Source organism: Amphibalanus amphitrite, unplaced genomic scaffold (genome assembly GCF_019059575.1).
Source record: "Amphibalanus amphitrite isolate SeventyFive unplaced genomic scaffold, NRLGWU_Aamphi_draft 000649F_arrow, whole genome shotgun sequence".
Classification (NCBI taxonomy): Eukaryota; Metazoa; Arthropoda; class Thecostraca; order Balanomorpha; family Balanidae; genus Amphibalanus; species Amphibalanus amphitrite.
The window spans coordinates 41258-185436 of NW_024882143.1; the positions used below are offsets into that span (position 1 = coordinate 41258).

The 144179-nt window shown below is 50.6% G+C and overlaps 3 protein-coding genes and 4 long non-coding RNA genes across 7 annotated transcripts; 2 read left to right on the plus strand and 5 right to left on the minus strand.

The window, feature by feature from the left end:
* The first annotated feature begins 3629 nt into the window (after positions 1-3629).
* Positions 3630-97607, plus strand: LOC122363959 (segmentation protein cap'n'collar-like). Its single transcript, XM_043333839.1, has 15 exons — positions 3630-3746; positions 3900-4033; positions 74833-74967; positions 76167-76266; positions 79105-79301; positions 79629-79748; positions 89313-89502; positions 89787-90023; positions 91704-91782; positions 92706-92860; positions 93120-93331; positions 94135-94240; positions 94556-94746; positions 95049-95222; positions 96332-97607. The coding sequence occupies exons 2-15, from the start codon at positions 3905-3907 to the stop codon at positions 96503-96505; spliced, it is 2199 nt and encodes a 732-aa protein (XP_043189774.1). The 5' UTR covers positions 3630-3746; positions 3900-3904; the 3' UTR covers positions 96506-97607.
* On the plus strand, positions 62420-65640 carry LOC122363960. Its single transcript, XR_006253462.1, has 3 exons — positions 62420-62792; positions 63071-63144; positions 64415-65640. It is a non-coding gene; the product is annotated as an uncharacterized LOC122363960 (long non-coding RNA).
* Positions 65451-68770, minus strand: LOC122363961. The gene is made up of 3 exons (XR_006253463.1): positions 68258-68770; positions 67327-67467; positions 65451-66799 (listed from the first exon to the last, which is right to left on the minus strand). It is a non-coding gene; the product is annotated as an uncharacterized LOC122363961 (long non-coding RNA).
* Positions 97608-112093: 14486 nt separating the features above from the next.
* Positions 112094-114251, minus strand: LOC122363955 (circumsporozoite protein-like). Its single transcript, XM_043333836.1, has 3 exons — positions 113828-114251; positions 112583-113497; positions 112094-112528 (listed from the first exon to the last, which is right to left on the minus strand). Exons 1-3 carry the CDS (start codon positions 113837-113839, stop codon positions 112391-112393), a joined length of 1065 nt encoding a protein of 354 aa, XP_043189771.1. The 5' UTR covers positions 113840-114251; the 3' UTR covers positions 112094-112390.
* A 10851-nt stretch (positions 114252-125102) lies between these two features.
* LOC122363962 (ribonuclease Oy-like) lies at positions 125103-125723 on the minus strand. The gene is made up of 2 exons (XM_043333840.1): positions 125421-125723; positions 125103-125303 (listed from the first exon to the last, which is right to left on the minus strand). The coding sequence occupies exons 1-2, from the start codon at positions 125721-125723 to the stop codon at positions 125103-125105; spliced, it is 504 nt and encodes a 167-aa protein (XP_043189775.1).
* Positions 125724-132360: 6637 nt separating this feature from the next.
* On the minus strand, positions 132361-132928 carry LOC122363957. The gene is made up of 2 exons (XR_006253460.1): positions 132849-132928; positions 132361-132590 (listed from the first exon to the last, which is right to left on the minus strand). It is a non-coding gene; the product is annotated as an uncharacterized LOC122363957 (long non-coding RNA).
* A 1609-nt stretch (positions 132929-134537) lies between these two features.
* Positions 134538-135149, minus strand: LOC122363958. Its single transcript, XR_006253461.1, has 2 exons — positions 135026-135149; positions 134538-134767 (listed from the first exon to the last, which is right to left on the minus strand). It is a non-coding gene; the product is annotated as an uncharacterized LOC122363958 (long non-coding RNA).
* Between the last annotated feature and the right edge of the window lie 9030 nt (positions 135150-144179).

Here is a 144179-nt window from a genome sequence, read left to right on the forward strand (position 1 = left end):
TGTAATCGTTGGCCATTTCTTGCTCACGGTTACATAGGCGTCGCTAGAAATGTTCGGTTGGAGGTAAAATCCCATTTGGTATTAAATCATGCCTTTCTATAAGTCATTAATCACACGTTATATGTCATTCGACGCGCCATGGCGCGAGGAAGGCAATGGTGACAAAGTTTTTTCTCTAGCCATGAAAAGTAAAAAGTATATTCTTTAGAGAGGAGTGAGGACGACTTCGGTAAAATCAATACGGTACCCATTACCTATTACGTCAGGTTAACCCTCGCCCTGGCAGGGCATTTTTCATAACACGGCCTGGCAGGGGGGGGGGGGTCGATGCGACCCCCCCCCTCGCGATTGGCTCCTATGGCATCTAGAAGCACCAAATTTGGTAGGTAGGTGGGCCCCCTAGAGTTCTCGCCCCTGTGCAAATTTGGTTGCTCTAGGTCAATATTTAGGGGGGTTTTGGGGGGTATAAATGTAAAAATTTCGCTAAAAACAGGTCAAAAGTTTTTCGCTTATAACTTTTGATCTAATTAAGATAGAGCAAAAAGAAAAGCACCAGTGAACTCAGCACGTCAAGGCGCGTCGAATGATATACTTTTTAGCTTGCTGAAGTGTACTAAAAGTTTTTCTCAAATTTTAAGTAAACTTAAATTAATAAATTAAGTTAAAGTTAACCAAATTGCATCATATCGCATATCATTCGATTCGGCTGATCACCAGGAACACAATGATACCATTTTTTAAGCTCTAGCGTCATTATGTGCCAAGTTATTGGCAAAAACGTCATTTGACCTCAGTTGACCTCATTTGACCTGACCCATGGATAAGTACACCAAACAAAGAAGCACCAAGTGACCTGCTGTTAAGTACTGTGGTTTCAAAGCACAAAAGTGATAGAACGAAGCGGATATCTCCAGTATTTTCCGAACTTAGTATTTTCCCATAGGCTTAACATTACGACGTACGACCTCTAACTGACCTCAGGTCAGTGACCTCAAAAAACCCGAACTATATGTTATACAACTGGGTGAACTTAGCACATCCTGAAAGTTTGAAGGAAATCAGTGCAAAACTGTGAGTTGGACAGGTGTAAAAAGAAAATTGAAATTTGACCATGACCTTGTACCGGTTTTTCTGACCTGGTGACCTGACCCAAGGTCACCCGGACCTGAAATTTTCAGATCATATTTAAAAAGATTGCCCCATAGGCTGTGCCAAATTTGGCGGCGCTGCACGCCGCCGTTTTTACGCTATCTTCGAAAAACCTTAGGGGGGGGGGGTCGCATCGACCCCCCCCCCCTGCCAGGGCGAGGGTTAAGCAGGGCAGAGCATTTTGATGGGGAGGACAGAGTAGGTCTGTAAGATTCCTCTCTCCTCAGACCAGCGCAACTTCTTCCGATACTCAACTAGGAGAAATTCAAAATGATCCAGGCAATCGGTTCGCCTTTCTAAAAATCTATATTCTTTCATGCACAGTGTCTGTGATGTATTTTCAGGGGTCTCCGTTTTAACTCCTACCCCGATTTCCACAAATCAGCTCCGACTCTGGTCAGAGCTATCGAATCTGCCGGTTTTGGGTCTGCAAGAACCCGGTGTTGCCTCAAGAGCTCGGCTGCGCTATTAGAAGTTAGCAAAGGTTTTCAGAAATCTTCGAAGATTCGTGTTCAAAAATCCGTGTATGCCTTCACAGACCTGCAGTATGGATGATCTTCAGTAAACTTGGGCCCTCAGAGATGGCCATAGGACCCTCGCCCGCACATGGGGGGGGGGGGGGGTTGCCACCCCCCCCAGGTAGTCTTTCTGCTCTGCACTCAACATTGTTAGAGCTAGAAGGCTGATTTTTCGTATAGCTGTTCCTCTATCCTTTATTGATGTCCACTGAAAATTTCAAGTTTCTGTGGTTTTTGGTTTCGGAGATATGACCTTGTTTTTCAGGTCATGTCATGACCCAAATGGCCAATTCTCAACATCTTGCGTTGGCTATGGGCCTTGTGAGCTTTTGACACCTTGATTTCGGCCTTTTTTGCCAGTCTTACCTCCCACCTATCAGGGAACATGTTGTTCGACGATGTACAGATGTCAAGGTCAAGGTCAAGGTCAACCTAGGTCATCCAAGATAATTGCGTTTTAGGCAAGCGGAATTTACTTTTTGTGAAGTTTTTTGACTGCATTTTTGGTAAAAGCTTCTCAGATCATGATTTCATGTAATATGGACACATAAACAATCGGTGCACACATCAGTATACACACAGACACACACAGATATACAAACACATATAGCTGACCTTGACCTAACTTGACCTGAAATGACCTCAGCAGCAAAAATCTGGTCGGATAGTGTGACAAAGAGGTTCTAGCTGGCTTGGCACCAGAAAACGGCATCGTCATCGTTATATGATAAGCAGCGCACTTGATATCCAACGGTGACCCAAAACAGCAACATTTTTTAGTTTGACCTGACCTGGAAGGTTAATGACTGACCTGACATATGCGGTTTTGCCTTTGGACGGCAGAGCAAACCCATGCTTCATTATCCTTTCCTTCCAAGCAGCCAACTGCCAAGCTAACCGGCCGTCCGGCCCACCACCGCGATATGGAACAACGCTGGAGTGCGCCATTTGCCTGCGGCAGTGCCCCACCGCGCCGGGGCTGTTTGACAGGTCACCCGCACCGTGACCTCGCCACCCCCCCCCCGCCCACCTCCCCATCGGGCCCAGCTCGGTAGTGACCTCTCCTTGAATATCACATGGACTCGACTAAGGCTCAACGCCATCTAGTTACGTCTGGAGATCCTTACAAGATCCACTGTACCTACATATCTTGGTATAAACTTTTGCTCTTGTTAATTTATGGGCATAAGGTGATTTGTATGCGTCATGCGCAGGGCTGCGGAGTCGACAGATTTTCGGTGACTTCGACTCCGACTCCGGCTCGGGTTTCTAAAATCGACTCCGACTCCAACTCCGACTCCGGTCACAACTGTCGACTCCGACCGACTCCGACTCCGACCCCGACTCCGACTCCGCAGCCCTGGTCATGCGTGAGTGATCAGTAGCCACACATTTTGTAGGAAACTATTTTTTAATGCAACTAGCAGCACTTGCATTGCAATAGCTGGGGCTTTACACTTCAAATAAATGTTTGAGACGTTGGTATTTGCCATTTTTTAAGTCTGTCGTCCACACTGCTATTTTTTCATGTGGGTTGGACTGGTAGGTACCTGTTAAAATTAATAAGAGACATGCAGACCAGTCACTGATGACCAGAAATCTATAAGTGTTTCGGCTGTGCTCCGTCCCATGCTGAGCGTCAAACGCTCATATATACAGAACCACACGATCTGACGTGCCCACCTTATCTGAGGCATCGCGGCCGGCGGAACCGCCCGAGTGAGGCACGGGTGAGAGGGGCACGCCGTGTCGTCCGAGAGCCAAACCGCGCGGAAACGTTGGCAGATCATTCTCTGCAGCTGCGCTCTACATCCAGCCCGGAGCTGGCCGCCGGGTGGGTGGGTGCCGCTCCGCCGCTCCTCTCCGAGTATCGGTCGCTGCTGCTGCTATGTGGGGCGGCCCGGCTCGCGACTGCACCCCTGCGCGGGCGCGCCGGCGCCGCCCCTGCCGCCGCCGCTGCGCCGACGGCCGCCCGGCGGCGGCGGCGGCGGCGCGGCTAGTCGCCGCAGTGAGTGGTGGGGTGAGGTGTCGCGGCCGGCAGCAGCGAGCGGCCGACACTGGATGTGACTACAGACACAGGTGAGAGTCGCCAGCCGACAGCGGCACAGTGGCGATGGCTGTCGGCGGGCTGAGTCACATTCCCCTGTCTGATATCGGCCCGATATTTGTGTGACACCCGTGTTGCCGACTGCTGAAGGTCTGATGCCCCGTTTTGGCGGTGTTTTATTTTAGCGAACATGCCGGCGGTGGACGATTTGCCGAAAATGGTCAGCCTGTCACCGGAGCCCCTGGCGACGATGGATGACAAGACCAGCCTGGGTGGGAAGGTGCCGGAGCCGCTGCAGCCCACGCGCAGACACAACCTGGTGAGTCGGATGACGCAACTGCTCGGAGAAAACCCTAACCCGGTGGTGATGGGTCCCGTGCCCCTCGCACCATCCGATGGGGCAGACAAAATAATTTTCAAATATCGTACACTTCCATTACATCATTTGAGGCGACAAGAGCTGGCTATTTGCCCAAACAGTACCTACAGCACTGTCTAATGTCTATCCGCCCGGCCGCCCGCCGACCGGTCCGAGTGACGTCATCAATGTGGGGCGCCCGGCCGGCTAGAGCTGCAGCTTACGGCATGTTTGGAGTCCGGCCCGTGTCGCCACCAATTGTGGATGGAACGCGTCCAGTGAGGGTATCGATGTGCGTTATTCTCTGAACGGAGAAGGCGCCGGTGGAGCTGCGGGCTGCGGACCAATGCACAGTGGGGATTTTTCCGATCTAGCGCCTATTAATTCAAAAAATATTTTTTGGATTTTGGTTTATTTTTTGTGTCAGTAGGGCTAAGAAATGTCTGAATTTTTCATATATGGCATTGTTTTATCTGTATGTCCACAGCAAAACTAGGAAAAATGCGCCCAAAGTTCACACTCATGCGTGATTACTCAATGGGCTCAGTAAGGCCCGAAAGTATAGCTCAATTTCATTGTCCTGTCCTGTTGGTTTTAATCTTGCGAGGTCTTAAAGTTGCATATCGTCTGAAAGGCACCTTTATTAGGAATGGAATGGCAAACAGAAAGTATGCCACAACCTTACTAAGGTCACAAAAATGCCCTTTACAAAAAACCCTTACAGACACCATATTGAAGGAATGGTATTCCAAATAAATGTAGGAAATCAACAATGTTCTCCACACTTTTCCACTCCGAAATATATCCTATCGAATTCGCCACTTTCTTCTGCACAAGACAAGGCCTAGTTTGGCTGCCGAAACTTGCCTGAACACGGAATATTCACATTAGAGTATCTTAACACCCCACTCGAGGAGCGCTAGGGCAAACAGCACGATATAGGTATGTTCCGGACATAGGCGAATAATTTTACTTCGTGATTTATATGATGCATATTTTCTGAGACACATTCATTAGGAATAGGATGACAAGCGTAAATTATACATACCGTAACCTTATTAACCATCGCACTTGTGGGGAGGGGGAGGGGGAAGGGGTCGGATAAAACCCCATGGTTTTCCGCAAATTACTCGCGCAAAAAGCGGCCGATCGCGCCGAAACTTTCGGTACCCTCGAGATCATCAATTTTACATCTAACCTAAAAATTTCATGACTCTGACCCAACTGACCTTTGACCTGTGGCATATTTCTCGAGACCATGTTTGGCCGGAATCGCGATTTGGCGTATGCCAGCTCACATTATCCGCGGTTTCCAGTCTTTTTGTGGTTTTAAACGTTCAAATATGTGAAATGATGTTGGTGCCATGCATAATGGTGGGTGTCAAGGTCACGTGAAGGTCAAGTCAAGGTCATTGACCTTTTGATGACCTTGGTTCACTTTTTCGAGTTTTACTTGTTTCTAGGGTAGTTTTTGGTGCTGATTTCGATTTTAGCAGCCATTTGAATATTTACGAAGTAGTTCTAGTGCCTTCGTTCCATGTTACGAAGCTATCAGTAGTAGGTTACACTTCTATGGATGGCCGGCAGGACGCCTACTAATTGATCTAACCTGACCTGACCCGACCTGGCCTAAATGCATAAAGACATCGTCTGTGATCAAAACTAACATGAAATTCGTGATCAGCACCCCAAAATACCCCGTAACACCCTAACTTTGCGAAGTTTCAAGAGGTCTCGATTTCACAACTTTAGTTGGGTCATTAAACTGACTTGGAAAGTCAGCTTATGACCTTGGACTTTGAAATTGGATATATTTGGCCTAATTTCGTCATAGGCAGCACGCTTGACTTTTCCGCGAAGCTCTAGGACACACCAGCCAACATCTGTGCACAATCTGGCTACAATTCTACCTATGGTTTGCCCTCTACGAATAAATACGTGCTAGATCGGAAAAAATCCCCACTGTGCAATGGGATGACGAGCCATTCGTTCAATTTACAGATTCATTTCTGATTCCGCAGTTTGGGGTGATCAAGTAGGTTTGGTACTTGGTACCCAGGGTGCTATTGCTGTAATTTTCATTTGCAACATTTTACGTATACCTAGCATGTTGTTTTCTGTTTTCGGAATGTAATTTAAATAATCTGATGAGTTAGGTTTGAAATTAACTTCCGTCACAAATTGATATTAGATCCTCAAGGGCGCGGGAACTACGTTCAGACTGGGGGGGGGGGGGGGGGGGGGGCACACCACAATAGAGATCAACCTAGGGTACCCCCAAATCTAGTTTTCTCACCGGTTTTAGGCCACTTATTTTTCATCCCTTGGCTTTTTCAACAAAAAAAGAAAACATTTGCAAAACAAGTGTGGTATTCCGTCTCAAAGCTGTGGGGGCATCGCCCCCACGGCCCCAGAGTTGGAGGGGGGGGGGGGGGCAAGCTGCCCCCACTACCCCCCCCCCCCCGGCTCCCGCGCCTATGTAGATCCTAGATAGCCGAGACGGATGTCATTGCGATTCATGGTAGGATTCTGCGTTATAAAGGCCTAATGAATTGCTGTGTAGTGTGTACCTACATGTAGAATCTACATCAGGGGTCGGCAAATAGTGGGGCATGCCCCCTTTGGGGGTAATGGAGCCCTTTCGGTGGGGGTAATGAGGGATTTTGAGAAAGCCTATCTTTTTAGAGTTTGTAGCTCCAGTGATGGAGCCATCGTGACTGTTGCATCCCAGGGTTCAAAGATTAGCCCAGGCCAAAGGCACAGCACACATTGATTAGATACCAATTTTCACGTACCTGCTCGCCTCACCATCTCACCCCTCCGTACAGTCGTACAAAAGCAGCTGCAACTTTTAACCGTCGCCCGTCTGTTGGCGTTTCAACAGCCGCTAACGTAAGGGGGAGGAGTCGATCGGACCCCCGCGGCCTCTCGGACTCTGATATGGAGCTGTGCATAAAAAAGACGAGCGTGCTACCCGTGACAATAGGAAGCCGCTGCTGCCCATTTTTAAGGTCCTTGGTCATTCCGTCTCATTCAAGAGGGCAATGACAAGTGTCGAGAAAATCGGGACCCGCTATAACTTCTTGAAGTGAGATTTTATGGCTCAAGATGATCTCCAGGAAAAGCTCATAAGCCAACGGTCATTATGGGTCCAGACTCAGAGGCCAGTTTTACCAACAGAAAAATAGCCGCCTGCCGGAATTTTTGCCTAAAAATCGTTTCACATATGGAGCGTAAACGGTAAAGCCCTATCCGCTTACGAGCCCATCGCGTTTACGCTCCGTATGTGAAGCGGTCTTGAGGCAACAATTCCGGCAGGCGGTTATTTTTCTGTTGGTAAAACTGGTCTCAGGTCATGATATTTTCCGGGCTAATAAAAAAAAGATGGGCTCGAGGGTACAATTTGGTCGTGATCCAATGCCTTTTACGTGAGCTTTTAACGAAAAACCACCCACCGCCCCTATACGTACAGTGTGTCTAAAAAGAATGTACCGTCGCCACTACGTGGCGCTGGTGTCGCGAGCCGGTAGTTGGCTCAATCCGCACCAGACCACACATTCCCAAGCGCTAGGTGACAGCTGCGCAGCGGCCGGTAGTAGCGTAAGCCCGAACCTTCGTGACACGACCCCGGGGGGGGGGGGGAGGGAGGGGAGCGGGCGGGGCAGCGCGTGTAGGGAGGGGTGCTCCAGCAAGCTGGCAGTTGTCGCGGCCAAAGGTCAAGGGGTCACACACCAAGCGAACGGACGCTGATGTGGGTTCGTGGGGATCATGAACTTGTGTGTGGTAGGTGCGTCTTGCGATGCACGGGTGATACGCCAGGTCTAAGCCAAAGGATTCAGGGGAGAGCTGAAGAAAAACATCTGGTCAACATATGGCGAATAATGGGCCCAATCTTACCAATGCCGTGAATAGGCGAAATGCCGTGAATGGAGCCCATTCACGGCAACGGCATATTACCAATGCCGTGGATAGCTATTCACGCCATCTCATTCACGGCATGCAGTCGATGTTTATCCACGGCATTTTGGCAGTGCTTTAACATGGGCAGTGGCACAAGCTGCCGCGAGAGCGGCAGAACAAACGCAAATAATCAGCTGTTTGCGCTGTCGGTGGCCGATCCATTCACGCCACCTTTTAGTGCCGTGAATGACGGGTGTTGTGAAAGGGATAGGTCGTTGGGAGGATGTTACTATGCAATATTTGACACTATTATTTTTTTTAAAGTAAACAATTCTTCATATAATACCCTTGACTTCTTAGAGCGACGATTATACGCATAGTGATTATTTAAAAACATGTATTTTCCAGGGATACTCAAATCCATAAAAATAAACATGTTTATTCATTATATGGTCTTATTTTTCAAATCCATATGAGATCGTGGAGGCGATTTTAGCATCTGGGCCCAATCATACCAATGCCAAACCCATCTATATATGATATAATATGGATGTTTCAGTGTTCACCCCGTCCGGACGTCTCACAATCATCCTTCATGATTTCTAAATAAATATTTAAAACAATTAAAAACCGTAAACTTGTCAAAAAATTATCAGCACAGCACTCACAATGCATATTTTACCACTTTTTGTCTGACACATGCAGCTACGGAGCATGCTGTCTTCATGCGTCTCAATCTGACTTCTGAACTGAAAGCCTTTTTCTTGATATGCTATGGTTTTGAGATGTAGACGGGTTTCTTCAATATTTTGAGTAATTCCTTTTGTTATCGTGCTCGTAAAAAGCAGCAAATAAGGCTATAGCTTGAGCTGGCCGGGTACATGTACCCAAAGTTTAAACTTTACGAGCTGCATTTCAATTGCATTATTCCAATGTCTTAGAAACAACAGCGGAGCTATCACTAGGTCGTTACTTCAATAATTTTATCTAAAAATTGTTGCAATATCTTAACAGCAAGCAAATAGAAATGATGAGCAGCGAAACGAAGTTGAAAACTAATCCACTCGATTTTTTTCAGCGCGAGAATGTCCTCGGGGAAGTTTACTAGGCCAGTAATCCGCTTTTCAGGAGAATTCTTTAGGCAGGCTTTAGTTTTTCATAGTTTGCTATCACGGTTTCCACAAATAACTTATCCTTCACACATATGTATGGCTCTAAAACAAATAAACGCCCGACAAAACTTTAAATAGAGAGCTATACTTGTTCACAAGCAATACGCTCAATTTCCGATAGCGAAGGTGACAAGAATAGGGTTGGGACCTATCTGCATGCTCTGTATGTTTTGGTAAAATAAAAAAGCTCAGAATTTTTAATGATTTAATTTAAAATCACTTTGTTAAAAAAATGCCTAGTTAGTTCAGAAATTAATTATTTGTGGCTGAAAACAACTTGCTTCTGATTGGTCGGGCTAATCATGACGTCACATGTAGGTATATAACTGTCTGTATATTTGGCGCAGTTGAGACATACATTTTCTATGTATTTTCCTATGGTAAATCGGAGTGATTGGTCGTGTTTTCAGTGTCTCTTTATTTTGCGCTGGTATTGCGTGGCTAAGAAGTTTTATCAAGAATGGCATATACTAAAATGTTCCTTTAATAATGGAGCTTCAATATCTGTGAGTTTTATTGGCAAGCGAAAACTGATTTCGCTGTTATTTTATCTGGAAATGACTCATTTTTTTAGGTCAATATTCAAAATATTTTACGGGAACAAGTTGGCACTTTTCTTGATTTTTGCACTCAAATCGCGTGCGATTTAACTGTATTGGAACTTGCAAAGAAGCTTGGTGATTAATTAACTGTGTTGTTATGGCACTGTTTGCAAAGCATGGATAATGAAACTCTGCCAAAGACTTAGCTACATAGCAATGCCTCAAGTAATACGCAGGAGGGACAGAATTCAGAGTCCGATCGAGAAGAATCGGTGCAAATGCTACGAAGACCAGGCAGCTCTGATACAATAGCTAGTCGTCTCACTACTCTCACTCCATTAGACCAGCTGATTCCTGACAGCACCGACTCGGATGCAAAGATGGAGCTCATCTTCCAAGCCAGAAACCAGTTCTTTGATGGAAGATGTGATGCTGCCTCTGTCTCTGCTTTGTTGGCCACTTTGGACGGGGCGGAGCTCCGCTCCTTGCGTGAGCGGTTATTCGCCTGTCATCCAGAAATAGTTCCTTCGTTTGCTGGCCGTTCCCTGATTAGGTGCAATACGGGGAGCTGTAATCAGGGAAGTAACTTTCCATATGAAAGGGGTGCAGGTGCACCCCCGTCCCCCATCCACTAGAAGTGCACCCCCATAGGCTAAGCGGCGCCCCACACGCCGCCCCACACGATTAGCTCTAGAGCAGATGGCGAGGGTGATTTCTCGGCTACATTCCATCTCGGCGTCGTGATGCTTGTGGGCTTGGAAAGCGTCCAGTCGTATGTAGGGTAGTGTAGTGTAGGGTGGGTTGAGTTCAATAAGGTCCTTACATTTGAAAGGTTTGAACAACCCGCAATCAGCACAACATACCACAAGTTAAATAAAAAACTACCAAACTCCGCCCAACTAATATTAATAAACATTACAGCCAAACTAATGGCCTAAATAAAAATATATCTCAAATCCTAACAGTTATCGCGGGTGATGGCGCCATGAGTTGCTATTATCCAAAACAGATGCAAATAAACATGTTTGTATGTCCTATGTATGTTTGTTTTAAAAACGTTGCAGCGGCGCTGGGAACTGCAGTCTTAGATCTGGGTATGTTTGGCATCTGCAACTCTTCATATATGTACACATTAACCCTATTTCGGACGGGGAGACCTTTCAGGATTTTCTTGTACAATTGCCAAACGCCGCGAGACATTCAGCTCATATTTGGTGACTTTTCCTAAATGCTCATTGCGCACATCTCAGCAAAAAAAAAAAAAATGCCGGGTCAGGTCAGGTCAGGTAACCAGAGCGGGTTTGTTGACCCCACCTCAGAAAAGTTTGCAAACACGTCAGAGCTTGAGTTTTTCACGAAGTTATTTCCTCTCATCAAGTCTTCAAAACAGTACCTGCAGTATGTGTCGTTTGTATATTTCAGAATTTTTGAGCTGTGACCTGAGGTTAGGTCAGAGTCGTGACCTTTACATTGCAAGCCTATGGAAAAGTATTGAAATGCGACCTGCACCTCGAGTAAACGAGTCAAAACCACCCAATTCTTTAAGAATTATGACAAATTATCTTATCTGTAATGATCCAGGTGCCATGACAGGGACACCGGAGAGGGTTATCTGAGCCGAGATCATGTGAGGTGATATCTACCATATATCAATGCTCACAATACTTACAATATTGACAATGCTTTTGCTTACAACACTTACAATACTTACGATGAGACCAGCAAGCACTCTGCCGTTACAGTTCTAACTTCTGTTTCGAAAAACGACGTTACACACATTCGCTGCCAGCATAACATGTATTGTTTGACAGTAACAAAATACAATTGACATCTGAACCCCAAACGGACCGCCATCCACTCAAATTTTATAACCCTGACCGGTCAGGGGGCGAATGGAGGTCATTTCCTGGGCATTACACTCAGCCCTTGCACAAAATATCTCACCTCACAGTGATCATTACAACAATAGCACCGACTTGATAGTGGATTTCAAAGTACTTGCATCAGCTCTTCCTGCTATTGCAGACGATCATCTCCTCAGGGTAATGTTGTTCGGGACATGAACGAAGATCGTTTTCGGAGTTTCATAAGTGCTACTGCAACAGCCTGGCACAAAACAGGACGTGTACGCTCTTCTCTGCACTTTGCCCTTCAGTATATCACAAAAGAATTGTTTAGAATCCATCTTACGCTTCTTTCACAGTCTCCCTTGCCACCGTAGGGCGTAGATAGATTGCTGTTGCTGGTAAGTTAAGGCACGGTATTAGAAATTAACTCGGTTCTCAACGCCTTAAGTTATTTTCATAAAAAAGAACAAATAAATGATCAATAAGATGACAGGAATGTAAACATTTTAATCGTAAAGTAGTCCAAATATTGGAATGAGCTTTTGCTTTTCAGCATCCTCCGATTCATCATCTTTATCATTTGAAAATTCGAGGTACATAAAATGTTTATCACGCGCTCATGTTAAGTGGGAATATAGTACACGGCAGACACATCAATTTTTGACACTGAACATTTCATCCATAAATGTTTTAGCATAATTAAAGGTAAAAACAGTGCGAATGGCAGAGTGAAGCAAACAACATCTTTCACCCATTGATATAACATGTAATCGTGGTGCGCCAGATGCGCCATTATTTGTCAACCGCAGAAGGTGACATGTGACGTAACAGCATCAAGAGCATCTTTTTTCAAGAACTTTTCAAAACAAGTTTTCTATCTTTCTTCCCCCATTTCTCTCAGCTTATTGATTTTATGAGGCAATGGTATGCACCATAAATTCTGTGAAAATAGTTTGATCATTTTCATGCAATCTTAAAAATCGAGTTCCCAACCCCATTGACCAACCACGTTGCGTGTTTTCTGCTGGCGCTGAATTGTACCGTGGGCAAAATGCCGTGAATAGAAATGCCGCGGCACGGCATTGGTGAGATTGGGTAAATGGAGTGCCGTGGATCAGCCGCCGTTGTAGGCATCCACGGCATCTGCATTCACGTCATTGGTAAGATTGGGCCATGGTGCTGAATAATGGAAAGTATGGGTCAATGCAAGCCTTCATGACTATAAACAACTTTTCTGAGGACGCAAAGGCCAGCATTGAATAACGATATCCGGATCGAAATTAGCAATCATTTATAATTAAATGCCGAACTAATAGCGCTGCAAAACCCTCCTAGTAAATTGTCAAGTCGGATTATACTCACTTGAATTAAACTATCCTAAATAAAATTGTTAATTAACTTTCTAACACTGACGTTCTTTATCATACGATAAGTATGGGGTTAACCAAGATCCAGCATCTTCCGCGTTCAAACAATCACCTGTAAGGCTAGAACATTAATGGCCAGGCAAAAACATGGTCGGGATTTGATTAACCGGATTATAAGTCGATTATTTTTAGTCAGGATTTGATAAGTCGGATTTTTTTTTTACGCCAACCGCATTTTTAAGTCAAGTCAGGTCACTGATCAATGACGTCATAAATGAGCAGTCCTAAAATGAACTGTGTGAAACTGTCCTAAACTGTCCTAAAATGAACATTTTAGGACTGTGCTAAAATGTTCCAACTTCGCAACACCCTCAGTGCAGAGCTTTCATAGGGAGATGAAACTTACCTACAGGATCTTATAGTATGATCGAGAGGTCTCACAACTTGTATAAATGTATATCTAGGATTTTCTGAAGGGTCGCCTGAGATCAGGTCAGTCTCTCACCATTAAAAGTCAGGGGAATATGGAAATTGCTAGTTTGGTCCGGAAATGATATACAACTATCTCAAATTCTCAAGCACACGGAATCGTGATTTCATGCGCTCCTTGCAAGGTCTGATGCTTCAATTTTGCTTTGTTGATCTTGCGTGACGTCATTTATCACGTAACTAAGGCTATCAGTTTTTCGTCAATAACTCCCGATCAACTAAAGCTACCGAGTCGATAAAGCCACTAATGGACATGAAAAGACCTGCCGAATCGATTGATATGCAATATGACCTCCTTAGACCAGCTTCGTGACCTGACGGGCTGTGACCTGACCTTGACCCGAGGTTAACACCTTAACTCTCGCCCGTATTGGTGTTTTTCCAGCCTCAAACGTATAAGGGTCCGTTGGACCCTTGCCGTTTCGCCCCTGATCGAGCTAGAGCTTCGCGGAAAAAAACGAGCGTGTTGGCCGTGACGAGAGGAAGTCGAAGATACCCAATTTTAAGGTCCTAGGTCATCGGTTGACTTTCCAGGTCAGGTCAATGACCCAAAAGTCGGTGAAATCGGGACCTGTTAGAAAGTCGTAAAGCGTGGCTGCTATGGGGTTTTCGGGGTGCTGATCACGAATATAATGTTAGTTTTGATCACAGATGATGTCTTCATGCATTTAGGCCAGGTCGGGTCAGGTCAGGTCAGGTCAACCAGTAAGGGTATTCGTAGTAGGTGGCAACCGCCTCTGACAGCTTCGCAACATGTTACGAGGGCACCAAAACTACTTCGTAAATGTTCATATGGCTGCTAAATTCGAATTCAGCTCCTAAAACTGGCCTAGAAACATGTAAAACTCGAAAAAGTGAACCGAGGTCATCAAAGGTCAATGACCTGACCTGACTTTCCGGTGACCTTGACACCCACTCTAATGCATGGAAGCAAGATCATATCCCATGTTTGAACGCTTAAAACCACGAAAAGACTGCAAACGCGCCGCTAATGCGAGCCGACATACGCCGAATCGCGATTCCGGCCAAACATGGTCTCGAAAAGTAGGTCGCAGGTCAAAGGTCATTAAGGTCAGGGTCATGAAAATTTCAGGGTGGGTGTAAAATTGATTAACGCGAGGGTACTGAAAGTTTCGTCGCGATCGGCCGCTTTTTACGCGAGTTATTTGCGAAAAACCGAGGGAGGGGTCCGTTCGACCCCCCCCCCTCTATACGGGCGAGGGTTACAGGGTGGAAAGTAATTACACGAACATGTATTTTCTTACAATTTCGCCCGTCAGCGGAGATTTTGCATGAGCGCTGGCTGTTATGGAACATGACTGGTCGTGTTTGTTGTCGCCTCATCTAACAAAAGTGATCTTACTTTGAAAAAATGACTTGGAAGGTCTACAACACCTCTCGGCTTCGAGTGGTGCTGACGCCATACGCTGCTCAAGACCGAAATGGGCAAAGAGCTCAATTTGAAGTTGCCAGGGAAAGCGTTTGTGATTATTTTGGCTGGATTGGTGCGGAAGGGACTCGGAACGGTCTCGGCACCAGCATTACTCAATTACACCTTTGGTTGAAGCATAATAAAACTTAAGAGGACTTAAAAAGCAAAGCCGTTGGCGGCAGTAAAACCTCGGCGAATTCAGGCGCCGAATGGGTGGTCACCATTTCCGCGACCAAACGACAACAGTCGATCCGAAAACAGGCGAAATGGTTTACTTTGGCCGGGTACCCGATCTAAGATATCACGATTCATACATAAATCCGTGAAAATTCGAAAATCAAGCCGTACAAACAATCGAGATGGCCAAAATTCATGAATTAACAGCAGGATTGTCAATTTAAGTTTTCTAAAGACCGCCAAACCTGAACAGAGGAGGACAGGCAGCTGGCTTTGTGGTTGGGTGAGACATCTTCGAAGCTATTTCATTCGTCAAACCTGCAGAACAACGCGTTGGGGGCTGCTGATGCGTCCGACGTCCCGCCCGTCCCAACCTTCAAACATCCGGCAAAGGAACACACATCGGCGTGTTATGAGCGCCCGGATGGTGTCAGAATTGCATGTAGTGACCAAAAAGGCCACCAAATATAAAGTATACAGCTAGTGGAACATCCTTCCAGACGAGTCTCTTTATCTAATCCATCAATGCACCAAAAGGGGCAAAATGATTGAGCGCACTTTTGTGCCCGACGCAAAGAAACTCTTTTTCATGATTGATAAAGTCCTTCCTCTCACGGCCAAAAAGACGCAAGACTGGTGCTTTGAGAACCCGTTCTTCTTCTGGGCATATAATGGTCAATCTGGGAATAGCCCAGACCTCAATTTGATCAAAAATATCCAGGCGACTCTTCAGGAGAGCGTCTAAGAGCTGCTAGTAGCCACCAACATCGATTGCCTCACCAGACGGCTCCAGGAGGCGTGGACTAAGTTTTGGCCAACAGTGTTTGACATGCTCATGTCAATTATGCCTGAACGCCTTTGTCAGTGTATCGCACATAAATAGGAATATATGAAAGGATGAAATTTTCATGTCACCGCCGCTTTTCCATTGCTATAAGACGAAAAAGTATGTTCGCGTAATTACTTTCCACCCTGTAAGTTGATCTCACCCGAAGAAAAAGTATACCATTCGACACGCCTGAGCTAGACAAACACGATGCTGCTAAAATCGCGGATCTGCGATCATTTTTAGCGAAGTTATTTACCAAAAAACCGAACCTGTGCCTTGGGCCACTTGACCTGACCTCCGAAGTCATCGGCTGACCCTGGTCCTTAAATCAGAGACCAATCGCTGCATTTCGTAACGACGCACACGATCGTTTCTTTCGTGAGGCTCTATCTCAATTAGGGGCGAATCGGCGAAGGGGGCTGTTTCCTCACTTCCAACCCCCAACGTCCCCTCGGTATTCAGAAAACCTGAAGGTCCGGTGAGGCTTAAAACGTTTCTCCTGAGCGAGGAAGAAATGTGAAAGTCAAAGCTCTATAGACGTCCTGTAAAAGTGGCCATAATAATAAATTCGTTAGAAATAAGATGCTTTTTAAACGACTTCCTCATATAAAATCGGGTGTTGGGACCAATCTTATAAACGCTTTAGAATGGACAGGGTGTCACTGGCTAAAGTTTGGGTGCAGAAAACGGCTATTACCTAAATGCAAAATGGTTTTCATGCATTTCAGTCAATTGTATATTGTCGGTCCCAGTGGCCGAGCTAAAAAAAATCTGTAGTGTTTTGCATCTTTTACGCCCTAAGAAACTACACCATCTATCGAAGTGGGCGGCCTTATTTGAATGGGAGGGCGCATTATGCACGAATCGTGTGCTTTCGTTTATTTTGTACTGTATTTTACCACATCCACTGCTTGTATCACTATTAATATTATCTAATGCCGTGAATACGACAGCATTCCATTTATAAGATTGGGCCAATGGAGTCGCGCCCCGCGAGCTCGGTTTTCCGCTGGGCCGCTACAGGCCAGGAAGTCGGTCTTCGCCTGAGGGCAGGACAAAGGTCAGCGAGGGAGCGCGGGGTCAGCCAGGTATCGCCAAGTGCCGAGCGAAAGCCGCTCCCTCCCCTCTCTTCCCTCTTCTCCCCTCCCCACCTCGGTATAGATGGGGAGGGACCGAACTGCCAATGACATGCGAGCGGTCAAGGCCGCTCGCGCGGCAGCGACCCTGGCGGCCGGGTGCCGCAACTGGGATTCAGCCAAGTTACCGATTCGCCTCCTGTGGGAGAGCCAAACCAGGGGACATACTTTTTAGATATACTGTACAAGGGTTAAATGGGATATAGCATAGGCGGCGGAACGGGGAGGGCACCGGGGCACCGTGCACCCTTTGATTTTTGCATTCTAACATTAGCCCTATGGGCGTTGCATGGAAAGAATTGGACCAAAAGTCGGCAGTGCCCCCCCCCCCTCCCCCTTAATTGAAGGTGTTCCGCCGCTACTGGGATATAGGTATTAAATGTTTTGTGGAGGAAGTGTCATGTTTTAAATTTGATGCATTGGAAATGCACAAATACCCAAAGAGTTCCAGGACGGTATGGAATTTCAGTAAACTTGGTTGTGTCAGCAATGGGGTCTGGTAGGTGGGGGTAATGGCTCTGCCTGGCGCCCAAAAAGGGGGCACGACCCCGGATGACCTGCCGACCACTGATCTACATAGATCCTTCATGTGTTACAGGTTACACTTATGACTTAGGTACGCATGTCTTTTGCAATCCAATCAACAATCTGATGCATAAACTACTTAATCCAAATATCTTTTCGGGCCTGACCCTGGACAGTGCACATTGTGCAGTGTGCACATTGTGCACATAGTGCAGCACATCTCTTTGACTTCATTAGCACTTTAATGTCGTATCTAACTTACTATTCTAACAGAATTCGTCTGTCTGTCTGTGTGTCCGCACATCGTGTAGTGGGTTCAATTTGTTACGGCTACAGGGCAGACGGTACGACGTAGGGGGCTGAAATTTGCACACCTTATAGGTGACAGAACGGGTCAGCGCCTTTTCTAGGTTCCGACTCGCTGGGGTGCACGGTTCGCGCGTGGCGCGCGCTGGAAGAACGCCAATGAAATTTTGATCGGTTCTTATATCTTCATAGAGAGCCGGGGTCGACAAACTTTGTGAACTAAATGCATGCCGATCGGCGGCGGGTGCCTCGCATTGGCGGATGGGCAAGTTTTTAATTTGAATAAAAAGTGGCGAGAGAATGTGTTGATTTTCGTTGAATGGCAACAGTTTGTGATAGGATTTTACAAATGCACCGCGTTTGCCGCAATGCGTTACATTGGTCACAGGGCGTCATTTTTGCCGCAAAGCGCACAGTTTTGTCAAACATGGTCCGATATGGGTGCAATTTGGTGCCAAGATGCATGCTCAATCGCCGGGCGAAAATGCGCCGCGTTTGTCGCAATGCGCCACATATGCCACAAAGCGCCATTTCCGACAAATACGATTAAGCGTAATGGAATGGCACGAATAGGGGCAGGGCTGGGAACACTTTATGTCTGATATTTTAGTACTGATTGGATCCAATTATTCTGTGACCTGACATGACCCGGCGGTGTTGGTAGGGGTAGGGGTAGTAGTAGGGGTAGTGGTAGGGGTAGGGTAGGGGTAGGGGTAGTGGTAGGAGTAGTAGTAGGGGTAGTGGTAGGAGTAGTAGTAGTGGTAGGGGTAGTAGTAGGGGTAGTGGTAGGGGTAGTGGTAGGGGTAGGAGTATGGGTAGTTGTAGTGGTAGGGGTAGATGTAGTGGTAGGGGTAGTGGTAGGGGTAGTGGTAGGGGTAGGGGTAGTGGTAGGGGTAGTGGTAGGGTAGGGGTAGTGGTAGGGTAGGGGTAGTGGTAGGGATAGTGGTAGGGGTAGGGGTAGTGGTGGAGACAAAAGCAGAATAGTGGCCCGGGCTGATCCCAGCGGACGAGAGGTGACCTATGTGACCTGGCCTGACCCAAAGTGACCGGGGCTGACCCCTTTGACCCGTCTTGACCCCGTATCACCCAAATTTCATCCAACAACGCCCTCAGAACAGTTCTTTTTTAAATTCTCTTCACATTTCCGTCCATATCTATGCTTCTAGACGACACATCGACATGAATCAAACACCATTCGAAAGCAAATTGGCTGGTGCCGCAATTTTTCCTACCACGCAGCAAAGCAAGTGGCGCAGCCGCTTGTCTAACTTACTATTTGAACAGGATCCGTCTGTCTGTGAGTTTGTGTGTCCGCACATCGTGTAGCGGGTTCAATTTGTTACGGCTACAGGGCAGACGGTACGGCGTAGGAGGTTCAAATTTGCACACCTCATAGGTGACAGAACGGGTCAGCGCCTTTTCTAGGTTCCGACTCGCTGGGGTGCACGGTCGGCGCGTGGCGCGCGCTGGAAGAACGCCAATGAAATTTTGATCGGTTCTTATATCTTCATTGAGAGCCGGGGTCGACAAACTTTGTGGACTAAATGCATGCCGATCGGTGGCGAGTGCCTCGCATTGGCGGATCGGCAAGTTATTAATTTGAATGAAAAGTGGCGAAAAAATGTGTTGACTGTCGCTAAATGGGTACAGTTTGTGATGGAATTTACAAATGCACCGCGTTTGCCGCGAGGCGTCACATTGGTCACAAGGCGTCATTTTTGCCGCAAATCGCACAGTTTTGTCAAATATGGTCTGATAAAGGTGCAATTTGGTGCAAAGATGCATGTTCAATCACCGGGTGAAAATGCGCCGCGTTTGCCGCAATGCGCCACATTTGTCACAATGCGCCATTTCCGACCAATAAGATTAAGCGTAATGGAATGGCACGAATAGGAGCAGGCCTAGAAACTTTTTTAAGCCTGATTTTTTAAAATACTTATTGCCGGATCCAATTATTCTGTGACCTGACATGACCCGGCGGTGTTGGTAGGGGTAGGGGTAGGGGTAGTGGTAGGGTTAGTAGTAGGGGTAGGGGTAGTGGTAGGAGGGTAGTAGTAGGGGTAGTAGTAGTGGTAAGGGTAGTAGTAGGGGTAGTAGTAGGGGTAGTGGTAGGGGTAGTGGTAGGAGTAGGAGTATGGGTAGTAGTAGTGATAGGGGTAGGGGTAGATGTAGTGGTAGGGGTAGGGGTAGTGGTAGTGGTAGGGGTAGTGGTAGGGGTAGTGGTAGGGGTAGGGGTAGTGGTAGTGGTAGGGGTAGTGGTAGTGGTAGGGGTAGGGGTAGTAGTGGAGGCAAAAGTAGAATAGTGGCCCGTGCTGATCCCATCGGACGAGAGGTGACCTATGTGACCTGGCCTGACCCAAAGTGACCGGGGCTGACCCCTTGACCCGTCTTGACCCCGTATCAGCCAAATTTCATCCAACAAAGCCCTCAGAACAGTTCTTTTTTAAATCTCTTCACATTTCCGTCCATATCTATGCTTCTAGACGACACATCGATTTGAATCGAACACCATTCGAAAGCAAATTGGCTGGTGCCGCAATTTTTTCCTACCACGCAGCAAAGCAAGTGGCGCAGCCGCTTGTCTATATTACTATTTGAGGAGGATGCGTCTGTCCGTTACCGAGGTCCCGACTTTGTGGTGCTTTGCGTGGACTACAGGCCAGACCGTTGCACCTAGCCCGGTGAAATTTGCACAACTCATAGATCAAGGATGCGCGACGTGCCTTTGAGGGGTCTGGGCTCGATCGGGTCGATAGGGAGCGCGTGGCGCGTGCCCAAAAAGTGCAAATTCGCGTCATAGACTTTACATGTATTAATCGGCGTGCGAAATCGGGCGAAAACGGCCAATTTTGGCCGACACGGGTCCGGTCCCGGTGCTATATCTTGGTGGCCAGGGGTCCGACCGGCACGGGAAAAACAGCATCGTGTAGAGAATCGAACGGGCTATTGAATGGTGTGCGGTGCAGGGGATGGCACGCGCCACGTACACCGGGAGGGCACTTTTATGTGGAAAATTGACGTTTTGGACGGATTTTGGAATTAATTTTATTTTTGGGTGACCGTTAAATGGAGCGAGTTGAAACAACGCCTATTTGCAAAAGAAATGTACCGCCTCTCATATAAAAATTGTGAAAAGCTAATTGATCCAAATCAAGGTGGTGCAAATCACAGGAGAAAATGGTGTTTGTCAATTTTGTGCCACTTTATTAATCACACGGGGTTTGCTGCATAACCTGATACCTTTGGCAATTGAATATGGTACCATTGGATAGAGCATTCAATTCTGTCCAATATTCACTCTTCATTTTTGCATGATTAGCAACAGTATCCTTAAAAATGTAAATGTTCCAAACCATTACATTGTCATTTTTAGCGAAATTCATCGATGGCCCTCAAAAGACTTCGCGCCAGTTTTCGAATCATTCTAAAGCAGAACGCATGATAATACGACACGGGCACCTCGATGCGATGTATCTTTTTGTTTTCTTACAAAATGCTTGGCCGTCAAAAAGCAATCGAACGAAATGGATATCTATCAACCAAATCGACACAGACCAACCCAATACCCACGGGTCAAAAAATCCCCCCTTCGCGTTGCGGAGCACGCGGGTAACCCTAGTTTTAGCCATTTGTTGTGTTATGGCGCTAGCCGCTATTAATATGTTAACTGGCCAGATATGTATTTATCACTTTCAATCTGCATCTCATAACCGGCAAATGATTCAGTCTTGAACAGTGAAATTATCTTCGTTATTTCTTAAGATGTCAGAATCCTTTTCAAAGTCTTCGGCCAACACAGCGTATGGCCCACCAAACTTATAAGTAGGTATTTTAGAATGACTTTCAAAAACTTGTTGTGAACTTATCAAAATGTGTTTTATTTAAATGTCCGTGCTGCCGCAATACCGAAAGAACTCAGATCTGCCACTAATCTCACCTGACCCCAGGTCACCGATATGAAACATCCGAGATGTACACTTCTTGGTTTTAATACAATCATCGAAGTTTCAACATTCTGGAAGATAAGCATTAAGAAGATTATAAGCTGTATGAATGCAAGGATCGCATTTTTTAGACTGTTATACTAAGCTTGACTTGTTGACCTGACCTTAGGCGACTTGAGGTCACTAAGTTCACACACGATGCAAAAGTCATGTGCGATAAGCTTCACCAGGTTTCGCAGCGCTGCGCGCCGCGCTCTTTTACACGCAAAAAAAAAACAGGAATCTGCCCAAATACCCCCTCCCATCCGGGCGAAGGCTAATGTTCGCTGAATTGCTGTACGATGTACAATGTGCGATGTACAATATAATGTGCGCACATTGCAGGAATCCAGGCGGTGGATTCCTGATCAATGTGTGCCTCACCTCTGACTGCAGCATTATGTGTACGCGGTGCGTACTACCGGGGAACCCCCGCCGGTACCATGCCGGGTGTCGGGTGCAGGAAAGCCCCGCCGCAGGCCGCTGAGTCACTGACTCGGACCAGAGCGTGACCGCTGACACGGGGAGTGTGGACGGCGCGGCGCCGACCACGGACGGTGGCCGGGTCCGCGCGCCACAGGGCCACAGGGCCACAGGGCCCGGCCGGCCAGCGCCAGCTACCGCCGTCCGCTGCCTGTGTGAGGACGGCTTATACCATTCACCTGTCAATAGGAGGCTTCGAGTCGAAATCGCCGGCTTCCGTGCCTTTACTTCATGCCAAATGTTGCCAAAGTCAGCTGCTTGGTATGCGATGGACGTTAATTGTTTTCCAGGTAATTAATACTGTTATTCTTTTGATGACAGTTAAAACCGCGCCAGGCCGGGGTGGCGTTTGATCCTAACACCTCGAGGCAGTGTGGGGGTAAGAGCCTTTTAACAACCCCTGCAACTCGGTTACTGTAGCGACAAGCTGTTGAAGGTTTCTCTATGGCTGTCAAAAACAAATCGTGAATGACCATTGGGTCATTTTAGTTCTGGTCAAAGGTCAGTCCACCCGGAGGTCATCAAGGCTGAAGTTTAATCTGAAGAAGCATCGTCATTGAATATTTACAGCGACGTTATTCCACAACTGTTTGGATCTAAGCACCTCTGTATCGGTACAATGACTTCAAGCACAACCGGGTCTTTTTCGGGCGGGCCATCCCCAGCTCAGCGGACCAACTAATGGCGGCGGCCGCGGGTCACGGTAGCTCTCGGCCATGTGAAAGCCGCAACAGCACTCCTAATGCAATGAATGGAAAGACGCGAACTGCTGACCATCAACTTTGGTGCTCTCCTTCCTTTCAGCCTCGGCTAGGGCCAGTGCTCGGACTCAACTCAAGCTTACAATAGCCGTTTTCACGATGGGCTATCTGGCGAATGCACCTAATTTAAGCAAATCTGCATAAAACCACTTTTACGACAAATATCTTTATATCTTGAATTTATTTCAGTGCTAAAATCGAAAATAATGACAAATAATTTGAAAAATGAGGCATAGGTATAAGCATCTGTGCAACCCAAACTGATAACTTTTAAGAAACGTCACAATGTCCTAATTTTACCAAATCTGCACCAAATCTGCACCTAATCTGCACCAAATGTGTACCACCAAGTCCAGATGGCCGTCGTGAAAACGGCTATTATAACTCAAGTTGAATGTGTGTGGAACGCGACACGCCGTTTGCACTGTTGATGCCTCGCCTATAACTTATATGTTTTAACTCGATTTCGGACTGAGGCGGCGTGTTTGGATTTCGTCGTCCATGTATCCCAGTTTTGTTCACATGCTCAGACTCTCGTACCCACCTCCCCCCCCCCCCCCTGTCACCCTTACCACGGATATCGTAATTTCATTCGTCACGCTCGCCTCGCGTCGCCTTTTTACGACCCGGGCTCTGCGACGTAACTGCGCAGTGCGCACTAGAGGTGGAAATGAATATTAGTCATTAGTCAAAAATTAGTCGACTATCGTTAGTCAAGCGCTTTTTTAGTCAGTCAAAAGTCAGTCAACCAAAATGTTTGTTAGTCATTAGTCAGTCATTAGTCACTGATTTTGTTGCATATTAGTCGACTAATTTGTCGTGTTTCGTGAGGTGACTTAACCCTCGCATGTGTAGGGGGGGTCGGATTGACCCCCCATGGTTTTTCGCAAATAACTCGCGCAAAAAGCGGTCGATCGCGACAAAACTTTCAGTACGCTCGAGTTGATCAATTTTACACCTACTCTTAAAATTTCATGACCCCGACCCAAATGACCTTTGCCCTGTGACCTGATTATCGAGACCATGTTCGGCCGGAATCGCGGTTTGGCGTATGTCAGCTCATATGATCCGCGCGTTTCCAGTCTTTTTGTGATTATAAACGTCCAAACATGTGAAATGATGTTTGTCCCACGCATTACGGTGGGTGTCAAAGTCACCTGAAGGTCAGGTCAGGTCATTGACCTTTGATGACCTCGGTTCACTTTTTTTAATTTTAAATGTTTCGAGGGTAGTTTTTCGGGCTGATTTCGAATTTGGCATTCATTTTAACATTTACGAAGTTTTAGTGCCTTCGTAACCAGGGATGCGGAGCCGTGGAAATTTCAGACGGCTCCGGCTCCGGCTCCGGCTCCGGAGAAAAAATCGGCTCCAGCTCCGGCTCCGGCTCCGGGTGAAATGTCAATACGGCTCCGGCTCCGGCTCCGGCTCCGAGTAAAATGGTCCGGCTCCGGCGGCTCCGGCTCCGGCTCCGGCTCCTACTCAGTACATTCCCTATGCGATTAATTAAATACGGGTGGAAGAAAAAAGGCGATTGGATTGGCACACGTTGTTTCTGTATTTGCATAACAAGGATAGGTATTTGGAATACCACATGTTTTACTGCTTTGTACTGTCAAACCGAGTTAGGTCAATATTTTTTTCCTCGGAGCCGGAGTCACCCCTTTTTTGACGGCTCCGGCTCCAGCTCCGGCTCCGGGCTGTGTTTTTTCACGGCTCCGGCTCCGGCTCCGGCTCCGGGCAAATTATACCGGCTCCGGCGGCTCCGGCTCCAGCTCCGGCTCCGGCTCCGCATCCCTGTTCGTAACATGTTACGACGCCGTCAGTGGTAGTTGACACCTACTATGGATAGCCGGCAGGACGCCTATTCTATTGGTCGACCTGACCTGACCCGACCTGGCCTAAATGCATGAAAACATCATCTGTGATCAAAGCTAACATGAAATTCGTGATCAGCACCCCGAAAACCCCATAACAGCTTCACTTTACGAAATTCTATCAGGTCCCGATTTTCCCGACTTTTGGGTCATTGACCTGACCTGGAAGGTCAACCAATGATCTAGGACCTTAAAATTGGGTATCATCGGCTTCCTCTCGTCACGGGCAGCACGCTCGTTTTTTTCCGCGAAGCTCTAGCTTGATCAGGGGCTGAACAGCAGGGGGGAGGGGTTCAATCGACCCCCCCACACACACACATTAGACGCTGGCAAACGCCACACACATGCGAGTGTTAACCCGCGCCCCACTGGGGTCGCCGGCCGAGCGCGCTCGACTGGAGGGGGTAAATTTTACCCCCTCCCCTGTTATCTCCCGAACCAGGCGTCGTAGCGGCCGACAAGATATCTTGCGCTCGCTTCGCATCGCGTTGGCCATGAAATAATTAGGGTGAAAATTTGGGATCGATTGATGTTTTTCAGTGTCGATCAGACGTCTAGAAGCTTAGATATTCGCGAAAAAACTTGCTTTACTTGTAAATTCTGAAATTTAGTCAAATATTAGTCAAAATCGAGAAAAATGGCGTTAGTCATTCATTAGTCAGTCAAGTTTTTTGAGACGACAGATTAGTCAGTCAAAAGTCAGTCAACCAAAATTGTCATTAGTCATTAGTCAGTCATTAGTCAAGATTTTGGAAAACGTTAGTCATTTCCACCTCTAGTGCGCACTGCCTCCCCCCTCCCATGTCAGCCCCCCCTCTCCAATGGCGGCGCTGGCACTGCGTCCAAGGTCAGCGAATTCATTCATCCTGCCGCCGCTGCCGCTGGTCGCAGGGGGGAGGGGGGGTGCCCAAATTGAAATGGCGGTGAATTTGGAGATTTCTCGAGTCGACCTTTGTGGTGTGATCTGGTGCGGGCGACTCGGTGGCAGCCAGTGCACATGACGGCATGGCGCTAGTCCGGCCGGGATCGTCGATTAATTGGTGAGCATGTTCCGCCGTGGAGGTGTGAAGGTGCCCCCGCCGTGGCTGTCTGCTCTGGAGGGGGCTGGTTTGGGGTGGGGGCCCGCCTCGGAACCCGTCTGTATATTGTTGTTGGGCGCCGCGGCGGACCGGCTCGCCGGGGTGTCTGAGTGCTGCTGTCACCGGCGGGGACAGCGGCCGTGTCCGTGGAGCTGCTGTCAGAGGGGCGGACTCAGCGCGCCGTGGGGGAGGGCTCTGACTGCCGCAGGGGCGGACTCAGCGCGTCGTGGGAGGTCGCTCCGTGTGGAGGGGTGCAGTGCCGCCCTTGGCCCAGCTCAGACGGGGCAGGTAGCTGGTCAGTGCCAGGCACCCGACACCGGAGTCGCCCAACAACAGCGCAACATTGCCGCGCTGTTCTCCCTCCGCCCGCCCTAATTATGTTCCGGTCGCCATGAGCACTGGGCAATGACGCAGTCCAATGCCGGCCGAGGCCAGCCCTCCCCGTGGCAGTCGCCGGAACAGCATTATCCCCAAATCGTGCCAAGGGTAGACCGTGGACCAGCCCACGCGCGGGGGCACTGCGGCGCTTCCGGACCGCCCTGCAGGGGCTGGCAGTACGACTGAGCGTTTCCAGTTCGGGGAGGCAGCTCAGTGCACGGTGTTGTACCTACTCTCACCGTGTCTGCCCGGTGCACGGAGTTGTACTCTCACCGCCGTCTGCCCGGTGCATGGAGTTGTACTCTCAGTCTCAGTTCTCACCGCCGTCTGACCGGTGCACGGAGTTGTACTCCCACCGCCGTCTGCCCGGTGCACGGAGTTGTACTCTCAGTTCTCACCGCCATCTGCCCGCGCAGTGCACGGAGTTATCCGTGGATGGGTATCCGTGAAATGGACATATTGCGGCTGGCGCGATTTTTTTCTTCTGACTGCCAGCACCGTTCCTATCGGACTGGCCTCTCGCCTCTGGATCTCTGTCCCACTCCCTGGCGCGTGCTGAGCGGTCACCTCCCCTGCGCCCCCGGACCGCGGCGCGCTGTGAGCTGCCCTCTCTGCGCCCCACACCGCGGCGCGTGCTGAGCAGCCACCCTCTCTACAGCGCGGCGGCGCGCTGAGACTGCCGCTTCCACCCGCTGCGCCACGGCCGGCCGCCGGTGACACGGTGTCACCAGTGGTGCCGGCGACACGGTGCCACCAGTGGTGCCGGTGACACGGTGCCACCAGTGGTGCTGGTGTCCTGGTGACACGGTGCGGATGGTGCTGGTGACACGGTGCCAACAGTGGTGCCGGCGACACGGTGCCAACTGCCACCAGTGGTGCCGGTGCCACGGTGTCACCAGTGGTGCCGGTGCCACGGTGCCACCAGTGGTGCCGCGGCGACACGGTGCCACCAGTGGTGCCGGTGAAACGGTGACACGGTGCTGGTGAAACGGTGCGGATGGTGCTGGTGAAACGGTGCGGATGGTGCTGGCGGTTTGCCCAGCGCCGCGGCGCCACTCCATAGCTGGACTCATTATCTGCCGTGACGTGCAAAAGCGGCTGGCTGGTTGGCCGCCTGACTGGATGGCGGGCCGGTCTGCCAGATTGCGGGGGTGGATTTGTTGTATTTTGAAAGGTTAGGCCCTTTGGTTCCAGCGAGAGATTTTTAGAGCCGGAAGGATTATATGAATTAGGAGGAGACATTGCTCTGGGCGGCCACCATGGTGCGCCGCCGAGGCTGAGCCCGTCTCGATGAACACAAGCACATCAGCCCCGATAACGGTCACCGGCCCCACCGCACGTGAGCCTTCTCTTGAGGAGCTGCTCATATCGGATGAAGGCAATCGCCCAGCCTGGGCCCGAGGGTAGGAGGTGTGGAAGTGAAGGATGTGGGTATCCTGAGGATGGACAATGGCGGAACAGCGTGCCGCGTGGTGGGTGGGAGGCTCTGTTGGCTACCTCTGTGCGCTGGAGCCGCCAACACCGCCGCCCCGTGGGCCTGAGCCGTCGCGGCGGTCGGCGGGGGCTTCCAGCGCGCCGGGCCGGGTCGCAGCCACAACGGCTCAGACACAATCAAACACTGCCTGTAATCATGGAGTCTCTTCGCATTCCGCTTTCTCAGCCTCTGCTCGTCACGGACCTCGCTGCGAAGTATCTAGGGGCCGCCGCCGGGCAGCGGGTAGTTTTCCGCCCCTCCAGCGCCACTATCAACAATGACGGCGACTGCACGTGAGCCGTGCATGGCCGCGGAGGCCGCCGCCGTCAGGTGTATGGGCTCGCACGCTCGTCTCGCCGGTCGGCCGCCCGCCGTCCCCGCGGGGGAGGTGGGGAGGGGATGCCTGCCACGGCGGTGACGGCCGGCAGACGAGCCGTCTGTGTCGTCCCGGGCCGTCTGTCGGTACCGGACCGTCTGCCCCCCCCCCCCCACCTATCCGACCTCGAGTGCGGCCGTCGGACCGGGAGCGGGGGCCGGTCGGGTGCTCCTACAGCTGTGAGCATCTGCCGTGAGATCTGAGCTGGTGACCCGGCTCAAGGCTGGGTGCGGGCGCCGGTCTGCTGCGCTCCTCCGCGGCGAGCCGTGCGACGCACCTCCCCTCGCCGACTGCCTGCTCTCTGCGCCCGTTGTACATATGTACAGAGTAGTGATGTCAGTTTTAGAAATTTTGGAAACCAATACCAAACCGATACCGACCAAAACCACTGAGAGTATACCAAAACCGAACCGATTTTCAGAAATAGGGTGAAATACCGACTAGGTACCGAATTCAGGGAATCATCAAACAAATGCTTCAAACTTTCTCAAAACAAATGATAAGCATTAAAAGGTTATACTTTAAAATAAGGCAACAAAAACAAGAAAGTTATTTGCACTGCAAAAAATATAACTGTATTGTGTAACTATTAACAAATATTCAGGTCAGTTACTTAACTGGGATGTGGATTCAAGTCATCTGCATGAGGTGAAAGGACAAGAACTTGAACCCTGAATCTCATGCATGCCTGAACCCAAGTCATTCAATTCGAGTCCAGTCAAGACAGGGTTACGTGTGTTATCATGATCAAAAAATGGTATCCAAATGACAATGATGGGCTGGGCTATACCATTAATGTAAACAAAATCCATGATACCTACAGTTCAACTGGTGACGATAGTGACGCAGCCAATTTTCTTCATAAATAAATGTTAAACACAACAAATCTTGATAAATAATTACTTACGAGGCACACTGATAGATAGCAGACACCACTGTAATGATATCGCGATGAAAGCTAAGTAAAATGTCCATAATTTTACGGAATCATTGACACGTGTCACGCCTGTCACGTGGCATGGCATCACTTCCACTATGGTAGCCTTGAAGGCGGCGGCCATTTGCATTTAGGCACGAAACGCACGGAACTGCATAAAATAAAGTTTTTTTTTCTTTTTTGCTTATGTATACTTAATTTAAAAATATGATGCTCATTAGAGTTGCAAAATTTCACTACCGCACTACCGGCATGCCGGTAATTTTTCACTACCGCAGGTTTATTCGTGGTAACTGGCATGTCTTGCCGGTAGCATGCCGGTATTTTTGATTTTGTGCAAAAAAAAAATATCAGCAAATGATTCAAACTTTGGACACTAAGAGGCTCTCAAAATGTAGTAACAGCAATAGTAGCCACTGCAAGATACATTTTGTGGTAGAAGTTCCATTGCTAAGTGTAGGGGTAACACATGGACCTCAGCATTTCACACAATTCACAGGCTTGGTTATAATTAGAATTGTCAAGAATCTACTGTGGTCTATAAAAGGAAGAATAATCATTCATGTTGCAAAAGCAATCTAATGGTAGGTAATACGTATAGCACAATAAAATAAATCAATGTTCATGACAACATTCCCTAGGGGAAAAGGCAGAATCAAAACACCAAAAAACACAATGTTTGGAAACTGGCCTTGAGTCCTGAGATCATGAGATGTGGTCTGAGAAACTCTACAAAGAATTTGACACCGAAAATCCAGCTGAAAAGGCAGGTGTTAGGTAGCCCTGAGTCTGACTTTGGTCCCATTATTAAATGAAAATGGATTTAAACTGGCATTTTGTCTTATCTTTACAAGAAAACACATCATGCAGGCCAAAATTGACAAAAAGTGGCGCAAACAATTAGACAACCAAGGATTTACTTTTATGATTCTCTCTCCCCTAATGAATGGATGTAATCTGATGACGTAATATTTATTCACATACCCTTTTGGTTGAATAACTGAAGAGAGATGAATTTCTTTGCAGTAAATTACACTACAATGTTGATTTCATTATAATTTAATATTGTGTTGGGTAATTTTTATCAATACAATCATTCACGAAGCAGTGGCTTGCAGTCGTTTAACATTTTTTTTTGCAGCGTTTTAATCAGCTGGTTAAAAGCCTCTATTATGGCGCATCTGTTTCGAAATCGATAACCTTGTGTTTGTTCCCGCTTGAGGTTGGAGAGAGGATGGAAGATATCGTTTTTAAACATATTATTTGGTGACTATTCTCAGGACCAGTGAGTTATTAACACATTTTTTACATGATTCGTATCTTATTCACGAACCAGCAAGCCATAGTGGATAGGAAAAAGTAGATGTTGATCTCGCTTCCTCAGTTAGGAAGATGGCCTAATCTGTACTTGTTAATCTATGTTTTGACCATCTATATTTTAAACATTTGGCTGGTGCCTGCAACATTTTAGGAGAATATGGAAAAGTAGAACAACCGTGAAATGTAAGTGTGATTACTGCTCACTGTCCAGTCTTCAAAAACACATTTCAGTAATTCAAGTCCTTTTTGTCCTCACTTTTTGATGAATGTTGAAGAAACTCCTCGTTCGTGAAACATGTATTAGAACGATGACCAAATCATCTTAAATGCCCGTTAGTAACAATAGGATGGCACCTAAACTAATTAGCACTGTTCAGTAATTAGCGCGTGCCCCATTTACCTAAGTACCGCTCAGGTAGCATCTCTGCATCCCCCCCCAGTTCGTTAGTGTCAAGTCAAAAGTGGCTTGGTAATGAACGAACTTAACAGCCTGAACGATTTAACCAAACTGTAGCAGCTCCCAAGGTAGCAGCTACCCGGTGCGCTCCCTCCAGCATCCTGTCTCAGGCCCGTAGAACTTCGCGGGCTTGAACTTGCGTGCGGAGCGCCGTGGTCCCGGTGGGATCCGAACGGTGTCAGCTGGTGGGAGTTCAGCATTCCCTGGTGGACGCTGTGCATCCGTTACCACTGGACCTGAGCATGGGCTCAAAGTCGGAGCCAGTTGCGTGTCCTGGGTGTGACGTTCTGGCTCAGACTGTACCCTTCGTGTCTCGGGTGAGTCGGGAGGGTGGATGACTGGCGTCGACAGGCTGCTGGGCGCCTCCAGTCTGCGTCCAGTCACCGGGGCACGAGGTCCGATACTGAGTGTCGCCGGTTGGAATGCCCTTAGGAATCGACGATTTCTGTTCGTGATGCGACCCGTGCCGTCCACCTTCACGCAGTACTGGTCATGCCCCAGGGCTTCCATGACGACGCCTGAGCGATCCCATTTGTTTGGGTGGGAGCCATGCTGATTTTGAATGAAGACATGTTCGCCGACTAAGAGAGGACGGAGCGGGCGGGATCCCTTGGTCATCTCTTCGGTTGTGCGTGTCATGCGTGCTCGCAGTGCGTCCTCCTTTGCTGCCCAAGCATCTCGCCAGATGGGGCGGATGTTCGGGTTGGAGAACTTCTCAAGTCGATTGACGAATGAGAAAGCATCACGCAGGGGCCGACCAAAGACTATTTGTGCCGGCGAGACGTTGCAGTCCGGGTCAGGGGTATTTCTCAGCTGCAGCATTGCACGGAGAAAACTGTCCTGGTTGAGAGAGCCGTTGGGACCAGTATTTGACATGAGAAGGCGTTTTGCCGTTTTGACCGCGACTTCAGCTCTGCCGTTTGATACGGGGAAGTAGGCCGACGAAACACGATGCCGAACACCCCAGGTGCTGAAAAACTCCTTGGTTGAGCTTGCCGTGAATTCTGGGCCACCGTCCGTAGAGATCTCTTCCGGTACACCGAACGTCCTGAAGAAGGCTCGGAGGTGGCTGATGAGGCCAGAAGCGCCTGCCATGACAGTTCCCGAGGTCGACCCGAATACTTCTACCCATCCAGAAAGACGGTCGCCCACGACCAAGTAATGACGACCACCATGGTCGAAGAAATCAGCGAAGACAGCCTCGAATGGTGTCGATGGTGGCGGTGATGGGATGGGTGGCGTGTCAGCCTGCGACGGTGAGTTACGGTTGCAGTCGGTGCAGCGATCGCGGGTCTCCCGGATATCTTTGCACATGCCTGGCCAATATACAATGGTGCGCGCGCGCTGCTCCATCATTGATATGCCCTGGTGAGCAGAATGGAGGTTGGCCAATACACGATGGCGCAGAGCTGGGGGGACGACAACTCGGTCCTGGTAGAGGATGACCCCGTCTTCCACGTAGAGGGAGTCGAAGAGATGATGGAGCTGGGCTACTGTGGGATCTTGTACACGGTCGATCCAATGTCCGCTCTCGATCATGTCGAGGAGATGACGCCAGGAAGCGTCCTTGGTCGTCTCTTCTGCGATGAGAGACCAGGGGAGCGCCATGTCGCGAGCTTCGTGACGAATTGCTTCAGTCAATGCGACTTCCACCAGATCCTGTGCGCTGAGTTCTGAGCCACTCGTAGATTGAGACGCAGTTGGGTTCCTGGAGGCAGCGTCGGCAGCATGATTTGATTTTCCTGGCAGGTGCATGATCTTAAATCGCCATGGCAGAGTGCGCTGTTTCAACCGAAACAGTCGGCTGTTCGTGATCTCGTCAAGGGTCCTGTCTCCGAAGATTTTGATCAGGGGCTTATGATCTGTAGCGACGACTAAGTCATCGCAGCCTTGGGTGAAGAACCTGCTTTGTTCCAAACCCCAAGCGACGGCGAGTGCTTCCCCTTCGACGGGTGCGTACCGCTGCTCGGCGGACGTCAGAAATCTGGAGCCAGCCAGGGTGATTCTCCAGCCATTCGGACAGCAGTCGGGCGAGTCTGACCGACAACTGCAGTGCTGCTGGAGGAGAAAGTACCCAATCCCTCGGCAGGACCAATCAGGACGCAGGCACGTCTTCTTTGTCACGTCGAAGATCTTGACGCCGTGTCTGATCGCATCAACTATGACTGTTTTTGATTTTTGGAACGCCTCTTCCAGTTCCGGAGACCACACAAACTTGTGGCGTGGGCTGAGGAATGGCTTGAACAATGCAAGGGCATCGCGCAGCTGCGCATAGTTGGCTACCTGGTTCACGAGACCAAACCAGCTTCTTACGTCAGTGGTTGACGTTGGCGTTGGGAAGTCCCGGATAGCATCGAGGTACTTTGGTAGCGGTTCGATGTCCGTTTCAGAGATGTGGAAGCCTGCAAAGTCAGCTGACCGCTTGGCGAACTGAAACTTCTCTGGGTTGAGGACTATGCCAGCTTTTCCCACACGAGTGAGGAAGTCGATCGTTCTCCACCAGTGCTCCTCCAGGTTGGAATCGTAGTGGATGGTGTCATCGACACATCGTTCCTTCCGTTGGAACGTTGACAACACTGCATCGAAACGGCGGTTGTATCCATCTCCAGACGAGAGGAAACCCTGAGGTGCACGGGTGTAGCGCCACCTGCCGAACGGCGTTATGAACGTGGTGAGGTGGCGATCGGTCTCTCGAAGTGGGACGCTATGATAGCCATTCCATGCGTCTGTCACTGTCTTCCACGTGTTACCGGGGACACGCCTGGCTAGGTGGAACGGAGACTCTGCAGAGAACGTTTCTCGACGACAGAACTTGTTCAGAGGTGACAAGTCCACCGTTCGTCGCGGAGATCCGTCATGCTTCCGAGTAATGACCATCCGATGACACCATGACACTGGTTCGCCGTAGGGGACACGTTCGATGACACCCAGTGCTTCATCCCTGAGTAGATCTTCATGGACCTGTTTCTGCCAGTGCAGAGGTATGTTAGCCGCGGTATGACACGTCCGTGGAGTGGCGTTTGGGTCCATGTGGATTTCTAGCGGTGGGCCCTCCATGCATGGCATGGGCTGATGGGGACAGGTGTTGAAAGTGGACGCGCTATACCGATCCAGTAACCAGGCCGCCATCCGCTCGTTGTTGTCTGGTGTGCAATCGAACGGTAGGGAGGTTGGTCGGGGCGGTACTGACGTACGTAGTGGGCACGAGCAGGGCGCTTCTCCGACCGTCTCTGTCACGTTGCATCCACCATTGACCGAGCGTAATGTGCTGGGGGATGGAGTTGAGATGCCGTCCTCTCTGTCCGGCGCGGCTAGGCCCTGCTTTTCAGTGCCCAGTGTCCCTCTTTCTGCACTGGCTTTTGACTTAGCACCCCCGGCAGGAAAGTCCGCCGACAGCATGCCAAGCTCTAGCATGGTCTCATATGAGAGATACATTGAATGTACAGCGTTGCTGACGTAAATCATCGAGCGGCAGGTGGTGACTTCTCCCCCAGAGGTGTGGCTAGTTATCCTTGCGAAGAACGCACCCTCTATCGGGATAGGCGATCTGTTGGCCGCGGACATGCCGAGCTTGACACGGAACAGACTGTCCCGAGAGAACCCGTGGGCCAAGTACTCTTTAAGAGACCACAAGTCAGACTGCGCACCTGTGTCTGCTACTGCAGATACCTGAGCCCGGACCGATGGATCCGGGGGAGCCCGAGGTCGGTGCTTGGCGGACATGTCAGCAGAGATCGTTATGTTGACCCGGGGGTGGTCACGGAAACGTGCTTTCTTCCATTCTCCTTTGTTAAAGATATGGTGGTCCAGGACGACGCTATTGACAGTGTTCTTCCGGTGTGAAGGTTTCTTCCGTCCTGTTTTTTGTGCTTCCCGGCCCACTGAGCAGGCTTCTTCAGTGGTCATCTGAGAGACCGTGTCGGTCTCTACCGTCTGTGCGGCAAGCTCAGTCTGAGGCTGGGCCGTCGGTGAGCGTTTATCTCGACGTTTTGCACGGAAACAATCCAGACAACGAGGGTGAGGTTTTGCGTTCCACCCACGAGGGCCTTCAGTGAACACGCCATAGCGTTTGTTGCAGTCTGGACAGTTGACCTGTCTCGTCCGATCTGCAGCAGATGGGACAGGTGTCGACACCTGAGGCCCTGGGGCACTGCGCTGCCGTCGGAGGGTCGATACCGCTGACATCGACGGGGGAAGAGCGTTGCGGGCCATTTCTTTGGTTTCCACCAGCGCGATGACGTCATTTACGGCCATTGAGTGAATTGTGCGATCGCCTATCACCTCGCGCCGAATGTCGCAGTCCGATATTCCGTTCAGAAGGACGTCCCGGATCACGTGATCGGTATAGTCCACCTGACGCTCGCATTTGCAGTCAGCCTTGAAGTTACACGTTTCAGCCTTACCGCGTACCTTCGCAGCGAACGATCTGAAAGGTTCGTCGCGCTCCTGTCGCAGTTGCAGCAGTTCTGAGCGCAAGACTCCAAGAGCGACAGGGATCACTGCTAGACACCGCATGCACTCGAGCACATCGGACAGCGACCCATTCACGACTGAAGCATTTGCTTTCAGCATGCTGTCGCCAAGCTCGGTACTGGCACATTGGAAGAGTTGCGATGGCGCTGATGCGTCATCTATCCCAGACCCTGTCCGGAAGACATCCCACCGCCGAACAAACACGTTCCATTCTTCGGTGGTGACGCCAACATCCACTCTCGGGCGCTCGAGCTTTGGTCCTTGTCTGACGGGCGCGCGAGCAGTCTCCGATCTGGATTGGTGAGCTAGGCCATGATTGGTGAGGATGGCGATGGCTAGGGCTTCCGATACATCGTCACTACGAAATTCGCATGACGGCACTGAGCAGGTCACGATCACCATTTTGTCTCATAAGAATCAATAGCCGGCTTTTACTAAAAGTTTACATGTTTTAAGATGATTTGGTCATGAAGAAACTCCTCGTTCGTGAAACATGTATTAGAACGATGACCAAATCATCTTAAATGCCCGTTAGTAACAATAGGATGGCACCTAAACTAATTAGCACTGTTCAGTAATTAGCGCGTGCCCCATTTACCTAAGTACCGCTCAGGTAGCATCTCTGCAAATGTAATAGTTTTTTTTGTAGGCAATACTTCTTTGATTACAGGTGATATTTTAACAGTTATAGACTGGAATTGAGTTTCAAAATTGTGGGTATTTGTGGGGCCAACTCAGCCAAAATCAGCCTGCTGGTATTTGTGGTTGGACAATGGATGGCTGTTGGGTGGGAGGGGTACTGAAACTGCCAAAATGTGGCATCTCTTGCAGGGGTAAGCTAGAATCAAGAATGCAGGTTTTTTTAGTATGCCGGTAATTTGGCGGTTTTTTTTGCTTGGGGCGTGGTAGCATGCCGGTGTCCCAGAAAATTTTTGTGGAGCGGGGCGGTGCCGGTAGCAGCCTTTTGGGAAAACTTTGCAACTCTAATGCTCATATTTTGGTTTCTTTAAATTAATTCAAGAAAGATTGTACGCCGCTATCGCTAAAAAATGAAGAACCAGAAAAACAATGTTGCTCAATTATTTTCAATTGTTATTGAGCCACATCGGGTTTTGGCGCAGCTGCGACATTTAAAAGTTCTTTGATGTCTTGTGTTCAGTTTTTAAACTGCTATTTGCGAATCAAGCCAAGACCTAATTATATTTTAGGAATGCTTTTGATTACATTGCTAGGGATTTCTTTCTGTTGAGGAGAGCAGGAAAGAGAACACTAAGTAAAGAAAATAAATTATCCACAGGATCTTTTTGATGTTGAACGAAGTTGAGAATTTGTGGGGTGATGATGAAGTGATAGATGCTGCCTTCAATATTAGATGATATTGGTGAAGCTAGTGCTATAAAAACAGGGTTTTGACCTTGGGATAAGGTAACTGCATTGCAGTGAAATGGAGAGCAAGACAAGGTCAAGAATATCAATCACAGACTCCTCAAAACAAAGTCAAATTTGTTACCAATGAACGCTTTGGAAATTTTGAGTAAGGTAGTTAGAGTATGTTTTCCAGTATACAGTGAGTTAAACATTGATACATGTTTAATGCAATGTATGTAATGTTTAATGTACATGGTTTGCACATTATAGTTCGTTTATTTTCAAAAGGACGCTGGCTCAAAGTTCAATATCGAAGCTCTCACGTGAATTTTGGCAGCTTCAGTGTCTGGTCAAGAATTTCTTACCGAAAAAATAATCGATTTCAAATTGTGCACGGTAAGTAGCTGGAAATTGTTGCTTAAAAATGAAATGTCCGTGCAATGGGACAAGTGTCAACGAATTTGGGTGAAACTTAGTTTTTCACTGATGCCGACCTTATAATCGAGTGAGCGATTCCGTCCATGAAAGTTATACGTTACATTGCAATACATGTTCGACAGCATGACGTCACCACTGTTCTCCTATCTGGTTCCAAAACGCACATATGGAAATTATGGGGAAGAAACACGGACGTATAAATAAACTGGACTGACGATCCCAATGGACCTCCTATGGAAGATAGTGAAGCCGACAAGGCGCCATTTTACGTTGCCAAAAACCCGTGCTCTGAAAGGTCATCGAGCCAATACAATTGGAATTGCGTCTAAACGGATGATCGGATCGAGATGCTGGTGGTACCGTTCGACGGGTAATTCCTTGAGGCAGGTGATGATGCATGTCACAGGTCATTCGGTGTCACGTGGCGCGTGCCACGTGCCGACAAAGTCAGGAAGGGCAAAACCCTTTAAGCGACGCTCCAAATAAAACGGTGGGCAACACAGGTGCCAAATTCACAGGTCACATGTCCCGGTGTTTGACCATTAACATATAGTATGCTCGGCAGCAGGGGGTGCGGAATGCACGCGCCAGGGGCGAAAAACATGTTTTGAGGAGGCATCCTCCGATTCCGGAAAACCTTGACCTAGGCACACCAAATTTGGCACACTGACACGATTGGACGAGCGCTTTAAGGCGCTGTGCAAATAGATGTGCTGGGGTACACGGTGCACGTGCTGTGCACGTGCAAACCTTTTGATGTTGCACTCTGTGTCACATATACGGGTAGAGCGGGTAGCGCTAGCAAGCTCAAAGTGCTAAATTTACACAGGCCACCCAGAATGTATTCCCGCATAGTTATTGAGCATATCAATCTCCTGGTGGACCCCGAAGGTGCGCTCTGCACGTGCAAAAATTATCCGCGCCGGGCGGTGGGGATGCTTGGACACCCCATGTAGGTTTATGCAAATATCTCGAAAACGGCGCTGTGGAGCGCCGCCGTTTTTAGCACACCCTTTCATGCATCTTTTTCACACATGCTGCATAACTTTCAGACCCAGGTCACTCAAGGCTAGGTCACCAGGTTACGTCCAAGTGGCCTTACCTTAGGAAAAGTTATAATGCCCGTCATAGCTACACAGACTGAACAATCGGTCTAAAACGTTGGCAGCGATTACTAAGAGCACCATATATGCGTAAAGTACCTCTACCTCGGTAGTTCACTGTCACTGACCTAGGGTTCTGTTGATTTTGCGACCTTTCTATTATAGGTAAGTCAATGGGAGACAATTGAACTGCACTTCTGTTGCACGAAACTCATATTAAAATACTAAACAATGCACTCAAATAACGGGACACGGGTAGCAGGGAAACGTGACATATTTAATCGGGAAATTGCACCTGTGACCTGTTCTGATGTCCTGGGGTTATTTCAGGTCATGACAGCCATCCACAACATTTTGACAGTAACCTTTGGTAGAGACATGCAAGAGCGCTGAAAACACTTCTGATATGTTTAGTTCAACTTCGTAAATTGAGGTTGTTGCGAGTTCTACGGGTCATTTATCAGGAATGTCATGTTTGTTTTGATCACAGCTGATGTTTTCATGCATTTAGGCCAGGTCGGGTCAGGTCAGGTCAGGTCAACCAGTAGGTGTCCTGCCGCTTATCCATAGTAGGTGTCAACCACCACTGATGGCGTCGTAACATGTTACGAAGGCAATGAAACTATAACTTCTTAAATGTTAAACTGAATGCTAAATTCGAAATCAGCTCAAAAAACTGTCCTAGAAACATGTAAAACTCGAAAAGGTGAACCAAGGTCATTAAAGGTCAGTGGCCTTGACCTAATTTTCACGTGACCTTGACACCCACCATATTGCATGTGACCAGCATCATATCACATGTTTGAACGCTTGAGTTGAAACCACGAAAAGACAGCAAACGCGCAGCTAGTGCGCGCCGACGTACGCCGAATCGCGATTCCGGCCAAATGCATGGTCTCGTAATAATAACTTAATATCAGATGCTGATTTACCGCTACTCAGTCAAGTTAGAACCATTTCTTGGCCGCGGTCACGGTCTGGCCGCGGTCACCGGTCCAGGCCACCACATAATCGTACCTATTACACCGCGCTTGCTCAATGCTCAGTTCGTATTGTAAGAGCACTGCGGCACAGCATAGATGCAGGCACTCTGCTACTGCCATCTATGGGTGAAAGATGAAGATAATGGTTGTTGCGGTACAGTATCACTACAGGCGCCGATAATGCTTTATAATTGTGGTATGACAGTTTGACGTTTGTGAAAAGCGATAATGTGAACACATATATTGCACAAACCGGTTTCGATATTACTTCATCAGTGTGCAAATATATAAATAAAACACAAAATACAAAACGGAGACGAAAAAATATATATTTAATTGTACATTATAATTGTACTTTTTGTGTTAAGACTGCAAGAGCTTTTGCCTTTTGCGCTACCTACAATTAATCTTTTTTGTCATTTTTTCATTTTTATGTTGGTAAATGAAGCGCAGTTCAATTGTCTCCCATTGACTTACCTATAATAGAAAGGTCGCAAAATCAACAGAACTCTAGCTTAGTGACAGTGAAATACCGAGGTAGAGGTAGGATAGGTACTTTACGTACTATATATGGTGCTCTTAGTAATCGCTGCCAACGTTTTAGACCGATTGTTCAGTCTGTGTAGCTATGACGGGCATTATAACTTTTCCTAAGGTAAGGCCACTTGGACGTAACCTGGTGACCTAGCCTTGAGTGACCTGGGTCTGAAAGTTATGCAGCATGTGTGAAAAAGATGCATGAAAGGGTGTGCTAAAAACGGCGGCGCTCCACAGCATCGTTTTCGAGATATTTACATAAACCTACATGGGGTGTCCAAGCATCCCCACCGCCCGGCGCGGATAATTTTTGCACGTGCAGTCTGCAGAGCGCACCTTCGGGGTCCACCAGGAGATTGATATACTCAATAACTATGCGGGAATACATTATGGGTGGCCTGTGTAAATTTAGAACTTTGAGCTTGCTAGCGCTACCCGCTCTGCCCGTACATGTGACACAGAGTGCAACATCAAAAGGTTTGCACGTGCACAGCACGTGCACCGTGTACCCCAGCACATCTATTTGCACAGCGCCTTAAAGCGCTCGTCCAGTCGTGTCAGTGTGCCAAATTTGGTGTGACTAGGTCAAGGTTTTCCGGAATCGGAGGATGCCTCATCAAAACATGTTTTTCGCCCCTGGCGCGTGCATTCCGCACCCTCTGCTGCCGAGCATACCATATGTTAATGGTCAAACACCGGGACATGTGACCTGTGAATTTGGCACCTGTGCCGCCCACCGTTTAATTTGGAGCGTCGCTTAAAGGTTTTTGCCCTTCCTGATTTTGTCGGCACGTGGCACGCGCCACGTGGCACCGAATGACCTGTGACATGCATCATCACCTGCCTCAAAGCATTACCCATCGAACGGTACCACCAACATCTCGATCCGATCATCCGTTTAGACGCAATTCCAATTGTATTGGCTCGATGACCTTTCAGAGCACGGGTTTTTGGCAACGTAAAATGGCGCCTTGTCGGCTTCACCTGAATGGAGGTGGTTGCGGGTCCAGTTTATTTATACGTCCGTGGGAAGAAATCACATGTTAAAATTAGTCGACGTTCGATTTTCTCAGGTTCAGTTTTTGCTCGTTTTGCCCGCTAAAACACGTGCTTGTTCGAAAAACATACTTGGAGCCAGCGTCCTTTTGAAAAAAAAAACGAACTATAGCTTTTTTGTAAGATAATTATCCTCATGGTATTGGAATTTGCTGGCACTGATAAGTTGCCATTTAACATTGGTAGACTGATGTGTTTGATGTTGCAGTTAATGTGTTTGCCCATTTGTTATGACATCATGCATTTGGGAGAAATATGTCATGGTTGTCCTTTTTCTTCATCCAATGTCATTTAGCAAATCAAATTTGAGTTCAGAAGGTTTATCAAAAATGTTTTAATTTTTTTATCACAGTAGTTGACTTTCATAATACCGACAAAATACCAAATGCTTTTGGTATAAAATACCGAATACCGAATCGGTATCGGTTCGGTATTGGTATACCGAAATTTTGGTAACCGATTGACACCACTTGTTGCGAACGAATCGAATCCGACCCGATCGACCGGTGAAGTTACGAATAAGCAAAATCCGAATACTACGGAAGTCGAATTAAACTTGTTCCGAATCGATCAATCTATATTGTCCGCCATTTTCTCCTTCTAATTTCAACGAGTTCATTCACACGACAACAATAGCACCGACGAAATTCCGACTGCGTGAAAATATGCAAAATGGCGCGTGCCATAAAACACTGGAGCCGCTACGGCGGCGACATCCTCCCCCCCAAGAGTGACCCGTCGTCACCCTTGGCACCATGCCAATCGATACACACACTGGGCAGAGCGCAGTTGCACCACTAATCACCATCATCATCACTCCCCTCGAGGAGACACACTTTGCTAGCAGGACGGCGGAGACGTCCTCTAGCGGTCACTATATCCACAGAACGGACACGACCATCGGGTCCAGGGTACACCTGAGCGACTCGAGCCAGCGGCCACGATCCCTTTGGCGTGTCGTCGCCGGCTAACAGCACCAAGTCTCCGACGCGCAGGTTCCGAATGTCTGACGTCCATTTGGTGCGCTGAACGAGGGTGGGGACGTATTCCCTGAGCCATCTTCGCCAGAACTGTGCGGCTATGGCTCGTGCTTGCCGCCAGTGACTCCTGACCTTCATTCGTGATGAGTCACTGAGCTGAGACGGCAGGAGACACGCCGGTCTGCCGAGAAGGATGTGACTGGGAGTGAGCGCTTCAAAGTCACTGGCCTCTGAGCTGACGTGCGTCAAAGGTCGACTGTTGATGACTGCCTCTGCTTCTGCGATAGCGGTCAGTAGAGCTTCTTCATGAACGATGAAGTTTCCAAGGACTACTCGGAGTGATCGTTTCACGGTTGCCACCATTCGCTCCCAAATACCTCCCATATGGCATGCGGTGGGAGGATTGAAAAACCAGCGGATGTTGTCTTGGGCGAGCCGATCACTGATGCAGCCTTGATTTAGGTCGGTTAGAAGACGTCGGAGTTCAGCTTCCCCTCGGCGGAAGTTGGTTCCGTTATCCGAGTACACCGATGCTGGCCTACCGCGACGAGCGACGAAACGCTGGAAGGCCATGAGGAACGATTCGGTGCTTAAAGATGTCGATAGTTCGAGGTGGACTGCTCTGGTAGACATACATGTCACCAGCAGACAGTATCACTTCTCCGTCTTCATGCCTACTTTGGTGAGTATCGGGCCGAAGTAATCGATGCCGACGTTGCAGAATGGGTGTGTCACAGCTAAGCGCGCTTTCGGAAGCGCAGCCATTCTTGGCGTTTGAGGCTGGGCTCGTCTTCGTCGACAGAGCGGGCAGGCTGACAGGATCTTCCGCACTGTCGCCCGTGCCCTGGGGATCCAGTACAGCTGTCTGGCTTCATTGATGACGTGTTCGGCACCAGCGTGCAGAAGCTGGCTGTGGAAGTGCGTGACTACTAATCGAGTCACTTCACTGCTGCGAGACAGGATCACTGGATGGCGAGCCGTGGCTGGGAGTGGTGCGTTGAGGAGCCGACCACCGACCCGAATGACACCGTCTTCATCCAGCCAGGGTGAGAGTGCCAGCAGACTACTCTTGCTAGAGACCGATCTGCCGTTCTTCAGGTCGATCAGTTCCTGATGATACTGATCATTTTGCATCTTGCGCAGAATAAGGTTTTCTGCATCGTTCAACTCTGTCACCGAGAGCGTGCCAGCACGGCGCCATTCTTGCTCTTCTTGAGAGCCGTGTCTGGCTACGAAGTTGCAGAGAAACCGCATCAGCCAGGCGACGGAGCGTTTGTAGCGAGTCCAGCTTGAGAACCTGCTGGGGTCAGGGAGAACAATCCCTGTGCTGAGATCAGTGGCGGTGAGATTCACGACCCTGACCTCGGGATCACCGTCGTTTATGGCCTTTTGGCGAACCTCTGAAGGCCATTGATCCGGCGGCTGGCGAAGGAAGGCAGGTCCTTGAATCCAGCGGCTATCCGGTGTCAACTGAGAAGCCGGCAGACCCCGCGAGCAGTCGTCCGCCGGGTTTAGGTATCCTGGGACATGCCGCCACCGCGATGGTTCTGAGCCTTGGCGAATCTCTGCTATTCGGTTGGCGATGAACGTGTGGAAGCGTCTGCTTTCGTTGTTGATGTATTGGAGAACCACCATACTGTCGCTCCAAAAGTTGACTCCATCAATTGCGAGCTTCAGTTCTCTTCTGATGGCGTCTGCCAGGCGAACGGCTAGCACAGCCGCTTGAGTTTCAAGCCGAACGATAGTCATCTTCTTTAATGGAGCGACTCGAGTCTTGCTCATGACGAGAGAGACAGACACAGTGCCGTCAGCCGATGTCTCTCTGAGGTAGGCCACGGCCCCGAAGGCGAGCTCGGAAGCATCACAAAATATGTGAAGCTGCCGATCACGTGCAGGTGAGTCGCATGCTTTGAAGCTCCGAGGAACTGTGAGTGCTTCTAAGCACGCCAATTCTCCCGTCCAACGAGTCCATTCTTCCGCCGTCGTTCCTGTGAGCTCACAGTCCCAGTCGAGTTTCAGTGCCCACAGCTTCTGCATCACGATTCTTGCGAGAAGAGTGAATGGAGAGGCGAATCCGAGTGGATCGTAGATGGAGGCAGCCATCTGAAGGATACCCCGTTTTGTAGGAGGCACAGTTCGGTGATGAACATGCAGCCTTAGCAGGTCAGTCTCTGCGTCCCACAGCAAACCGAGGATGCGTTCTGTCGGCAGCTGCACGGTCAGATCTGCCGCTGATGGCGTACGCTCGGACTCTGGCACAGCGGCGAGGACGTCACGAGCATTGCTGAGCCATTTGGTGAGTCTGAAGCCTCCTCGAAATACGAGTGCTGTCACTGCTGTGAGGCTAGAAATAGCCGAGTCGCTGTTTGGCTCCGAGCTGAGGAAGTCGTCCATATAGAAGTTGCCGAGGACCGCTTCTGTCGCCGCTCTGTCCGAGTCAGTGTCAGCCGCCATGTCATTGGCGGTCTTGCGAAGAGCATACGATGCCGAAGCCGGTGAGCACCGGGCTCCAAAGATAATACGGTCCATTTGGTACACATCAGGAGGCCGGGTGGTGTCCAAATCTCGCCAAAGAAAGCTGAGTGCCGGCTGATCGTCCTTCACTGCCGCCACCTGATGGTACATCTGTTCGATGTCGGCCGAAACGCCGACTTGCTGCTCCCTGAATCTCAGAAGAACGCCGGGAATCGTCTGAAGGAAGTCAGGGCCAGTGAGAAGCTGACTGTTCAGAGAGGTTCCTCTGTAGCTGGCTGCAGCATCGAATACCACACGGATCTTTCCTGGCTTGTTTTGGTTGACCACTGCATGGTGCGGCAGGAATCATCGTTTCTTGTCTGCTCTCTCGAGTTCTTCTGGGCAGAGCATTCGAGCGTATCCCTTGTCCAGATACTGTCGAAAGGTATCTTTGTATGCAGCTGCCGTCCCTGGTTGGCGGAGAAGTCTTTTTTCCGTGCTCTCAAGCCGATTCAGTGCTGCTGTGTAGTTGTCTGGCATGGAGACGTCGTCTGATCTCCACAGTAGACCGGTCTCGTACCTGTCCCCGCGCCATTTCGTCGTCTCAGCGAGCAGCTTCTCCGCGCGCCTATCTTCAGCTGATGAGGCGACGTTCTCGCTGAATTTGGTGCCGAATGACTCGGTGGACCACCATTCCTTCACCAGAGAGTTCAACTCTTCTTCTCGAGTGTCAACTCGTGCCATGTGCATGACGTGACGAGCACCAGGCGAGACCAGCTGTGTGATGTTGCCGCTTAGACACCAACCAAAGGCTGTACGAACGGCCACTGGCTGGCCTGGCCTACCAACGCGTGCCTCGTGCTGCACTATTGCTTCAGTGACGTTAGCGCCTAACAGTAGTTCGATCGGCTTGTCACTAGTGTCTGGAATGTCGAGATCGGAGAGATGGATCCACTCGTGTCGCCGACTCCAGTCGATTGTTTGCGGCTGCACGTTCAGCTTAGGAACGGAGTATACCTCTTGTACGGTAATATCCGTTCTTCCGTTTCCATCCGACATTGGCGATACCTGCAGTTCAAATCGGTGCACAGTTCTCTTCTCGCCGGCCCCTTCGACGTTGTTGAGTTGCAGCTCCTGGCGTTCTCCGATGATACCCAGGCGCTGCCTCAGCCGATCGGTGCAGAGAGAGGTTTGTGCTCCGGCGTCCAGTAGTGCGTGCGTGTCACTGCACTCGCCGTCTGGCCCATAGACACGCACTGGTACGACTTGAAGAAGTGTAGACGTTCTGGTCGCATTCAGCGCGGCTCCGATCGTGCGATTAGTTGAGTGCTGCTCTGCTGGATCCATATGTTGTTGGGTTTGCTCGAGCGCGGCAGCCTGCTCCGTTCCACGACGCTCGAAAACACGCTGGCTGCCATGTAGTAGCTGGTGGTGTCTGCCTCCACAGCCGGCAGAACTGCACTGTTGGACAGATGTGGACGGGCACCTTCTCGAGATGTGTCCCGTCTCCAAGCAGCGAAAACATCTGTCATTGTCAGCGATGTATCGAGCTCGTTCCGACACCGGCTTTTGGGCAAATGCATTGCAGCGAGCCAAGTCGTGTCGGCGATTGCAGAGGGGGCACGCCGGCTGGGAGCCATGCTGAGTGGCCACCGTGGCGAGAGCCGAACGCGCACTCGATCCATGCCTCTGACGCGACGCCGGCGGTCGGCGCTGACTGTCTGCCGCTGCGCTGATGCCGCTGTGTCCTTCACGCTCAGACATTGAGCTGCTGAGCAATATCCGGACTTGTAGAGCTAGCCAGTCATCCAAATCCGACAGTGTGACTTGCCTTGGCTCCAGCTCTACTGCTCGTTTCCCCCACTCGTGACGGAGTTGAATCGGCAGCTTCACGACTGCTCGTCGCAAGTTCTCGCGGCTCGTGACGTCACCATGATAGCCGAGCGATTGGAGAGTCGTAACCGTGGAATGGAGACGAGCTTGAAACTGTTCTAGGGCTGCTGCGTCGAGGTGCTTCAGAGGCTGGCTCTCGAAAACAGCCCTCAGGTGTGCGAAAACGATATCGTCACTCCTGCCGAATCGACTTTGGAGAGCTTGTAGCGCCTGCGGGTAGAGCTCGCCATCGTATAGCATCCCTTCGATTGTTTTCTGCGCCAGACCAGTGACTGCCGACTGTAGATGAACGATTTTTTCTGCGTTTGACAGCCCTGGTTGCTTGTGAATCAGCGCCTCGAAAAGTCCAATCCACTTTGGCCACTCCAGAGGCTCACCCGAGAACTTCGGCAGTGCTATGCGCGGCACGCTGTGGAGCTCGGTGTGACGCGCTGTCGTCTCTCTCCGTTGAGCTGGTGAGGCCTCAGGACTGTTCAGCCTCCTGATCCAGTCTGCTGTTCTCAGGTTGCTTTCGCCAACGTTCGCGCGTTCATGCTCAACTTCACAATCGGCAACAGCAGCTTCGTCTCTGATGGCATCAGTCATATCCAGATTGACTGTCCCTGACTCAATGGCTTCTTGCCGCAGTCGAGCTTCAAGTTCTGCTGTTTCAGCCGCTTCTCTAGCCGCCTGAATCTTCAGGTTGAATTCCTTTTCGCACTGAAGTCGTTTTTCTTCCTGGCGACTCTTCAAGGCGGTCAGACGGGCCTGAATCACAGCCTCATGTGACTGAGCCACAGCTGCCGTCGAACGATGGGACGCTGCTGCACTAGCTTCAGAAGCGGCCTCGTCAGATCTCGATTGAAGGTAAGTCATTATCTTTTGAACGATACTGTTCCGCTGTGCTTCGATTTCAATCATGTATTCGTTTGCCTTCGATTTCTCTTCCTCGTCCGTCAATACCAGCAGGTATGACTCATTGGAGTCCGTCACTGTGTCCATTGCACGGTCAATATCACCGAGCAGCTCTTGGAGAATGGTACGACTGCCTCGAACTGCGATCAGATTCTCGGCTCGATTGCAGATGCGTGTCAAACACGACTTCTTGTTTGCTCGGATCCGCTTCAATCTTGCTGCTTCGGGTGATTGATCCATGATGATTATCTGCTGATGTTGAGCAGCACGATGATTCAGAGCATACGTTTTTATGCTTAGAAGCCATGCAATGCGCGGAACGTTACGTTATCTGTGGCCATTACGCTAAGTGCGAACGATGCGAAACTCGAAAACGTAACTGAATTCACGATAATGACGTTAGAGCGAACGACGATATAACGCTCAAAGGCTACGTTATTCGTGAACATTACGTTAGAGCGAACGAGACGACACACAAATTACGTTATCCACGACCCGGAGGACCAAAAAATGTTGCGAACGAATCGAATCCGACCCGATCGACCGGTGAAGTTACGAATAAGCAAAATCCGAATACTACGGAAGTCGAATTAAACTTGTTCCGAATCGATCAATCTATATTGTCCGCCATTTTCTCCTTCTAATTTCAACGAGTTCATTCACACGACAACAATAGCACCGACGAAATTCCGACTGCGTGAAAATATGCAAAATGGCGCGTGCCATAAAACACTGGAGCCGCTACGGCGGCGACACCACTAGTACAGAGCACCTGTCTCCGTGCAGCTATCCGCTCATCAGGCGGGCCGCAGCGCTCACTGAATCGGCAAGTGCAGGTGTATATTGACTGCGGCACCTGTATCTCGCCGAACGCTGCAGCCGTGCACTGTAGTGTACACGGCCTCAACGACAGCGGAAACACATTGCATAACTGGCACTGGCTACTGTTTGTAATAGTCTGACTGCTCTGTTGCACCAGGGAGCATCAGACAGTGGCACTGTGATGCCCATTCCCAGGCACGCTCCGTGGCGTGGTGAGGCCGATGTGTTTCTGCTGGTGGTCCGCTGAGGGCGATGTGCGCCCGCCCGGGGTATTAGTGAGGACGATCATACGATGTGCGCCCGCCCGAGGTAGTAGTGAGGGCGATGTGTTTCCGCCCGAATTAGAAGTGACGGCGATGTGCGCCCGCCCGGTGTAGAAGTGAGGGCGATTTGTGCCCACCCGGGGTAGTAGTGAGGGCGATGTGTTTCCGCCCGAGGTAGTAGTGAGGGCGATGTGCGCCTGTCTGTGGTAGTAGTGAGGGCGATGTGCGCGGGCCTGCCTGTGGTAGTAGTGAGGGCGATGTGCGCCTGTCTTTGGTAGTAGTGAGGGCGATGTGTGCCTGTCGCGAGCGTCCCACGCCGAGCAGGGAGTGCCTGTCGGCGCCGGCCGCAGAGACCGGCCAGCCGGACCGGACCCGTAAACACCAGTCGTTTATTTGTGGAGCGGGACTGGCGTGGTTAATTAATTACTGAGGAGCCAGCGTCGCAGCCGCGCAGAGTCCTGACCACTGACCAGGGAACAGGGGACTGAGAGCTGAGAACTGAGAGCTGAGAGCTGAGAGCTGAAAGTCAAGGACTGAGAGCTGAGAACTGAGAACTGAGAACTGAGAACTTGGAGCTGAGAGCTGAGGGCTGAGAGCTGACGGATGGGGAGCTGAGAGCTGAGGGCTGAGGGCTGAGAGCTGAGAGCTGTGGACTGAGAGCTGAGAGCTGACGGATGGGGAGCTGGGCTCCGTGTGTGCCGTGAGACGGCCATCTGGTGACGGTTTCGGAAGTTACTGAATTGTGCAGTGTCAGCCGTCCGGCAGCTGCCCTCGCCTGTGTCTGAGTGTGGTGTTTTATTTCATCACGCTCCCCAAACGACACACGTACTGCCACGTCGATACACTCGAGACCGCCGCGCGAGGTCGTCCCTCCTGGTATCTGTCCGCCTACCGCCGATAGTGTCAAGTGCCTCCGTCAGAGGCGGGTCCGGTCGCGGCACGGTCACCAGGTGCATACAGACATATACACACAGACGGTCTGCCACACACGACGGTGCATACAGGCGGTGTGGTACAGCAGGCGCCGGTTGAACGTGATTACAACAGGTGGGCCGGCCAGAGCACAAAACAGTCGGCGGCAGCGTGTGCAATTTGCTCCCTTTCCATCTGCATATTGAATTGCAAATGATGAGCCTCACAAAATGTATGATTTGTATGTGTTAGCAAATGGTGTGATTTGTATGTCTCGATACTGGGTGACAACCAGCCACTGAGTGCAGCTGCGGACGGGCGCCGGTTCTGTCCTGATACCTCTGTCCGTCCTCGGCTGGGTCGGTGAGCCGCGCCCAGGGACCGCACCTGTCGTGGTCCAGGACTGGTTCGGTTGCTGCTCCCGGCGTGTCTGCAGCGTTACACCTCTCCTAGCGATTACACTGGTAATCCGGATCGATTGGGATCCGTGGACTCCCTGGGAGGGCTGGTTCCAGTGCGGGGCCAGTCAGGAGGTCCCCGTTACGACCGGTTCGACCGGTACGGTCTGCGGCGGATCAGTGACACGTGCTGGGGTGTGGTCGTGATTTCAGTAGTAAACGGCTGGGTAGCTGTAGGCTTTGTGCCGCGAGTATTTCCTCGTATACGATTTGCATTCAACGAACACGTGAAAAACTTGTTTCATAGCGCGGCGTGTATGGATCGGCTGCAGGACCCTGCGCGGGCTCGGACGAGTCGTTGACACTTGTCCCTCTCCGGTCTCTCCTAAGTACGGTACAGTACAGCGGCCGACTACGTCCGCGCCCGGCCGTGGGCTATCGACTGCCGCCGGCGTAGGATGCGTGCTTCTGTAAATGAGACGGGCCTATCGAGCGTCAGCTATCACAGCCATCTCGCCACTCGGGGCCAGAGTCCAACGGTGGCCTCGTCTGCCCCCTCCCCTCCCCTCCCCTCCCCGTCCAGAGGTCCGGCAGTGGTCTGCCCCCTCCCACCGCCCCCGTCCAGAGGTCCGGCAGTGGTCTGCCCCCTCCCACCGGGCGTCCAGAGGTCCGGCAGGGGGCCCAGTCTGCCCCGGACGCCCTCCGTTTTGTGGTCCCGTTGTGGTCGTGGTAATTTGACGGTTTACTGTCTCTCGCGAGCCAATAAACTCCGGCTTAACGTCTTTCATGGTGACATGCCGCCATTTCTTCAAGCTGCGTATGTTGCTAGTAATGTCTCTCTTTACAACTGGCTTTAATCGTGGCACTACGCGTAGGCATATACGACTATACGAGTGTCCCTTGTGCACGAATTGTATATGTATGCGCCTGCATAGAATTAGCCGATCGTTTACGAATTATTTCTCTCTACGAATGGCATTCATTTAACCCGCGCCCTGATGGGGGGCCATTTTGGCCCCCCACTGTGGTTTTTCTTAAATAGCGAGAAAACGGCGGCGCTGCGCCGCCAAATTTTGGGTACCTTACCGGACATCAATTTGACACATTCACACAAAATTTCAAGTCACAGGTCACCTCAGGTCAGGAGTTACCGAGGTCAAACTGAGGTCATGTTCGAGTAAAAATGAGCAAAAAACACGACATCTTGAAACGCTCACCAATTCTACAGTTAACAAGCAATTTTTAAGTTCTTTTTGTGGTTGTGTAGAGAAAAGACGGCGCTACAAAACTGCTATCTCGGATTTTCGAAATTTTGGGATTTTGACCCCAAAAAATCAAAAAATTGATTTTTTAGAAAACTCAAAAAAATTCCAAAAAAAAATCGAATTTCGAAAAAAACCGGAATATATGTGATAGTCCCTGCGCTCTTCGATACACATACCAAATTTTAGATCGATACCTCTTTTTTGGCCAAGTCATAGCGAAAAAACTGTCAAAAATTGATGACGTCAAATTTTTGAACTCAATTTTTAGCAATTCTAGACCTCGTAGCGCAAAACGGAGACCATCATTGAACTCCCCGTGACGAGCTGCATCGAATCGATACCCATTGCAACCCATATGCAAAAATATCAACTTTGAAATTTGACCTAATTTGACCTGACCTTGACCTGACCTTGACCTGACCTTGACCTGACCTTGACCAAAACGTGACCTAAGCTGGCCCAAAAGTCTGCCTGACCCACATAGTCGCATCTGTCATGTAAAATGGACCATAAAACATGTATCACACGACACTTTCATATTGTGCCCCCCCAGTGACCTGACCTCTGTGACCTGACCTGGTATCAGTGACCTCAAATAGCAAAATATGTGTTTGAAGAACATTTTCCCATCGATGATTTTCAATGAAATGCATTTTACTCGACTTTACAATTACAACGCATTTCTTGAATTGCCTGTAAACGGTGAAAATTGGACCTTTGACCTGACCTGTGACGTCATCGGTTTGACCGAGGTTAATGAAATTGGGTCACAAGGTAGTTCCCCGTTGGGGCTATCCAACGCCGTTTACCGTTTGTCGCTATATTGCGTGGTTCTCGAGATCTTAGGGGGGGGGGGCAAAACGCCCCCCCCCCATCAGACCGCGTTGCTCGGCAGACCCCATCAGGGCGCGGGGGAACAAACGACCTGAATTCCTTTACGACTGCTGGCGAAGGTATTGTCATAAATATTTCTGTTTGTCAAAGTGCCTCTTTCACTCGCGCAGGTTCGTAGTCGCCAGGCTAAAAACACTTGGCACGGGCGCATTTTTCCCAAACATCGGCCGTTGCCGAAAAAGCGCCAGGTACGCTGCCAGGTGTAATAAAACATCGCAGCCTTGTGCGGCGTTTTTGCCCGGTCTATTCCCGGGAGGGTGGCGGCGTTCGGTCACTGTTCCCCGGTCGGCCGCCCTGTCCCGGCGGCTTCAGTCGGTCAGCTGGGACGTGCCGGTCGCTTCCAGTACACCTCGCTCGCTCCGCTCCTTGGAGGGCTCCCACCACAGGTCAGTGGCCCGGCGGCCCGGGTCTGCTCTCTCAGAGGTAGGCTGCCGCCGTCCTGTCGGCTTCTGTCCCTGGCTCAGCGGCTGTCTCTGCTCCTGTTGTCTGTTCTCTGACCGCTCTCATCACCCGTCTGGCCGTCCCACTCCCCGCCGTCGCGTGACGAGGGATCTGCCGACTGCTCCGCGGCACCGGATACGCTACACTCGCGTGCTGGCGAACTCGTGAGGTGGCTGGATGCCGGGCTCGGTGCAGTGCGACCCTGATAGTGGCTCAGTGCGCCCACCAAACCCAACGCGCGGACACCGCCAGCTCGTTCCGCAGTACCTCCGGTGGTACACTCGGGGGCAGATTGATGTTCCACCACTCCCTACCCATCGGGCTCCCATGGCTCAGAAGTGGCTTCTGCCAGTGTTGCCTGCCCTCAGCACTGCTCAGCACTGCCTGCCAGTGCCAGTGCTGTCTGTGCTGCCACTGGCAGCAGCCACTTCTGATTCATGGGAGCCCGATGGGTAGGGAGTGGTGGAACATCAATCTGCCCCCGAGTGTACATACTCAGTACGAACTTTGATAGGAGCCGAGGCCGATTCGTTTGCTCAAGCACTTTGTCCAATAGTTTGTTCGTGGTGTCACTGTTACAAGACAGGTAATTCGACATTTCTAAATAAACTACGACTCCATGTCGATAGAACGATTTTCCGTTAAGAGCCAACGCATGAGGAGCTAAACTGCGGCCTGGGAATGGCCAGCTGTAAGCTGCTGTAAAATGGCAGCCGTTTCGCAGGACGTGCGTTTGGTAGGCGCACCGCAATGCCTTGGATTGTATTGGGCCATTTCTGGAATTCCTTGGGTCGCTGGGTGATATATTTTACAGGCGTCGATGCTGCTAAATTCCGAGACATTTATGAATGGCGACATGGGTGGAGAACCTGCCCCGGCCACCCCGGCCGTGGCCGGGGTAACTTTCAGCCTACCCCGGCGCGGCCGGGGTAACTTTTCTACTCTTGTAAATCCTAAAAGCTGTCTCCATACGAGAAAAGAAAACTCACGCTCTTCGAATGTTGACTTCCATGGGCGTAATATTGCAAATCAGGTAGGTATTTACCATTTACTTAACTTGCCATAATCTCCAACCCTAAGACCCGCGTGTGGTCGCCAATGCCAAGATTGCTCTCAAATCCTCTTCAGTTTCGAAATTTTGGCGCGCCTTCGGCGCACTTTTTCAAAACTACTGCTTGACCTCATTGCCTTCAACTGACCTGCCACCAACCGCAACCACACCCGTTTATGAGCGTACCCGTCAGGGTGCTCAATGCTCATAAACACCGAGCGGCCATCATGCTTCGAACTCGGACTGTTGTAACCGGGCCGCGTGCTCTCGCCACGCGGAATCCAACGCTCTAGCAACTGAGCTACGAGACCGGGACCGGTCGATATTCCTGGATCGACTCCCTGTTTGTATTATAAGAGCCGCCCAACATTGAAAAAGGCTACGCCCGTGGATGTCAGTGACCTATTTTAGTGCTTTGCTTGGTTCGATCTGTCAATTTCTCTGTAAAGCTTCTACTATGGTGAGTTGTCTTTTTGTAGCTATTTTGAGACACAATAAAAAGCTGAAAACGCAACATTTAGGTACTCAAAATGGCATATGGTTTGGTTTGGGTTCGGTGTGAAATTGCAAGTTTAAGCAAAAAGAAATAATAATTTAAAAGGAAATTGCCTTTTCGGTCATTCCAAAAATGTTATGAATAATACGGTGTCGGATACAACGCTTATCCTTGAGCAAACACAGCATCCTATTCCATGCGTCAGAATAGGGGTTTGATGATGACCGTTGAGAACAACGTGAGTATATCGTCTTCCCGCGACTTATATCGGTCGCCGGCCGGGGTAACTTTTTCAAACATTCTCCACCCATGAATGGCGATGATGTTTGCCTGGCAATGAGCTACTTTAAATATCGAAATATGAGGTACTCTTAGTGTATGTAAGTGACAACTCAGAAGAAAAATTTTGTACTGCTCAAATTCCTTCTGTTTTATCGAATGATAGATCTGAGACTCAACAAATCATTTACTAAATTTTGAATTCATTTCAACGCAATTTTTGCTGTACTTCGACGCAATTCCCACTAAAAACGTTTTATATCTCTTCTGCGCTAGCTGCCCTTTGCTCCAGTGTTCGGTGCCACGTGTCACGAGGCGCTTGGTCCATAAAGCTATACTAGATGCAGGGGAGGGTCGCTCGCACAGCTCCGGATTCCACAGATTATCAGGATCCACGCTATTCTTCCACACCTTGTGCTTAACATCGATGCCTTATCCTCAGATGTCCTTCATGAATAGCTATCGGGACGGCGCCAGCGGATGTTCTCAAAAGTATACATAGTGTTGGTCGCTCAGTGGCCGACTGGACTCGCGAGGGGAACGTGGCCTGACATTTGGTCGTTGCAGGTGACGTCGTGTGCACGTGCTGTACGCTGCACGTGCACGTGCCACGCAGCGTCGACTGGCGGCACGTGCCGTCCCCGAGGGGCTACCTTATGGCACGGGCACGGTGGAGTTACATTGGCCGAGCCGCCGGTCCTGAGCTGTCTGCGGGAGAAGTGGACTGAAATTGAGCGAAAAGCGCGGATAGGCTCGACAGGCACCTGGAAACAATGTCTGGAAGGTGCTGGAAATGGTACTGCGGTCTTGTGCACGTCTCGCTCATCGCCAGTCTACTGCGGAACCGTCCCACAGCTCCTGCTGCTGAGGACCTCGGCGGCCCCAACTGGCCCATGGACGGGAGCTGGACCAGGCGCGGCGCTGATGCCCGGGACTGCTGGTGGTCTGAGCTGGGTGCAGACGCCGAGGACGCGGGCTGTGATGGCGACTGGGAGGGTGGGCCGCAAACATTTGAGGAGCGCGGTGGATGCTTTAAATGTGTCTGTGATAAACTATCAAAGCGTGGTGAGGCGACCTGGACGGACCTGGTTCTTCAGCCCAACGGGAAACTTGGTTTAGCGAGGGTCTCTCTTCGCCGACGCCTGCCGGTAGTGCAGCCCTCAGTCCCGAGGAGTGCATGTGGCGCGCTCTCTCCCCTGGGCCGGTACCAGCGGCGGCTGCTGGAGGAACTCAGTGCCCTCGGACGGTATGATCGGCTTCCACGGACCTGGGGAGACGTGCAGGCCTACCAGGTCACCGACGGCGGAGGCGCCCCCGGAGAGGAAGCAGGAGCACCCGCGCGCCGACCAGCTGCCCTGGACTCCTCCGGTCTCAGCGACACTCCTTGGGGCCCTTCAGTGGTCCCTGCAGACGCCGGGGCGGAGGTCGGAGAGGTCTGGACCCGCCTGGAGCCCGGGCCGGGACCGGCGGCCACCGGGTTCTCCCTCTGGGAGATGATTGACGCCGATCTGGCGCAGGGGGAACAGTCGGGAGCCGCTGTGGACGCCGATCTGACGCAGGGGGAACAGTCGGGAGCCGCTGGGGACGTCGGTCGCGAGGAGACGCATTGGCGTCCCCCAGAGTCTGCCCCGGGAAGTGTCGGCCTCTGTGACAGCTCCGTCCCGGTCGGAGACGAGGAGTCGAGTGGGGACACCTGGGGACGACTGGAGCCGACGCAGCACGACTGGGAACGTCGCGCGGAGGGTGGGCGGCACGGAGGACGCCGCGCGGAGGGTGAGCGGCACGGAGGACGCCGCAGCCGGGTGTTCAATCGGTATCACGGCGAGTGGGACGGCCTCGCCGAGGAGTGTCTGGAAACAGGCGGCCTGGAGTTCAGCGGCGCAGATCTGGAGTTGAGTGACGCGGATCTGATCGGGATTGTATCCCCGAACTCGAGTGACGATGGCTCGGAGCAGTGGCAGGGGGGTGCGGGCAGATCTGCCGGCCGGGACGGCGTGTGGGGGACCTCTGCTGTGGACGGTGCGGACTCCTTGGTGCGGGACTCGGCGGAGTGGTCGCCGGCGGACTCTGGAGTCGACGACTCCCTGCCGGTGGAGTCTGCGTCTGCCGGCTCTGACTCGGGGCTGTGGGACGGAGACGGGGCTGCCCTGGGAGCGGCGGCGGCGACTGCGCGGCAGCGCGGGCGGCAGCGGCGCCCACCGGACCATCTGAGTGCTGAGCCGAGGTCAGGGGCAGCCGCGCCGGCCAGATTCACAGACATTGCTGCCATAGAGGCGTGGCTCTCAGACGCCGGCTTATCAGCCGAGGTAGTATGGTATCGCTCGTGTTTGCACGCCTCATTTTACCGCATGCTTGATTCGATGCATCCCCATTCAATAGGACTGATGTGATTAGAGCGTTCCTCAGAACTTAATGTTTTTCCTGGCCAGACTTTCTTAGATGGCACTCGCTGATAGGCCCCTGCAGATAACGCCAATCGGGCGCCAGTGTGCACTGGCGTAATCTCCACTTCAGTTGAGTAGTTCGTGGATGGTTTGAAGTGTCACGCGTCGCAAGCACGCCGGCGGGACGTGATCATTTGTGATGACGGGGCTCTCGCTGGCACCTGCCGCCAGCCCTTCTGAGAGCTTTATGTCCCTCCTTGCCTGCTGTGACTGACGGCCGTCTCGGCCAACATGTCGGAATTTACCTGCCGACAGGCCGTGTTTTACCGTTGGCCCGTGTGTGTTTGACTTTGGGGAGCCTCGAGCCCGTGTTTTGGCCTGGACGACGGCCAGCTGGCAGCTTTTCAGACACGCCCAACAGAGGGCATTGTCCTTTGTCAAGACCCAGCTTTTGTGCTTAACGCTTCCTTTTTATTTTTGTTTCACTATTTTAAGAAAAGAAGGTTCAATGTGATTTAGTTGTGCCAAGAGATTTGTATACTGGTCCTTGCCTATCTAACCATAAAAAAGAATTGCTCATCACTTATCATTTATGTAACTCAACGGAAATTGGAAGGTTGATAGGTTAGGTAGTTTTCACGGAACAATTTTCGCTTCTCTTGTTTCCACGTATCCACCTAAATCTGGCCGGCTGAAGTGAGGATTTCGTTTCGTGTCCGTCCATCTGATAGGCTTGGGTGCTCACGAAGCATCCAGTAGACGAGTTTGGGAGCTAAGTCGCCGTCCGGGCCAGGCGCGGCCGAGCTCGTCCAGCTGGGGGTTTTCCGGACGTGTTGCATTGCTTGTTTGTACGGTTGGTGCATGATGGACCATCCAACAGATCTTTTCAGCCGGGCTCGCGAAACAACTGCGAACCGCATTTACGAGTACTTAACTCTTTTCTGACAAATGCCAGCTATGCCACTAGAAAGCTTTGGTGTTTACTTTTGTTATTGATTGCATCAGCCAAAATATGAATTATTTGATGAATTTCGTTTAGCTTTTGCCACATGTGTCGTGATGACTGATGGCGATGATGAGCAATGAGCAAATTGAGCATGTCGTGATAAGCTACGTAGGCCTGAAATGCACAGCTTGCCTTTGCACGACTCACGAAGTGCACTGTGCATGCCATTTGGTCATATTATATTAGACATTCACTCCAGCACACTGTTTCCTGACGACTGCATTTGCCGAGGCTCGACCATATACATACCATCGGCATAGTTAACAGACAGACCCTCCGTTCTGGCGTTTTGCCAAGTTGAAGTATCCCTGACGCAGACGCTGCTGACTGGTGTACTCGGTGAGCCGCGTGGCAGCCGCGAGCGTTACTCGGTGGGCCGCGTGGCAGCCGCGAGCGTTACTCGGTGGGCCGCGTGGCAGCCGCGAGCGTTACTCGGTGGGCCGCGTGGCAGCCGTGAGCGGACGCGGCTCTCGGGGCGGGGCTGACTCAGGGGCGACCCTTTGGCAGAACGCCAGCCGTGAGCGGCCGAGGCGGCTCTGCAGTAGAGATGCCCCAAATTTGCAATTTCATTACCCGCCCCGCCCCGCAGCTACCCCTTGCCCAACCACAACTACCCGCAAGCTGATTTTGTCTGAGCCGAACCCGCAAAAAACCCGCAATCTTAAAAACATACTTTTGCAAGAAAAAAATACAGCTGAGTCAATGCTAGAGCTATATAAACCTTACTTGCTTCATTGCTGTGCAGAAAAAGACAGCCAAACAAATAGTAAGGACTTGAAATTGCTATGCTAAGTCCTCAGGAAGTGCACACTGGATAGTGGAAAATGAATAATGCATCAATACATTTGAAATTCCTTTCTGAAGAGTTCAGTAAAATCTTTCTCTCACCTTACCCTTCAGCATTGGCTGAGGATCAAAATTTCACTCTGGCTCCCTCTCAATGTTAGGCCTCTGGAATGATATTGTTATCAAAATGAATGTTGATATAAAAAGATATGCGATTTCCAGTTAAAAATAAATAGTGACACAGTGAATAATGAGTATCCAGTCGATCTACACATAAAACAAATCATGCAAAATCCCAGCAAAAACCAACTACACTGAAAATTTTTTTTACTCAGGCCAGGCATTACTCAGTAAAAACTCATGAAGAAACTCAGTGAATACGATAGTGGTGCTCACTCATTGGCTGATCTAACTCACATCACCAGGGTGACTTCGTTATGCGTGAGTTCTGAGTGCTTAGTTTCGTGAATTCCAACTGAGTCGGAAATGAGTTTTGCTTGGGCAAATCTAGTTTCCTGCGCAATGCATGAGTTCTCGCAAATTCACGTGCAGTTGTGCGTGAGGTACCCCCGGCTTGAAGATGCGCGCATGCGCGGCAGGGTGAGTTTCCTGCGTGATGCGTGAGTTCGCGTGATGAGTATTATAGCCGTTGCGTTCGAAAACCACGGCGCGCGCTTCAGTCCGTTGTGGCGCGGTGACTCGCGTAGTTCACGTTGAATTGTTGAGGCTATTGTGAAATTGTGCAGGAGAGTGCAGGAGCGGGGAAGGCGTGCAGCGAAGGATGGGTAGGTTATCTGTGAAGAACTCGGTGATTGTCGATGAAGCTTTTATCAATCGCATGCGCCGCGGAGAACAGGGAGGTGAACTGATGGACCAGCAGACATTCCCCGCCGGCGTCAGGAGGTCGGTGCCAACCGTGAACGGCGGAGCAGATCGATCGAGAAACTGAGGGATACCTACCCGGCATAGTTCGAAAAAGAAGAGGTGAGTTATGTTATATTTAAATTGAAAAAACATGTTTGTGGGATAATGTTGTCCTTATCCTAAAAGAACGTTCATTTGACCCTTTTTACTTCTTTAAACAAGAACTCCGTCACGACCCGATGTTTTTTTTTTTTGGGGGGGGGGGGGGGCGAAGGTTGTTTGAAGTCGATTCTTTCCATGCAGCACCCATAGGCACAATGTTAAAAATGTAAAATATTGGGGGACACGTCCCCCGTACCCTTCCCTCCCGGTGGTGGAGCCCATGGTCTTAATTCCGCTCGCTGAACCGTTTAAGATTCTTTTGTCTCGTTTGTGCTTATTATTTTTCCGACTGTTATTATTTTTTCCGGACTGTTTTTTTTTTTTAAATGCCTACACACATATTTTCGTACACTATTCGATTTCAGCGAGCATTTTCAACCTTTCTTACATATTAGATTATTAGATACCGCGGCGAGACGCGTTTGAACGTGACATAATTAACCCATAAATAATTAAAAACGTGACATAGTTATTTCCATTACTGTTAAGTGTAACACATTTTATGTGATTGTTTCAAGCTGATTTTAATATTGGACGCCCATGGAAGTGTTTTGCGAGACTAAACCCGTCTGTTAAGGTGACCATCCCACCTTGACCCGCGCTGTGCTGGGCCCTCCCCCCCCCCGCCCCCTCAGGTTTTTCGCGAATATCTAAGAACGGCGGCGCGCAGCGTCACCATTTTCGGCACACCTGCTCATACATTTTTTCTGCATATGAAGAAATTTTAGACCCAGGTCGTTCAAGGTCAGGTCACGTCAAATGACTTAACATCAGAAAAATTTCAATGGTCGCTGACGATCGCACCGTTCGCAACGTGCCATGGAAACCGTTCGATATTTTTGTCATTTTCGCTCAGGGAATTCACCGCTCGATTTCACACCAGTTTGAGGTAAAATGTCAAAAAAGAAATATCGAACGGATTTCATTTTATAGCGTTTTTGATACTGTCCCATCACCCATGTCTCAAGTATCAACCTTACGGCATGTATAGAATATATTTGCTAGTGCAATAAAACACCTCATATGTGTTCAGCTTGACGGTTTGGATCGACTGATATGCAACATGACCTGGTCAGGTCAACCTGAGGTCAAGTTTTAAAAATGGCCTTTCAAGGTCTAATTATAGTTCATTGGTCCCGACGAGAGGAACACTATGCTAACGGCAAAATAAATGTCGCAACTCTTCAGTGGAAAATATTACAGAAAACATTTTGGTAAAAACGGCTTTTTTAGAGTTTTTGCTCTCTGGAGGCTTAATTGTTGACCTGAGGTCAAATCTGAGATCAAACGCCAGCAAAAAAAAAAAAAAACGTCGAAAGGGCTTTTGACTGCATTTTTCCGCGGGCAGCTCTTTTGGTTCCGAGTTAAGCACCAGATTTTTCGAAAATATTGAAGTAAGCAAAATTTGGCCTTTCCTGACCTCTGGTGACCTGGCACTTGACTTGACCTTAAAAATTACCCAAGTATTTCCTTAAATATCTTTTATGCTTTTTCGAATGCCGCTTACTGCGTGTCGCTACGTGGCCCAACACTCAACAGCCGAGTTAGAAGAGGGGACGTGAATACGACCCCCTCCCCCCCCCCAGTACATCACGGTAAACTCAGAGCACCAGCACGGCGCGGTTTAACATTAATTTTGAGCTGAAGTAACTTGATAACTTTTGATATTTCAATCAACTTGCATGCCCTATAACTTCCGTTTCTCTTACTGGCAAAAGAAAATCTGACTTTTTTATTGTGTTTTCAGGGAACGGCCCATTGAGCCTCCTCTCTGCATCTTGGCGGAGAAGGCGTCAGTGGTGGCGTACACGGGTGACGAAAATTTGGATCATCCCTATCATAACAAGTCCGAAGGAAACGAACGGTGCCGCCTCATCGTGGGGCGAACGGAAAGTCTTGTGGGGATCCATGGTTTGGAAGGAAGTCTTTTGCTGTGGGCGACGGCGCACTTTGTGCTCAGTCAACAAACGGCGCACAAAGTGCGAAACACGCTGTGGTTTGTGTGTATCCATGTGCTCCACACACCATTCAATGCTGAGCGCCAGCCACCTGTAGCCGCGAAGACTGAGGTCGAGAAGCTGGCAAAAGAGTGAAGCTGAGCTGACGTGGAGTCGATCCCCCCCCCCCCGACGCATTTTGGCGTGTGTCAGAATTGAAATACAGCGCAATGCGACCGTTTCTACAAACACGTATTTCTTGTAAGGGCTGGGGCGAATATTGCAAGACTAGACGTTGGTCGGGCATGGTATAATACAGATATGTATGCTGGTTTTGGGCAATGATTCGTTATATATTGGCCAATCCCAATATATAGACTAGCTGCCTGGTAGTGGCTGTTGTATCAGCATCATGCATGCATATTGCATAATGCTGATGCAGCAGCTGTTATCATGGGCGGCAAGCCTATACATTGGCTTGAGCCAATATAAAACGAATCAGATCAGCCGTTTCAGGCGGCGCCTGAGGCTGAGTAACACCCGAGTATCGTATGAGTTATCGATGTGAGTACGTCCTGAGTACAGCCCTAGTTTTCACTGAATAACCGATGAGTTCCAACTGAGTTATGGCCGTACTACCACCTGAGTTATACATTAGTACCAGCTGGGTTACATGTGAGTTACTTCCTAGTTTTTCATGAGTAATGACTTACTAATACCTGAGTTTGGCCTGAGTTGTCTGAGTAGGACATGAGCTACGCATGAGTACTTACTGAGTTTTAATTGAGTTTTACCATCGGACAAAATGGCAACTCACTTTGTTACTCACATGCTACTCACTTGCAATGAGTTTTTCCCGAGTTTTACCTGCGTTCCGCCCTGAGTTTTACCTGAGTACGCGGATTTAGAGTGAGTTTTACCATTGGACAAAATGGCAACTCAGTTATTACTCAGAAAACTGAGTAAAAATTTTTTCAGTGTATAATAACATATATGGCCTTGCAACTAACCACCAATGAACCACGCATTTCTGGAAACATGCGTCAGAAGCGTCACCAACAGCTGATGAAGGAATGTTACAGCGACTAAATTATTGCGGCCGTAGTTAGTCGAACTTGTTGCGAAAACACTGTTGTATAATGCATATTCATGTGCCATTCTGATTAAATTATTTTACACAACAGCTAAAGTTTTACAATTTAGAGGTTAATCACCGGTTTAGAAATAAAGAGACAGTAAATACTAAATTAAATGTAATGATTTTATAGATGGTCTTGGTAATGCTCTCCGGCTGGTCATCTGTCGGCATACAAATGATAAGGACGTAAAAAGACAAAAGAAATAAATGCGACCAGCGGCCGATTTCATAAAAGGTAGTAAAATACATCCGGCGCAATTTCCCACCCGTTTTTGCCGGATTTTATGCCCTAGCGGTTTCATAAAGAAAACGGGGTTGTATTTTGCGACCGAAATTCTACTACGTCGACTTTTATGCCCAACAGCTGTTTTTGGAGAGAAATGCAGCAGATCGGTTTCATAAAGCGATGCATTTTACACTCAAGTAATTTTTCATGTTCTTGATATCCCACAAAATTTTGCGTTGCTCTGAGCTGCATAACTTTGACCAAACTTGACATCACCAGTTGTTTTGAACATCGAATTGTGGAAATGAGTCGAATTTTCTACCTATTTATCTTGAAATAACTATTTGACCAAGAATCCGGAGCTTTGAAGGCAGTAAGTGATACTTCAACTTTGTTTGTAGACCACGAGAATGTATTGTTGGCAGAAATTTGTTGTTGGTATAGTTGATAAGATTTGAGACTGAGAGTTTGCAGGGAGCCACTTGAATGTTCTTTCTTCAACATTGACATGGTAATATATAAAATGAGTGTGATAATGCTTTTTGCCACAAGTGATGTGTAATATTGATATGTCAATTGTCAGCTACATCATCATATGTAGGTACTTATATTGATATTAATATTAATACTTTTGCCCGTCATCATCAACAGATTCACTGGTCTCAAGTTGTCAGTATTGCGAGTTGGAGTGCATACCTACATCAATTGAAGGTCTTCCAACCAAGGTGAGCTGCTATACCCAAAGAGGCTTCTGGTATTATTATCAGTATACAAAAGGCCTGAATGCCGAATGGATTGTAGCCTGTAGGTTGATAGGCTGTAGCTTAGTAAGTTGGAGGTAGGTAGGTCGTTGTTGCTCTTTAAATCAATGTCATTTGCAATGCGCAACTTCTAAATGTCTTTGTATTCCTAAAATTAGTTTGTATTCAAAAAATGGATAGTGTAGCATTTTTTTCTACGTAACAGTCAGATATTGTAGGTTTGACATCTTTTTGCCTCACCAACTTCCGCTGTCACCATAACAGGTGTCTCACATGCGGCCAACTGTTGATAGAAAGTTGCTTGACTCCATTCCTTGAGATGTTTGTATGAAATGGCATATGAAAGTCAAAAAAATATATTTGTGCACATTTGCCGAGCTTAAGGATGCCAAATTATTGCTACCAAATGACGTAATAGGAACAGCAGAGGTCCCAAAAAGTATACACAAGTTTAAGTCAAATATCTTGACACCAGTGAATATTTTTCATTGAAATTTGGTCGATTTTTGTTCTTGATCTTTCTGAACCACGGGACCTAACTTTTATGCCAATTCATTAACTTTTTTGAAAGTGGGGAAGGTCCCTTTAATAGAATAATATCATCTGACCTAACCTTGCCTACTAACATACAACCCAACAACCTACAACCTAAATCCTAAAAACGCAAACCTAACACTTACAATGTGTAGCTCAAAGTGATATTCTTGTTAATATCTCAAGAACTGGATTCTAGAAACTTTTCGCAAAACTGTTGCCAGCATATGAGACGCCTGCTTTATGAATTGATAACCCAACTTCCTTTGAAAAGTTCCACCCATGGCCTAGTATGGTCAAAGGTTCTTTGTCAATTTGCTTCTTCGTTCAATAATTTGCTTCGCTTCATATAGGAGCTTTGCATACATAAAGCATCTATTGTTTTTGGCAATGGCTGGAAATGGAACAAAGTACTGTCTTGTTTGTATTGTGTACCTATGTATTATCCAATTAAAATGTAACATGAAGTGATTTTGATCATTTTCCAGCCCTGCATCTTGAGAAGAAAATCTGCATGTGGTAGCTCGGGCAGATTTTCTTCTCTTACATCTGCTTCCATGTCCCATAGCAGCATCTTACACTTTTCCCCACTCTTCCAATAGAGCACGCCACAGAGTATTGCATCTTACACCTCCCTTTTTGTCCCATGATAACACGTTAGTGGATCGTCTAACGGTAACACGGTGTCCGTGTCCCATAGAGCGCGCCAGCCGTGAGCAGCCAGCTGATGCAGAGGGCACATCAGGAGAAGCCGTCCTGGCTCATCACACAACGGCCGTGCCGTCCGCTGCCGGTTCCGTGTTGGAACCCGGAGCGCTGGAGTGGCCTCCGCGCGCATCTCCGAGCCTCTCCAGCCGCATCCAGTCACCGGGACCGCGGCCGCCTATGAGAACATCATTAGAGAGCAGAAGGAGCTGCGCGCATGGCTGCAGCAGTTCATGGGCGGCGGCGCTGTGGACTCTGCCGAGCACGAGAAGCTGTGCTCGGCGCTGGCACAGCTCGAGAATCGCTTCTGTGAGAGGAGGCTCTGGAGCGCGAACTGACCACGCTAAACGAGGGCCGCCAGCAGCTTGCCCAGCTGTAGCAGCTGGTGTCGCAGCCGATTGTTGGCCATTCCGTGGCGGCCCCGGACAGCGGCACCAATTCTCCGACTGCCCCGCCCGCCGTCCGTCCGCCCTGGCCGAGGTGGCGCGCTAGCAGACCGCCCAGCAGATACTGTCGCTGATCGAGCAGATCGGCGCCAGCGAGTACGTGGACGGACAAGCGGCTCCGCTGCACGTGTGCGAGCACTGCGGCGCCCGCGGTAAGCGCGTCCCATAATAGTTGGACCAGACTGTGTAAAACCGCCTATATCAAACCGTTTCAGTGCCTGACACTGTGTGATGGGGCCGGCTGCGTCCCCGAGTGGGCGAGTGAACTATTCGCCTCCGCAGCGGGGCATATATTGCTCAAAATGGTTGGCGAGTCGTCTTCAGCGAGTTTCGAGGAAATTATTAGCGTGTTGCCATGTTGGGGGCGGATCGGCGTCTGTCTGGGTGGTTACGCTTGGAATTGTTTCATTGTTTATTTTATATCACAATGCATGAATTTCTTGGTGATAAACATATGCACGGTGTACTTCATCAGCGACGCCACGACGCACCTGAACGTGCAGTCAGCGGCCGGCTGCGTCCCTTTCCTACCCCACCCGCCAAAATTTCTGAAAATGTGTGCTTTGGTCCGGTCGGAAACAATCCTTGCTTTTACAAAATTTGTGATTTATTCACAATTCATGGCCAGCAATAGCATAATTACCTATTCATTAGTAGAATAACAGCTGTTGGAATTTGCATCGCAGCTATCAGAGCGATTCCGGTTAAACTTCAAACACTTGTCTCAAACGATCTCAGATGTGCGGACTAGCAAATAAAGCAACGACACACCTTCGTGGCATTCTTTGAGTAGCACGTATTACGACGAAAACAATTGTCAAGGCGTTGTTATCTGTCGCTGTGTTCAGTGTTCACTATATTCAGGAGATATTGCCATCGCAGAACTTGGCGCTCGACGATCTTGGAAATCAGTATCTCCGAATCAGTATCTCTTATACGGCGCGCGCGCACAGTTATCACTCGGCCGGCCGGCTCGCGTACAAAGCCTCAATGTAACAGCTACTGTTCTACGTCTTAACCGCCTTTTGACCCTGTGCTGTTGTATTATCGTAAATTTGAAAGCAAACAAACGTAAATCAAGACACTCAGTCAAAGCACGCAATAAAATCATTAGGAAAATAAATTATACCTTTTTGATATCACTATCACTTGCCTTTAATTTGTTTAAAACACGTACGATTTTAAGGGCACCGGCAGCCGCCATCGACAACCCAAGTCGGGGGCGAATGGGCCGCGCACACGGACCGACACGGCTAGAGGTCACGGGGTCACCGTGTCACGCCGCCGCCGGAATCGAGCTACCCGCGCCATATTCATAACGCACTGAAGACCTTCAATCGGTATATGACGTGTCAGTACGCTGCTGACTGCGTACCGACCGCTACCGCCACCTATCCTCTGGTCGAAGAGGAGCACAGCGCTCACAGCGACCTCTACAGTGACGAGCGCCCACACGACTCAGCGAGGCAACCCTCACTGCTCACCGGCATTTACAACCCAAAGCGACGAGCGCAGCGCCTGCAGCCGGGTGTGGCCGGACGCGTCGAGAGACGCCGCCAGGCCGGTCATCTGCGCCGTCAGACGGAACGGCACGAGCAGCAGGCTGATGAGTGGTGGCCGAGCCGCGAACACGTGTCCTGTCGATTCCGATCAGCTGCAGCTGCACGTCAGTGGCGCCGCTCTGAGTCCCATGTCGCTTCATCTGCTCCCACTGAACAGCTCGCGCGTCTCGGCGCACTACTGCTCGAAGTCGGGGCACGTCGAGCTGATGAACTGGTTCAGCGTGCTGGTGTGCTCGAGCCAGTCGATGATGGCCAGCTTGGGGTGGACGGTGGTGAGTGCCAGCCGGCGGTCGACAACCCCCGGCTCCGCGGTCAGCGCACCGTTTACAACGGAACGGCTGCTGCACACGCTGGTTGGTGCTCGTTAGCCACCTGCAACATGCGTGCATTACATGCATTACATTTAATTGCATTCTGAAGACCTTATAAGCTGGAACACAATTAGCACAACTGAAACAAAATAAAAAAATGTGAAATGTTTGCCTCAAAACTTGAGTTTGACTGAAAACAACCGGTGCCTGTAATCAATTATGGCAGTAAGACTGTTACAGTCTGTTTAAAATGCCAGCCTGTTTAATTTGTTAGCTTTATGTCAACAAATGTACCAACCTACAATCTAATGCCAAACGGTACTAGATCTTTGAATGCACTAACAACGTTATCACGTTTTGTTAACTTCTTCCCCAATACATCACTGTAATACAGCCATACAACTAATGACTAGACATGCAAATGTTTTTCTTGGTAAAATTGGAAGTGGAAAATTGCTCTCAAAAGCCAGAGATTAGTGCAAAATGATTTTATTTAAATGTTTGCCTGTTCCCTCCCAAATCAACAAATTATGGGAAACTGCCTACCATACCTACCCTGGGTAATAAAGTATAGGTACATGGTCTCACCTCTTGCAATATGGACAACATTGTTGACAAATAACTTCTAAACTTCGTCTCTGTTGTAGAGGCCAGCCAGGCAGCCTCAAGGCAGCCTTCCAAGTTCCACTGCTACTGCTGCTAAAGGCCCTCCAGTCTTCCTTTCAGCAGCTGGAAAATAGGATTAAGGATATTAATAACAACCTTACTTTGGCTGTTGGCAATCTTATAGCTTAGCTAGTGGCTCCAGTGCTGCCACCTGTTTGTGAAGTCACCAGACTCGCCAGTTCTGAAGATATCTATACAAATTTCACCAAAAGTTGCAGTAGGTTGTAGGTTTGTAGGTTGCTGGGTGGTAGGTTGTAGGTTTGTAGGTTGCTGGGTGGCAGGTTGGTAGGTGGTAGGTTGTAGGTTATAAGGTAAAGTTGGGTCAAGTTAGATGAGGCATGTTTTGTTCTGTTAGACTATTTGATGACTTTTCTAAGCAAATTTTGTGTAAATATCTCGAGAACTGACAAGTCTGGAGACTTTGCAGTTTGCACAAACGGGTGACAGCACCTGAGCAGTATCTGTACTTACTACAGGAAAAATACCTGTACAGTGTACTTTGTCAATAGAAATATTCATGGGGATTTTGACAAAAGACACAGCAATTCAAATTACCAATGAGTATTTGCAAATGCTTTTATGGAATCAGAATGACAAACACTTTTTAGTCCACTTTTGTATTGACATAGCCTGAAATAGTTTCATCATCCTTATACTCAAAACCATTCATGTTGCCACCCTGACCTTGGCAGAAGATTGAGTTGTTAATTCATGGTACATAGATACTTTGCATTGCTGCATCAACTATGCCGTAACAGTAACACATGAACACTGACACCAGTTGCTGTGGATTACCCAGTACCCACATCATCAATTAGCAGAAGCTGTGTGAGGCAAGTGATGTAATACTCACATTTCAGTAGTCAGAACTAGCAGTCGTCGCACTCGTTTTTGCAACTTGAACTAAGGAGAGGCGCTATGCCTTCTAACCAAACTGAAACTCAACCAAGGCCAAACCTTGGGCAGCAGCTTATTTTTTTTTTTTTTATAAATTTAGTCCGAACCTTTTGATGGGAAGGATTCACAAGGACAGAGCCACCGCTAAGCGAAGCTTGTTGCGATGACCCTGCCCTCTACCCTCCGATCGCGCAATTCCGATTCTATGGCAGAATTTAGAGTCCAAAGTTTAACGTGCGCACAAAGCCAAATATTTATTAAAGTTCTTATTGATTGTTTCACTGCGACGCTCTCATCGTTGATCGTTTGGACACATCAAAACATAAATCAAACACTGAAACATATATATCAGAAACAAATGAACACCCAAGCAATCAATGTACAAAAGGGATTTATATATATCAATATCCTGAACCTAATTCAGCCGGCCGAAATGAATGCAGTAGTTTCTCTATGGCCTTGGACGATTGTTTTTGTTTACAATTCCTAATGCAAGAATAGCAAATAAATTTTTGTCTGATTACCTATTAATTATTGTTTTAAACATCATATTTAATTTTATTATTGATGAATTAAAATAATTAAGTCATTTCATATTAATACTTTGATAATTCACAGAATTAAAATATTTATTAAAGTTCTGTTGGTAGTAAAATGCAATCAAAGCAAGCAGAAAACTACAACTGCCGAAATTTATGCCCTCCGAGCTTTATGAAACCGCTCCCTCAGTATGGTTGTAGTTTTGAGGGGTGAGAAATGCACCTAGGTGTAAATTACTACCAAACCTTTATGAAATCGGCCGCAGCTACGTGGTTTTGTAACATGTATAACTGCTATTTTGAGGCATTCAAAAACCAAGACAGAAAAACTGATTGAAAATTATTGCGTCATCAATGACAGCTTTCCTTCACCTCAGAGACCAAAATTGACGCAGTCAAATGCCCATCCTTGTCAGAATGTCGGAAGTGCGCCAGTATTGTATTGCGTTATGTTTGGGCCGGCCAGTCTATATTTTGATTTTTTGTAAGGGTGATTGGTGTGTTATTTTCGTAATATAGGGTGGAACAGAACATAGAGTAGGATAGGTAATCAATGAATTTGCATCAAATTTTGTTTAGCTGATAGCTCTTTTTTATGCCGACCAGACGCAAATAAAGTAACATGTGGCATTTGCTCTGATTTTCAACATCTCATTTAAGTCTGGGTTCTTCCATAATGTATATCTAGTGCACACTGCACAGTGCACATAGACTTCAGTTCAGCTTCCTATAAGTTTGCTTTCAGGGTCTTTTATGTTTTATGGAATGCTTTCATCAGCATTTATTTATGCTTAGTAGTTTATTGCTTGTACCCTGGTTTGGTCATTGCCAGACTGTGGATGCTATTGCTGGTTGTTTTCAGTTTTGCATTTGAAATGTGCTTCCTTGATATATTTTTATATTTGGTTCTGTTTTAAAAGTTGTTTTGATGAATGTTGTATTGTTAACCTGAGCAAATGCACTTGGCATTGTGTTTTGCATCTAAAAAAAAAAAAATAAAAAAAATTATAGGTTCTTAAGTCTGACCGCCAAATACCCGCCACACGACAAGTTTTGCTTCTCAAACCCGCCAAAAACCCTGCGGGTTTTGAAAACCCGCAGAAAGCGGGTTCGCGGGTTCAAAAAGGGCATCTCTACTCTGCAGGACCGGCATGTGATTCATGAGACCGGCCACATATCGGTACATCTCGCGAGTACCCGGGCCCGGAACCCGGAGCAGACCGGGCCGCCACGGCCGTGCTGTCTGGAACTCCGGGAGGACGCCGGCCGGAGGTCCGGACCGGCGCGGGCGGCCAGACAGACGCGTGCACGGTTTGACGGACGTCCAGGGTGCACGTGCTGCCGTGCAGGTAGGTAGTGTTTGGCCGCCTACGTAACCTCGTTTGTAGGTGACATGCATCGACATCGGCACTGCGGTGCCTACAGGCCCTGACGAAAACGGCGGAACATCCGCGGAGCTGTCGAAGCTAACAACCGGATAACCATCAGCGACCGTTCCTATCTGGGCTAAAAACGGCAGAACCAACAGCGATGAAGCGAGTACCCTTTCCTCAACTATCTTATCTCACCCAGCGGTTTGTCATTGACACGGGGCGCCATTATTGGGGGTGTGGCGCTGCGTCCCGTCTGTCTGCCCCGCCCCCCGTCTGTCTGCCCCGCCCCCGGGGTGTAGGCCCCGCCCCCACCGTTTGCCCGGAGACCGCGGCTGACCTTGGTAGTGGGGCTGACGGCCGCCCCCGGGCCTGGCTCTAATATTAACGCCACGTCATCGGTGACGTCACTGGCGTTGCACCATGCCGGCCTTCCGTGGGCGATTCCGGCGAAGCGGCGGCGCGCAGAGGCGCCTCCAGGCACCAGAACGGGGGGGGGGGGTGAAGCTGTCTGATGTACCCGGTGGGAACCGACAGTTTTTGGCTCTTATGGGGGGATGAAGTTGGCGAATACATCAGATATGCATTTTCGTCCGGGGAGGGGTCCAATTTGCATGAATATCGCGTGAATGGAGTAGATGTATGAACTGGGGCAGAGCTGCAGATATCCGACGGAACGGGACCGGCGCCCGGCGCGGCGGACGGACTTTGTGAACCCGGAGCGCGGAGGGACCTGTATGGAAGTGCCGACCGTCCCAGCAGCTCTGGTTGTGACACCGGCTGGCCGGGCCCGCTTCTGCTCAGACACCTGTACTGCCTGCATAAATCTGCCGAAACGCATCCCGTAACCGACATAAACCATCTCCCAATGATGCAATGGCTATTGGCTTATGGCTCGGCGTCTGCATCTTAGTGTGGTCCCCAGCTGTCAGCCCTGTCAGCAAAGGCCGTGGTTTCGCTTTTCAAATTTCAGCGTCCTCCCGTTACAACAGTGGCAACAGCACTAAATAGCGTCCTCTCGAGCAGGGGATTGGGCAGTCGTTTCCCACTGTACGTAGACCACCTGGGCCCGGGGTGCTGCCACCGGTTCACGGTTCGCCCATGAGTCTGACGCTGATCGTCTGACCGGCACTCGGCTGGGCCGCTGACAAACTCGGCTGGGCCGCTGACACACGCGGCTGGGCCGCTGACAAACTCGGGTGGGCCGCTGACATTTGCTAACAGCCGCTGACGCCAGCGTTGCCGCCGCGCCGCTCGACAGGTGCCCCCACATAGGTCACCTAAAGGTTGTGTGTGTATGTAGGAAGGAGGTGTGCTCTATGAGTGAGTGCTATTTTTGTGAGTAATGGCTACTATTTTGCTGTATTGCTTGTGTGCAACTTTGAATAAAACTGTTCTCGCCCGTCCCATGCCGCTGGGATACTCGGGGGCCTTCGGTGGGTCTCGGTCAAAAGTCATCGGGCCACCAATTAGGGGTGTCCGGCACTGACGGGAGGTCACTTCACCCGGGGGGTCTGCAGGAGGTCGCTGGTGACACCCAGGTGTGTCGGGCTGACTTCACTGCAGACCTCCAGCGGTGTCCGGCAGTGTCTGGAGGTCACCGGGTACACGTGGTGCCACCACGGACCGCTGTTTGTTGACCTGTCGTGGTCGTGACTGCTCTGCGCGAGGTCGTGACTGCGCCGCAGCCTCAGTCGGGTCTCCTGTTGGCGCCGAGTGGTTGGTACTCGAGGAGAAGGAGAAATCCGCGTCTCGGCCGGGCCGCTCTTCACTCCGCCCTGGACCGACCAACTCCTGTGGTGTGGGGGAGGGAAGTGGCCCGCGGCCGACCAGCGACCTGTTAGTTGCAACCCTCTTGTGTAACTTGCAGTTTTCTTTTACTGATTATTAAGATGCCAAGTTGTTATTCACTGATATAGCACAATGCTCGGAACGTAGCAGACAGCAATTGCAACATAGATTCTGGACTGAGAACACGTCAATTGCAATAAGTCAAGCTTCGCTTTCGCTAATGGTCATGTTGGGGCGCCATACGCATCTGTTGGCGTGCTGACTAAATATTTATTTGGGAAAACCCAGAAGCTAAAATGTTCTCGATCGCTGGACCTTCGCTGATCGATATTTATTGAATCTGCTGATGGCGAATGGTTACCACATCGGTCCCTGCCGATTTGCCTGCCGGCGTCACCTCAGTCTCGCGCCACAATGGCCGCGGTGCCGCCGCGGTGCCGCTGCCGCCCGCCGAGGTCGTGATGTATAGTGTTTACCCTGCGCCGGCAGGGCCGCGGGCCCGTGTGCCGCGCCGTCTCTCTCGGAGCGGATGTTTGAGGCTCGCCGTGTGGCCTCTCCGCGTCTCGCCGCCGGCTGACCGGCGCGGACTGGTCGCGGCGCAGGGCCCGGACTGATCACGGCGCAGGGCCCGGACTGATCGCGGTGCAGGGCCCGGACCGGTCGCGGTGCAGGACCCGGACTGGCCACGGCGCAGGGCCCGGACTGGTCACGGCGCAGGGCCCGGACTGGTCACGGCGCAGGGCCCGGACTGGTCACGGCGCAGGGCCCGGACTGGTCACGGCGCAGGGCCCGGGCTGATCACGGCGCAGGGCCCGGACTGGTCACACTCACGGCGCAGGGCCCGGACTGGTCACGGCGCAGGGCTCGGACTGGTCACGGCGCAGGGCCCGGACTGGTCACGGCGCAGGGCCCGGACTGGTCACGGCGCAGGGCTCGGCCGCACCGTCTGGAGGCAGTGCAAACACGGCATCGGCTCCGCTTCGGTGGCCAGTGGCCGCGGACACATCCAGAGGGCCGGCAGGGCGGCTGTAATATGTACCTCCTGCCATCGATTTGGCGACTTCGCTCGCGTTTCCGAGAATGGCGCTACGGGCGTGTGTGTCGCGGAGCTGGTGATAATTTTCCGCCAGCCCCCGTGCCGCACGGCCGACCATCCCTCACACAGGCCGTTATCCACTCGCGCTTTGGAGGCCAACCCGTTGGCTTTCATTTCACGAGGAGAGTGTGGCAAAAAAAGGTGAAATCTGTTCGATTATCGACGCTGCGTTTCGTTTTGTTACAAGGCAACGCCTGATAGGACATTTCACCTAGATTTCATGCTATGATAAATGCGCGCTTGCAACAATAACAATAACTGCTATCGTTATCATCATCGACATCATGAACATCATCGTCGTGGTCTTCATCATTATCATCATTCTAAAGCGCAAGGCCAAAGTGAAGTGAAATAAATTTGGGGTGCTAGCCCACCACGGTATAGCTAGCCCGCAAATTAGCCCACTCTAACAACTGTCCCACGGCAGCTGTATTGGACAGTGGACACGCTTTGCAAGCTCCACTTTTTGTGAGCGGATGGTCTGTGGCTGTCACCGAAGGAAAAAAAAATCGGTTTGTCCGTGGGTAAGATGCGTCATCGCAAATCACAACTCAAAGTATATACCTTCCTATAACATCACAAAGGCAGTTTCCTACCCTAACCATGGAGACATGCGCCCTGAGCCGTGTATTTATAATTGGGCTGCTATTCGCGCGTCCCGGGCCTGCTCGGCGGCTGCGATAAGCCGTCTCCGCTGTCGGACACGTGTTGTGGTCCCGGTCGAACTGGTTTGAGGCGTGCCGGGCCCTGCCGAACCCGTCCCGGCCGCCATTCCACCGGGTACCGACCGGTGACTCGGTGACTCTGGTCCGGTCACTCGGGGACTCTGGCCCGGTGACTTGGGGACTCTGGCCCGGTCCAGAGTGACTCTGGCCCGGTGACTCGAGGACTCTGGCCCGGTGACTCGGGGACTCTGGCCCGGTGACTCGAGGACACTGGCCCGGTCACTCGGTGACTCTGGCCCGGTCCAGAGTGACTCTGGTCCGGTCCAGAGTGACTCTGGCGCGGTCACTCGGTGACTCTGGCCCGGTCACTCGGGGACTCTGGCCCGGTCACTCGGGGACTCTGGCCCGGTCACTCGGGGACTCTGGCCCGGTCACTCGGGGACTCTGGCCCGGTCACTCGGTGACTCGGAGCCCCGGCCTGATCGGGCGCCCGATGGGTCGAGGGTCTACGTGTGCATGGCGCACTCAGGCACTGCATGCCGCTCTAACATTCAACCTTAACATCACAAGTGCAGTAAGATACCAGTTCATAGGTTATTGGTCACGCTACTGGACTATTTTTAAATTGATGCTGGGCAACGTACCCTTTACTTAGTTTTTTTTTTTTTTTTGAAGAGTAATTTTGTTGGAACCTTAACAACCCCGGTCGCATTGGTCACATCTGGCCCAGATGACCTCGTGCTGTACCTATATCCGACCTTTAATGGCCTCTAATCTGACCCTCCATAGCACACCATGACCGTGCGCGGCTGCCGTCGGACCTTTGTGTGACCTTTGTGCGGCCTGTGTGACCTGAATGGCCTTAATCTGACCTTTGTGTGACCTTTGTGTGGCCTTTGTGACCTTTGTGACCTGAATGGCCCTAATCTGACCTTTGTGTGGCCTGTGTTACCTAAATGGCCTTAATCTGACCTTTGTGTGACCTGTGTCTGACTTCGGTGTGACCTTTGTGTGACCTGTGTGTGACCTGTATGAACTTTTTCTGACCTCTGCGTGACCTCTGCCCTCAGGACGCCGAGGTGATCGAGGCGCTGTTCCAGCAGGACATTGACCTGGGCCTGACCCGGCACGACTTTGACCCGGTGCGCTCGCCGCTCGAGCAGCTCGAGCCGGTGCCCGAAAAGGCGGCCCGGCTCGACGATGAGGTAAGCTCTGCTATATGTATGTACCTTTGAGGCGGGGCTGGGTGACCACAGTGCGCGCCCAGGACCGGGTCCAGTGCCGCTCACTCGCGTTTGGCCCCAGTTCCGTTTGGTTTCTGCTCGGATCGGCTGATATTTTCATTCGAAATTGTGTTGAACGGACTAGCCGCTGATGCGTGGCAACGTAGAGCTCATATTGTGTAAACGACATGTTCATGTGTTCATGTGCAAAAGTACTCATTGTGGGCTGTGCTGAACACAACCGTATTGGAAGTGACATTCAGTTGTGCTGTAAGGGGCGGTGCGCGCGCGAGAACGCTGCTGTAATGGCGGGCGTTTACGTCAGCCGCGGCTGGGACCGTGTGTGAAGAACGCTGCCTGTGTGCTGACCGGTGGTCAGGGTCACTGCCGACGGCGGTCAGTGGCGCGGTTAGTGGTTAGTGCTGACATTTGGTCACTGTGGTCACTGCTGACGATTGGGTCCGCCGCCAGTGGCGCGGTTAGCGGTCTGAGTGCTGACGGGCGGTCACTGGTCACTGCTGATTGCTGACGGGCGGTCAGTGGTCACTGCTGACGGGTGGTTAGTGGTCACTGCTGAGTGCTGACGGGTGGTTAGTGATCACTGTGGTCACTGCTGACGGGTGGTTAGTGGTCACTGCTGTGTGCTGACGGGTAGTCACTGCTGACGGGTGGGTCCGCCGCCAGTGGCGCGGTCACTGGTCACTGCTGACTGTCGGTCACTGTGGCCACTGCTGACGGGTGGTTAGCGGTCACTGTGGTCACTGTTGACGGGCGGTCAGTGGTCACTGCTGACGGGCGGTTGGTGGTCACTGCTGACAGGTGGTTAGTGGTCACTGCTGAGTGCTGACGGGTGGTCACTGCTGACGGGTGGGTCCGCCGCCAGTGGCGCGGTCACTGTGGTCACTGCTGACGGGTGACTGGTTAGTGGTCACTGCTGAGTGCTGACGGGTGGTTAGCGGTCACTGCTGACGGGCGGTAAGTAGTCACTGCGGTCACTGCTGACGGGTGGGTCCGCCGCCAGTAGCTGTCGTCGAAGGTGGCCGGCGCTGACGGGCGGTCAGTGGTCACTGCTGACGGGTGGTTAGTGGTCACTGCTGAGTGCTGACGGGTGGTTAGTGGTCACTGCTGACGGGCGGTAAGTAGTTACTGTGGTCACTGCTGACGGGTGGGTCCACCGCCAGTGGCTGTCGTCGAAGGTGGCCGGCGCTGACGAGGAGGCCGAGGATGACACGCTGGACAAAATCTGGGCCGGACTCGACTACACCATCGACTCCGAGACCGGTGAGTGGCGCCCTCGGGGGGACGGAGGGACCGTGGCGCCCGCAGAGGGAGAGGGACCGTGGCGCCCTCAGAGTGGCGGAGGGACCGTGGCGCCCGCAGAGGGACGGAGGGACCGTGGCGCCCGCAGAGGGACGGGGGACCGTGGCGCCCGCAGAGGGACGGGGGATGTGTGTCCTCGGAGGGACGGAGGGACCGTGGCGCCCTCGGAGGGAGAGGGACCGTGGCGCCCTCGGAGGGAGAGGGACCGTGGCGCCCGCAGAGGGAGGGGGACCGTGGCGCCCGCAGAGGGACGGGGGACCGTGGCGCCCGCAGAGGGACGGGGGATGTGTGTCCTCGGAGGGACGGAGGGACCGTGGCGCCCTCGGAGGGAGAGGGACCGTGGCGCCCGCAGAGGGACGGTCGACTCCGAGACCGGTGAGTGGCGCCCGCAGAGGGACGGAGGAAGGACGTGTGTCCTCGGAGGAACCGTGTGCCCTCGGAGGGACGGAGGGATGTGTGCCCGCAGAGGGACGGAGGGATCGGATGTGTGTCCTCGGAGGGACGGAGGGACCGGTCGGTCAGGGATGTGGTCTGGGAGGATTCCAGGTAAAAGTCAAATTGCACATGAGACTTAGCGAATGTTAAGTGCAGTTTCGTCGCACCGTCGTCGATCTGCCGTCCATACAGCCATTAGTCTGAACGGGTGTGGGTGTCCGCGGATCCAGGTGTCTGTCCTTCACGACCCCTGTCCCGGCCCGGGTTCTGCGTCCTGTCCCGATCCCGGTCCCGACTGTCCCGGCCCGGTCCCTACTGTCTCGATCCCGGCTGTCTCGGCCCGACTGTCCCGGCCCGGTCCCGGCTGTCCCGGTCCCGGCTGTCTCGGCCCGGTCCCGGCTGTCTCGGCCCGGCTGTCCCGGCTCGGTCCCGACTGTCTCGGCCCGGTCCCCGATCTCCGCGGCTCGCCGCTGGCTCCTCCGGGGACAGGTATTAATCGGTCTCCATTTACCCCGGAACGGCGTCGGAAGGCGGAACCGGGCGTCGTGGCGGACGGCGCCCTCGCTGGCGGATTGAACGGCTAAAACAGGACGTCACACAAAGGACGCCGCGCCACGAGGCCTTCGGGGTCTTCTCGCAGATGGAGAAAGCCGCGACGGCGCGCGGCGGCTGAGCCATTGATTTACATGGTCATGAAGGAATAAAGTGGAAAGTAGCGAAGAAATGGAACTATACTCGTAATATCTACCAACGAAAGTAGACACAAATGGCAAAACCTTCGCTGACTTTACGGCCAGGAATCTGTATTTCGTATGACTTTGTTGTAGAAACCTGTCGTGCTTTGGCAGTATGTTCTCCGAAAGGCACCTAGTTTGTAAGTGGCTCTACTTTGCACGTTAAAATGTTATGTGGTTTACCGGGTATGAGGACCCAGAACGACGCTCCACCTCCCACGGGCCACCACTTGACTGGAATGGTAGACTGCGTCGCTCACCACGCAGGTTGAAGTCAGCCTGTCCGTGTGAGCTCATGCTCAATGCAGACACACTTGATTGCTTGATCAGAGCGCAGCCTATCGTTCGCTACAGCCAGTGAGGCCTGTAAGGGCTGGAAGTTGGAACATCTAGTCTTTTATCATCTTTCATCCTTCGCTATATCATATATGACCCGGTTTCGGAGCGGCGTTGCGTACTCGCACGTCCCTTCTGAGGGTGCGATTATCAGTTAGCTCACTGGACGGTAACCCAGCATAACCCATAAATTTGGCCGTTTGGTGTAGGAGATTGCCTGGGCGTGTCAGGAATTACAGTCACGTAGTTCAGTGAAATGTCTTGGTCAGTTGGCTGTAGCCAATGTTCATGGAAAGGACCGTCCCCAGAGAAAGTTCCCGGTCGCCCCATAAATTAGCTGGCGCTGTAATTAAGTTCCCTCGGTGGAGCTCGGTCCGGCCGCGCGCTGGTGGAGCTCGGCCCGGCCGCCGGCGGAGCTCGGTCCGCCGCGCCGGCCGCCCAGCCGCTGTGTTGACTCTGGGGACGCCGGTGTCGCGCGAATCACTGCCGGCAGCGCCGCAGTCGCCTGGTCATGGCTGCGCCGTCCTTGTGGCTGCGCCGTCCCCGCGACCGTACGGCACGCTGCGTGGTCCGCAGAGTCGCGCAGGGACGCGCCGCGGCACACGGCGCCGCCGGTCCGTGACTAAGCGCCTCTCGTGGCGCGCTCCTCTGCCCCTCTCTCGTTCGTCCCTCCCTCCTCAGTCCCTGCCTCTCAGCTCGGGTCAGTCTGTGTGGTGTTGGGCCGCGGCTGGACGTTCGGTAGACGAGCTGCCACCTCCACCCAAGGTGTGGGCTCGTTTCGTGTCACGGTAGTGCGTTCCAGAGCGTACTGCTTGCGAATACATCGTGAATACATCCGTGGCCGTGGCCTTGTCGGTTATTTGTGGCCATTACTGGCGCTTCAGGGTGCTCTACCGACATCAGAACCACCACGATACCGCCCTCATTTACAGTGTTCTCTGCTATCTGATTCCTGAGTCGCTCAGTGTTTTCATGCCTTCATTGTTACCTTGGCCGGAAAATCAATATAATTTAGTATTAAATTATTTTCGTAAATAAATGTGCCTGATTTTGAATTCACCTTAGGCTGCTGCTCTGTCAATGTAGCACTGACGTATTGGCTTTAACTTTATTCAATTTTAGCTTGAAGTTGTGCAGGTGGAGCTATTTTTTGCAGGGAAGCGTTTAGCCTAGCCGTTCAATAGCTTCTCTCGGAGATGTTATTGCGGAACTGACGCCGTGTCTGTGCCGACGCGGTGTGTGCCCTGGCGTGGTGACCTGACCTGACCTCAGATCTGACCCCGGCGGCCGGCAGGCGAGTGCATGCTGCTGCCGTCGTCGGCGCCGGCGCCGGCCGGGCCCGTCGAGCCGGCGCCGGTGGCGGTGCCGGCGGCCGGCCGACTCGGCTCGCAGGAGGCGGTCCCCGCGGCGCGCCGTGAGACGCTGCTGCCCGGCCCGATCCCGACCACCATCGACGAGCTGATGGGCGCCGCGCCCCCCGGGCCGCCGCAGGTGAGAGACCCTCCCCCCGGGCCGCCGCAGGTGAGAGACACTCCCCGCGGGCCGCCGCAGGTGGGAGACACTCCCCCCGGGCCGCCGCAGGTGAGAGACACTCCCCGCCGAACAAAATCATACATATTGTCAAAGTTTGGTTATGCCAAGCTCAGATCTGGTATCCGGCCTTATCTTTCTTGAAAGGCTCGTTGGCTCCCGTACCATGCACTGTGACCCTGGTTAGTAAGTCTGGACAGTTGACCTGCCCTGTGACCCGCCCTGTGATCTGACTGTGCTGGTGCTCTGTGACCCGCCCTGTGACCTGGCGTGTGCCGGTGCCGGTAGGAGCTGGCACGCCGACTGCCTCACTGCTCGGGCGACTCGGGACAGAGCAGCCTCTCCGACTCGGACGCCGAGATCGCCCTCCTCGACCGGATGATCGAGGCAGCACACAGCACAGCACAGGTAGGCGGCACACAACACAGTACAGTGAGGTAGCACACGGTACAGTCCAGGTAGGCAGCACACAGCACAGCACAGGTAGGCAGCACACAACACAGTACAGTGAGGCATCACACGGTACAGTCCAGGTAGGCAGCACACAGCACAGCACAGGTAGGCAGCACACAGCACAGCACAGGTAGGCAGCACACAACACAGTACAGTGAGGTAGCACACGGTACAGTCCAGGTAGGCAGCACACAGCACAGCACAGGTAGGCAGCACACAACACAGTACAGTGAGGCATCACACGGTACAGTCCAGGTAGGCAGCACACAGCACAGCACAGGTAGGCAGCACATAGCACAGCACAGGTAGGCAGCACACAACACAGTACAGTGAGGTAGCACACGGTACAGTCCAGGTAGGCAGCACACAGCACAGCACAGGTAGGCAGCACACAGTACAGTGAGGCATCACACGGTACAGTCCAGGTAGGCAGAACACAGCACAGCACAGGTAGGCAGCACACAGCACAGTACAGTGAGGCATCACACGGTACAGTCCAGGTAGGCAGCACATAGCACAGCACAGGTAGGCAGCACACAGCACAGTACAGTGAGGTAGCACACAGCGCAGCGCAGGTGGGAAACACACAGCACAGTGCAGGTAGGCAGCACACTACACAGTGTAGGCAGTTCACAGCACATTCCAGGTAGTCAGTGTGGTATCTGCAAGTGACATCTGATCAGACTATCCATTCCGTGGCTGGTTTCGTTGCTGGTTTTGACATGCCAAGGAAGTACGCTGTGTGGTATTGATCACTGACACCATCCGGCGGGACCTGTGTCTCATATCCGCGGTCTATCGGCCGCCGTCTAATCTGCCGTGACATCTACCAACTGCGACCATCTCCCCTTCCCTCCCGGGCGGCTCGGGGGGGGGGGGGAGTTAGCGGGCCCACACCACTGTACCGTAGGTACTGATCTCCGGGAGTTATCGGACCTACACTACTGTACCGTACCGGTTCCCGGGCGGACCTACACCACTGTACCGTACCGGTCTCCGGGCGGACTTATACCACCGTACCGCTGCCTGGTGCGGACTGCGGTCTCCGGGCAGGGTGGTGCGCGGCGGTCACTGCGGCCGCCCATGTGATGTCCCGCCGGACAGCTGCTGAGGCGGCTCGGACGGTGTTGGGGCGGCCCGGCCGCCGGTGTGAAGCGGCCCGGCCGTGGGAACCCGCCGCCCCGAACCGGCGCGGCGGTCACGGTGCAACAAGGCGTGGTCGGCGTCACGGGCGGGACGCGGGCCACCGGTGTTCCCAGGCGGCGTGGCTCTGTCAATGTGTGGAGAGGGCCGCCGTTGTGGAGACGGGAGGCTCTGGCTGTGGTGGTGGCTCCCTCACAACCAAAGCGTCCGCTCTCGTGTCCATCCCAAGCCCAGCACTGGGCCTGTCGACGTGCCGCCGCTGTACTGCGGTGCGTCGAGTATAAAGGAACTAGCCCGGGCTGTTCCCTGCGGTCCCCGAGTATCATTGGGTTACTCCAGGCTGTGTGCTGCTGTTTCCGAGTATCATTGGGCTGTCCCGGGCTGTGTTCTGCTGTCCCCGAGTATCATTGGGCTATTCCGGACTGTCCTTTGCGGTCCCCGAGTGTCATTGAGCTATACTGGGCTGTCCTCTGCTGTCCCCGAGTATCATTGGGCTACCCCAGGCTGCATGCTCTGCTGTCATTGAGCTATACCGGGCTGTCCTCTGCTGTCCCCGAGTATCATTGGGCTACCCCGGGCTGTCCTCTGCGGTCCCCGAGTATCATTGGGCTGTCCTCTGCGGTCCCCGAGTATCATTGGGCTGCCCCCTGCTGTCCCCGATTATCGTTGGGCTACCAGGGGCTGTCGCTCGTCGTCCCACCAATGCACTATCGACCCCCTGTATCAGATCCCCGAGTACCCCGGTCCCTGTATCAGAGCCCAGCACTCCAAGATCCTGCCCTCAGCCGCCGACCTGCCGCGCTGTGCAGTGCCTCCGCTTTCTCCGCCGCAGTTACCGGCGGCGTTAGCGGAGATAATGGCGCCGTTACGGCGGCCGTTGCGCGCTGCACGCCGGTACTGAAGGGTATCATCAGCGGCGCGCGCGGCGCCGGAGGCTGCCGGAGCGCGGCGGGCAGACACACAGTGTACCTGCCCGGTCCGCTGGGCTCTGATGTATGTACCCGAGCGGCTCGCCGACGGGCCGTCACTGGGCAGGGGCTCGGGCTGGGCCGGCCGGGCAGTGTGTGTCAGTGAGGCACTGCTGGGCGGCGTACGAGCGCCCGTCCGGCGCCCGGCGCGGACGCCACGGTGTGTGAATTACGACCGACCTCCCGCATCCGCATCGCAATGCACGCTACGGCTGGAATGAGCGGTTTATCGCGGTCCGAGTTGCATTAATTCCGACTGATGGCACATAAAATTAGCTCAGAACAGCGCCGGGGCGATAAAGCAGAGGCGATGTTTGAGTCGCTTATCGCGGCTAAATTTGCGACCCGTGTGTTTGAGTTGTTTATCGCGCGGTAGATGGGCGAGCTCTGTGTGCGCCACACGCCGATACGCGACGCACTCCCAGTATCTGAGGGCGCTAACGTGGCCACCGGTATAGCTGGGTGAGGGGCTGCTCGCGGGGCGAGATGGCGATTACCCACAGCATAACTACAGTGGCTGTACAGAAGGACTGTTTGTATGTCGGAAAAGGTTGGCGCGGTATGTTGATGCATGGGCCTATGGTTGATGGTATCAGACGGCGGGGCCGGTGTATTGGACATTGGACAGGTATCACAGGACAGTGGACAGCGGGCAGTGGACACTGAGCGGACAGTGGACATACACACACGGTGAACCACAGGGGCCAGGGCGCGGCGCCAGGTGTGCTCGGGGTCGGACGGTGGGGTGTGGGACGGTGTCCTGAAGTCAGGCGCGGTGTCAGCGCCGCGCGCCGCTGCTGATATTGTTCCGTGTGGCGGCGGACCTGCTGGCGGTGTGCGCAGGTCAGCTGCGCGCTGCAGCGCTGGCGGCCGGCGCGCCGCCGCCGGATGCCGCGGCTCGGTTTGTCACGGCCGCCGCTGCCCACATAGCGCCGCGCCGCGGCCGAACCGATTCGGGGCGTGACAGCCATTGTTGTGAGCGAAATAGCCCTCAATCGTAATGGTCGGCGCCCATTGTGATCCATCAATCCTGCGCTAATGGGAGTTCACACACAGCCGGGCGCGCTGGGCGGTGGGCCGGCGGGCGGCGCGTCGAGCGGCTGCCCTGCCAGCACCCGTGCACCCGCCCAGGGACGGCCGGACTGTGACAACAAGACGCCCCTCTCACACCTGGTGCTGTGAGGCACTCAACTGCGTCACTGTCAGTGGTCAATGCCGGGCGATGTTCAGTTACCCGTCTTCAGACGTTCTCTAAAACACAGCGAGCCAGCTCTAAGCGTTGTGCAGCTGCTGTGATGTGTGCCCCGTGCGCCGGCGGTCAGAGGATGTCCGCGCTGTCTGTGCAGGCGTGCGCGGACTGGCGGGCCGCGGCTGACCTCCAGCCACCATTGGCGCAGCGGACGGGCGGCGTAACCTCGACGTACGGCCGCCGACACGTACACAATAAATCAGCGGCGCCGCGCCGCCGCCGCCGCCGCCGCTCGGCGCCATGAAGGCTGCTCGGCACCCAGTCGTCCACAGCGCCGCTCGTGATCCGCACGCACTGACGACGTCCGCGCCCGTCGCCAGTCCGCCCGGCGCCCCGTCGCCAGTCCGCCCGGCGCCCCGTCGAGCACTGTCGTCGCTCGGAGCGCGGCCGCGGGCCACGACGCGCCGCCTTTTGAGTGTGCCGCGCCGCTGAGACGCGGCGGGCGAGAGGCACGGTCAGTCAGGGCGGCGGGCTGTGGCGTGAGGTGCTCTGGTGTGCGGTGCGCCGCTGAGGTGCTCTGGTGCTACTGCTTTGCTGAGGACTGCTGAGCACACACGGGGTCGGGAGTGACAGAATCAAATCAACAGTGCGGACGCTCGGCGCCGTGACCGAGAAGTGCCCCCTGGGTGACCGCTGACCGGTGACCGGTGCCCAGTGACCGCTGACCGGTGCCCAGTGACCGCTGACCGGTGACCGGTGACCGGTGACCGCTGACCGGCGCGGTGGTTAGGGACTCGGGGCGGAGTCGGCCGCTGGGAGCGGCGGTGGCCGGTGGCCCGCGGGAGCCGTACATTAGTGGTGTCAATCGGTTACCAAAATTTCGGTATACCGATACCGAACCAATACCGATTCGGTATTCGGTATTATATACCAAAAGCATTTGGTATTTTGTCGGTATCATGAAAATCAACTACTGTCATAAAATATTTGAAAGCATTTTTGATAAACCTTCTGAACTCAAATTTCATTTTGCTAAATGACACTGGATGAAGAAAAATGGCAATCATGACACATTTCTCCCAAATGCATGATATCCTAACAAATGGGCAAACACATCAACTGTAATATCAAATACATCAGTCTACCAATGTTAAATGGCAACTTATCAGTGTTAGCAAATTCCAATACCATGAGGATAATTATCCTACAAAGAAAGCCAATGTGCAAGACATAAACATGAATTAATGTTTAACTCACTGTATGCTGGAAAACATACTTAAACTACCTTTCTCAAAATTTCCAAAGCATAGCAACAAATTTGACTTTGTTTTGAGGAGTCTGTGATTGATCTTGACGTTGTCTTCCTCTCCATTTTACTGCAATGCAATTACATTATCCAAAACCCTGTTTAATACAGCACTAGCTTCACCATTATCATCTAATATTTAAGGCAGCATTTGTCACTTCATCACCACCCCCATCAGCCCACAAATCTTCAACTTCGCTCAACTTCAAAAAGCCTTGTAGTGAGCGATGCTGTCATGATCCTGTGGATAATTTATTTTCTTCAATTAGTGTTCTCTTTCCTGCTCTCTCAACAGATACAGATCGCTAGCAATTTTATCATAAACACTTATAAAATATAATTGGCTTTTGGCTTGACTCGCACACAGCAGTTTCAAAACTGAACACATCTAAAAACATTTCAATGTCGCAGCTGCGCCAGGTTGAGGAACCGATATAGCTCAATAATTAATTGAAAATAATTGAACAACTATGTTTTTCTGGTACTTCATTTTTCAGCAAAAGTGGCCTACAACTTTCTTGAATTAATTTTAAGATGTCAAAATTTATACAAAGAATTTTGATTTAAGTGGACTTAAGCAAAAAAGAAAAGAAAAACTTTATTTTATACAGTTTAATCAAATGCAAATGGCCGCCGCCTGTAAGGCCGCCATTATGGAAGAGATGACACGTGACGTGTGTCAATGCTTCCGTAAAATTATGGACATTTTACTTAGATTTCATGGCGATATCATTACAGTGGTGTCTGCTATCTATCAGTGTGCCTCATAAGTAATTATTTATCAAGTTTTGTTGTGTTACACATTTGTTTATGAAGAAAAATTGGTTGCGTCAGTATCGTCACCAATCACCATGCTACTTGGGTTTAACTGTAGGACTAGGTATCATGGGCTTTGTTTACATTAATGGTGTAGCAAGCCCAAGGTGTAGCCCATCATTGTCAATTGGGTTACCACTTTTGGATCATGATAACACACTTAACCCTGTCTTGACCGGACTCGAAATGAATGACTTAAATTGAAAGAAGGTTTGATGGTTCAGGCATGGACAAGATTCAGGGTTCAAGTTATTTTCCTAACACCTCATGCAGTTGACTTGAATCCACATTCCAGTAAAATAACTGACCTGAATATTTGTTAATAGTTACAAAATAAGTTATAAATGTTTTTTTTGCAATGCAAATAATTAACAGATTGCCTGATTTGTTTTTGTTACCTTATTTCAAAGTATTAGGTACCTTTCAAGGCTTATCATATGTCTTGAGAAAGTTTGAAGCATTTGTTTGATAATTCCCTGATTTCGGTATCTAGTCGGTATTTCCCCCTATTTCTGAAAATCGGTTCGGTTTTGGTATAATTTCAGTGGTTTTGGTCGGTATCGGTTTGGTATTGGTTTCCAAAATTTCTGAAATTGACATCACTACCGTACATACACCGGACAGTGGCGGGCGAGGCGGTCGTGCCGGCCGGTCAGCCGCTCGGGCCGCTCTGGTACACCGAGCTGACCGGCGCGGCGGCTGCCGGGAGGCTGCCACGGCGGCTCTGTGAGACCGGCAGCGCGAGAGATAGCCCGCAGCCACGCTGGCATGGCCGATCTCGTCTCTGAGGGCCCCCAGTGACGGAATCGCGCCGCGCGCCGCGATAGGTTCCCCGTGTCGAGTGGCCGCAGTGCTGAGGGCGGCGGTGGCCCGGAGGAGCTATCGGCGCCTCTGACGCGTGCGTGTGACGCTGGGTGACGCCGCGCACGTCAGCTGTGCGTTGGTGACGTCAGCTGTGCGGTGGTGACGTCAGCTGTGCAGTGGTGACGTCAGCGCCGCTGGTGACTGGTGACCCGGTGCCGGTGTGGTGCAGACTGGTCAGCATGGTGGGCGTGCCAGCCAGCGGCCGAGCGCGCGGTCCCGGCAATGGTGGAGTCGTCAGTCGTCCGACCGCAGACCGCTGAGGTGACTGACCCGACCTGACCTGACCCGACCTAACCCGCTCCCACCCGACCTGACCTGACCTGACCTGACCTGACCCGACCTGACCTGACCTAACCTGACCTGACCTGACCTGACCTGACCCGGTCCCACCTGACCTGACCCGACCTAACCCGTTCCCACCCGACCTGACCTGACCTAACCTGACCCGGTCCCACCCGACCTGACCTGACCGGCCATACCGGTGATGAACTAATGCATCCTGGTAAGAAATTAATGCGTGGTCCCGTGCCTATTCGTGTTAATGTAATTTTGCGTTCCCCGAGAAACCATTAGAGCGTATGAAGCAATTATCCCAGCAGATGGGCCGCGGTGGCGTCCCAGTGATGGCGCCGCAGTCCGCACCTGTTGTGGCGGTAGCGCCGTTTGTCACCTCCCGGCCGTCTCCCGTGTCGCCCGGTGTCTCTCCGTCCGTTACCGTTCGCTCCGTTCGCAGAATCGCGGCGCGTCTTATCCCGCCGAGCCGGGCCGCCCGGCTGGCTTTGTGTCGCTGGCGTCTCTCCTTTCCCAGCTCATTTGTCAGCCGCCATCAGTGTGGGCCGTTTCTCGGGGACATCTGGCGGGCCGGCCGCCGTCCGTGCCGGCGCCCTCCCTCCCTGTGTTAGGGACCTCCCTCCCTGTGTTAGGGACCGCCCTCCCTCCCTGTATTAGAGACCGCCCTCCCTCTCTGTGTTAGGGACCTCCCTCCCTGTGTTAGGGACCGCCCTCCCTCCCTGTATTAGAGACCGCCCTCCCTCTCTGTGTTAGGGACCTCCCTCCCTCCCTGTGTTAGGGACCGCCCTCCCTCCCTGTATTAGGGACCGCCCTCCCTCCCTGTATTGGGAACCGCCCTCCCTCCCTGTATTGGGAACCGCCCTCCCTCTCTGTATTAGGGACCTCCCTCCCTGTATTGGGAACCGCCCTCCCTCCCTGTGTTAGGGACCGCCCTCCCTCCCTGTATTAGGGACCGCCCTCCTCCCTGTATTAGGGACCGCCCTCCTCCCTGTATTGGGAACCGCCCTCCCTCTCTGCAGACATGTGCATGGATCCGAGTGATGGATCTATGATCTCAGTGGATCTCGAAGCAAATTACAGGTTGGGATCTATGATCCCACCGGATTCGGCGTGAAAAATGCATCTTGGATCTATGATCTCATATGATCTGATGATAAATTAAGAACATGGATCTATGATCTGAGTGGATCCCACCAGGCACCACATTTGAAACCATGTTTTAAAGGGTCTCTATGCCAATAAGTGACACAAAACTATGGATTATGACGTGCGATCACATAACATCACTAAAACAGAACGTTTGTGAGTTGAAACAAGTGCTTTTTTGGGATATAGGTATGTGTTGACAAAAGATAAGTGAGGATCTATGATCTCACTGGATCTCAAGCAAAAAATGAGACACGGATCTGTGATCCATACGGATCTCTCGATAAATTACAGAAGTGGATCTATGATCCCGTTGGATCCGAGATCAGGATCCGTGGGATCAGATCCCAGATCCATTTTCTCGGATCCATGCACATGTCTGCCTCTCTGCATTAGGGACCGCCCTCCCTGTATTAGGGACCGCCCTCCCTCATTGTATTAGGGACCGCCCTCCCCCCTGTATTAGAGACCGCCTTCCCTCCCTGTATTGGGAACCGCCCTCCCTCTCTGTATTAGGGACCTCCCTCCCTGTATTGGGAACCGCCCTCCCTCCCTGTGTTAGGGACCGCCCTCCCTCCCTGTATTAGGGACCGCCCTCCTCCCTGTATTGGGAAGCGCTCTCCCTCTCTGTATTAGGGACCGCCCTCCCTGTATTAGGGACCGCCCTCCCTCATTGTATTAGGGACCGCCCTCCCCCCTGTATTAGAGACCGCCTTCCCTCCCTGTATTGGGAACCGCCCTCCCTCTCTGTATTAGGGACCTCCCTCCCTGTATTGGGAACCGCCCTCCCTCCCTGTGTTAGGGACCGCCCTCCCTCCCTGTATTAGGGACCGCCCTCCTCCCTGTATTGGGAAGCGCTCTCCCTCTCTGTATTAGGGACCGCCCTCCCTGTATGAGGGACCGCCCTCCCTCATTGTATTAGGGACCGCCCTCCCTCCCTGTATTAGAGACCGCCTTCCCTCCCTGATGCGGCCTGTATCAGAGTCCTGTATTAGGACCCGGGCGGAGCTGATGTAGCCTGTATCAGAGTCCTGCATTAGGGACCTGTATTAGGGGCCCTGCATCAGGGCCGATCCCCAACCCTCGCCCCTCGTCCGACAGCTTCGTTCCGGCAGGTGGAAGAGGAAGGGGGCATCGCGAACCTGGCCCAAATGACCAGGCCAGCAATCTTGTACTCAGAGCCTGTCATTTGACCAGCCTGGCATGGCCAATCCATATCGGCCCGAGAAGTTACCTCAGTGCTCTCTTTAGAGCTGACAAGTAACACGTTGATCTGAAAAAAGAGACGCTGGTCTGAACCTGTTTCTGTTGTGTCGCTCTGCCTTTGGGTGGCTCTGTGACCGGGCCGCCCTCCCTCCGTCCTCCCGGCGGCCGCTCTTTTCTCTGCCCTTGCCCATCTTGGACCAGCCAGATCCACTGACCTGTCCTAGACGCCTTACCGCCCCTCGCAGTAGCGCCGCCGGAATATCGCTCTGAGCTCGGCTGTAAGTCGCTGATTTGCAATTGTCTGGCATTGCCCGCGATATTCTGTCGCCTGACATCTCCCTCGGTTAGCTGACCCAACCTGACCTCTCTGCCGCCGGTCGCAGGGCCACGATACTGAACACACTGACCTAACCTGACCTTGGCTCACCTGACCTGACCTGACGGTGTCATCTGTCACCAGCCGCGAGTATCCCTGTTAGGAAGCTGTTGCAATGCAATATGAGAGAGAGACCCCACTGACCTGACCTGACCTGACCTGATCGGACCTGACCTGACCTGAGCTGAGCTGACCGTTGTCTGTGCGCCGGCAGCCGCGGGTGCCGCTGAACCGGATGGTCAGCATGGAGCAGCGCTGGCAGGACCTGGCCAGTGTGCTGCTGCTGCCGGCTGGCCAGGAGGCGCCGGCGCCGGCCGGGACTCAGCTGCGCCCGCTGCCGACCGGGCCGGGCCCGCTGCCGACCGGACACGGACTGCTGCCGGGCGGCTTCATCCCAGACACAGGTCAGTAGCATAGCGGGTCAGTGTGGTGGTGGTGGTGGGGGGGGGGGGTCATTGAGAGCAGCGGGTCAGTGGGGGTCACGGGTCAGGGGTTCACGGGTGCTGGGTGGTTGTGTTGGGAGGTGTGAGACGATGGGGGACAGAAAGAACTAGGAATATTTTCTTCTTGTTCAGGGAACAGGGAAGTTACGTGTTCACATTCCATTGCAACAGCACACTGCCCGGGTGTTGGTTTACACCAAGGTTTACACCGACCGGCCTTCTGACACCCCCTCCCTCCCCCTCAGGAGCGCTGGCTCAGCCGGCGGCCCCACTCAGCCTGCCCTCCGGCGGGCCGCCGCTGCTGGACGACGGTGGCGCCTCCGGCGGCGAGCTGACGTACTTCCAGCTGTCGCCGGCCGGTGTGCCGGGCCAGGCGGCCGGCGCGGCCGGCGGCTCGCCGCTGGACCAGGACGAGGCGTTCCTCTCGCAGCTGCTCGGGGTCGACCAGCTCGACCTGTCGACGATGCCCATCACGGAGCTTGGTGGGTGCGGAGGACGGACGGCCCGGGCTCACTGGGCAGTGGACAGTGTCGCACGGAGGCCGGGTCGGTCGGCCGGCGAGACCTCTGCTCGAGCCCACAGTGGGCCAGGCGCTTCAAAAAAGCGGAATTAAATCAATGAGCACAGCTGCGGTGCCAAAAATGATTCGTTACAGGGTAAAATATCATGCTAAAGCCGAATCCGATATCCATTTTCAAATTTGATTGGTTACGCAAGGTCACTGACCTATGACGTCATTATTTAATTTCTGCGCTGCACACATGCCTGGGACAGGCGGGCACTATGCTGCATTGGCCGCGCGTTTGCAGTCTTTTCGTGGTTTCAAGCGTTCAAACATGTGATATGATGTTGGTCCCATGCTTTAGGGTGGGTGTAAAGGTCACCTGAAGGTCAGGTCAGGTCATTGACCTTCGATGACCTCGGTTCACTTTTTCGAGTTTTACATGTTTCTGGGCTAGTTTTTGGAGCTGAATTCGAATTTAGGAACCATTTGAACATTTACGAAGTAGTTTTGGTGCCTTCGTAACATGTTACGAAGCTGTCAGAGGCGGGTTGACACCTACTACGAATACCCGGCAGGACCCATACTGGTTGACCTGACCTGAGCTGACCCGACCTGGCCTAAATGCATGAAGACATCATCTGTGATCAAAACTAACATGATATTCGTGATCAGCATCCCGAAAAACCCCTTAGCAGCCACACTATACGACGTTCTAACAGGTCCCGACTTTCGGGCCATTGACCTGACCTCAGAGGTCACCATTTGACCTATGACCTTAAAACCGGGTACCGTTGGCTTTGTCTCGTGACGACCTACACGATGGTTTTTTCCGCGAGGCTCTAGCTCAATTAGGGGCCAAACGCGAGGAGGGTCGCATCCCCCTGTGCCGTCGAGGGATGCAAAACGGCCTATGCCGGCGAGGGTTAAACCCTTATTTGTCCATTTCGCGCAAAAATGCGCAAAATATTTGCATTGGGCAGCAAGCTATACACCTTGAGGAAAGTCAGGCAGCAAATATCTTCGTGTTGTTCGGTGACGTTTTCTTTATATCCTTATATAAATTCATTGCGTCGTTGCACTACCACGGTTCCGAACAGGCACTGTAAACCCCACCGCTACTAGTAAGCATGAAATAGTTCCCGGGAACTTGAGTACGAGAAACATGCGCAGAAATACCGGCTGTTTTTTTAAAGCTATTTTGTACGGAATAACTTTAATGATTTTACGCTGAGAGCTTTTGAATCGGGGGAACGGAAAATGGTACACAGCAGTCATTTCCATCTCCAGTCGGTAAGTCCTACTTTGCGACGTTATAGCATTATCTGCCTTGACATTGGGGAAAGGAAACTTGCTTATTCGGAAACTTTGGACATTTTTACAATACTCTATCCCATAATTACAGGAATTTCACCGAAGTTGATTTTCGACTTAATTCCGCTTTTTTGATGCGCCTGGCCCACTGTGTCGAGCCGCTCCACCGCTCGCTGTATACCTACTGCTGATGGGGATCAGTTTGTGCCGCTCCTTTATTTGTTATCTGAGCGCTAGGCCTGTGTTTGGCTGTTTATCTGAGGTGACGCTACCTGTCGTCCACCCCGCGATAATCCCTGTGTTTCACGGCGGCCGGCGTGTGACGCTGCTACTGTGCTGTCGGCAGCGCCCCAGGACTGGAGTTCCGGCAGTCAGGGTGCCGGCGGCGGCAGTCCGTCCCAGTCACCCTCCGGCGGACAGTCCCAGTGAGTAGCGGACTGACGCGGCGCCCGCCGAGCCGCCTCAGACGCGGCACAGGGCGAGCCGTGTCAGAGGGAGAGACGTGTCACAGGGAGAGTCGTGTCAGAGGGAGAGCCGTGTCACAGGGCGGGAGAGCCGTGTCACAGGGAGTCGTGTCACAGGGTGGGAGAGCCGCGTGGCAGGCGTGGTACTGTGACTCAGCGTGTGTGGGGCGATCATTTTTATCAGGTTAGATGTGATTGTAACGGGTTGACACCCGTTGTTGGCTAGGTGATGCTGGGAACTTTAATGCACGAACACCCACGCAACACCTTAAGAAAGTTCATGCAGGGACACCGAACGCAACAGCATACAATGCAGAAGCATCGATGTAGGAGGGCTTATTTTCTTTCCTGGTCCCGCCCTCATATGAACAGCTGGCGCTTATAACATCAGAATTGTGGCTTGTGACAGGGGGACACGGCTGAATATGTTGTATGGTTGTAAGGAGCTGTGTGTTTTGTTCTCGCCCGACTACCCGCCTTCCCTGACCCGCCCCAGGCCCTCCTCCCCGCCGGCCTCTAGTGGGCCGCCGGCCCGTGACGCCCCTGTCCCCCTGACCAGGTCGTCCCCGCCGGTCCGTGACGCCCCTGTCCCCTCGCCAGGTCGTCCCCGCCGGTCCATGTCCCCCTGACCAGGTCGTCCCCGCCGGTCCGTGACGCCCCTGTCCCCCTGACCAGGTCGTCCCCGCCGGTCCGTGACGCCCCTGTCCCCCTGACCAGGTCGTCCCCGCCGGTCCGTGACACCCCTGTCCCCCTGACCAGGTCGTCCCCGCCGGTCCGTGACGCCCCTGTCCCCCTGACCAGGTCGTCCCCGCCGGCCCGTAACGCCCCTGTCCCCCTGACCAGGTCGTCCCCGCCGGCCCGTAACGCCCCTGTCCCCTCGCCAGGTCGTCCCCGACGGGTCAGTTTGGCGCCGGCCCGGGGCGCTCGGCGGGCCCGACCGGCGGCGCCGGCTCGGACGCGCGCGGCCGCTCGCCCCGGCTGCCCGTGGCGCAGAAGAAACACCAGATGTACGGAAAGCGCATCTTCCAGAGCCAGGACGGTACGTGCCCGCCTGCAGTTCGGCGTGCGGTGGGGGGGGGGGGGGGGGGGCTGTGGGATGTTTGTTGAGCATCCCGGGTGAAGTGAGCTGTCCCTTTGTAGTCGCGATTATAATACTATGTATTCCTTTGATGCCGTGACTCGTGAGCCGCGCTGCCGTCCGACCACCATCTTGAACAGAGGTGCTCGCCCTGTCTACCGACTGTCAGCGGTCTCTGGTGCCCGCCCGGCTGTCTGTTTGACCGGTGCCTTTCCCGCAGGCGCGTTCGATGACTCGAGTGCGTCGAGCGACGTGTGCACGTCGCCGTGCCGTCCGACCAGCTCGCCGGCGCCGGCGGCGCACCGGTACGGCACGGAGGGCGGCCTGGGCGCCGCGCTGCCGGCGGCCGGGGCGCCGGCGCCCCCGCAGGCCGCCGCCGCCGCCGACATCGCCGAGATCAAGTACAGCCGCACACCGCAGTTCACCCGCATGGTGAGGGGGAGATGGGTACGGCAGTGGGAGAGGTAGGGGGAGACGGGTACGGCAGGGGAGAGGTAGGGGAGACGGGTACAGCAGGGGAGAGATAGGGGAGACGGGTACGGCAGGGGAGAGATAGGGGGAGGCGGGTACGGCAGGGGAGAGATAGATGGAGACGGGTACGGCAGGGGAGAGAATGGGGGAGACGGGTACGGCAGTGGGAGAGATAGGGGGAGGCGGGTACGGCAGGGAGAGATAGGGAAATGGTGAGGGGGAGACGGGTACAGCAGGCGGAGAAATAGGGGGAGACGGGTACGGCAGGGAGAGAGATAGGGGGAGACGGGTACGGCAGGGAGAGAGATAGGGGGAGACGGGTACGGCAGGGAGAGAGATAGGGGGAGACGGGTATGGCAGGGGAGAGATATGGGAATGGTGAGGGGGTGACGGGTACGGCAGGCGGTGGGTCAGTGCTATCGCTGCGCCGACCATGCCCAAGTAGCCGGGGAAGTCGGGAGAGTCGGCACAGTCGCCGGATGTTGACGCTGACTGGGTTTCTGTGCGGGCTGGCTCCGTGCACCCCAAGTGGGCTGGCTCCGTGCGCTGTCGGTTTCGTTTGCTGACTGGCGGGTGGTTCCGTGCGCTGTTGGTTTAGTGCGCTGACTGGCGGCTGGTTCCGTGCACTGTTGTCGGTTTGGTATGTTCGTTTGCTGACTGTCGGCTGGTTCCGTGCGCTGTTGGTTTCGTTTGCTGACTGGCGGCTGGTTTCGTGCGCTGTTGTCGGTTTCGTTTGCTGACGGCTGGGTGTTGCTCTGTTCCAGTCGCCGGCGGAGCAGTTGGATTCGGTGGCTCACAACCACAGCTACCACCAGCCCGCGTCCGTGGAGAGCGGGAGCGACTCCGACCGGCCCGTGGCCAGGGACAAAGGTGAGACACTGAGACACCGAGACACAGAGACACCGAGACACCGCACCGACACTGAGACACCGAGACACTGAGACACTGAGACACTGAGACACTGACACACTGATACCGACACTGAGACACACTAATATTAATTTTTGCATGTGTTAGTTGCTTTTACAGCAGTTGCTCGGGGTCCCTCCCACCACCACCACCGGTAGGTCCGCCGCTGTTACTGTCACTGTTCGGTCCGCCACTGTCACCTGTCGGTCCGCCATTCTCACCTGTCGATCCGCCGCTGACGCCCCCCTCCCCCCCCCCCCCCGCCGCTCCCCGTAGTGGCCGATAAGAAGCCAGCGGAGCGCGTGTCGCGCGACGAGAAGCGTCTGCGCTCCATGGAGATTCCGCTGACGGCCGACGAGATCGTGCACATGCCCATGGACGACTTCAACGAGCGGCTGGCCAAGCTGCAGCTGAGCGAGGCGCAGCTCAGCCTGGTGCGCGACGTCCGCCGGCGCGGCAAGAACAAGGTGGGCGGCTGGGGGCGGCAGAGGAGCGGCTAAGGGCGGCTGAGGGCGGCTGGGGGCGGCAGGGGGCGGCTATGGGGGCAACTGTGGACTGTGGGCTGTTTGCTGCTGTGGGCTGGGGCTGGATGTGAGTGCGGCTGTCGGAGACTTTTATGTTTCGAAAAAGGTAAGCTAATTGTTTCTTTTTTATGAGTGGTCATATGGACTCGGTTGTTGACCACTGCGGCGGCGCGGTGTACCGCTGGCCCGGCGCCGCTCCGTGTGGACTCTGTCAGACCGTCCCTCCCGCCCTCCCGCCACTGCAGCTGGCCGCCCAGAACTGCCGCAAGCGCAAGCTGGACCAGATCACCTCGCTGACGGAGGACCTGCAGAAGGTGCGCGACGAGCGCCAGCGCATCCTGGCCGAGCACCAGTACCTGACGGACGTGCGCGCACGCATCCGCGACAAGTACGCGCAGCTGCACCGGCATGTCTTCCAGGTACGAGTACAGACGAGTAGGTACACGGGGCCGCCGCGGGGCGGGGCTGGGCGGGGGTCTCTATACCCAACCATTGTCAGGGGGGAGGGGCTCGTCGGGGGGTCCTTACCCTGATCTTGAAGCGACTGGTCTCTGCAAGCTGTTTGACTGTGTGCTGGATAGTACCACATATGCATTTTGAAGCGCTCCGGCTTTCCCCGATATTTATGCACTCAACATTTTATAATCGCTACTTTTCTCGGAACATTGCAGTTTGAGTTGCCTTTTGCATTTGTCCCTCCTGTGTGGTCGGGTAACACGTTCTCTGACAGTACTGGACCGCGCTGACGCCCTCAGTCTACCCTCCGTCCGCCCTCAGTCCCTGACTCCCTCTGTCCGCCCTCAGTCGCTGACTCCCTCCTCTACTCAGTCGCTGACTCCCTCCTCTACTCAGTCGCTGACTCCCTCCCTCCTCCCTCAGTCACTGACTCCCTCCGCCCGCCCTCAGTCGCTGACTTCCTCCCTCCTCCCTCAGTCGCCGACTCCCTCCGTCCGCCCTCAGTCGCCGACTCCCTCCGTCCGCCCTCAGTCGCTGACTCCCTCTGTACTCAGTCTCTGACTCCCCCCGCCCGCCCTCAGTCACTGACTCCCTCCGTCCGCCCTTAGTCTCTGACTCTCTCCGTCCGCCCTCAGTCGCTGACTCCCTCCTCTACTCAGTCGCTGACTCCCTCCGTCCGCCCTCAGTCGCTGACTCCCTCCGTCCTCCCTCAGTCTCTGACTCCCTCTGTCCTCCCTCAGTCACTGACTCCCTCCTCTGTACCAGTCACTGACTCCCTCCTGTACTCAGTCACTGACTCCCTCCTCTACTCAGTCACTGACTCCCTCCGCCCTCAGTCGCTGACTCCCTCCTCTACTCAATCACTGACTCCCTCCTCTACTCAGTCACTGACTCCCTCCGTCCTCCCTCAGTCGCTGACTCCCTCCCTCCGCCCTCAGTCGCTGACTCCCTCCGTCCGCCCTCAGTCGCTGACTCCCTCAGTCCGCCCTCAGTCGCTGACTCCCTCCTCTATACTCAGTCTCTGACTCCCTCCGTCCGCCCTCAGTCGCTGATTCCCTCCCTTTGCCCTCAGTCGCTGCGGGACGCCGACGACCAGCCGTATTCACCATCCGAGTACAGTCTGCAGCTGTCTGCCGACGGCGACGTGCTGCTGGTGCCGCGCGGCCCCGCCAGGGGCGCTGCCATCGTGCCCTCGGCTGCCGTCGACCCGGCCGCTCGCCATAAACCGCGCGGCGCCGGCCAGTGACCGGACAGAGCTCAGAGAGAGAGCGCGAGGGAGGCAGGGAGGCAGGTGCGGGTGGGTAGAGGGCGAGGAGACCCCTCTCCCTCACAGGGAGCCGGCGGAGAGGCGCAGTGCCTTGGATTGTTAAATGGGACGTGGCAAACGGGACGGGTGTTTTGGTGTGCAAATGCGGCCTTATCTGTGGGAAGTAGGGCCAAACGCAAACGACAGGCCTTAGCGTTTGCGACTTACGGTTATAGCCACCGTGTGATAGGGAGCTGTATGGGGCGTCAGAGCCGCCTGCGCTGCGTGTGTGTATGTGTGTGTGTTGGGCGTGCTTACCGACCCTGGGTGCGGGTCCCGGCGGACGTCGGCTACTTTATACCTGCCGGGCGGAGCGGAAACCGCCGCGGAAACTGACACTGAAGCTCTAGCACACGACTCTATCTTTGCTGAGGGGCCTCTTCTGGGCGCCTTACCGAGTGTTCTGGTCGCGCACCGTCGAGCTGGCCACAGCCGTGCCACTGAGGCGAGCCGTGAACGCCCTGCGGACCGGGGGAGGGGGGCTATGGGTGAACGCACGGGTCGTCAGCGTCTGTATGCGTGACGTGGGACAGGGGGCCGGGTATGCTGTCAGTGTCTGTGTGACGTCAGTGTGTGTGTGTGACGTCAGACGGGGGCCGGGTATGATATCAGTGTGTGCATGGGTGGCGATTTCTGCCGGGTTGGGTGTGCCCGAGCTCTTCAAATTCCCCGCCAGCTCGGCCGGCTTGGCTTTGGAGCCCCAACAGACGGCGCGGGTCAAGGTCACCGCTAGGGCGGCGGCGGATTTGCTGCGCCCGGGCACCCCCAGCTCGGCAGAAATCGACACCCATGAGTGTGTGTCTGTGTGACTTCAGACGGGGGCGGATACCGGGGGGACGCTGCGCATGTGATGGAAGTGCGCGGCCGATGTGATGATGATGATGATGATATGCCTTATTGGGCCCGTTGAAATACCTGACTTTATTGCTGGCGGCGCGCAGTAGGTGCGCCGCCGCCGCCGCGGAGCTGTTTTATTCGGGATCTGGACAGTGCCGCGGGTGTGGGCGCGGGGTCCGTGCCCAATACACTGGCGGTACGCTGACACTCCTGTCTGACGAGCGAGCGCTGATCGGATCGGCTAGCCGGCGTCCGTGCTGGACACCCGAGGTGCCTGGAAAAAAGACGGCAGCTTCGCGTGAGAAGCTGCGATGGACATGAACGGTCAAGGTTGAACGTTATCAGTCAAAATTAATGTCATACTCGTATCCACAGGCAATAGTTACGGTGATACGCTACACGTCCAGTGATGGAGTATTCAACATTCATATAATATATAGCATTTCGCTCTAGGTCTTTAAGTTGACGTCAGAAGTGGTATAAAAGGCACAATCGCGTGACGATCGGACGACACGGCGAAAGTACCCGTGCCCGTGGGTTCTGCTATAACAGCCCGTCTGAATCGCAGCTGGCGACTTGATGGGAGCGAGTCACTGAGGAGACGGCTGGCTGCCTCTCAGAAGTACCGAAAGGGTAGGGCAGTGATTGGTATCACCGCTGCCACCGCTCGTGTATGCGGACTGCAGAGGTGCACAAATAGCCCAGCCTGTCTCCTACAGTCTCCGATAGCTCCGACTTGTCTCACCGATTATCCCTAAGGATATCCCAAATATATCTACCTATATTTGCTTTCAAGGAAAACTGGCCATATCGCAATTACCAATATTTACCAGAACTAGACGTTCCTTCTAAAATATGTTTTCTTTTGGGCATATCCTTCGCTGCTTTAGGTTAAGTGCGGGGCTGGGCTTGGTACTTACACCTCCCCCTGAAATGCACTGGTTCACTGTTAACGACCCAAAATTGACTAGAGTGAGGCTTTTATTGGTTGTTGGCTGTGTCTGTTAGCACTGGGAAGCACTACCCTACCCTCATAAACCGCTCGGACACTCAATTAATTTTCTGCCATTGGAGAGGAGAAAGCCTCTGGTTTTGATTCGGATAATAGGTACGATAGTACCTATTAAATGACGTCTATCGGAAACCCACAGATTTAGGATTATGTTTGAACGGTAGCAGCCAGTGTCCGGATAGATACAAAGACAGTGTGATAAGGCTTATATACACAGGCTATAAAACACTGTTCTTCTTGGACCGGGTTAGACAGTGAACTGAGGAGATTCAAGCAGCTTCTTGCGAACAACAACTACCCAGTACCTACAGGTGGTAAACAGGCACATCCGTGACGCGATCTCAAAGTACATAGGTACGTATCACCTCCACGTCCTCAAAACGAACAGGCGACAACAATAAACTGTTTTACAAGAACAGCATGTCCCTGGCCTACAAGACAGACGAAAAGGTTCTCCGTAACATCGTGAGCAAATTCTGCAAGCCCGTAAACTCCAGTAACCTCTTGAAACTGATAATCTATTATCTTTGTTTGTTTTGTTGGGTTAGGCCCTTTCGGTCGACAAGACCATTGCAGAGCCGGAAGGATGATAGGAATTAGGGGGAGACATTGGTCTGCGCAGGCATCCTAGTGAGTCGCCGGGGCTGAGCCCGTCCAGAGGACAGGCCACCCAGCCCCAAGGCACTCACTGCACCCGGCTACGGGGTGCGCTCCCTCAGGAGCAGCGGTGCCGCTCCAAGGGAGCAGCCCGCATGAGATAAAGTTGCCTGTCCAGCCCGGAGGAGGGTTGTGGCGTGGAGGAGAAGGATTTCAGTATCCTGAGGATAGAAGCACGGATAGGTGATAATCTATTATCAGAGCCCAACCACCCACTCACTCGTGATGGCAAACAACCTGCCGAGTGTCACAAGACAGGTCAGTACTAAAACAATCCGATGTAGTTTACCAATACACATGCACCTTCGGAGACTGTGCGCTCCGAAACAATGGTACCTACTTACATAGGATTGACGACAACCTCCTTCAGCAGACGCATCACTTTGCACTTGCAAAACGGTTGACCCAAGACACACACTCAGAACTAGGGGAAGTTGGGGCAATGCCGGAGTTAGGGCGAAGCCGAAATTCGAGATATTTCGAAAACCGTAAGACATGGATGCCACCTGTCAGTGATGCTCTGAAGCTTAAGTGACTACAATTATCGCATGTTTGTTACGAGTCGTCGTTCGGAATACTTCGACTGTGAGGGCGCCAAGAGCGTTTTCAAGGTACCTACGTTTCCCTTGTACTACATGCGCCTTTGAAGCTGCATTTTTTACTCATTATGCTACCGTTTGTCTGGCCAATTCGGTCAAGTAATCTTTAGCATGTCTTTGCATAAGTGTGCTGCCTATTTGAAATTTATACAGCACGTTGAAAAGTTATGGGCCTGCAAATGAAAGTATGGCTGGCTGGGATAATGCCGAAAACGTGCGATTACGCACGTGTTAAAAGCACGCTACGTGGACTTTACTGCTGTAGAATAGCAACGCGTATTTTTAGTCACACAAATTACACTTTCAACCGACACAACGGCCTGTTACCTATAAGGAATGATTTACCTGGCATTTTCTTATTATATCACACAATTATAACTTCCAGTGTCCACCGCGTCCTCAAGCTCTTGAAACGTGTGTCAGCTTTGATGAATTCTGGATAAAGTTTGAGATAAAATGGCAAAACCAGGGCACTAAAGAGTCGGGTACTCCAAAGTTTTTCCTAGTATATACTAGAATTATACTATATCATCTAGAAAAACAACTAGAACTGGGAGCTTTTTACTATATACCGAAAATTATCCTAGGATATGGCTGCGCTGAAGCGCGGCGCAGCTGGCGCTCGTGTTTCAATACATTGCGCTTCATATTCATATTCATATTCATATTTATACACAAGGCGGCTTGCTTCTTGCGGGGAGGACGTGGCAAGAACAGCTGATTGACTTTCTAGTGGTGACGTGGCGGTGGAAGACATCTTGGATCTTTAAGTTTTTGGTTTCAGTTTTGTTTAATTTCAATTCGTTCATCATTTATAAAATCCCAGTGCACAACGGTATGTAAAATGAAGCCGGGAAGGCCCGGTAAACGGGTGAGGGCTGATGAATCTTTTTTCGATCAAGGAAACAATGAAAACTCCGGGTCGTACCTCAAAATCAAACTCCTCTCGGGGAAAACACTTAAATCCAGAGGCTGGCCATGGGTGCAGTTAGGTGTTAGAGGTGTCCTGGGGGATGTTGACAAGTTGGAAAAGGCTAGTTTTTTGACTGATGGATCTTTGCTCGTCAAAACGAAACATGCTCTCCAAACTGAAAAGTTTCTGAAAGTTAGGAAATTTGCAAATGAGGACTGTGAAGTATTGAAAGATGAAAGGCTGAACACATCACGGGGCACTATTCGTGCATATGACTTAGAAGAACTTAGCGAGGACGAGGTGGTCCAGTGGCTAAAGGACTTTGGGGTTGTTGGAGCAAAGCGCTTCACCAGGAAAGTGAATGGACAAACACAAGGGACCCCAACCCTGCTACTTACCTTTGACAGACCATCCTGCCCAACAAAACTGCAAATGGACTATGTGACATACCACGTGCACACGTATATACCAAACCCCCTGCTGTGCTACCGGTGCGGCAAATTTGGGCATGCTCAGGAGCGATGCACTAAAGACAAGGTATGTCTAAACTGTGGACAAATGCCTCATGAGGGAGAATGCACGCCCCAGTGCATCAACTGCCGACGCACTGATCATGGGTGTCAATCTCATGACTGTGAAACATGGCAGAAAGAGAAAGAAATATGTAGGATCAAAGTGGAAGAGGAGGTATCTTTCAGCCAAGCCAGGAAACTGTATGATGACCGCCATGAGCCCCCTGTTCTCAGAAATTATGCTGCCACTGTGCGCACTCCACATATTACTGGAAGGCAGGAGGATGAGGAGTTGAAAGGAAAGGTAGAAAAGCTAGAGAAGAAGGTAGATGAGATGATGACATTGCTCAAAAAACTGACTGAGTCGCAGATCACAGAAAGTACCTCTAAAGGTGCTGCTAGTACAACAGACACAGTACGTGTAAAGGAAACCCAGAGGGATGTATTACAGAGATCGAGAGGTGATGAGACAATGGGAGATGCTACAACAGACAGTGATGAAGGGGAGGTGAATGATACGAGGAAAACTCATGAAATTACGCAACCCATGGAAAGAGATGAGGGAGACGAAATGATTCAGACATGTGACTTGACACAGACAATAGACACAGTGAAAAAGACCAAAGATGCTGCCAAATGGCAGACTGTACAAAGGCAAAAGGGTTTAGGACGAGGAAAAGGCAAAACCAAACCACAGGTATCTGCTTGTCCAGATACCATCCCCCCCGCTCCCCCGCTTGTGAGAGCAGGCATATCCAATGAAAGAGCAGGGGACAAACCCATGACAAGAAAGCAGTCATGGGTAGATATTTCACAAGCGGCATCAGACAACTGATTGGAGTGAATAGTATATTCACTAGTAGCTAGTTAGTTTTTCTTTTCTTTAAAAAAAACAAAACAAAAAAAAAACAAAACAAAAAACAAAAAAACAAAACAAAAAACAAAAAAACTTCTCTAAACTCTAGAGGCAAACACATACTACACCATGGTGAAAATAATGCAATGGAATTGTAGAGCATTGATTGGAAAATGGGCTTCTGTCAAACCCTTCCTTATGACCCAAACATGTGATGTTTACTGTTTACAGGAAACTCACTTCCTTCCATCAGATGAATATGATTTTAACTTGCCGAATTACACAAGGTATGATGTTTTTGGCAATGATGAAAGGAGACAGGGAGGTGTGTGTATATATGTTACTAACAGGATTCCTCACAGACTGATAACTGTGAACACCAACTTACAAGCTGTGGCCTGCTCCATACGAATGGGCAGCTCAACCATGCACATCTGTTCTCTTTACCTACCCCCCACTGAACCTTTACAATATGAAGAGTTGGAAAGTCTGATTAAGCAGCTCCCGGAGCCCATGGTTATCTGTACGGATGCCAACAGTCGTCATATGCTTTGGGGTTCGGATCGATGTGACCGAAGGGGAATGATATGGGAACGTTTGATCAGAACTTTTGGACTCAATGTTCTCAATGATGGTAGTGCTACTAGAATTGATGATTACACTGGGCTGTACTCCCATATCGATCTGACAGTATCTTCAGGATCAGTCGCCCCCCACGCAATGTGGATGACTGAAGATGATCCTCATGACAGTGACCATTTCCCAATTTATATAACACTGAATAATGTTGTTGACCCTTCACAGGACTCAGACATTTTTTATGGATGGAACTTAAATAAAGCAAACTGGAATGAATTTAGAGAAAAGTGTACACTCAACTATGATGATCAACTGGGAGTAGAAAACTGCAAAGTTATGACAGACCTTATTGTCTCAGCAGCAACAGAGACAATACCTAAGAAAACTGGACATGCAAAGTACTGCTGTCCTTGGTGGACAGATGAGTGCAAGAAAGCGATTACAGAACGGAAAAGGCTATTAAACCGATTTAGGAGAAATAGAGAGGTCCCAGGACTATTACTTGAATATAAAAGAGCAAAGGCCAAAGCCAGACAGGTTATTAGGCAGGCCAAGAAAGACTCCTGGCTTAAACTCCTTAGCCTCTTCAATTACCAGACCCCCTTACCCAGGTTGTGGGAGATACTGAGGAAATTCACAAGGAAAACGAGATACAACAGACCTTTACCCGTACTCAGTATAGATGGACGTATTATCGATGATACTTTTGAAGTTGGGAATACACTTGGACGATACTTTGAAAGCATCTCCTCGCAGGAGAACTACTCAGAACATTTTCGTACACGAGTTGATGACATTATTAGAACTATGCCTGATTTCCGTTCTAACAATGCTGAATGCTACAATGACTTATTCACCTTACCTGAACTGACAAACGCCATAAAACGATGTGGAAATACGTCTATAGGACCGGATAGACTGCATTACGCTTTTTTTAAACATATGGGGAATACTCAATACGGAGAACTTCTTAAGATGTTTAACGCAGTCTGGACGGAAGGTATTTTTCCGACAGACTGGTCACATTCATACGTGGTCCCTATCCTGAAACCTGGGAAGCCGGCTTCCAACCCTCAGTCATACAGACCAATTCAACTTACCTCATGCATGGGTAAAATCATGGAAAGAATGATAGCTGAAAGGCTCAAATGGTATACCGAAAACAAAGGAGTGCTATCGAAATACCAGTGTGCCTTCAGGAAAGCACGATGTACGGTCGACCACATTATCAGACTGGAATCAGAGATACGACATGGATTCCTCTACCACAAATATACGTTGGCAGTATTTCTGGATTTTAAAAGTGCTTACAATTTAGTGTCTACCCCTGCCCTCCTTCTAAAGATGTATACATTGGGCTTCCGTGGAAGACTGATGAAATTTGTGGAAAACTACCTGAATGGAAGAACCTTCCAGGTGAAGTGTGGTCGATTATCACAGATTTTTGAACAGGAGAATGGAGTCGTCCAAGGGGGAGTTGTTTCGCCGATACTTTTTAACCTGATGATAAATGATATTTTTGAAGGTATTTCAGATGAGTTCTCCTATGCTATGTATGCAGATGACTGTGCAATTTGGTTACAAGGAAGGCATCTTCCACAACTAATAACAACCATGCAAAACGCACTTGATTCCTTGGTGGAGTGGGCAGATACGTGGGGATTTACTTTCACGCCTACCAAATGTAATGCAGTGATATTTGGACGATATATGAAAAGAACTGAATTAGATCACATTTCCCTACTACGGATTAAAGACGAACCAATTGCATACTGTGACAATGTAAAGTTTCTTGGAGTGTTTCTGGACTCCAAGTTAAACTTGAACAAACATATCCAGTACGTTCGAGCCAGAGCATTGAAACGCATTCCCATATTGAAATGCATATCCGGACGTGAATATGGTGCCGACAGAACCATTCTGTTGAGGATGTACAAATCCCTTATACGTCCCATCCTAGAATATGCCTGTCAGGTCCTTGATGGACCAGCAAACAATGCAGTGCACTCCCTTGAAAGCATACAGAACGCGTGTTTGAGGGTAGCTACAGGAGCATTGCGGACTTCTCCGGTAATGGCACTGCAGGTTGAGTCACATGTACCGCCACTCTTCCTACGACGTTGGGAGATGACTGTCAGATATGCCCTAAAAGTGACAGGATACGATGAACATCCATGTCGAGACTACATTGACGGGACCTTTACTCTACCTGACCTAGAGTGGGGATATATTAAGCGAATATCTGGATTCCCCTTCTATGAACGTCTGCAACATGTCGCCCGAAACCTTCGGATAGTTCTTCCCAATGATGTGACGCTTAAAGCCAGTGCTTACCCTGTATGGCAGCGACACCAGTGTGACGCACATAAACTAATTGAACAGCAGAAGGCTAATTTGGAGAGATGTGATGTTTTGCAGGCCTTTGAAGAGTTTAAGGGTACACACCCTGGATATCATTTCCTTTACACTGACGGTTCGAAAAGTGAAAGGGGCGTGGGATGTGCTTTCGTGCACGGAAACATGCAGTATAAAACGAAACTGAAACGTGACTACTCGATTTTTACAGCTGAGTGTGTTGCTTTGCTCCAAGCTGTACATTATGTCCAACATAACCAACTGGCAAACAGCGTCATTTGTACCGACTCCCTCTCGCTGCTATTAGCCCTGCAAACAAATGAAAGTAACCACCCTATGGTTACCGACATTAAGGATACTTTGCATTGTCTGAAGGAACACAATCTGCGGTGTGTAATCCTTTGGGTCCCTGGACACTGTGGAATCTACGGGAATGAACAGGCAGACCTTCAAGCAAAACGGGCTGTTTTACTAGATAGGACCGAGGAGGAGTATGAAGTGTCTGTGCAGGAATATGTGTCTTTTATCCGTGCAGCATGTTTTGATCAATTTAATAGCATGTGGGTAAACGATACTCGCCAGACAAACCTTAAGAGCATAAAGCATGTTACGGGGAACTGGGTGTCTTGTCGCCGGAATGTCCGACGTGAGGAAATAGTGTTATGTCGACTGCGGCTTGGACACACCAGAATCTCGCACTCGTTTATTATAGACCGTGATGTGCGACCAGAATGTAGTACCTGCGGCCAGTACGTGACAGTGCAACACATGTTAATTGAATGTCCGAACTACGCTGACCAAAGAAGACATCTCAGTGTACTGTGCCGGCACCATGGTGCGCCGATGGAGCTGGGTACTCTACTTGGTGACTCATACCCTGATATTACTGACGCTTTGTTTAAGTTTCTACACGATAGTGAACTGTTTAAGAAAATTTAAGATTATATTGTTTATTGTATGTTTATGTTATGTGGCTGTGATATGTACAGTCTTTACCGTTTTGTTTATTTTAGTGCAAGTCTCTGTTGTTGTCTACTATGCTGTGTATGAGTGATAATGAGCTGTGATGTATGCTGTGAAAGTATGATATGGATGAGAATGAGATGAATGAATGAATGAATGAATGATGAATGACAGTGAATGGAAAACATGAGAGTGGAGTAGAAGGAGTAGAGATTTATAACAATGGTAAATAGCTGCTACTAACTCGGTGATATGCTTCCCCCTCCCTCCCCACCCGCCACGGCACTCGCGTACACTAAACCGCTACAATATATCGGTACTGACAGTCGCACACACACATATTCAGACTATATCAGTACCGTGCACAATCAGTGTAGACCACATTGCTGTGTGCGATAGGCCGAGCTGAAACACAGCGCGCTCCTCTTACAGGATAACAGAGGAACATATGTTTACTCTATATACTCTGATACGTTTTTGGTATATACGCGGATATGTTGATCATATGTGAACGATTGGCGTGATGGCTGAGTGCAGGCCTTATGAGTATGAGCTGATGTTAAACTTGTGAAATGTATGATGTTTGTTTTTCTTTCTCTTTAATTTACTTTATTTTTATTTTTAGTTAGTGTAGTTTGACCAATCACTAACATCTAACTACGGCAATACCAACCTAAACTGATAAATCCTAACTGGACAAATCCTGGCAACGCATTTCCTTGTCCCATGGATCGCTTAGTTCCATTCCCTGGCCATGACAAGAAGGAAGAGAAGATGTGAAGACAACTTCTGGACGCTCTGAGCCCAAGAGGCTATGCGCCCTACACCAAAACAACAACAACAACAACAAGGCGGCTTGTGGTTTCACGCGGTTTCATGGTGTCTCCCTTCATTTAAAGACTTACAAATTGTGCTGGCTAAGTATTTAATAACTATCGTGTGCATTAAAAAATTCGCTCTTCATTATGCATGGAATTGTTTGAACAAAGGCCTTTCTGAGTAACTGTGTGCAAATTTGCAAACTGCTGTACTTGACTGGGTGGTGGGCCTGGGCCAGCCTCATGCTTTCTCATTCTTTCACTGTTGCGTAACAATGTTTAAAAAAAGAAGTTTCAAGGAATTTTATCAATTGTGATGCATGGTGACACCTTTCGACTTAGCTGTGAGCATATTTGGTATAATAGTATTGCAAAGATTGCGTACACCGGCTTTATCTATTTGCAATGGCAGCCCTCGTACGACATTTGTGTATTATCTTTTCTATGTTCGTCACTACTCGTTTGTATGTATTTTTAGAGCCCTGACAGGCTGATGAAGGAAGACTGAAGTCTTCTGAAAGCTATCATTACTAAGAAATGAAGCTGGTGTTATGACTTATGAACAGTGAACAGTGTCCCAAAATTTTATTTCAGTGTGAAAAATTGTTCTTGAAATTGGAGATGAAAGTGGAAAATTGATTTCAGTTGGATGTCATTTCCCACCCAAAACTGGCAAATTTTGGGACATTGGTTTTGAACAAACTTAACAATACAATATCACTGTCCCAGGCTCTAGCTGAATAACATCAACATATAACATAATGTTTTGTGTAAGCATCTCGTACAACTGTGTTGCTGTGATAATGAAATCAAAACACATGCATCCTGCATCCATGGATGCAGGATGCATGTGTTTTGAATTCATTATCTGAAAGTGGATAGTAAGTAGAAAGAAGCATTTGTTGTAAGTGATAATTGTGCAATTTCTTGGTAATTTTAGTTTGTATGAAAACGTGTAAGATTTAGGTGATTGAAACTAAACATGGAAGATAATTTTTAGGTCAATTTTTACTTTTTCTTTTTTAATGTTGTTCTTGATATTCCACTTCACTCAAAACACACCAGTTCATAAGTTATTTCAGGGCTTTCACAATAGCCATGTCTTTGTGGTCAATCATCCTCAGAGCAGCCTGAGTCAATTCCATTCATAACTTCCTTAGCCATATATCTCTGATCCTTTTTCAGGACAAGACATGCACTACTACATGTATGCTGTGCCTGGCTCAAGATTCCTATATGTAGCCAGGCTGCCCTACTGACACTGGCAAAATGAATGCTTCCTTGAACAAAGCTAACCAAAGGTGCCATCAACTGTCTTAATCTGAACAGGAAGGAAGCCTAGTTTTCAACATAGACAACAGCTTGTGTGAAGCTGTCACTTTCAGGGTGTGCACCACCCAGTGTTCATTTGTTAACATCAATAATGTGTGACCACGAAAGGAAACCCTTCTGAAGGTAACATCTCTCGACCATTCTAAGATCCTGTTAACAATCCACTACCTTAATATTAACAGGTCTTTTAAATAACCATGCATTTACTATTCCTCTGATAATGCTTGTTATGTTTTCAAATAGGTTCATGTTCTTTCATCCTGATTTTTCAAAGATAAGTATCACTTGAGTTTGTTTTTATTGCAAGTGTGATGCATGTAATTTCATCTTCATGTTTTCTCAGATCGAAGATCCTGCTCGCAGCTATGCCTCATTGCCTAGCATGGCCTCATTGCCTCTTTGAGGTTTACCGTAGTGTTCTCCGTCTGATTGTTATGTGTTGAGGATGAGCTGAATGTTACTGATATTGATACCTGATATCTAATTGTGGTCAATGTTTTGTAATACCGTGACATTTTCCAATGCCAAAGTTTATTTCCAACGAGCCAAAGCTTATTTGCATTGCACTTACGAGCGGTAGTGTGATGTGTAGAACGTGTAGTAAGTAGGTACGATTGGGAACCACTTACTCCGTAACCCAAAGTGGCATGTTTGCATATATGAGAATGTTCAGTGTTCATCGTCTTTAAATAATAAAAGCATTGGCATACCAGGAAGTGGATTGTTCGGTAGTCGCCTAAAATGGTATCAGAGCTGCAATTTTGACACCATCGTGTTCGTGATGCTCAGCCACGTCGAATGATATGCTTTTTCTATGGGTGAGGTCAATTTAGGATGTTGACCTCCGTCCAATGTCAGGTCAGGTCATTACCTCATGATGAGGTCAAGTTGCACGTTATTCAATTCGGAAGGTCTTTCTGAGTCTATTTGTGTCTTTTCCGTCTAAGATCACTGTCAGCGCCAAAATAGCTGTCTCTATACCCCCCCCCCCCCATCGGCTTATAATGGCCAGATCACCTGACCGACCTGACGTTAGGTGACCCTTAGGAGAAATCCGAAGTTAACGCTTTTGAGAATAAGGGAGTTTGATAAGTTCTGTAAGTTTCATCTACCTGCGATAGATCTCCTTGAATTGATGGAGTTGCTATGTTACGACGTTTTCTAGACCGTGCAGAGGTTCACTTATGACGTCATAGGTCAGTGACCTGACCTGACCTGAAAATGAGGTTGGTGCCACAAAATCCGGCTTGAATCAAAGGTCAGGTATACCAACTTACAACCCTCCATCACCAGCGCGCTCACCCCTACTTTACTTTGCAGCAATGGTTTGCCGCACATTAACGATAAAAGTTTTGATCTGTCCGAGATTCGAACACAGGACCTTCCGATGTATCAAAAACATGGGGTCATATATAGACGAATATCTCGAAAACGGTTGGATGGGCTTGAACTTTTCGTCCCAAAAATGGAAATAAAAATGTTGTAGCCATCTTTTGACATACTTTGTGTGTGGATGCCCACACTATGAAACCTTGAAAATCGAGTGCGAAAAGTCGCATTTTAACACGCAACCCAATGGGCTAGTAGGAAAAGTCACGCCCATGCTGCCATATGACTTTGGAGGGGGCTGGGCAAAACATCAATGTCGGCATTCCCCGTAGATCATTTCTCCCATTTTCGGCTTTCCCCGCAGTCCGGGGCAACGCCGAAAAAGTCACTTCTTTGATATTTTTAGTTTGTGCGCTTAAAGGGACCCTCCCACCTTCAAAAAAGTTAATGAATTGGCATGAAAGTGATGTCGCTCGGTTCAGAAAGAGCAAAAACGAATTTCTACCAAAATTTCATCGAAAAATATTCACCGGTTTTTTCAAGATATTAGACTTTTACTTTTGTTTACTTTTTGGGATCTCCGCTGTTCCTAGCGACTTTATTTGAAAGTGCGGCATTTGTTGCGCGCAAAGCAGCATATACCACCGCGTGCTACAAAACGTTTTAGTCAAACATTTAAAAATCGTTAGATATCTGCGCTGACGTCACACATTCAGAGGGGTATTCCTATGCATTAGCCCCTCTGAATCAAAATGCTGCAATTTTGAAATTCAATATTTCCGACTTAAGGCATTTCTCGATGTTGTGAGTGCCGAAACCGGTAATTGTGAGCCAGTAACCCCATTTTGGCTATCTCAACTCAAATCTAATGTTAAGGTGGGAGGGTCCCTTTAAAGGGACCCTCCCACCTTCAAAAAAGTTAATGAATTGGCATGAAAGTGATGTCGCTCGGTTCAGAAAGAGCAAAAACGAATATCTACCAAATTTCATCGAAAAATATTCACCGGTTTTCAAGATATTAGACTTTTACTTTTGTTTACTTTTTGGGATCTCCGCTGTTTCTAGCGACTTTATTTTAGAAGTGCGGCGTTTGCGGCAGATGTTGCGCGCAAATAGCATATACCACCGCGTGCTACAAAACGTTTTAGTCAAACATTTAAAAATCGTTAGATATTTGCGCTGACGTCACACATTCAGAGGGGTATTCCTAAGCATTAGCCCCTCTGAATCAAAATGCTGCAATTTTGAAATTCAATATTTCCGATTTAAGGCATTTCTCGATGTTGTGAGTGCCGAAACCGGTAATTGTGAGCCAGGGACCCCATTTTGGCTATCTCAACTCAAATCTAATGTTAAGGTGGGAGGGTCCCTTTAACGGTATGCGAATTCATCAAATGCGCCTGGTATGTTTGAAAGGCAAAAGACTGGCCTCTCGAATGACGCCAACAAGAATAGCGTATGTTGTCTACCTTGCGTGCTACGGGCGTCAGAAAAAAAGTCTTCGGCGTTCCCCCAACTTCCCCTTACCACAACACAACGCTGACACGACAACTCATGGTCAAAAACACTACCATCATCGACAGATGCCATGACACTCGACGTCTCCGTGTACTGGAAGCCGTTTATATAACCCGCGCCCGCCAATAACTTCTAAGGTCTAAACGCGTTACGCCAGCGACGTCAAACTTTCAGTACCTTATCATACATCAATTTAAGACGTTTCAGGTATTGACGAAGTGTCATTTCGAATCTTCCTCAGGAATTGATGGTAATTCGTATTCGTTTCGGGCTTCACTGAGGTAAAAAATTGTTAAAAACCAAATATTTCGGCTTTATTGAGTAGCCTTGTTCACTGGTTTGAAATATGTATTTCAAACCATATTTCAAACCAGTGAACAAGGCTACTCAATAAAGCCGAAATATTTGGTTTTTAACAATTTTTTTACCTCAGTGTAGCCCGAAATGAATACGAATTAAGACGTTTCCTGTAAATTGGAGCTAAATCTGTCGGATTTTTTTTTTTTTGAGAAAATGACGTTTTAGTGACGTCATGTTCGCCATTTACCTGTGGGCTGTGTAGGTATTACGTAAATATTAGCGCCATTGCTGATCCTGATGATGTCAGATGCTTGACGAAACGTCGAGATGTGCACTGTTTTACTTCGAAAAATTCGAAAAATAGGTGAAGAGGTCACGTGATCAAAATTTTATATAAATTGAAAATCTGAGATAGCCAAAATGTTCATAGGTTGATTGCGAGTTGAACGATTTGAAGTTGTCCTCAAAGAAAACCAATAGTTTCTGAGTTATAAGCCGCCAAACATAGGGTTGCAGCGAGACCTCCAGAAATTGCCCGAGGCTATATCTCGGAAACCGTTGTTCGAAAAAAAATTCCTTGCCACAGCTGGCTTCCCCGCCCATCACAACCCATTACCCCATTAAAGAAAATAACATATGAGGGTGTACGGCTTTGGTCGATCTATCGTGGAATCAAATGGGCCACGATGGGCCCATTTGATGGGCCCATCGAATGGGCCCAGGTGGCCCATTTATGGGCCACCTGTCAAGAGGCCCATAAACGTCAAGCGCCCGTCGCGCTTCGAACCCGGACTGTTGTAACCGGGAACGCGTGCTGTCACCACGCGGAGCCCAACGCTCTACCGACTGAGCTACGGGACCAGCATTTATCTTTTCGAATCGAGCGGTGGCCGGGCTCAAACCACCGGGATTCGGAAGGTCCACCAATGGAACTACATAAAGTTAATCGTAAACTTTTATTTCAAAGTAAAGAAACACAGAGCCATTAAACTGAGCTGCCTGCACTCTTTCAGAGAACTGTCGCCGTGGTGGCGATCTTCTCCTCACAGCCATCAGGCAACTACATATAGGTAAGCACTCCCACTTCACACAGAACTCGGCTGAATAGACAGCGCACATGACAACTAGCTACTTGTACGACACAATCACAGCTGCCGCTGAGGCAGAGCTCCCGACAGGCGGCATCCTGAGGATGTCTGACCCAGACTTTGATACTGATGATGTCAGGTAGTGCCAGCTAGCACATCATGCCTCACCCTCTTCAGCAGCCTCAGACTCGGTCTCGGAAGCACCCTCGGCGCCCTCAGCCCCCTCAGCAGACCCAGCCTCGCTTGCACCTTCGGCACCCTCAGCAGCCTCAGCTCCTTCAGCTCCCTCAGAAGCCTCAGCTCCTTCAGCTCCCTCAGAAGCCTCAGCTCCTTCAGCAGCCTCAGCAGCCTCAGCTCCCTCAGCAGCCTCGGCAGCTTCAGCTCCATCAGCTACCTCAGCAGTTTCGGCAGTCTCAGCAGCCTCAGCTCCCTCAGCAGCTTCGGCAGCTTCAGCTCCCTCAGCTACCTCAGTTTCGGCAGCTTCAGCAGCCTCAGCAGCCTCAGCTCCCTCAGCACCTTCGGCAGCTTCAGCTCCCTCAGCTACCTCAGCAGTTTCGGCAGCCTCTACAGCCTCAGCTCCCTCAGCAGCTTCGGCAGCTTCAGCTCCCTCAGCTACCTCAGCAGTTTGGGCAGCCTCAGCAGCCTCAGCTCCCTCAGCAGCTCCAGCAGTTTCAGATCCTTCAGCAGCTTCAGTGACCTCTGCGACCTCAGCAGCCTCGACAGCCTCGGCAGCCTCAGCTCCCTCAGCAGCCTCGGCAGTTTCGGCAACCTCAGCAGTCTCAGCTCCCTCAGCAGCCTCGGCTCCCTCAGCAGCCTCGGCACCCTCAGCAACCTCGGCTCCCTCAGCAGCCTCGGCACCCTCAGCAGCTTCAGCGCCTTTGGCAGCTTCAGCAGCCTCAGCTCCCCTAGTAGTCTCAGCAGCCTCAGCTGCCTTAGTAGTTTGACCAGTCTGGGTGGCCTCAGCAGTCTGATCAGCCTCGGCTGTCGGCTCGGCTACAGACTCGGGTGCGGCAGTCTCAGAGGCCGGAGTGCCTTCCGTGCCTTTAGGGGTCTCGGCGGCGGCGTGTCCGGCCGTCTCGGCAGTCGCCGAGGCTGGCGCAGTCTCGGCGAGGTGCTCGGCCTGGGTCTGTGGGTCGGCGGGCTGGGCAGCAGCGGCCTTCTGAGGGTGGTCGGCCGGCGCGGCCAGCTCCGCCGCGGCGCCAGCGCCGGCTGGATGGGAGGTCGGCATGGCCAGGGCGGCGCCGACGGCCGCGGCGAGCAGCAGCTGCAGGCGCACACGGGGTCAGAGCGTCAGAGACGGAACACACGGAGCACACGGCATCCAGGATACCCACATCGCCCCGGCCAGGAAACGGATGCGGGATAGATAAACGACTCAGAAAAGCAAAAAAAATGAAAAAACTTATTTTTCCCCAGTTCTAACGAATAAGACTCCGGTTGAAACATGATAAACACTAAAAATGGATAAGTATAGGTATCTTTATGATGCTGTCTCTATGTGGTTCATCTCCACACTTAAACGACAAAAGTTCCCGCGTGAACAGCCTGAGAACCGATTCGCGTCGTTCAGGATAGGTAACGTAACGAATCTCACCAGGATGCGCATGTTGACGTGTTTTGTCCGGTTCCACTGAAGGGAAGTGCTTGCTTTGGACGCAGTGCTGTGCGCTTTTATAGCTGGACCCGCACATGGGTCGTCCAAGGTCGGGGCGTGCGTACCCGCGGACGGAGGCACGGGTGTGCTCACAGGGACGATTTTACGCCGTCGCCGCCGGTGCTCGGTCGGCCGGCTCCTGGCCGCTGGCCACGATCGGTATCCTGTCCGCCCTCGGCGCGTCGATATCTCATTTGCGTTCGATTTGGTGAAGAAACTGCGCACCTGTACCTACCACGCAGACATTTGACAAAATTGGGAAGCGCACGAAAAATACAGCTTTGCGTTTTATCAAGCATGCTAGCAGGTATAGTGTTGTTGTTTTTTACAGTGAACGAGGGGCGGCAACAATAGACATATTTTCATAATTTAGGTACCTTGAGCTCGGGCAGCCACTCGTGTTCCTATAAACTGCTGAAAACGAACGTGCCCTATGCACGAAAGTGCCCCGTTTTCCCTTACACATAGCTCCCCCCAGATTACCTATATTTGTTAGGAATAATGCGTATTTTCCTGAACAAGTCATATCGGGCTTCTTACCTCGTGGGTGGGTTAGATGCCCAGTGCCCACCCCGCAGGGGAGGGTGCAACTAAGCTACAACGCCTCAAGGTTGCTTGGAACGCGTTAGCTATAGAGAGCTGATAATCTACCTAACTGACATTGGATTCAATCAGGATCTTTTGGCACCAGAAGTTTTTACAGGTCAGGTCATGTTACTGATCTGTGACGCTTCTTATCCCGCGACCTGGTGGGGGGGGGGCTATTTTTTGCCCCCCCCCTCTCCAGACTTTTCGATATATCTCCAGAACCGCTGCGCCGATCGTCACCAAACTTTCAGTACCCTCCCAGACATCAATTTTACACATTGTGACCAACATTCTTTCCAAAGGCTATGATAGGTTGGCCGGAAATGACGTCAGAGTGACGTCATGTTCTGCCGTTTTCGACCCAAAAAAGGGTTTCGCGGGAAGAGCTGTCAGGCCTATAGCTTTGCAAATACAGAAAAATGATAAAGACATAAAAGCTGTAGAATGAACAGGGCTACAAAACTGCAATCTCGGATTTTTCAATTTTTTTGGATTTTGACCCTCAAAAATCAAAAAATAATTTTTTTGGATATAATAATCGAAAAATCCAAAAAGTTTTTTGAATCTCGCAAAAACAGGAATATATGTGATAGTCCTTACCGCCTTCCATCCACATACGAAATTTGAGATTGATACCTCTTTTTTTTGGCGAAATTATAGCGAAAAAACTGTTCAAAATTGATGACGTCAAATTTTCAAACTCAATTTTTAGCACTTCTAGACCCCGTAGCGCAAAACAAAGACCACCATTAGACTCCCCGTGACGAGCTGCATCGAATCAATACCCATTTTATGCAAAACTATCAACTTTAAAATTTGACCTTTTTTGGCCTGACCTTGACCTGACCTTGACCTGCACTTCACCAGAAAGTGACCTAAGCCGTACCTGATAGTCTTATAACCAACACCATTGAGTTGGAAATGAAAAATTGGCCATAAAACATGCATCACACAACCTTAGTAAAGTTGGGCTCATGTGACCTGACCCGTGACCCTTGGTGACCTGACCTGTGACCTGACCTGGTATTGTCAGTGACCTCTAATAGCAACATATCTACTAGGCAACTGACGCCCTATCGCTGATTCTCGACAAAATGCGTTTTCCTCGGTGTTATAGCGCATTCCCTAGAAGACCCGTGAACGGTGAAACATTTCATCTTTGACCTGACCTGTGACGTCATCGGTGACCCTGCGGTCAATGAAATTTGGTTTCCTTCGACAAATTTGACAGGCCTTTCGAACGCCGTTTGAATTTTGCGGATCCGTCCAGTAGTTTCGGAGATACGAGGGGGGGGGGCAAAAAATAGCCCCCCCCCCCACCAGGTCGCGTTATAAACAGACCCCACCAGGGCGCGGGTTATGACGGTCATGTTGCAGGGGAGCCTCTGCTTGGTCCAAGAATGTCGAAACGCTCTAAGTGCAAAGGAATCTTTCGCAGAGAGATGAAACATAGCCCTCGCCGGCACAGGCCATTTTGCGTCCTTCGACGGCACAAGGGGGGGGGGGGGGGGTACGAACCCCCTCGCGTTCGGCCCCTGATCGAGCTAGAGCTTCGCGGAAAAAACGAGGGTGTTGCCCGTCACGAGAGGAAGCCGATGATACCCAATTTTAAGGTCCTAGGTCATCGCGTGACCTTCCAGGTCAGGTCAATGACCCGAAAACCGTGAAAATCGGGACCTGTTAGAAAGTCGTAAAGTGTAGCTGCTATGTGGTTTTCCGGGGTGCTGATCACGAATATCGTGTTAGTTTTGATCAGAGATGATGTTTTTAAGCATTTAGACCAGGTCGGGTCAGGTCAGGTCAGGTCAACCCGTAGGGGTTGTGACGGGTATTCGTAATACGTGTCAACCGCCTCTGACAGCTTCATAACAGGTTACGAAGGCACCAAAACTACTTCTTAAATGTTCGAATGGTTGCTAAATTCGAATTCAGCTCCAAAAACTAGCCTAGAAACATGTAAAACTCGAAAAAGTGAATCGAAGTCACCCGAGGTCACCAAAGGTCAATGACCTGACCTGACCTTCAGGTGACCTTGAAACCCACCCTAATGTATGGGAGCAACATCAAATCACATGTTTGAACGTTTGAAACCATGAAAAGCTTGCAAACGCGCGGCTAATGCGAGCCGACATACGCCGAATCGCGATTTCGGCCAAACATGGTCACGGAAAAGAGGTAACAGGTCAAAGGTCATTGGGGTCAGGGTCATGAAATTTTCAGGGAACGTGTAAAATTGATCAATGCGAAGGTACTGAAAGTTTCGCTGCGATCGGCCGCTTTTTACGCGAGTTACTCGCGAAAAACCTTAGGGGGGGTTGCATCAACCCCTCCCCCTGTGCCGGCGAGGACCCTCCCACCCAAGGCCGTATATAGGCCTATAAAAAGTTAATGAATTGGCATGAAAGTGATGTCACTCGGTTCAGAAAGAACGAAAACGAATATCTACAAAAATATTCATCGGTTTTCAGGGTATTATACTTTTACTTTTGTTTACTTTTGGGGATCTCCGCTGTTCCTAGCGACCTTATTTAGGAGCAATAGTTTGGCAGCTGAAAGTGCGGTACTTGTTGGGCGCAAAGCAGCATATACCACCGCGTGCTACCAAACGTTTTAGTAAAAGATTTAAAATCGTTAGATCTGCGCTGACGTCACACATTTAGATGCATTAGCCCTTCTGAATCCAAAGTGCTGCAACTTTGAAATTATATATTTTCGATTTGAGGCATTTCTCGATGTTGTGAGTGCTCAAATCGGTAAGGGCAAGCCAGGACCCCCATTTTGGCTATCTCAGCTCAAAATTAATGCTAAGGTGGGAATCGGGATGGTCACTTTAACCCGGCGGCCGCTAGGCCTCCGCGGAACCCGCCGGCCGCTGGGGGAAGGGGGTATATAGTTGCCCCCTTTATTTCTGCGACGATATCGTCGCAACGCGTATGCATACTTTGTATACATATTTCTGAATACCTAGCCGAGGTGGCACGTTGGATGTCGCTGTTGTATTTGGCTGACGCCTATTCCCTGCACTGCGTCTTAGTCGCGACTGGAGGCGTACCCTGCCGAGCGGTGCCCCTGTTCGCTGATAGAATCTCAGGCGGGCCCGCTCGGCTGACCTTGCTCACCGGAAGACACGTCCGATCCATTGTCCCACCGGAGGCGGAGGCCGGTATTCCAACTTCCAGCGACCGCCCGGAGCGCAGCTTGCGTCACCAGGAACAGGGGCCGATAGGGATCTGTCGAGGTAGGTCAGAGTGGCACACACGCACCCCCCCCCCCCTCCCCCCACACACACACACATCTATGCCGGTGGCCGTCTGTGGCTATTTAAGTCTGTGGCTATTTAAGTTTAAATTTAAGGCCCAAAACGCTGAATTTTGTTCCCTCTGTGCGAAGAAGTGTTCCGCACAGGACATATTTTACTCCGAAGTCCTAAAAAAATAATTATCTCAGATTATTCCATCAGGTTCACCAAAGAAGTGAGGTCAGCCACGTGACCTCACGATTAGGAAGTCAATGGGGTAGCCGGTAGGGGAGAGTCAGAGTTGGGAAATTATAGCTTTCTCTAAAAACTAACAACATATTTTTGCGCCTTTTCAACGCTGGTGGGTCTTGGATTTATTTGTCTTTCCAATGTCTGGGCGGCCACATTTAGCTCCTACGTGTACTAATGGCGTGCGTGTCTGTGGCAGGGGCCGCACAGAAGTCAGGTAACGTGAGTAAGCGGAGGGGACCGTGTCCAGTCGTGAGGGCACGTTAAACGTTCGGACAAAATTCTGCCATACAACTGGAATTGCGCGATCGGGTGGCGGGGTCATGGGGTCAGCACAACAAGCTATGCTTAGTGCGGACTCTGATTCCTCAAATCCGCCCATTCAGCCATTCGGACTAAATTTATAAAAAAAATGTCAGTAGGGGAAGATGAGGGAACACCGCCCTTTGGGGAGCACCGCCCTTCCCGATATCAGAAATATGAAAAGGCCTAGGGCGACAGCTGACTGTCTTTTGGCAGCGTGACGACAACAGAAGTGCAGGTACGAGTATGGGCAGTGCACCGCATTGGTTTAGGTGATTTGCGAGAAATTCCTAATTTTACGTTTCGTGAATACGTTTTATACTTTTTCTAGCATACCTAGAAAAAGTATAAAACAGAAGAAAACTGATCTTATTTGACAGACATTAGTCCTGAAGTGGTATTTTTGCCATAATTAGGACTCATCCAAGCATTACGTGCTCCTGCTCGAGCGCAATTTTGGTCGTGCAGCCATAATGAAGGATTTTTAAAAGAAAAATGCAGACACTTGGGTAACACCGCCCACTTGGGAAATTTGGTATAAATAATAGCGCTTTGTGACACCTGACCCAGGAGTGGCGCATTTCAAATTCAGAAAGAACGTTGTTGCTGTGTTTTCTTTTTAGAGGAAAATGAAAAAATTTCGAGAAAATGAAATATTGGGAATATACGGACCATAAATCATGTGTCACGTGACTGATGCGTGATAGGTATAAGATTTCCGTGACTTTTGATGACCTGACCGTGACCTGAAAATCAAAGTAGGTACCTACAAGTTTGGTACCCTCAGGGTATCTAAAGCATCTATTTACGAGTGTGTAAACAAGGCATGAGCCTGCTCTGACTTGTAAAGCGGCGGCCAGAGCCCAAACTGTAAAGAAAGCAAAACGTTAACCCGCGCCGGGCCGGTGCTCTGAGATTCCGCGCCGGGCCGGGGGGGGGGTGTCTGAACACCCCCCCCCCCCTTCTAACTCGGCTCCTGAGCCACGTAGCGACATGCGGTAAGCGGCAATCGAAAGAACGTCCAAAATAAGGACGAAAACACTTCGGTCATTTTTTGGGTCAGGTCAAAGGTCAGGTCACCAGAGGTCACCAAAGGTTCACTATTTTAACATTTTGGAAACTGCCAACGGCTATCTCGGGAACCGATACAGCTACAGCGCCGCGGAAAAGCGCATTCGATAGCCCTTTTACATACTTTTCTTAATAATGCTCTCAGATTTGACCTCAGGTCAACGATTTAGCCTCCAGAGGGCAAAAACTCCAAAAATAGCCGTTTTTACGAAAAACGTTTTTTCGGCAATGCCTTTTGACTCAAAAGAGCCATGACATTACTTTTGCCAGCATCGTGTTCCTCTCGTCGAGACGCGTCGAATAAACTATAATTTGACCTTGAAAGGTCAACTTGAAAATTTGACCTCAGGTCAAGGTCATGACCTGACCGGAAAAGGTCATGTTGCATATCAGTCGATCCGCAACGTCAAGCCGAACACATCTATGGCGTTTTCGGCGCTCTAGCACGCCTCTATCAGAAGTTATTAGCGAAAAACTGTTAGATTCTGTTCGTGACCTGAGATGACCTCGGGGGCATAACGAGGGGTCACAGTTGCCATTTTCCGGTTCAGTGTGTCAATTTTACCTACATCTCGATGTTTGAGAGTGTCTAGAATAGCGTTCGTGCAAAACAGACGCTTTTCAATTTTCTCCCATTGGCTTATAATTAGGCCGAAATTTGACCTGACCTCAGGTCACCGATATCAAAATTCCGAGATATACATTTGATAGATAATGTTGCTCTGATCAATCTCTGAACGTTTCAAGGCAATCGATCAATCGGTGCAGCTATGACGAGCATTCTTACTTTTTTCTGAGGTGAGGTCACTTGGCGTGACCTGGTGACCTGACCTAAGGCGACCTGGGTCTGAAATTTTCACAACATGTGCGGAAAGATGCACAAACAGGTGTGCCAAAAACGGCGGCGCGAGATATCTGCGAAAAACCGCAGGGAGGGTTAATAGTTTTTATTTTGACCTGACCTGAAACGTCATGGGTGACCCCGAGGTCAATGGCATTAGGTTTTGCGTGGCAGTTTTTCAGGGCTATCAGATGCCGTCTGAATTTTGACAATCAGCGCAGTAGTTTCGGAGTTAGGAGGGTGTTAGGGGCTTAACCCGGCGGCCGCTGGGCCTCCGCGCCACCCGCCGGCCGCTGGGGGGCATATAGTTGCCCCCTCTTTACTTCTGCGACGATATCGTCGCAACGCGAAGAGATAGAGAAGCGAAACTTTGCACACATCTTTCTGAATACCTAGCCGAGGTTGTGTCCAAATTTGGTGTCGATCCCATTTGAAATGACGTTACAGTGACGTCATAAGTGAAATTATAGATTTGCGACTCTCATATTCCTCACGATACATCAGATATATGGGACCGAATATAGGTAAAGGGTCGATTATTGGTCAGAAACTAGCTGGAAGTGTAGTTAGATGTTTTAGGATGACAGCAGGTGCTGTCTAGTTCATTTACAGTTGAGTTTCATGCTCAGCGTCATCAGAAACGGTCCATATCGGAAAACGACAAAACTTTATGACGTCACTGTGACGTCATCTTAGGTGCTACAACCACCAAACTTTCCTCAAACATTGCCTAGGTATTCATTTGAAGCTATGCCAAGTTTCACCTTCGTAGGCTTATCAGGTTTCGGAGATATTTTACAAAACGTAAAAGGGGGCAACTTTATGCCCCCCCCCAGCGGCTCGTGGGTTAACCCGCGCGGGGCTGGGGGGGTAAATTTTACCCCCCCTCGCGAATTTTTGCAATATCTCAAAAACGGCGGCGCGCAGCGTCGCCAAACTTTCAGTACCTTTTCTTACATCAATTTGACACGTTCCCTGAAAATTTGAGCGAAATCCGTCGGTAAATTTTTGAGAAATTGACGTTTTAGTGACGTCATGTTCGCCATTTTCGCCTCAAAAACGGCAAAATTTCAAACACCGCTAACATCTTCATTTTTAAAGGAATCAAGACGTAACAAAAAAGGTTATACGTAATTCTACTTTAACCCTTTTAGTGGCAGGCTCCTGGCTACCCCATATTATTGGCAGGGGGGGCTGTTTACGACCCCCCTTGATATCTCGAGATCTAACCGGCCGATTTTCAAAATTCAAACGGCATTCGATTTGGCTCAACGAGATCTACATTTCTAAAAAAAAATAAAAGTAAAAAATGTCAATAGGGGGGTAGAGGGGGGTAAAAATGGGCAAATTGCAGATACATTTTAGACTGTTTATCACGACCAGGTTTCTGAACCAATCTTAACGCAACTTTTGCCGATCGATAGAGAATTTTTTTTTTATTTTTTATATAAATTTAGCTCGAATGTTTGAATGGACGGATTGACAGAGCCGGATCCCACGCTAAGCAGAGCTTGTTGCGTAGACTCCGACCCCTACCGTCCGATCGCGCAATTCCGGGTAACGGGAGAATTTAGATGCCAAAGTTTAACGTGTCCTTCAAAGCCGGACACGGCCTGTCCCATTCAACTGACTTCAACTGGCTGCGGCTGCTCCCACCAACCGCAGACCATCCCCGTCAGGAGTCTCAAATATCGAGCGCCGGAGCGTCTCGAACCCGGGCTCTCACTACCGGGAGTCCAATGCTCTACCAACTGAGCTACGGGACAGGCTAAATGAACCAGGAATTCACATGGATCCTAAAAATATGCATTTTCAAAAATCATAGGCGGATACAGATAATTGAGATTGGGGCAGGCATCGGGAAAATCCTTTTTGAAAGGATTGCATTCCCAATCCACATTCCTAGTGCCGAAGTGGATTGCATTCCTACCCGCAATCCCACTTTTTCACTTGGATTGTGACAAATCCGCAATCCTTTTTTGCAATCCTGTTGTATCATTATGTGCACTAGTGGATCTGGGGGAGGGAGGGGGCATAGGGTCGTGCCTCCATCCCCAAATCACCCATTTCTAGTACCTAGTCTTGCGAGTAATTCCTATCTAAGGCACAGGTATTTTATGGGAAATATTTTTTGCCTCAAACACCCCCACATTTAAACCTCTACCCAACCAGTGTTTTATATTTTTAAAACTCGCCCTCAACTACGTAATTTTGCCCTTCCTATGTAGTTCATCAGCCTATATTATTTTGAGCGTTTAAATTAAAAGCTTTTAAATTATTTCAAGTTTCGATGTAAAGCCCTTGATAGCAAAGAACATTAAGCCGATCTCATAATTTTCAATCGCAACAAACCATTTCAAAGCACTAATCCAACACAATCCGGATTGGATTGCAAAATTGGAAATATGATGCAATCCAATCCGCAATCAAATCCTGTTTTTTGGAATGGATTTCAAATCCAGGTGCAATCCACCAAAAAGGAATGCAATCAGGATTTTGCAATCCTGCAATCACAATCCTACCGATGCCTGGATTGGGGGTACACAAAAAGTATAGTAAATAAGGTTTTTGTTGATAGTTAGGTGTTGATTTTTATCCGCTGGGACTGAGAGCGTGGGAGCTGAATGGCTGCCCATCTACGCTGGAGTACGAAAAAACATCATCTCACGTTTTTGTTGATACTGTTTCTAAAAAGGGTGGCAATGGTCTTGTTATGTTACAATTTTCTTATGAGAGAACGACTAAAATTATATTGGTCATGCATAGGCGGTGTCAGGGCACCTATGTTGGGAGGTAAAAAATAACCCCCTTTTTGGACGCCTGGATCCGCCTATTATAGCAAAAACGTGTCAAAAGAGGATGCACAATAACTTTGTATATGTCATCACATGATACCTTTCATTCACTGTTCGTAAAACTGGTGCAGCATCGTGATCTTCGCCCAAATGACTCGCTTCACGAATAGGACCCCCCAATTCCCAGTGATCTGGAGCCGCCCCTGGTAAAGTTATGAACTTGAAATTTTCAGGGAATGTGCCCAATTTAGTTTTAGGAAAAGTCAGAAAATTTCAGCATCGTAGCTTCAGCGGTTTCGGAGATATTCCCGAAAAACCTGAGGGGTGGATAAAAACAACCCCCCCTGCCACTAATAGGGTTAACAAATGGCTATTTCGGTTTTTTGAAAATATTGGATTTTGGCCCAATTTTTTTTTCTATAAAACTGACTTTTTTGGGAAAATACTTACCTATAAAATCCAAAATCTTGAGTGAATCGAAAAAACCGGAATATATGTCAGAGAAGTGGTCTATGTGCACCTATACATACCAATTTTTAGAAGAATCGGTTCAAAAATGTGGGAGTTATTCAAAATTTTATGACGTCACAACACACAAAAATTTTGAAAAAAAAATGATTTTTTCGGAAGTTCTAGACCTCGTACGGAAACAAAAATAGCACCATTCGATTCGCCGTGAAAAACTGCATCAGGTAGACACCTTTTTAGGCCTTAACAACCAACTTCAAAATTTGACCTCACTTGACCTGACCTTGACTTGACCTCGACCTGAAATTCATCCAGAGGTGGTCCATATCACTTATTGAGTATGCCTATTGAATTCTATGAGTAAAATGACCCAAAAAACATGTGTCGCACATGCCCTTTTCTATATTTTGCTTTTGGTGACCTGACCTGGCCTGACCTGACCTTGACCTTGACCTCTGAATGATATCGTATGCAACTTATATTGTCTTGGTAGCCTAAGAACACGTTTTGGGCAATCAGTCTCAGTCCATGACTCCATTCTTCGGCAGCTACGGTGCAAGGCCGATACTGTAGAAACCTGCAATTTGTACCTACCCTTGACCTGACCTTGACCTTGACCTCAAACTTTAAATTAAGTACATGTTTTTAGTTGTTCGTGATGAGATCTTTCGACTGGCGTTTGAATTTTCCAAATCGGACCATTAGTTTGGGAGATAACAGGGGGGGGGGGTAAAATTTACACCCCCCCCCCCCCCGCCCCGCGCGTTCGGCTGGAGACCCCAGCCCCGCGCGGGTTAATTGAGTAGCCCCCACTCCAGTGAGGCGCGTTACAGAACATACCCCAGTGGGGGGGGGGGCGGGTTAACGCAACTTTATTGCTGCGAATGTTATGGGTTACTTATTTCTTCCAACAATGCATGCAAGTCAAATAAATCGCATCCAACAATTCACAAAGAAGAAAGTCCAATGCGGCCTATCACATCCGGAATCGGAGAAGCGCTCGTTAACTGCGGCCAAAGTGCCAAACATCTTTCCTGTTGGACCCATAAGCGGCACTCACAGAACACATTGGAGAATGGAGATGATGGGCAAAATCATTGAACTGACCGACGTATAGGTGTAGTTAAGGAGGAGCGGTAAATAGGCACAAACTAGCCCATTGGAGAGATGACTGAACAAAAATGATGTTAATCTTCTTATCCCAAACCTCTGAAATGGTGTAAGTAGAAATAGACCAGAAGGAAATGAACAAACAATCGAACACAGCCATTAAGTCATGTATTAAACGATTTTCATGTGTGCATCTGCATTTTGTTCAACACACTTTGTACATACCTACAACAACGTTTCATGGATGACACACTTGGATAAGCATACAAACTTGTACTATCGTTCATACGCTTTACCTCAGACAGAGCGGTTCGCGAAAACGCTATTAGCACTGCACATATGAGACTATACATACTTCGGAGGATGTGTGCAAGATTCCTAGAGATGGGTGTGTGCATCTGTGTTAGATCCCGCTCCCACATGTGGGTAAGCCAGGCAAGATTCCTTCCTCCGTCCACCCCGTCCCTGTCCTCCTCACACGGGCAGCCGTGTCAGCCCGCGCCCCGTCCCTGTCCTCCTCAGCCGAGCAGCCCGGTCAGCCCGCGCCGCCAGTCACGAGTCGCCCGTCCCCCCGCCGGCGGCCGGAGCGGGCAGCCAGTCGGGCCAGCGCGGCACCGGCTCGTGCCGCAGCGGCGGGTACAGCAGCGTGGCGCCGTCGCAGCGGTGCGCGCGGATGGCGCTGCCGTCAGGCGGGTAGCAGTCGACCGGCTGCCAGCGCCGGTCCACGCACACGCGCAGCTCGCTGAGCAGCGGCTGGGGCGCGCCGCGCGGCCGCTCGCAGCGCACCAGCGCGCGCCGCGGCAGCAGCGCGGCCAGCGCGGCCAGCAGCCGGGCCGTGTCGTGCGGCCGCCGGCGCGGCCCCAGGCCCGCCCGGCGCAGCGCCGCGCCCGGGTCGTAGCGCAGCCCCAGCTCCAGGGCGCGCACAAAGTAGTCGAGCTGCGAGCGCGCGTCGCCGGCGGCCAGCGCGCACGTGCCGTGCTTCTGCCACTCGTGCTGCCAGAACTGGCGCGCGCCGCGGTCGGCGTACACCTCTGGCCAGAGCCGGAGCAGGGCGGCGCGCGCCGGCGCCAGCTCGGTGGCGTTGAGCGGCTGGCCGGAGCAGTTGTACGGGTTGCCGGCCGCCGCGTCCGGCCACAGTCCGTGCACGGCCCAGCCGTCGACGGCGGGCGGCATGGCGCAGCCGGCGCCCGTGTCGGCCAGGTGCTGCAGGCAGCTGGTCTGCGGCCAGAACAGAGCCAGCACGTAGTACTGCACCGCCGGCGCCGGGCCGCCAGGCGCCGCGGCCGTCCCAGACGGCGCAGACGGCCGAGGGGCAGTCCCAGACGGCCCAGGGACGGTCCCAGACGGCGCAGATGGTGGAGTTGCAGACGGCTGATAGACGGTCCCAGACGGCCCAGGGACGGTCCCAGACGGCAAAGGGACGGTCGCCACGCGGCTGAAATCATAAACATCATCACACCGAGTAAGACCACGCGCGTACATTGACAGCATGCACTGTATGTATGCACGAGGGTAACACTCATCATTGATTAGGATGAAAATCGACCCGGTGTGTTTTCAGATCGAGCCTGAGTTCAACGGATCACCCTACAAAGGGAAAAATCTCGAAAAAGGTGCTCTAATGAAAATACTTTTATTGCAATGCTAGGTGCAACAGCTTTAGCGTAATATTTGTTTGATATAGGTAATCTTTACTGGCAATGATCTGGGAATGAAAGTTCCACAGTTTATAATGTGGAATGAGTGCTTCATAACTGTAGTGCCCCACGCACCGTTTTTAGATTATCCACGAAACCCTCGGTGTGACATAAAAACGTAGCCGAGGGTTAGAAATTAATTCGCGGTCAATATCAAAATACACGGAAGTGACTCGAATGTCAAACTGGCAGCCTGCGGTTACCTGAGAGTCCATCCTGCCAGCAGCGGGAGCAGCAGCAGCGCCGGCCGGCCGTACAGCGGGGCCATGGTTCAGCAGCACGCTCCTCCGTGTGCCGACGGTGCTCGGAGGTCAGGTCCTGCCAGCAGCGGGCCCTCTCGCCGACTGGCCACATCACGTCTGCCGCAGTCACACTCTGACCCGGCCGGGCGCCAGATGTGTCCACGGCCGGATAGGGTGGAGCGCGTCGGCCCGCCGCGGGACGTCTCCAGATGACAGCCGGCGACCTCTTATCGCGGCGCTATCAGTTCCCCGTTAGACCAGAAGGGCCGGCGTGTTGGGGTGCAGGGGAGGGAAGGGACGGCGCGGCGGGGCGGGAAGGATTACTGGAGGGAGCGGCGACTGCGCTGATACGGTGTGGCTAATCGGGCGCTCAGTTGCCACAGCCGCCGACGAGTTTTAGCAAAACAACCACAGAGAAACGCTGCCATCCGCCGGGTCCTACCAGTAGGTGCTGCCCCGGCTCCGCGACAGTTCAGCTGCACAATGCGGTTCGCTACTGCACGGACACGCGCACACTGAGACACCGAAGGGACACTGTGGTACCGGCGTACAGTCTGTCTTAAAAGTACCGCGCAAAGTGACGGTGGATCCATCGAGCCTGACTGAGGAAGGGCCTGCTAAATTTGGGTCACCGAAGCAATTCACATCCTCGTCCATTCCCTACGTCAATTGGTCAGTGACTTTCAAACTAAAGCTTTTCGCTTAAACTAAACTAAAGCTTAAAGCCTTTCTCGGTCAGGCTTGATGGATCCATCGTCACTTTGCACGGTACTTTTAAGACAGACTGTACACGTATGTACCTACGTACATACAGTAATCTAAAAATAATGTCCTCTCGCCACTACGCGGCGCTGGGTGTCACTAGCCGGTACACAGTGTGGCCAAACGCCAGATTAGCACGAATTTAATCAAAAACGAATTTTGGAATTTTGACTTTTAGTGATACCTACACATCAATCGGTAAAAAATTGTCCAATGTATGTAGATAGCATAATACTTTGGTCCAATGTCCTCCTTTTGGTGTTAAAAAAGCTATTATACAGGGTGTTTCACTAAAAGTGTCAAAAAGTAAATGCCTATTAAAGTTATATAAAATATGCAAATCACGTGGTTGCGCACGTGGCTTGGTTGCAAATTTTTGGACATTTATGCTTTGTCCATTTAAGATATATTTTACACTCATACGGAGCGAGGGCAGGAGGCCAAAGTTACTAGTCGTTTTTTCCTTATGCAGAACAAGAACAGGTTATTTACACCGCAACAGGAGGGATGAATTACACTTAACTTTGGTGCCATCAGAAACATTGAAACCGTATGCCGACTTTTCAGGAAACGTTTTATTCTCTCACCTCGCTACGTTCCAGATTATAAAAGGTTCAAAGGGCTTCTTGAGAGGTTTAAAAGGGTTCCTTCGATGCCGGTCGCAGTCCAAAAATGAGACGGGGTCCCCCACCTCTCGGCGGAAACCGTTGAAAAGGTCAGGGTCTTTTTGAGGGTCTTTGAAGATAACAAGAAGCTAATTTCAACATCAGAAATAGCCAAGGCCTTACAAGTTATCAAAAACAGCCACTATAATGGCTGCAACCACCAGGAACTGGCTGGATTAAAAGTTCCTGCACCGAAAAATCAGCTGCCTTGCCGCCCGCCTCTGGCCAGCGCAAAGCCCCGATCTGTCACCGTTTTACTTCTGGTTTTGGTCAGTAGCTCTCGCAGAGCTGAGGAAGACTCAAGTCGCATCACTTCGGGAGCTGAAGAGCACCATTCAAGGCTTTGCCGACAGTCTGGACGCTGAAGATGAAAACGGGCTGTGAGGCACCTCCGGACACGTGCCGAAACGGTGCATCAAAAGAAGGGGCGGATATGTGGAATAGGTTTGAGTGACGGTGCTATCGTTTTTATATATTCAAATGTCCAACAATTGCGGATGAAATGGTATGCAAATTTCCGTAGAAAACATTGTTATTATGTGCATTATGACCTTTTACTTTTTGACACTTTTAGTGAAACACCCTGGACATACCTACGTAATGCAAGTCCCGGCTGTGCTGAAATCGTCGAAATCTCGCACTTCTTGGTATATACGACATATAGTTGTCGAAGATGTTTCGAAATAAATGAAATGGCACATGATTACTGGGCTTTTATATGATAGTATACCCGAACTTGACCGGTATCCTTGGACTAAACGATGAGTTATGCTCATTTTAAAATGACCCTCTTAGACATCCCATGAAAGCACCGTCCATCGTAAAAACGTAGAGACATAAGAAGATTACCAAGCAGACCACGTCAACTCTACCATGGGAAGATTCGCCATACTTTTCCGAACATGATCCAATCAAGAACCCTTGCCCGAACCTGCCCGGTCTATCGCCGGTTCAGCTTTGAACGTATCGGGTTGGCCCGCCCGCCGAGGCTCGGCTACATGGTGGGCGCCGTCCGTCTGGTCCTCCCCCCCCCCCTCCTGCCCCCCCCATAGGGTGTTTCACGATAGTTCGGAACACACTGGAGATAGAGAGCTGAAACTTGACATACCTCAATTCAAGTCGGATCTTGTGACACCAATTGCATTTTCCGGTCAGGTCAGGTCACTGACCTATGACGTCATAAGTGAACCTCTGCACGGTCCTCAGGTGCTGCAACTTCGCAACGCCCTCAGTGTCAGAGCAGCTTTCACAGGGAGGGGAGATGAGACTTACGGGACCTAGTATCCTTCAGAGGTCCCACAACTTGTATATGTAAGATTTTTCCTCAAGGTCACATGAGGTCAGGTAGGTCACGTGACATTACATAAGTCAATACACTGAGAAACACTCAAGCCTATCCATGGTTCTCGGAGACCATGCAGGGGTCGTTCTGGTCTTGTATGAGAGCCTCAATTGGGGAGAACTTTGTTTACAGTTGTTGGTCTCCAGTTTGGTAAAGTTCTCAGGTTTTTCCCGTAACGTTCTCGAGTGAGAATGGTGTGCTATCTTGAACGAGAACTTTGCCCGGATAAGGTACTCTTATACTGCGGGATGATCTCCCATGAGAACCTTTACCAGGTCATGAGATCATAAACAAACACAATTCCCGCTCATAATATGATCCTGTATGGTCTCCGAGAACTTTACAACTTAAGAGCGCCGGCTTTCCTGGCACGGCATTCGCGCTCACGACCCATTCCCCCCCTCTCCCCTCCCTGTAGAGCGCCAGCTTTTCATGGCACAGCATCCGCGTTCTCGATCCTTCCCATTCCCTCCATGCACAAACAAGGTAAAGAACAGGCATGTATATTTATTGTGTCAGATGTCAAAAAACTCACTCTGGAACAGAACATGCGATGCAGTCATTCGAACATTTTGAACATTTTGTTTCAAAAGCTGCCCAAACCCTTTCGCTTGCCGCCCCAGTCAGTACCGACCAGCGTGCTGAGTTTCAACTGTGTCGTTTAGCAAGAGACCATAATATCTCCCGGTGCACGACAGCTCAGTCCCTTTACTTTACTTTTAACACGGAATGCAGGTAAGTGCAAAAATGCATGTCAAGCGGCGTTCCCCACGGTCCACAGACTGTGCGAACGATGTACAATTCAAACACTGTTAAGTACAGGCACGTACAATAGTTACACAGGCAGTGGCGGCGGAAGCAGGGGGCAAGGGGGGCAGCTGCACCCTAAAGCTATGGAAAGGGGCGCCTCGAAAATCTGTAGAGGAGGCAGGAAGTTAACTGTTAAGAGGTGCGGCAGCCATAAAGCTGAGCAGTGCGACACCGCAACTGATAAAGGCACTTGTGACACGAAGAGGGTGGCAATGACGTGGGAAAAGTATCTTTTGATATGCTGAAGAGTGGAGGGCATCCTTATCTGAAACAAAGGCAGATGCTGCCGACCCTGTCGAATATAATCTTGCCAGGCGATAAAGGCTAGGAGGGCGCAGCCACTCGAGAAGCGCGCCATGCGGAAGAGGGGCGCCTGCATGCGAAAGAGGGGCGCCTGTGTGTGGGACGAAAAAGAAACATTTATGGAGACGTCTTTGAAGGCGATAGCCTCCGAACGCCAACACGAACATATGAGGGCTTATAGCGTTGCAGGCTCCATGCGACAAAAAGGGGCGCCTGATGGCCGATATGCGAGAGGAAATTAGTTTGTGTAACATTTATCGGGGGCGGTTTGCCGTTTACAACATATGAATGTTAAGGGAGGTCCGAGATTGGGGCCTGTAAAATTGCACTGTCCGTATGGGCGGTTACACCCCTAGTGCTAGGGCGTATTTTGCGTTTTTTTTTTTTACTGGGGAGATGATTATGACCAGGAATAGCACTCTGCAAACTTCTATGGGCGCCTGTATAGGGGCGAAACTGATTTTCCAGTGCAGGGACGGCCATCGGCATTGTGGGGCGGCATTCATTCCACGGGGGCGTCTGCCAGTGTTGAAGGGCGGTATTCATTTCAATGGGGCGCCCGTTGGTGTTGATGGGCGACATGTATCACCTGGGGCGCCTATCGGAGATTGGGGCGGCATTAATTTCACTGAGGCGCCTATCGGCGTTGACGGGTGGTATTTATTCATCCGGGGCGCTTATCGGTGGTATAGGCCAGCATTCGCTTCACTGAGGTGCCTATCGGTGTTTTAAGGCGGCAGTAAATCCACTGGTGTCTGGGGCGCCTACCGGCGTCGAAAGGCGACATTCATAATTCATTTCACTGGGAGGCATATTGGTGTTGATGTATAATAACATTCATTCTCCTTGGGCGCCCGGCAATGAGGGGGCGGCATTTATTCCGTTCCCCTGGGATGAGCCCCTATCGGTGTGGAGGCGTCGCCGTCGTATTAGTTTGAAATGGGGGCACCTCTGGGTGGTAATAGATGCATTCATTTCGCTGGGACACCTACCAGCGTTGATTGCCTGTATTCATTCATTTCGGGCTCCTATCGGTGTTGAAAGGCGGCATTTATTTCACTGGGGCGTCACAAACCTGCTACTCCCACCATAAACCTCAGCCTATTCACTTCACGTTAGCAGTAACTAGGGCGGCGTTCGATGTCTCCCGGACGGCAAAGATTCTTTGCCGTCCGGCCAATAACGTCCAAGGTCAGCGGGGGCTCGACTGCGGTTATGAAACGTGATTGGCCGGACGGCGTAGAATCTTCGCCGTCCGAGATACATCGAACGCGGGGTTAGTCTCGGCATAGAGTCTCGGTTATCATTGCGTCGCGTCGGAACGATTAGAAACCGGGTTCTAACGATCGAAATTTCGCAGATCTAACCAACTTGCCGGGAGGACGGATGCAACTTAAACGCAATTTAAATGAGTGTTTTTTTTTTAGCGCCGAATGATGTTTCATTAAGAAATAGTCTCTTCACTGTTTGTGTTACTACAACCGTGTATATGGTAAGGGGCGCCCAGCGGGAAGGGGCGCTTCAATATCGTTTGCACCCCTATCCTAGAATACCTTCCGCCGCCACTGTACACAGGCACAGACATTAAAAAGTTAATACAGGTAAAATGTATGGGCTGGCATGTGAACACTACCGACGGCAGTCCATGTGAGACCGAAGTCTAGCCATAGGAGCGGCGGAGGCGACGACAGCCGGTTGGCCGCTCTAGACAGTTTGCGCAGCTGGTAGCTGCATCTGGCTGGGGAGGAGCTACTCCAGCATGGCAGCCTGCTGACTGCTGAACCACGAGCGCCATCAGACGCTCCAGCTGCTCGTTGTCTCCCATCACCGGTACGAGCGATCCGACACGACGGTGTTAACTTATGTGCGTCTCTGAATCGGTGTCGCGCACAGGGTCAATCTCACTCGCGTACTGGCCACGCATATTATCGATTACACCACTATTTCACTATTTCACTGTGGCCGGACCGTCTCGGCGAACACGCCTCACCTCACCTCGCGGCACTCAGCTGTGTTGACACCAGCGCCGCTCGGACGATACTGACCCTCGGCCGCTCGGCCCGGCCCGGCCGGTCAAGGTCGTTCAAGGTCACGGCTGTCAAGGCGCGACACGCGTGACCCAGGGCCAGGACACAACAGGGACATTTTGGCGTTGTGCCCGATGAGTTGCCTCACTTCGGTGTCCAACATTGAGAGCATCGTCTCTACGGCTTCTTGCTCTGAAAGGGAGAGTAAGACAAATATTAGAGAAACGGCAGAAACGCTTAATTTCTGACCCATATTCTCAAAGCACACGAATTGGTATTTAAGCAGATTTTGCTAACACTGGCAAACAGATGGCAATCGCAACCTGTCCTATATCCCAAAAATGGGTAATGGCACACAGATTTTGCCACCTCCCAGAGTAAGTAATTACCTTTGCTGTGGTTACTTTCAAGCTGTTAAGTGCACACAAAGAATACAGAAAACAAACTCACCATGAGACGTTCGCGCTGTGCGCCAGACACCAACTCGCGAAAGGAACAACCACGCTGCCGGCAGCCTTCGCAGTGCTTTCCAGGGGGGTGACACGGCTATTCGCGCAGTGTATTCATTTATGGGCCGCGCGGGGCCTCGCGATGACGCGGCTGGAGGCAACTGCTCAGCGCGCTAGGATACTTCTGGCGGGGCCGGGCGCTGAACGGTGTGCAATGAATGGGTTCTGGTCGGGCAGACAGAGATCAGGCATTGAATTTGAATTGACATCAGCAATCGGGTGGGGAAGGAGAACGTTTCTAATCGAGCTCGAGCTTGGGATGGGGAAAGCCGAAAATATCACGATCGGCTCGAATAGCTCCGACAGGGCCGGGTGCTGTACCATGTGTAGTATATTTAGGCGGGCAGACAGATGAGTTATTGGATTTAAATTCACCTTACCATCGGTTTCTGGTGAGGTTTGAAGACGTCTTTTGTCAAGCTCGGAGTGGGGCAACGGCCACTGGCGGATCCAGGGGAAGGCATTTGGGGCAAATGTCTTCCCAACAACCAGGGCAGCGCCCGAAATCGATTTTCGAGAATAAATGAAAACTTCACAACTTTTCTGAGGAAATGTTGGTTAATCACACCGCACAGCAGTGCGCAAGGAATCGTAATCCGAGTTTTTTAAATTAATTCCGAGAAACCTTTTTGGGGTAAGCCCCCGCAGTGTCCAATACCGCTTCCTGGATCCGCCAGTTGTGAATAAGTCACGGTCGATACCGAGCTTCGGCGGGACCAGGCGCTGTACACGTTGTTCTTTGAATGAAGAGGTGGACAGACACCTAGCCCCACATCCTACTGCTATGCCCGTGCTTCTGTGGGTGAAGCACTAAAGCATCACGGAATCCCAGAGGACCTGCGAGTCGACGAGGTGGCCGCTTTGGCCGCCGGGTACTGCAGCTCCCTGGAGTTGCCTGGGACCGATGGCAAAACAACAGCTTTGGCGGTGCCCCTATGGGCCGTAGTAATTAGTGAATTCCCGTAATGTAGAGATCATATCCTCAATGCTCTCAATTACCATTTTATATTCCTAAACAATGTCTGTCATATGACAGACCAATTATGCTTGCCTACGTTCAGGCATTACCTCTGATGGCCATACGCCCAGTACAACATGTGTTGTCTGTCAAACAACAATCGACAACGGGATCCCTTCTCATCATCGCCATCGGTTGTCAATTCACCCACCCCGTTTCCCTAAAAATAGACGGTCAGATTCGGCCTGGGTCCTTACGACCCCTCTAAATTCGCCAGAGACGGGATCGGATCGCCGTTATTGCACCCGTCTGAGTGTCTTAAATACTATGACAGCTTCGACCACGGACGTCGGACGGGGTGATCGTTCCACGAATGTACGCACCATCCAGGCCTAGGATGCATCGAGGTTTAAAAGGATGCAGTCTGTAGATCAATCAACAAACAATGGTGGTATGCAACCACTTTAAAATATCTCCCTGGCTCCCGCAACGTTCCAACGCCCCTCCGTTATGCATTCGCCCTGTGTGTCCGCCGAGCCGGCTTGCCTCCAATGACGTCATCGGCCGGCCGGCGGCGTTCAAGGTCAAACGGCTGGTGTCCTTACCTGGAGTTCTATAGCCTTGTATTTCACTATTTCACTGTGGCCGGACCGTCTCGGCGAACACGCCTCACCTCACCTCGCGGCACTCAGCTGTGTTGACACCAGCGCCGCTCGGACGATACTGACCCTCGGCCGCTCGGCCCGGCCCGGCCGGTCAAGGTCGTTCAAGGTCACGGCTGTCAAGGCGCGACACGCGTGACCCAGGGCCAGGACACAACAGGGACATTTTGGCGTTGTGCCCGATGAGTTGCCTCACTTCGGTGTCCAACATTGAGAGCATCGTCTCTACGGCTTCTTGCTCTGAAAGGGAGAGTAAGACAAATATTAGAGAAACGGCAGAAACGCTTAATTTCTGACCCATATCCTCAAAGCACACGAATTGGTATTTAAGCAGATTTTGCTAACACTGGCAAACAGATGGCAATCGCAACCTGTCCTATATCCCAAAAATGGGTAATGGCACACAGATTTTGCCACCTCCCAGAGTAAGTAATTACCTTTGCTGTGGTTACTTTCAAGCTGTTAAGTGCACACAAAGAATACAGAAAACAAACTCACCATGAGACGTTCGCGCTGTGCGCCAGACACCAACTCGCGAAAGGAACAACCACGCTGCCGGCAGCCTTCGCAGTGCTTTCGAGAAAGGAAGGACCGGAAGCACTGAGGCCTTATAGAGATGTTCCTTAGGGATATCCATTTGAATTGGTTTGAACTGTTAAAATCGATAAACATCGTGTCATATAGTGAGGCTCTTTTTCATTAAAAATTATTTCTTCTACTGAAAAATACATGTTTTATTTTTATCAATAATTGCTATTTTCCTAAGCGAAAATGGAATCGCAGCACTTCAAACTGCTCTACTCTTAACACAGCGCCACCTACGCCTTTAGTTTCCTTCTGTGCTGACATCTGTCGTCAAAACACGTCAGCTGCGAGAACTATAAGGAAAAAAGTGAGAAGTTTACCATCCTTTCTGACCGAATGACTGCTGGTTCGAATCTCACCGCAGACCGACTGTTTGCGTTACACGGGTAGCTAGACAACTTCCAGTACTAAACTATCTCGGTCAAGACCAAATCCACTCCTGAAACCGAAGTGGAGACCATGCACAGTTCTCGGGAAAGACCAATTCCTCAAAGCGGCAAAATGGAAACCATCGAAGGTAGGGTAAGGTGCCTAATTAGCGACCCCCTTAATTTGAACCGTCATTGCTCACGCTCTGTGGGTGCCACTGTATTACTGGCTTGATTTTCGGAGAGACCGTTCATTTTTCTATTAAAACATAGCCATTTTCTGCCCCAATATTCACTAACTTATTTGTAGTGAGCATTTTGGCAAACCATTGCAAAAAACGCTAATAGGGAACTCTTCCCGATTAGCGACCGGGGAGGGTCGCTAATAAGTCTATGGGTTTCCCCATATTAAAAATGGCAAAAAATGCGACGCCCGAAAAGATTAAATACGATCTCAAAAAGGTAACCTATACGCAAAGTTTTCAATCACTCGAACAGGAACGTTTATCCAACACATTTACGGAAGTAAAAACTGATCACGTGATGCACGGAAAGGCGAAAAGAAGGCGAAAACCCAAATTTTGCGGGCTATCTCGTATGATATTCGAGGTCCGCGCTGAATTCGGCACCCCTGCAGTCGGTGACGACATTTGGCATCCCCTGCCACACATTGCAAGCTTCAGCAACACCTCATTTTCATTTCTCTCTTTTCCCCTTTCTCTCCCTTCTTGAGCTATTTGCGACCATGTCAGGCGCAAATAGGAAATATGAGTTGCGACACATTTTTAACCGCCATGCTGTGCACAGTTGAGCGATTCACTATGGGAAAACGACAATCAATTGAATAAGGAACGTCGATTCAGAATAAAAAAGGTGCATCATCCTAATGTGCATCGCTTTTCATCAGAGAGGGCCCAAACACACACATTTTGGATAAGAAACTCGTCATTTTTATTTAAACTCACCTGAAACGTCCCACCAGAAACATCGACGACCGGAAAATAATTTAATTTGATAACTAAAGTATGGCTGACCTTTTGACGATATTTTTACCCCGTTTTCTCCTGCCAGTTTTTCTGTAGGGAGGTAGGTCGCAAATCGGAAAGGGTCGCTAATTAGGCACCTTACCCTACTCAGGTGAGTACTATCAGTATAAGTTCTAAAATGTGTTTCTCAGTGTAGGGAAAAATGAAACTGCTATTTTGGCGCCGGGAACGATCTCCAACTATCTCAAGCACACAGAATCATCGTGATTTGATGCACTCCTTGCAAGGTTAGATGCCTCATTTTTGCAATGTTAACCTTGCGTGACGTCATTTATGACGTCATCAAGGTCATATTAGTTTTCGTCAATAACTCCCGATCCAATTGAGCTAGCGAGTCGCGAAAGCGACCAATGGACTCAGGAAGACCTGCCGAATCGAATGATATGCGACATGACCTATTTCGACCATTTTCGTGACATGGGGGCGCTGACCTGACCGTGACCTGAGGTCATCACCCTAAGTTGACCTGAGCCAAACAAAAAGTATATCATTCGATGCGCCTGAGCGAGGTAAACACGATGCTGCCAAAATCGGCGCTCTGCGGCCGTTTTTTGCGAAGTTATTCACCAAAAACTGAACCAAACCTTGGGGCACTTGACCTGACCTCAGAGGTCACCCACCAGTTAACCCTCGCCCGCACATGGGGGGGGGGGTGGTTGCCACCCCCCCAGGCAGTCTTTCTGCTCTGCACTCAACATTTTTAGAGCTAGAAGGCTGATTTTTCGTATAGCTGCTTGTCTATCCCCAGCCAGCAATTCGCTTGGGCTGAACTGTGGCAAACGTCGGGCAGCTTGGGCTTAGCCTGGGTTTGCCCAATTTGATCAAAACCAATGCATTTTTTACTAGGGCTGAGCTGGGGCATGCCGCAGCTATGCTCACGTGCGGATAGCAGTAGCTCAGCCCGACATCTGCCCGCGCATCCAAAACAGGCTTAATTTGGGCGGAGCGCGGGCTGATCAAGCTGGCTCTGTCCTTCGGCTAACTGGAGTAAAGCCGGAGCTTAGCCATACTTGTTCGGCTGTTCGCGCATGCGCAGTTCTGCGCCAATCATGTGCAGCGTTTGTGACAGTCTGTGCGCTGTGCGACGAAACGACACACCGGTGTTGGGGCATTTGGTGGTTGATGTTTGGGCGCGTGTGACAGCGCGAAGAAGGGATAGTGCTCACTGCTCTTATCAAGTGGACTGGCATGGAGTTTTACGGTAGGTAAGTGTATTGAATGGTGCGCTTGATCGTATGTAAACGTCATGATTTTGACTGAGTTTCACGCCATCAAACATGAAGCTGAATAGCTGTTCAGCCTGGCGACTTATACCCTCGCTCAGAAAAGCCGCATTCCGTGCCTTTATATCTTTGTGAAATACCAGCACTTCTGAACCAGGAAAATGAAATACAAAACACAATTATTTATCTACTTATCACCGAGCACGCTCATTCTCTGTCCGCGTTGAAAATCGAATGATCATTTTATACGGATCAATGAGAAGTGCTTTTACAGTATTAATGCAATAATAAGTTATTTTCAAGCAAACATGCAATGTAAATTAAACCAATTAATTTCTTTTTCAAGTACGTACCATTAGAGCAAATGGTTAAAAAAATGGAAGAGTTATACAAACCAGGACCGGGTGGACGCCGCAGTCGCCCTCGCCAAGTGGTTTAGCGGAAACTGCCTGCTTATAATTAAGTACACTGAAAAAATTTTTACTCACTTTTCTGAGTAATGACTGAGTTGCCATTTTGTCCAATGGTAAAACTCACTCTAAATCCGCGTACTCAGGTAAAACTCAGGCCGGAACGCAGGTAAAACTCGGGCAAAACTCATTGCAAGTGAGTAGCATGTGAGTAACAAAGTGAGTTGCCATTTTGTCCGATGGTAAAACTCAGATAAAACTCAGTAAGTACTCATGCGTAACTCATGTCCTACTCAGACAACTCAGGCCAAACTCAGGCATTAGTAAGTCATTACTCATGAAAAACTAGGAAGTAACTCACATGTAACTCAGCTGGTACTAATGTATAACTCAGGTGGTAGTACGGCCATAACTCAGTTGGAACTCATCGGTTATTCAGTGAAAACTAGGGCTGTACTCAGGACGTACTCACATCGATAACTCATACGATACTCGGGTGTTACTCAGGCGCCGCCTGAAACGGCTGATCTGATTCGTTTTATATTGGCTCAAGCCAATGTATAGGCTCGCCGCCCATGATAACAGCTGCCGCATCAGCATTATGCGATATGCATGCATGATGCTGATACAACAGCCACTACCAGGCAGCTAGTCTATATATTGGGATTGGCCAATATTTAACGAATCATTGCCCAAAACCAGCATACATATCTGTAGTATACCATGCCCGACCAACGTCTAGTCTTGCACTATTCGCCCCAGCCCTTACAAGAAATACATGTTTGTAGAAACGGTCGCATTGCGCTGTATTTCAATTCTGACACACGCTAAACTGCGTCGGGGGGGGGGGGGGGATCGACTCCACGTCAGCTCAGCTTCACTCTTTTGCCAGCTTCTCGACCTCAGTCTTCGCGGCTACAGGTGGCTGGCGCTCAGCATTGAATGGTGTGTGGATCACATGGATACACACAAACCACAGCGTGTTTCGCACTTTGGCGCCGTTTGTTGACTGAGCACAAAGTGCGCCGTCGCCCACAGCAAAAGACTCCCTTCCAAACCATGGATCCCCACAAGACTTCCGTTCGCTCCACGATGAGGCGGCACCGTTCGTTTCCTTCGGACTTGTTATGATAGGGGTGATCCAAATTTTCGTCACCCGTGTACGCCACCACTGACGCCTTCTCCGCCAAGATGCAGAGGAGGCTCAATGGGCCGTTCCCTGAAAACACAATAAAAAAGTCAGATTTTCTTTTGCCAGTAAGAGAAACGGAAGTTATAGGGCATGCAAGTTGATTGAAATATCAAAAGTTATCAAGTTACTTCAGCTCAAAATTAATGTTAAACCGCGCCGTGCTGGTGCTCTGAGTTTACCGTGATGTACAGTAGGTCTACTAAAAAAGTCCCCCGCTCCAGCGGCGGCCGGCCGGCCGAACCCCCGGATTCCAGCCCCGACTCTATTGCGCAGGCCGCGGCAGTGACACGGGTCAGGTCGCGGCGCCCGGCGAGTGGGTCAGTTGGCGGCGGCCGGCCGTGGAGTGAGGACGCCGCGTGTGGGGCGCAGAGATGCCGCAGTGCAGAGGAGGGGAAGATAGTGACTCTGCACGATGCCGGAAACGATGCCTTTGTGATCTAAATTAAACACCTGCACTGCAGTGCATATCCTCCCTTGCCCCATTCCTATTATATCATAATCCTTCAATAATCCGTAATGACCATTCAACGCAAGCAAGCAAACAAAGCAACCCGTTTAGTGGCGACATCATCTCGGATAAAAAAAGCGACAGTGATGATTAGAATTGACTTTGCGCGAGGGCAAATCAAGGGGTATATATGTATCATACCTATGCCGAGTATTTTATTCCCATCTAGCAAATTAAGATTGGGGATCTTGTCCAACAAGTCAGCGGCCGTTCTAGACACAGATAAATGTTTTGTTTTCGGTCGCATCATTACCTGCAATAATTCGAAGCGAGGTTTTACGCTCGCCGGACGAGAAGAAGGGGTGGATGCCGCCACCATGTTTTTTTTTGCGGTAGCTCAAAGCACACTGATGGTAGAAGGCTGACATTTCATATGCCTTACATTTGACTCAAGCCGGATCATTTGAAATCAACCACGTTTTCATGTCAGGTCACTTAACTATGACGTCTTAAGTAAACCTCTGCAGACTGCACAGTTGTCGGTTATAAAATGATGCAAATCCGTAATGCACTTAGTGTCATATAAGCATAATGGGAAAATATGGAAACTGTTAATTTGGCGTCGGAAATGAGCTAAAACTATACCTCACGCACATGAAATCGTGACTTCATACATTCTTGGCAAGGTTTAATGCTTCACTTTTGCATTGTTCACCTTGCGTGACGGAGTGCTCGTCAATAGGAGTGCTCGTCAATAACTCCCGATCAAAATGAGCTAGCCAGTCGGGAGTGGGACAGCCATCAATGGACTCTGCAAGACTGGTCGAATCAAATGTTGTGCAGCATGTCCTCCTTTCAACAGCTTCGTGACCTGTGTTGCCCTAACATGACATTGACCTAAACATCCTAAATTGCTTCACCTAAGCAAAAAAGCATATAAATCGACGCGTCTGAGAACAGAAAACACGATTGTATCGAAATGACGACAATGCGACCTTTTTGCGAAGTTATTCACCAAAAACCGATCCAATGCCTTGGGGCCCTTGACCTGCCCTTAGAGGTCACTGATATTTTAAAATGGGGTGACAGTCGCTGCGTCACGTAACGACGCAAGCGCTGGTTTTTTTCCGCGAGGCTCTAGCAATTAGCTCAATTATAGGAGCTAAACATGGGGTTGGGGAATCGCTCCCTTCTCACTATTTGGCCGGGATAGTGTTTGCAATTATTGAATCTATCATTTTAAGATTTCAAATGATCCATTTTTCCCGCCCAAGTCTTTCAATTCAAGGTCATAACACCAGGTCACGTCAAGTGACCTTACCTCAAGGAAAGTTCCTGTGCTCATCATATCTAAATACATCGACTAACCGATCACTTTAAAACCTTCAGTGATTTCAATGGGCAACAGTATATGCATTTGAAACGTTTACTTTGCAAGTTTGACATTGCTGACAGAAAGGTGGGTCAATTTTGAGATCGCTTAAGTCAATGGGAGAAAGTTGAACTGCGCTTTTTTAGGACGGAACGCATGATAAGCACTCTGAAAACATGTGGTGCCTGATGAGATACAATACTGAATGAGAAAATTGTTTGTTTTGTTGGGAGCCATCTTTTTCGGTCTGAGAAGGCCCTTGCAGAGCTATGACATAACTATGCTCTGGTGTAGTAATTTGGTTGTGCGAGCCAGCGACAGTGATCTGCGGACTCCGGAAGCGTGGCTGTTCCCGTGGGACGATTGCCCTGTCGGGCGGTCCAGCCGTATCCCCAACGGTCACCCGAAGACGGTTATGTGTCTTGGAATGGAACCGACATCAACTACAGGTTGGCTGGTGGGGTGACCTCCAGTCCAGAGAGGGAAGCATGAAGACTAGGGGCGATGCGGATCGGTTTTTCCTGAGGATAGCGAGGACGGAAGAAATCTAGCACCCTTGACCCTTCCTTATAATGAATGTATCTCAGGCTGTTAAATCTCCTAAGCGTTTTTTTTTTCTCGACATGGTCAAGGTGTCATTAATAAAAATATGAAGTCCGGGAGGATAAATTAAATATAGAAATTGTGGCCAACAGAACATTATCAGTTGCGTTCAACATACTCGTAAGCATGATCACACACCCAGCTTCCACATGAGCCATGTAATAGATATTTTTGATAGACATGCTTAAGTTATGAAATCATCTAAAGTGTTTGTAAAGTTTCACGATACGGATCTAATATCCTGCTATCCATCATGACCATTTCTGGTCAGGTCATGTCTTTGAACATAGGCCAAATTCTTCAAATGACCGATGCAACCCCCCCCCCCCCAAGATTTTCGCGAATAACTCGCGTAAAAAGCGACCGATGGCGACGAAACTTTCAGTACCCTCGCATTGATAAATTTTACACCTACCCTGAAAATTCCATGACCCTGACGCAAATGACCTTTGACCATCTGAATCACCTGAAGGTCAGGTCAGGTCATTGACCTTTGGTGACCTCGGCTCACTTTTTCGAGTTTTACATGTTTCTACGCTAGTTTTTGGAGCTGAATTCGAATTTAGCAACCATTTGAACATTTACAAAGTAGTTTTGGTGCCTTCGTAACATGTAACGAAGCTGTCAGAGGCGGATGACACGTATTACGAATACCCGTCGTGACCCCTACCGGTTGACCTGACCTGACCTAACCCGACCTGATCTAAATGCTTTAAGACATCATCTCTGATCAAAACTAACACGATATTCGTGATCAGCACCCCGCAAAACCCCATAGCAGCCACACTTTACGACTTTCTAACAGGTCCCCATTTTCCCGATTTTCGGGTCATTGACCTGACCTGGAAGGTCACCCGATGACCTAGGACCTTAAAATTGGGTATCATCGGCTTCCTCTCGTGACGGGCAACACGCTCGTTTTTTCCGCGAAGCTCTAGCTCAATCAGGGGCCAAGCGCGAGGGGGGTCGTGCCACCCCTCCCCCCTTGTGCCGTCGAATGATGCAAAATAGCCTGTGCCGGCGAGGGTTAAAGATCAACTTTTGATTCGTTCGAAGCGTTTTGATAAGAGGAACACGAGGCTGGTAAAATTAATTTCATGCAAGTTTAGCTTAAAACTTTTAGTGTTTGTGGAAAAGCAATTGGTTTTCTCATAATACCGATGGTGGCAGTTGCTGTTATTTACGTGCTAAGCCGTTGACCTTAATTAAATCTGACAATATTATTCAGACATAGCGGTAAACGAGCTGCTTGTTGTGTTAGGTTAGGCTCTTTCGGTCGATTTCAGAGTGGGAAGGATGACAGGAATTAGGGGGAGACAGGGGGCCTGGGCGGGAGTCATGAGCCTCATGCTCCGCTGGGGCCGAGCCCATCACGTGAGTTGGATTGCCCTGACACATGGATAGCCATGGGCGGTGTTTCACGGTCCCGCGCTGCAGCACGCTGCGCTGCGCTGCCATGCATTGTAGCGGCGGTTGATGTGAATTCGGCTCCACGCTAGCGTTACGAGCTTCCGAGTCTGTTGATGTTTCCATGGAAATTGGAAACCCAATGCACCGGTGCGCACAACGCACCCTGTCCAAGCAAAATTTTACCATCGATGACCTCTGGTGACATGACCTTTTGCTCTGAACCGATCTAAAATTGGCTGAAGTATTTTTTCTTCTTTTTGCTACTTTCGACGCTACTTCGAATACCACTTAAATGCCCAAATTAGAAGAGTCAGACATTTTGTTTTTCTCACAGACAATGACAATACAAAAACAATGTAATAAGACCAGACGTTTCGACAACAAAGTGCCTTCGTCAGTGGAAAACAAGATATAGGCTTTACATCGATTATTTTTTATATTTCTTATTTTCTATATTTTTTTTCGATGTAAAGCCTATATCTTGTTTTCCACTGACGAAGGCACTTTGTTGTCGAAACGTCTGGTCTTATTACATTGTTTTTGTATTGTCATTGTCTGTGAGAAGAACTGAATGCCCAAAGCTGAGTTATAAGAATGATGCTCAATCCCCATTTCCCCTTCAACAGGGCGTGAGAGTCTAGGCATTCCTGTCAGGGGCACGGGCTAACAATGACTATTTCATAATCATTGTGGCCATGAACATCTACTGCCATTCTTTAACACCGGTTTCGCTGCGCTGAGCGGTGGCCGTCTCGTTTGTTGGATTCTACAGCTGGCTGGCGGAAAGCGTTACCGGCCGCCCGTCCACCGCCCGCGGGCCGGACCGAGCGGCGGTCCCGCTGACCCTACCTGACCTGAGCCCGGCGCGATATGGGACGGGCAGACGGGGGTTCGGCTCAGCGAAGGCAGCGCCCACTGGTGCTGGGGACTTTTTTAATAGACCTACTGTACTGGGGGGGGAGGGGGTCGTCTTCACGTCCCCTCTTCTAACTCGG

Coding starts and splice junctions, on each gene's coding strand:
- LOC122363959 (XM_043333839.1), top strand. CDS start 3,905: ATGCCGGCGGTGGACGATTTGCCGAAAATGGTCAGCCTGTCACCGGAG. Junction 93,332..94,134: donor CACCGCAGTTCACCCGCATG/GTGAGGGGGAGA, acceptor GCTCTGTTCCAG/TCGCCGGCGGAGCAGTTGGA. Junction 94,241..94,555: donor GCCCGTGGCCAGGGACAAAG/GTGAGACACTGA, acceptor CGCTCCCCGTAG/TGGCCGATAAGAAGCCAGCG.
- LOC122363955 (XM_043333836.1), bottom strand. Junction 112,529..112,582: donor AGGCTGCTGAGGGAGCTGAG/GCTGCTGAGGCT, acceptor GAAGGAGCTGAG/GCTTCTGAGGGAGCTGAAGG.
- LOC122363962 (XM_043333840.1), bottom strand. CDS start 125,723: ATGCCGCCCGCCGTCGACGGCTGGGCCGTGCACGGACTGTGGCCGGAC. Junction 125,304..125,420: donor CGGGCGCGGCGCTGCGCCGG/GCGGGCCTGGGG, acceptor GGCGCGCCCCAG/CCGCTGCTCAGCGAGCTGCG.